Source organism: Dipodomys merriami, unplaced genomic scaffold, assembly GCF_024711535.1.
Source record: "Dipodomys merriami isolate MVZ:Mamm:240054 unplaced genomic scaffold, mDipMer1.0.p SCAF_485, whole genome shotgun sequence".
Taxonomy (NCBI): Eukaryota; Metazoa; Chordata; class Mammalia; order Rodentia; family Heteromyidae; genus Dipodomys; species Dipodomys merriami.
Window position 1 is genome coordinate 237,181 of NW_027206052.1, and position 139,672 is coordinate 376,852.

Genomic DNA, 139,672 nt, shown 5'->3' on the forward strand with positions numbered 1-139,672 from the left:
TATGTCAAAAAATGAACTTAACAATTTGGTGGGGGGTGGGGGAGGATCGGGTGGGGGGGAGGGGAGGAGTATGGGAAGGGATGGGAAGGGGAAACTAACGAGGAGGCAGCAAATGCTTGATAAGAAATGTACTCGTTATCTTGCCCATGTAATTGTAACTCCTCTGTATGGTATTCTCAGAATGAAAAAATAAAATAAATATTTACATTAAAAAAAAAAAGAAAGAAACTCAGGGACAGTGCTCAGGCAGGGAGTTCAAGCTTCAGGCCCAGAAAAAGAAAAGAGAAAAGAAAGAGAAGAAAAGGAAGGGAAAGAAAGGAAGCAAAGAAGGAGGAAAGAAAGAAGGAAGGAAAGAAAGAAAAAGAAAGAAAGCTACATGTGGAGCCAGGCATTGGTGGCTCACCTGTAATCTCAGCTAATCAGCAGGCTGAGATCTGACAAAAAGAAATAAAAGAAGGAATGGAGGGAAGTGAAGGGGGGGAGGGAAAGGAAAGAAGGAAGGAAGGAAAGGAAGAAGAAAGCTACATGTGGAATGCATAATGTATTTCCTTAGAGTGTGTCTCCAACATGATTTGAGATAAGGACATTACATATCTGTCCTCTGTGTACCTGCCATTCTTAATCTGAATAACAGAAACAGATCCTATTTCTTGAGTCTTTTTCAACTCTCCAATTCATTCCACAGTGAGTCAATGTCTGAACACTGAGGATACATGATACAGCCTTTGCCCTCCTAGCTTATATTCTGGTAGGTGGAAACAATGTAACAACTTAAAAAAAAAACTCCATGTATAGTTTATGAGTTTCTTAAGAAACAATTTATGTAATGACAGGCTTTGGTACAGTCCTGGGCACCTCTGTGGACATTAATATTTCTTGTTATGATGAATATATAGTACTTCATCCACATCTCTCTTAGAGACAACACACCCATTCCTTAGATACTGAGAATATCAGCTGCTGATACCACACAGCTACCTCCCTCCCTGGGCAGTGCCTTCTGAGGCAGGAAGTGGCCTCCCCTATTACGTGCCCTGCTGTGGGTCCCCTCTACAATTGCAGGTTGGCCTCTGCCTCAATAGGGGGCAGCCCTGAAGGGCTATGCCAGCTCCAGCGTTCTCCATAGGATCAGCTGAGGCCTTTGTTATAAATAACCACAAAATGTGTCTGTTTCTCTCCATACCTAACCTTGCTTTCCTAACTTCCTTACATGTGTGTATCACATGTTTAAAAAAAAAAAAAAGGCTGGGAAGATGGCTCAGTGGTAGAGCGTTTGCCTTGCATGCCTGAGGCCCTGGGTTCGATTCCTTAGCACCACATAAGCAAAAAGAAAAAAGCCAGAAGTGGCTCTGTGGCTCAAGTGGTAGAGCGCTAGCCTTGAGCTGAAGAGCTGAGGGACAGCGCCCAGGCCCAGAGTCAGGCCCTACGACCGGACCAAAAAAAAAAAAAAAAAAAGCGGGGCTGGGAAGGTGGCTCAGTGGTAGAGCGCCTGCCTTGCATGCATGAGGCCCTGGGTTTGATTCCTCAGCACCACATAAGCAGAAAAAAAAAAAAAAGCCGTAAGTGGCGCTGTGACTCAAGTGGTAGAGGGCTAGCCTTGGGCTGAAAAGCTGAGAGACAATGTCCAGGCCCAGAGTTCAGGCCCCATAACCGGACCAAAAAAAAAAAAAAAAAACTGGCTGGATCAGGCTGGGACCTGTGGAAACTAGTCTACACAGGAAAGTCCCTGAGACTTTATTTCTAATTAACCTACAAAAAGCCAGAAATGGAAGTGTGCCAACTTTGGACAAGCCAAGCAAGAATGCCAAGCCAAGCTGGACACTGGTGGCTCATGCCTGTAATCCTAGCTACTCAGGAGGCTGAGAACTGAGGATTGCAGTGCAAAGCCAGCCCAGGTAGGAAAGTCCATGGGACTTTTATCTTCAACTAACCACCAGAAAACAGGAAGTGGCACTGTGGCTCAAAGTGGTAGAATACCAGCCTTCAATGAAAGAGTTCAAGCCATAGGACCAGGAAAAAAAAAGAACACCAAGCCAGCAAGCCAATCCCTGATTTCAAGTCCCAGTATTGGCATTGGCGCGCGCGCACACACACACACACACACACACACACACACACACACACACACACACACACACACACACACACACACACACACACACACACACACACACACACACACACACACACACACACACACACACACACACACACACACACACACACACACACGGCTACATAGTGGCAAAGGGTAGTAATCTTCTATGAATTTAACCAAACAGTAACCTCAATTGCAATTTGTGTGTCCCAAATGATAACTTTGTAAAACAGTTTAGCCTCTGACTGATAAAGTGTAGCTCTTAATCTGAAGAATGTTATTTTTGTAAGGTCTGCACAGGGACACCTTCCTACCTCTTGGCTAAGTTTCTGCCCAGTATCTGTTACCTAGGTAACTGGCACATTTCCCTGCCTGCTAGGTCACGTCTTGGGCCACCTCTGGTCACATGCCTCCCATCTGACCTTAGGAGGGTCCCAGACCCCGGGGGGATCACATCCAGATCCAGTGTGGCCACACCTTTCCCCTACCTGGCCACACCTCTTCCTGTCCCTGGCCTAGATAAGTCCTGGCCCTGGGGTGGGTCACCCCCTTTCCTTTTCAGCCATGCCTCTCCACCATGTATGGCAGGGCAGCAGTTCCGTGAATAAACTTCTGCCTGAATAGCGTGTGGTGTTCTCTTCATCAGCTACCTAATGAAACCTACTTATTCAATATACCTTACAGCTTTATAGTCCCAATTGGATCAGAAAGGAGGCTCTGAAGCAGTTTGCATCCACAGGGAAAGGACAGCAATGCACATTTATGGGCTTGCCCCAAGATCAAGCTCCCTAGCCCTCTGTAATTATGTAATCTGAGTAGAATTCGATAAGACTTTTTTTTTTGCACTTAGAGCTTCAGGTTTATTATGCAAGTCACTCTACTTGAGCCATACCATAAGCACTTCAGCTTTTAGTTTAGTTTGTTTTTGTTTCAGATAGGGCCTTGGGTTTATCCAAGACTGCCCTTGGACCATAAGCTTCCTATCTCTGCCTCCCTAGTAACTGGATCTATAGGCTGGCACTACCACGGCTGGCTTGTCTTTTTTTGAGATAGTCTTGGTATTTTTTTTTTTTACCCAGGTTGGCCTCAAACCAATATGCATGTTTGTTTGTTTGTTTGTTTGTTTTTGCCAGTCCTGGGGCTTGAACTCAGGGACTGGGCACTGTCCTTGAGCTTTTTTGCTCAAGGCTAGAGCTCTACCACTTGAGCCACAGCACCACTTCTGGCTTTTTCTGTTTATGTGGTACTGAGGAATTGAACCCAGGGCTTCATGCATGTGGGCAAGCACTCTACCACTAAGCCATATTCCCAGCCCCCAATATGCATGTTCTTTACTGTTACAAATAAGCTCTCCAAGAACCACTGGAGTCACAATGGCAGACATGAAAATAAAAAATTGTTTCAGGCTGGGAAGGTGGCTCAGTGGTAGAGTGCTTGCCCCGCATTTCTTCAGCACCACATAAACAGAAAAAGCCGGAAGTGTCACTGTGGCTCAAGTGGTAGAGCACTCCCCTTAAGCTGAAGAGCTGAGGAACAGCACCTAGGCCCAGGGTTCAAGCCCCATGACTGGCAAAAAAAAAAAAATCTTTCAGCAAGACAAAATTTACTTCTGCAGAAGAATAAACAACAGCCAAAAATCTGCCCAAGCAAACAAAGAACATGCAGGTTGCTCTCTTTATCACTAATGTAGGAGGCCCTGCCTCTCTGCTCAAGTTGGTTGAGCTCAGGTTTACAATCTGCTCAAGCTTGGCTAGTTTTTAAAGGAAAAACTAATAGGTCTAAGTAAGTCATTTTGTTTTCATAGCCATCCAGGCACCTAACATTGTGAAAGGGGCTGTTCACTCAGCTTCCAAACCCTAGAGGTGAGACAAGCCATCCTTTGAATTGTAGATGTAGATATATGGTGTTTAGACCCAGAAGGGATATGTTAATGTATCATGTTGTTTAGCCCCAGAGAAGTCCCACTACCCCGGTAATGGGTGTGCCTGAATTCCTAGAGGCAGAGGCTGGGGCTTGGATTGTAGGTTACTGCACCTATCAGTTCGGTACCTTGAACTTGAAAGTCTCGAGTTTCCTGGGACCCTGTCCCCTACCCCCCACACACACACCCCACCCCCAACCTGCCAGATTTGAGGATCAGGGCAGTGCATACGCCATTTTGCCAGGCCCGATTTGCTGTGACCTGTCTCCTAGACACACTCTGGTCAACATGGCATCCTACTTCAGCTCTCGGTAGAGTTGATCTGGGTTGTTAGTACTGTTTTTCTGCTCTTTCTTCCCTCCCCTGCTCTCATCACTCAGTTTCTTAATAGTGTTAAGAGTATTTGCAGGGCTGCAGGTCTTTGTGACAATAATTTACTTGCAGACACTGTCTTTTTAATAAAAGCTCCCCATTTGACCTCTCAAAATGTGGCTTCTCTGTATCTCACTGACTGGATTCACCTTACAGCAGTTTGAATAGGGTAAAATGTATTTATATAACATGACTCTGGAATAAGATTAACAGTAGACAAGTAATCTCAAATTACACTGTTTTGTTTTGGTTGTTTTTTTTTGTTTTTTTTTTTTTTTTGGTTGTGGGCCTGAACTCTGAGCATGGGGGCACTGTCCCTCAGCTCTCAGCCGTAGACTACGGCTCTACCACTTGAGCCTCAGCCCAACTTCTGGCTTTTTTCTGCTTATGTGGTGCTGAGGAATGGAACCAAAGGCCTCATGTATGCAAGGCAAGCGCTCTACCACTTAGCCACCTTCCCAGCCCCTATACTCTGTTTCTTGAACTGTCTGAGGAGTGTCTTTTGAAGTGTGTCTTAATTCCATTTTAGAAAAAACAGTTACTACAAAACTGTAAGGCCTGCGGGACAAACTCCACCCTCCTCTGGGCTAAGTCTCCGCCTAGTACCTGTGTCACCTAAGTAACTGGCACACCAGAGCAGTCAGCCACTTCCCCTCCTCCTAAGTCACACCTCCCATCTGACCTTGGGAGGGCCACAGGCCCTGAGGTCACATTTGCGCCCAGTATTTCCTTACCTCCCCCTCCCCACCTGGCCACACCTGGCGGTACCTTCTTCCCGCCCCCTTCCCTACTTAAACCCAGCTGGGCCATCATTCTTCCATTCTGCCATGTACTCTTCATGCACGGCGGCCAGCAGTTGGGTAAAATAAACTCTTCCTGCCTGAATACTGCATGGCGTTCTCTTCCTTGACTACCTAATTAAACCTACCTGTTTAATTTACCTTACATATGGTAGCAGGACTCTTTAATTTACCTTACAAAAAGTTTACATTTCAAAAATCCTTCCTTGGGCTGGGAAGGTGGCTCAGTGGTAGAGTGTTTGCCTCGCATGCATGAGGCCCTGGGTTCGATTCCTCATCACCACATAAATGGAAAAAGCTGGGAGTGGCGCTGTGGCTCAAGTGGTAGAGCGCTAGCCTTGAGCTGAAGAGCTCTGAGACAGCGCCCAGGCCCAGAGTTCAAGCCCCACGAGGGACAAAAAAAAAATCCTTCCTTATCCCAAAGCAGTTCCTCTTTCACTTTCAAGCTAAAACAGGGACTTTTTTTTTTTTTTTTTTTTTGTGGGGCCTGAACTCTGGGCCTGGGCGCTGTCCCTCAGCTCATCAGCTCAAGGCTAGCGCTCTACCACTTGAGCCACAGCACCACTTCCAGCTTTTTCTGCTTATGTGGTGCTAAGGAATCGAACCCAGGGCCACATGCATGCAAGGCAAGCGCTCTACCACTGAGCCACCTTCACATCCCTAAAGCATGGACTTTTTTTTTTTTTTTTTTTTTGCTTTTTGCTTATGTGGTGCTGAGGAATCGAACCCAGGGCCTCATGCATGCAAGGCAAGCACTCTACCACTGAGCCACCTTCACATCCCTAAAGCATGGACTTTTAAACAACACACTTTGATAGTACTACCTCCCTAGTAGCTGAGATTATCTAGACATTTTGAAGAACATCATATTGGTCATAGTGTAAGTAAGCATTATGCCCACCTTTGGTCCTCAGCTCCTCCCTGCCCTACATGCTGGCCCCTCCCTCTCTCCCCCAGACCCATCAGAACTCCCGTGAACCTCACTTCCTATCCCCTAGACCCTGCTGCTACCCATGGTGGAGGCCGCCATGTGCTCTCTCTGGGGGAGGGGGGGGAATAAGGCTCCTCTAATAAACCTTGTAATAATCTTTCTCCTGTCCCTGCCTGCCTCCGCATGGTCCCCTGGGATCGATGTGGTGGATCCCTTCATTGGTCCTTTCAATACGTATATAACATCATGTTAATTAGACCAGAAGAACAACAAATATTGATGGTATTATAAAGATACAAATATCTAAAAAATAGGAAATAAAACCTCTATGAAGGATTGACTCCTGCCTTATTCTCCCAGGTCAAGCAAAACACCAGTGAGCACTCCTGTGCTTGACCACAAGCAGGTCATTCCAACCTTGGTTTAGCTGAAAGTTCCAGCAGCCTAGGCAGAGCATTCTGGCCTCCTTTGGGGGCCAAGGGCAGTGCCTTGAGACCACCATTTTTTATTTTCTACTTCCCTGTTAAAACCCACATCAGCCCTACCCCAAATCCAGCCCCTTGCACAATCTCCAATCCCATGGGAAGGTTGCTGCTCCTCACTGTTTTTTAGTAAATAGTCCTCACCTGTGAAAGATTGATTCTGGACTGTTTCCTTTTTCCTTTCTCCTCCTTTTCCTAACATTATAGATTCAAGAAATTGTTGCACTGAAGTTATGTGTTTTGTTCTGCGCGCGCGCGTGCGCGTGTGTGTGTGTGTGTGTGTGTGTGTGTGTGTGTGTGTGTGTGTGTGTGTGTGTGTGTGTGTGTGTGTGTGTGTGTGTGTGTGTGTGTGTGTGTGTGTGTGTGTGTGTGTGTGTGCTGTTTTGCTTTTTTTTTGGTCAGTTCTGGAGCTTGAACTTTGGGCCTGGATGCTGTCCCTGAACTCTTCAGTTCAAGGCAAGTGCTCTACCACTTGAGCCACAATGCCACTTCCAGTTTTCTGGTGGTTAATTGGAGATAAGAGTCTCATAGGGGCTGGGAAGGTGGCTCAGTGGTAGGGCACTTGCCTTGCATGCATGAGGCCCTGGGTTCGATTCCTCAGCACCACATAAGCAAAAAGCTGGAAGTGGCACTGTGGCTCAAGTGGTAGAGCGCTAGCCTTGAGCTGAAGAGCTGAGGGACAGCGCCCAGGCCCAGAGTTCAGGCCCCATGACCGGACCCAAAAAAAAAAAAAAAAACCTCAGGGACAGTGCCCAAGCCTGAGTTCAAGCCCCAGGACTGGCACACATTAAAAAAAAAAAAAAAAAAAGAGTCTCATAGACTTTCCTGCCTGGGCTGGCTTTGAACTGAGATCCTCAGATCTCAGCGTCCTGAGTAGCTAGGATTACAGGTGTGAGCCACCAGTGCCTGGATTAATTGTCCTTCTTTTGTAGCAATTCTGAGAAGGCATCAAATAAGAAATTGTGTGGTGTGACTCTTCCTGCATGCAAGCATTATGAGACAGAAGGGTTCCACTAGATGGCCAACCAGGGGCCTCACTTAGTACCTGGATATGGGATCTCTGATAGGGACTTGGACATGTGGGAACATGCCTATACCATACTGATACGTAGCATGGGACTTTGGACTTTGCTTTGAAGCTTTCTTGTGTCCTCTGACCTTGTTTATGCCAGATTTCAAAGATGCCACTTTATCTCACAATGCATTCTTGTTGTGCCCACCCTTCCTGATGACTTGGATCTGACAAAGCCCTGCTTTGTTCTCATAAGTCAATGTTGTTCTCTAGGCTTGAGCCACTGACTTCCCCCCTTTCCCCCCCCACCAAAAAAAATCCTTAATCTAAATGTGAAATCCTACTCCCCTAACCCTACTACCTCAGGTAAGTTCATTGAAACAGGGCACAACTGGCTGAATGGTTAACCTGCACAATGGATTTGTACAATAGGTTCCTAGAACCAGATCATTTCAGGCCTTAACCAGACTCTCAAGGCAAGTCCCAGCTTGCTCCAACTACCTGCAATCTTACCCCCTGACCTTATTTATAGGCTCTCCACCCTGACCCTGTTTTGCCTTGTATCTAGTGAATCCCCTCAGGCCACCATGGAATCATTTTTCAACTTTCATTAAAGTTGATCTGGTCTGTTAAATTCACTTTCTCTCTCCCTCTCCTTCTCCCTCTCGCTCTCCCCCGCCCCTTTCTGTAGGTCATGGGACCTGAACTCCGGGGCTGGGCACTGTCCCCCAGCTCTTCAGCCCAAGGCTAGCATTCTACCACTTGAACCACAGCACCACTTCTGGTTTTCTGGTGGTTTATTGGAGATAAGAGTCTCACAAACTTTCCTGCCCAGGCTGGCTTTGAACTGTGATCCTCAGATCTCAGCCTCCTGAGTACTAGGTTTACAGGTGTGAGCCACTGATACCCGGCTCTGTTAAGTTCACTTTCTGCTCTTTCTATATCTAGCTGTGTTTCCTAACCATGGTAAATTCTTCCTGCTTGGACATTTGATGTAACATAGCCAGATACTCTGCTTCTGCTAAAACTCACCACTCCCAACACTTCCTTCCTTTCTCTTTCTCTCTCCTTTCCTTTCTCTCATTTTCTTTCCTTCCTACATTATTTCTTGTGTGTGTGTGTGTGTGTGTGTGTGTGTGTGTGTGTGTGTGTGTGTCTGTCTGTCTGTCTGTCTGTCTGTCTGTCTGTCTATCTGTGTGTATGTGAGACAGACAGACAGAGACAGAGACAGACAGATAGACAGTCCAGGGCCAGGGCACTGTGATGAACCCCCAAAAAGAATATAAAATGTGAAATTACAGAAAAAAAATTACTGATTGTTCAGAACAGGGCAAAACATTAAAGGCAGAACCTCTTTGTGGAGGGAAACTTTAGGTTAATTATTAAAGGAAATTCTCAGTGAAAGGATCCTTCATGCCCAACTCAGGGGACCACCCAGAGGCAAGCAGGCACAAGAGAAAGATTATTATAAGGTTTATTAGAGAGGCCATATTTCCCAGGAGAGGGAGCACATGGCATCCATCCCTATCCAGGTAGCAGGAGGCTGTGGGGAACAGAACATGAGGTAGGTATGCTCAGGTGGGTCTGGGTGGAGAGCGGAGTGGTTGAGGGAACTCTGAGGCTGGGAGGAGCTCAGGCTGGATGGAGCTGAGGACCACGGTGCTAACATTTCCCCCATTTCATTGTTTAATAAAAATAGGGGTACTGTCTGGGCACTGGTGGCTCATGCCTGTAATCCTACCAACTCAGGAGGCTGAGATCTGAGGATCCTGGTTTATATTTTATATTTGCCAGCCCCAGCAAGAATGTCCGTGAGACTGTTAACTCCAATAAACTACCAGAAAACCAGAAGTGGCACTGTGGCTCAAGTGGTAGAGCGCTAGCCTTGAGCTGAGGAGCTGAGGGACAGCGCCCAGATTTCAAGCCCCACGACCGGCAAAAAAATAAAAAAATAGGGGTACCAGGCCAGGGTATGGACAGAGGTCATTTCTTCTGGAACTACTTCCTGCTGTCTTGGCCGTGTACCATCCAAGAGGCATTTCGCTTGACAATTTGATTGGTAAAGGTCCTCATCTTTTCCATGACAATAGTTATCTAAAATGCAAGACACAATTAATAAAAGGCAAAAATTGCTGTTAGTAGCCCAAGAGAGGAATATGCCATGGAAGGATTGATTCCCAAAAGGGGCTATCAAAAACCTGAGATTGCCTTTTCTTTTTTCTTTTCTTTTTTTTTTTGAGAGGGGATCCAGTCGTGGGGCCTGAACTCTGGGCCTGGGCACTGTCCCTCAGCTCTTCAGCTCAAGGCTAGTGCTCTACCATTTCAGACACAGCACCACTTCTGACTTTTTCTGCTTATGTGGTGCTGAGGAATCAAACCCAGGGCCTCATGCATGCAAGGCAAGCGCTCTACCACTGAGCCATCTCTTCCCAGCCCTGAGATTGACTTTTCTGTCTCGGATTGGAGACATTGCATGGTACCTGACTCCGTGGAGAGGGGAGTAAGACTTTTCCCACATTAGGATCACAGTAACCTGAGGAGGAGGTAGCAGAGATATTTAAAGGTACCAGAGACAACAAGTGTCATGGGTTCTTTTGGCTACTTCTTGCTGGCCTGGGGACATCAAGGAGTCCCTGGAGCTGGGGTCTTTAGGGTCTGGGTCTGCCCTGAGCAAGGCAGGGCAATGTAAGTGATATCGCTGGTTGCCTGTAGTAACAGGATGGCCTTGGCTTGTTCCCAGGTGGTGTTGTGTGGGGTTGGGGAGCTGTTATTCTATTAAAAGAAACTTTTGGGGGGCTGGGAATGTGGTTTAGTGGTAGAGTGCTTGCCTAGCATGCACAAAGCCCTGGGTTCCATTCCTCAGTATCACATAAGCTGAAATGCCAGAAGTGGTGCTGTGGCTCAAGTGCTACAGCACTAGCCTTGAGTACAGAGAGGCTCAGGGACAGTGCCCAGGCCCTAAGTTCAAGCCCCAGGACTGGCAAAACAACAACAACAAAAAGAAACTTTTGGAAAAGTCAGGCAAAAATGCTCACAAGGTGACAAGGTCAGTTAATATGAACAACATAGGAGAACATACACTGGCCATGGGCCAGAAAAGTTCCATTTGGAGCATAAGCCCAGTTGTGGCCCATTACAGGGAAAGTGGGATAAGTGGACTTGGGGCAGGAAGGGGGTGTCTAGGATTTTTTTGGCAACTGGGTAGGGGACTGGTTGGGAATAACCAGTCAGAAGTTACTATAAATACAAATAGCAGGTGACAAAGGCAAGATTGTAACTTTTTGTGTCCAGTTAGAAGGTAGACAGGTATGGACATTAGCTGGGCAAGCAACTAGTTCTCTTGATCTCCCAGCTCTGATTAATTTTGAAAGGGTGAGTATGAAGTGACTCCATTTAGAATGTTATTTCCTCTTACTCCTCTCTACAGTTTCATTATCAGTGTTCATAGTTGGGATAGCTTGTCCCAGTTGGCATTCACAGGGTATGAACTCAAGGCTTGGGCACTGTCCCTGAGTACTTCTACTTGAGGTTAGTGCTCTACCACTTAGGGTCACAATGCTATTTTCAGCCTTCAGCTGGACACTTAAGAGGTAAGAGTCTCTCATGCCTTGCCTCCAGCCTGGTTCTTTGCAGATCAGTAGGGAGATGGAGTTTTAGAGGGATTCTTTTTTTTTTTTTTTTGTCGGTCTTTGGGCTTGAACTCTGGGCCTGGGCGTTGTCCCTCAGCTCTTCAGCTCAAGGCGAGCGCTCTACCACTTGAGCTACAGCTCCACTTCCGGTTTTCTGGTGGTTTATTGGATATAGGAGTCTCACGGTCTCTCCTGCCCGGGCTGACTTTGAACCGCGATCCTCAGATCTCAGCCTCCTGAGTAGCTAGGATTACAGGTGTGAGCCACCAGCGCCCGGCACTTAGAGGATTCTTTGTGCCCAGGATTGCTTTGAACTGTAGCAAAAGAAGTCTTCGTTACAAAAGCCCTTTTTATTCCCAATTAAAGCAACAAGGAGATCAATGGAGATAGAGGTTACCTGTAACTTAACAATTGACTAACAATTACTTGCCACAGTTTTGTAATAACAAAACGCAGTAGATGTTTGAAACTATAATTGTTTGGCACTCTAAGTACTGCCCATTGTCTCTGGGCATCCTGTTTAGAATGCTTATATATCACATTTAACTTTTTTTTTTTTGTCGGTCATGAGGCTTGAACTCTGGGCTGGGGCGCTGTCCCTCAGCTCTTCAGCTCAAGACTAGTGCTCTACCACTTGAGCCACGGCACCACTTCTGGTTTTCTGGTAGTTTATTGGAGATAAGAGTCTCTTGGACTTTCCTGCCCAGGCTGGCTTTGAACCGTGATCCTAAGATCTCAGCCTCCTGAGTAGCTAGGATTACAGGCGTGAGCCACCAGCACCCAGCTAAACTTTTCTTTTATTCACCTTTACCTCCTCCTGCATGTTCTTTCCTTGCCTAAAACATTACACCTGGTGTTGAATCTGGGAAGGTGGTAGTGCTTTGCTTAGCTCTAGGGCGACCAATGAGCACTGCCCCTTCTCAGCCTCGCTCTCCTCCCTTCCTCCTTTTCCAAGGCCTCTTCCATAGGGAGCATAGAGCCTGCCCAGCTTACTTTGGGCTAAACAGTCACTGTAAGCGGTGCATATCCCATGGACAGCCACCTAGTGGCTTGGGATATTATTGGTTATCGGTGTAAACCTAATCAAGTCCTCTCTCTCTCCCTTCCTCTCCCTCTCTGTCTCCCCATCCCTCCTTCCTTCCCTCCCTCCCTCTCTCTCTCTCTCTCTCTCTCTCTCTCTCTCTCTCTCTCTCTCTCTCTCTCTCTTTCTGGTGAGTCCTCCCCTACCCTCCCAGGGTGTCCAGGCTTGCTCTTCAGGAACTCCATTCCTTCCATTTCTGTCCATAAAAGTCACTAGCACTTGTGCCTGAGTCTCCCTCTGGCCTGTGGTCTCGGTGCTTAGAACAATCAGGTCTTCTCTGTCACCCCCCGTTTTATTGGGTAACTCTTTGGCTAAGACAGAACTGCCTTCTTCAGCCTTAGTTTTACCCCGGGCTGCCTGGGCACCATGGGAAACCAATATTCCAAACTGGACCCACATACTCCTCTGATATACTTATTGGCTAATCTTGAGCCTCTAAGCCTAAAAGCTAACCTTAATCTTCCTCTGTAACTGGGAATGGCCTATGTACCAGCTCAATAACCAGTCACGCTGGCCGGAAAAATAGGACTTTCAATTTCAATATACTAACTGAGCTCCGCAATTCCTGTGAGCAGACGGTAAAGTGGGCTGAAATTCCTTATGCCCAGGGATTCTTCTACTTACGCTCCCATCCCTCCCCCAGGCTTTCCTGACCCCTATCTCAAATCTTGCTCCTGTGGCAAGATCCCTCCAAAAGCTCTCTCCCTCCCTCTTCCCCTCCTGACCCTCTGGACTCTCAGCTACCCTCCCCACCTGTAGAGCATGCACCGCCCTGTGTGCTATCCAATCCCATTGGGCCGAGGATCTAATATCTCATCTGGCATCACCTCCATGTTATACTTATACCATGGAGGAGCGCAAGTGAGTCTATCAGGCTGCCCAGGCTCTTGGGAACAAAATCCATCTTACAGATACTACCATGCCCATGGGGGCCAACACAGTCCCCAGACAGGACCCTCATTGGCAATATCAGATAGACACAGCTGAGGGTCACAATGGCCGCTTGCATAGAGATAACATGATTCAGTGCTTTTTGGCTGGATTACAGGCGGCCTCCTATAAGGTTATTAACTTTGACAAACTGCGGGAAAGGGCTCAATTTTCGGAGGAGAACCCTGCTGCCTTTCTAGCTAGACTTACTGAGGTCCTGACTAAGTACACCCGCTTGGGCCCCACCTCTCTGGCTGGATCAAACTTTTGGGCCTCTCATTTTATTTCTCAGCCCCAGACATAAAGAAAAACAATTTAAAAGGCTGAAGATGGCCCTCAACCCCCTCTCCGTGACTTGGTGAACATGGCCTTTAAAGTATTCCATGCCGGTGAAGAACAGGAAAAGGCTGATAGGGCAGCCCGCTCTCGCCAAAAGGCGACCTACCAAACCCAAGCTCTGGCCGCTGCCCTAAGGCCCTCCACGCTCAGCTCTGGAGAAAAGCCCCAGCCACCTGTACCCTGCTTCAAGTGAGGCCAGAAGGGGCACTGGGCAAGGCAATGCCCTAAACCCCGTCCCCCTCAGACACCATGTCCACTGTGCAATCAGAAGGGACACTGGAAGCCTGACTGCCCCTCTGTGCCTAGCTGCTGGGGTACAGTCCTTCCCTCCCCTGACTTGCCACCTTTGGTCCTGGGCCTGGCCGCTGAAGACTGAGGAGCCCTCCTGCTTCGCTATCCCTGATCACCCCCATTGAGCCTAGGGTAACCATCCAGGTAGCGGGTAAGGCCATTTCCTTTTTGGAAAATATGGGAACCACATTTTCGGTCCTCCCTTTCTACTCCGGTCCCTTAATTCCTTCCCACGTCTCAGTTATGGGAGTTGATGGCTTTTCCTCCCAGCCACCAGCAACGGGCCCTTTTTACATGCCTAATATATGCAATGGAGGTAGTAAGAGGAATGAGACCCAGCCCTGCTCTTAGCCTTAAAATCTAGCAAACTTTTCCACCCAAGCAGTGCCTAAGGGAGTTCTGAAAATCTTGGGAAAGGAATTGGGGGTAGGGGAGAATGGTTGCCTTTGGATAAGAAAGGATTTGAAAGGATTGTCTTAAAATGTTTGGAAACTCCAGGTGGCCATGGAATCCAGCTTTGTATCTCTAGCCTCCCTCCAGTGCCAAGGTACCTCCCAAGCACCTAATCCATGACCAGCCATTTTTCCATTCCTTGCTGGTTATGCCTTTCTGTCCTACTCCCCTTATGGGGTGAGACCTACTTGTTAAGTTACAGGACACCTTGACCTAGGGACCTCCTAATTTGGCCCCAACAGCCCCTCTGTTCTGTCCCTCAATGAGCCTCCATCCTCCTTCCCCAGCCCCCTCATCCCCCTCCACTTCCTCCATGTCCTCCTTTCTGTTTCTAATTTAGTGGATCCCATTGTATGGGACACCTCTTCCCCTGTGGTGGCAACACACCATCAGCCTGTTCTGATCCACCTAAAAGACCCCTCCTCTTTCCCTGCTTGATCTCAATATCCGTCTTGGTAAAACACTGCCAGGGTCTGTGGCCCTTTATTAATCACTTTAAAAGTTAAGGGTGTGGATTCACAGGGAAAAAGACAGGCCTCCTTCGAAATTATCTCCAGCCAAGGGGAGACCTTAGAGGCCCAGCTCCTCCCTGAGGGAACAATGTCTCAAAAGGCTGAATTGGTGGCCCTTACTAGGGCCCTCTATCTAGCTAGAGGGGAGAGGGTACTGACTCTAAGTAAGCCTTCCTCATTGCCCATTGTCACGCAAATCTGGAAAGAACAGGGCTCCTATCTACAAAAGGAAACCCTATTGTTAATGCCTTATTTTAAAACTAATTCAGGTCCTTTCTCACTCTGCTGTGGCTATTGTCCATTGTAACAGACATGAGACCGAAGATTCCCTTCTTTCCCGAGGTAACAATAAGGAATTTTAATTTGTCTTTTCTTTTTATTTGTCCCATGCCTCTTGAGGTTCATTCAGAGCTGCCTCCAAGAAATGACCAAAGGGACAGTTAATCAGCTTCTTCGTCTCCACCCATACACTGGCCTGCCGACTACCCCTCCGGCATCCTAGACAACCAGCATACAGCCCCACGACACCCCTGTCTAGCAGGAAGTAGCCAGAAGACAATCGTTGCCCTATATTTCCAAACCAAAGATGCCAGAATGTCAGGCCACTAGAGGGCAGAGGCAGCTGAGAAAAGCTACTTCCTTATACACCACCTGTCCCAGTCATTCTTGGGGGCACTAGCCTGAAACCGCTCAAACTCGTAAAACAAGTATGTGCTACAAGTTCCTGCTGACCCCGGCCATAGAAACCCTGCTACAACCAAACTCTGGACGACCTCTCTGATCCCAGCCAGGGAGATCGCCTGGGCGCGTGCCCCAATACTTTTTATTCACCTTTACTTCCTCCTGTGTGTTCTTTCCTCACCTAAAACTTTACAATTATAAGGTTTATTAGAGGGGCCATATTTCCCAGGAGAGGGAGCACATGGCATCCACCTCTATCCAGGTAGCAGGAGGATCTCAGGGCACGAAGTGAGGTAGGTGCTGTGCTCAGGTCAGTCTGGGCTGAGAGAGAGAGAATGGCCAGCTGTATGGCCAGAACTCTAGGGCTGGGAGGAGCTCAGGGCTGGGTGGAGCTGAGGACCAAAGCCAGGCATAATGCTAACAACTGGGTTCTCATCTACCCAGCTGATGCTTTTCAAGTTGTGTGTGTCTCTCTGTTGCAGATGACAAGGATCTGCTTCGGAGTTATGGAATCTGCCTTACAATTATCCTTTTAGAGCTCATTGAAGCCAGTAAGGCATTTTCCCCTTCCTCACATATTCTAGTCTCATAGGATCTGCTGGATCATCTCACTGCAAAGGACTTTCATGCTTTAGGCTCCATTCAAAGTTGACAATCAGGCCAGTCGTGAGCTTCTGTGCCCTGTTCCAGCCCTTAAACTTTTGAACCACAGTGTCACTGTCACTGTTATGGTCTTTGACTTCCACCACAGAATAAGAATTTCTAGGGCTGGGAATGTGGCTTAGTGGTTGAGTGCTTGCCTAGCATGCATGTAGCCCTGTGTTTGATTCCTCAGTACCACATACACAGAAAAAGCCAGAAGCGGCACTGTAGCTCAATTGGTAGAGTGCTAGCCTTCAGCAAAAGAAGCTTAGGGACACTTGCCCTGGCCCTGAGTTCAAGCTCCAGACTGGCAAGAAAGAAGGAGGAGGAAGAGGAAGAGGAGGAGGAAGAGGAAGAAAGCCAAGCACCTGTGGCTCACCTGTAATCCTAGCTACTCAGGAGGCTGAGATCTGTGGATCGCAGTTCAAAGCCACCCTCGGCAGGAAAGTCCATGAGACTCTTATCTCCTATAAACCACTCAGAAAACCAGAAATGGCTCTGTGGCTCAAGTGGTACAGCATAGCTTGAGCTGAAGAGCTGAGGGACAGCACCCACCCCGAGTACAAGACCCATGACTGACTGATGATGACGATAATGAAGAAGAACTATTATTATTTCTGGGGCTGGGAATGTGGGCTAGTGGTAGAGTGCTTGCCTAACATTCAAGAAGTCATGGGTTCGATTCCTCAATACTACAAAAAAGCTGGATGTGGCCTTGTGGCTCAAGGAGTAGAGTGATAGCCTTGAGCAAAAGAAGCTCAGGGACAGTGCATAGGCCCTGAGTTCAAGCCCCAGGACAGGCAAAAAAAAAAAATTCTGAACAAGTCACTGTGGATCAGTGGGCTATGGGAGCAGCATGGAGTTATAAGAACAAAGAAGATTAAAAAAAATGGCAGAGCTTTATTGAGCAGGCAAGCAGAAAAGTATAAAGATACCCTAACAGAATGTGGATGCCACCAGGGGTATTTATATGGTAAAGGCAGGGTCTGACTTAAAGTTATGCAGATAGGTGCTCATCTTTGTTCCTAATCACTGTTGGTTACACTTTTACCATTTGGGCTCAGGCATTCTGAGACTGACCTATACTTTAATAAATGTGTGACCATTATGTTTGGGCATCTCTTTTAGGAAAGAATGCTTTCTGCCATATATCTTACAATTTGTGTTTATCCTTGAGACAGAATGCATCCTGCTACAAATGTTTATCCTTTGAGATAAGCAGTTTGGACCAGCAGGAGCCATTTTTCAAGTGTTTGCTTCTCCTGAACACATGTCTTTTTTTATTCTGACCTTTCTCAATGTTTAGAGCACATTAAATGCTTGGGGCCAGTAGGCAAGTTGCTCTTGCTCTTTGTTTTTCTTTCTTCTGTTAATACTGCAGCTTATGAAGGAGTTCAAGGGTTAAAACAAAGAAGATAGAGCTATGTTTCTTGTCTTTTTTTTTTTTTTTTTTGGTCCGGTTGTGGGGCCTGAACTCTGGGCCTGGGCACTGTCCCTCAGCTCTTCAGCTCAAGGCTAGCGCTCTACCACTTGAGCCACAGCACCACTTCCGGCTTTTTTCTTTTTGTTTATGTGGTGCTGAGGAATCGAACCCAGGGCCTCATGCATGTAAGGCAAGCACTCTACCACTGAGCCACCTTCCCAGCCCCCCGACTTTTTTCTTTTTGTTTATGTGGTGCTGAGGAATCGAACCCAGGGCCTCGAGCATACAAGGCAAGCGCTCTACCACTGAGCCACCTTCCCAGCCCCAATAGTGCTATATTTCTAAATATACTGTTTCTAAATTCCTGGCTGCCATTCACTTTATTTTCCCTAGTGCATCCTGTCTCAACACCACCATCTTTCCTACTTCTCCAGCTTCAAGATGGCTTATAATGAGACTTCTCAGCCACCATAATCACGTCAACACCTTATAGTAAATCTAATAAATCTTTCTCCAGATTGATGGATGGAGACAGATGACAAACAGATAAGATATTCTACTAGTTCTGCACCGCTACAGTTAATACAAATTTATAAATAGTAGGGTTTTTTCTTGTTGTTGTTTGTCAGTCTTGTCAGTCTTGTCAGTCTTGTCAGTTGTGGGGCTTGAACTCTGGGCCTGGAGTTGTCCCTCAGCTCTTCAGCTCAAGGCGAGCGCTCTACTGCTTGAGCTACAATGCCACTTGAGGTTTTCTAGTGGTTATTTTTTTTGGGGGGGGGTCCGGTTGTGAGGCCTGAACTCTGGGCCTGGGCGCTGTCCCTCAGCTCTTCAGCTCAAGGCTAGCACTCTACCACTTGAGCCACAGTGCCACTTTTGGATTTTTCTACTTATACAGTGTTGAGAAATTGAACCCAGGGCTTCACTCATGGAAGGCAAGCACTCTACCACTGAGCCACCTTCCCAGCCCCACTGGCAAAGATTTTTCTACCATTCTGTGGGTTGGTTTGCTTGCTTAATTGGTGCTCAACCACTTGAGCCATGTTTCCAGCCTGGATTTTTTGCTAATTTTATTTTGGAGATGGAGTCTTGCAGAACTTTCTTCCCTGGCTGACTTCAAACTGCAATCTTCCAGATCTCATCCTCCTAGGGGTTACAGGTGTGAATCCCTAGTACCTACCTCTATTAGTTTTATAGACAATTATGGTTCTATTCTACTAGTAAAGAGAGAATTGATAGTCCATGGCTTGATCTAGCAATAGAGATATGTGAAATATTTACATTAGTTATTCTTTGCCAATTAACAACTTACAAGAAGCATAGATTAGGTAACTGTTTTCAATACTTTTGTAACATTTCTAGATTACTTAGTTGCTCCACATGTCTGGATAAAGTAGGGAATAGCTTCAGAAAATGTTCAGACCCCTCCAATACTGCAGCAGTTCCAAGGAATTTCTCATTCTCTGGAGACTCACTTCTTGCCATTTATCAGTTACCATTGAAGTTTTCATACCAATTTATGGTTCCAGCTGCTTCTGCTCCAGGTGCTGATCTCAGCTGTGACCATTCATTCACATAGCTCTCCACATTTTGTGATAGTTTGTCCTCTCACCCCATTCTTTGATGAGTCCAAGCAAAGTTACTGTTAATTATTGCATATTTTCTTTCTTATAAGAGTTGGAGTGACGCTGGGTGCCAGTGGCTCACGCTTGTAACCCTAGCTACTCAGGAGGCTGAGATCTGAGGATCACAGTTCAAACCCAGCCCAGGCAGGAAAGTCTGTGAGACTCTTATCTCCAATAAACCACCAGAAAACCCAAGGTAGCACTGTGGCTCAAGTGGTAGAGTGCTAGCCTTGAGCTGAAGAGCTGAGGGACAGCGCCCAGGCCCAGAGTGCAAGCCCCACGACGGACCAAAAAAAAAAAAAAAAAAAAGTAGGAGTGACAACTTTCATACCTTTCATAGATCAAAACAAACTAGATCTGAGGATCATGGTTCAAAGCCAGGGCAGAAAAGTCCATAAGACTCTTATCTCCAATAAACTACTCAGAAAAAGCTGGAAGTGGCACTCTGGCTCTAGTGGTAGAGCGCTCACCTTGAGCTGAAGAGCTAAGGGACAGCCCCAGGCCCAGAGTTCAAGCCTCACAACCAACAAAAGCAAACAAATAAACAAAAAAACCCTGAAACTAGTAGTCTCCTCTATGAATCCTTCCTTGCTTGCTTGCTTCCTTGCGTGCTTGCTTCTTTCCTTCTGTCCTTCCTTCCTTTCTTCCGGGTTTTTTTTTTTTTTTTGGTGTGCTAGTTTTGGGGCTTGAACTCTGGGCTTGGGCACTATCCTTGAGCTTTTTTTTTTCTTTGAGCTTTTTATTGTTCAAGGCTAGTACTCTACCACTTGAGCCACTGCTCCATTTCTAGCTTTTTTGGTGGTTAATTGGAGATAAGAGTCTCATGGACTTTCATTCCCAGGCTGTCTTAGAACAGTTATCCTCAGATACGAACCTTCTGCGTAACTGGTTCATAGGTGTTTAGGTGTGAGCCACTGGCTCAAAATAAGTTTGGTGTGTGTGTGTGTGTGTGTGTGTGTGTGTGTGTGTGTGTGTGTGTGTGTGTGTGTGTGTGTGTGTGTGTGTGTGTGTGTGTGTGTGTGTGTGTGTGTGTGTGTGTGTGTGTATTGTGGGGCTCAAACTCTGGACCTGGGTGCTATCCCTGAGTTCTTCAGCTCAAAGTGAGCACTCTACCACTTGAGCCACAGCACCACTTCCGGTTTTCTGGTGGTTTATTGATCCTCAGATCTCAGCCTCCTGAATAGCTAGGATTACAAGTGTGAGCCACTGGCACCTGGCTTGTAAGTTGGAAAGCGTCATTTCCGGCTTTTTTCTTTTTGCTTATGTGGTGCTGAGGAATCGAACCCAGGGCCTCATGCATGCAAGGCAAGCTCTCTACCACTGAGCCACCTTCTCAGCCTGAATGTATTTAACAGTATAAAGAGTCCAACTTACGGGGCTGGGAAGGTGGCTCAGTGGTAGAGCGCTAGCCTTGAGCTGAAGAGCTGAGGGACAGTGCCCAGGCCCAGAGTTCAGGCCCCATGACCGTGACTCCCCCAAAAAAATACATACATGCATACATACATACATGCATACACACATACATACATGCATGCATACAGTTAGCAAAGAAGGTCTTACTAAGGACATTTGAGCCAAACACATGATATTTTCCAAAGCCCCTTTTCTTCTTCCTTAAAATATATATTTGAAATATCTAGGCACTGATATTTTTATTAAAAACAAATATTTTATTAAAAAAGTTATTGTAGAGCCAGGTGCCGGGGGCTCACACCTGTAATCCTAGCTACTCAGCAGGCTGAGATCTGAGGATTGCAGTTCAAAGCCAGCCTGGGCAGGAAAAGCCAAGAAACTTTTTGTTGTTGTTGTTGTTGGCCTTGGGGCTTGAACTCTGGGCTTGGGCTCTGTCCCTCAGCTCTTCAGCTCAAGGCGAGTGCTGTACCCATTGAGCCACAGCGTCACTTCTGGTTTTCGAGTGGTTTATTGGAGATAAGAGTCTCATGGACTTTCCTGCCTGGGCTGGCTTTGAACCGTGATCCTCAGATCCCAGCCTCCTGAGTAGCTAGGATTATAGGCGTGAGCCACTGGTGCCCTGCTCCCTGGAAACTCTTTTTTTTTTTTTTTTTTCTGAATGGACTCTGTCACTTTTATTGAATTTTACAACATAAAATAAGTATTTACTAAATTAACTTTATTACTCATCTTTATCTAATTCTCAAATATTTCTCATTATTTTTAAATGTGTTACAAAATTCCATTAAATCACTCAATTTGTACTATAGATTCTATGAAAATACTTATTTTCCTAATTTATAACATTTCAGTTTTACTTACATAAGTTTTGTAAACACCTTTGAATCCCTGGAAACTCTTATCTCCAATAAACCACCAGAAAACAAGAAGTGGCACTGTGGCTCAAGTGGTAGAGTGCTAGCTTTGAGCTAAAGAGCTGAAGGACAGTGCTCAGGCCCAGAATTCAAGCCCCATGGGGCTGGGAAGGTGGCTCAGTGGTAGAGCGCTTGCCTTGCATACATGAGGCCCTGGGTTCGATTCCTCAGCACCACATAAGCAGAAAAAAAAGCCAGAAGTGGCGCCGTGGCTCAAGTGGTAGACTGCTAGCCTTGAGCTGAAGAGCTGAGGGACAGCGCCCAGGCCCAGAGTTCAGGCCCACGACCGGCAAAAAAAGAAAAAGAAAAAAAAAAAAAGAATTCAAGCCCCATGGGAAAAAAAAATGTAATCTGGGTGCCAGTGGCTCACACCTGTAATCCTAGCTACTCAGGTGGCTGAGATCTGAGGATCCTTGTTCAAAGCCAGCCTGGGCAAGAAAGTCTGTGAGACTCTTATTTCCAATAAAACAGCAGAAAACAGGAAGTGGTGCTGTGGCTCAAGTGGTAGAGTGCTAGCCTTGAGCTGAAGGACAACGCCCTGACCCAGAGTTCAAGCCCAACTATGGACAAAAAATAAAATAAAAAATAAATCTCTAGGGGCTGGGAAGGTGGCTCAGTGGTAGAGCGCTTGCCTTGCATGCCTGAGGCTCTGGGTTTGATTCCTCAGCACCACATAAGCAAAAAGAAAAAAAAAGCCGGAAGTGGCGCTGTGGCTCAAGGTAGAGCACTAGCCTTGAGCTGAAGAGCTGAGGGACAGTGCCCAGGCCCAGAGTTCAGGCCCCACGACCGGACCAAAAAAAAAAAAAATTTCTAGTGCCAGGTACTCATGGGTCAACCCTGTAATCCTAGCTACTCTGTAGACTGAAATCTGAGGATTGCAGTTAGAAACCAGCTGGCACAGAAAAGTCTGTGAGACTCTCATCTCCAATTAATCACAGAAAAAAACAGAAGTAGAGTTGTAGTTCAAGAGGTAGAGTGCTAGCCTTGAGTAGAAGGAGCTTAGGGGCAGTGCCCAGGCCTAGAGTTCAAAGCCCAGGACAGGCAAAAAAAAAAAAAAAAAAAAAAAAATCCTATAGCTTGACCAGGCAGTGGTGGCTCATTCCTAAAAATCCTAGCTACTCAGGTTGCTGAGATCTGAAGATCATGGTTTGAAGCTAGCCTGCAGAAGGAAAGCCTGTGAGATTCTTGTCTCCACTAAACTACCCAAAGTGCTGGAAATGGAGCTGTGGCTCAAGTAGTAGGGAGTTAGTATTGAGCAAAAGAAGCTCAGGGACAGCACAGAGACCCTGAGTACAAGCTCCAGGACTAGCACCAAAACAAAACAAAGAAACAACCTGTGACTCATGCCTATAATCCTAGCTGCTCAGGAGGCTGAGATCTAAGGATCACAGTTCAAAGCCAGCCTAGGCAGGAAAGTCTGTGAGACTCTTATCTCCAATTCACCACCAGAAAACCAGAAGTGGCGCTGTGGTTCAACTGGCAGAGCATTTGCCTTGAGCTGAAGAGTGCAGGGACAGCGCCCCAGCCAGAGTTCAAGCCCCATGACCAATTAAAAAAAAGAAAGAAAGAAACACCTCTAGCTCATAGGCAATACTGACTCTTCTGTTTGAAGTTTGAGTAGTGCATTTAACATTTAAGCCAATAGTGGATAATGGTGATAGTAGTCAAGAAGCAGTGTACATACAAATAGACATGCTGAAATGAAACCCCTTTGTACAACTATTTCAAGATAATAAAAAATAATTTCATAAAAAATTCAGGAGTTGCTGGGAAGGTGACTCCAGCCCTTTTGGCACTGGTTATTTTTGAGCTAGGATCTGTCTTCCCACCCAGATGTGTACCTGAACTATGATCCATCTATTTCAGGCTTCCTATCATAATTGGTATGACAAGGGTGTTGCCACAATGGTGGTGGTTCTCCTCAGCTCACTGGGCTGGCCTGGGACCACAATCTGCCCAATCTCAACCTTCCACATACTTAGGATGGCAGGTGCACACTACTGCACTCAGCTATCCTCTGACAAGGGGTCTCAAGAACCTTCTGCCCAGGTTGACCTCTAACCTTCCAAGTAGCTGGGGTTACAGGACATGAGCTTCCAATGCTGGCTTACATTCATGTTTTTTAAAATTTTATTTTTTTTTGTTGGTCTTATGGCTTGAACTCTAGGCCTGGGTTCTGTCTCTGAGCATCTTTTGCTCAAGGCTAGCCCTCTACCACTGTGGCTCTGAGTCATAGTGCTACTTCCTGCTTTTTCAGGAAGACTTTCCTACCTGGGCTGCTTTGAACTGTGATGCTCAGATCTCAGCCTCTTGAGTTACTAGTATTACAGATATGAACCACCAGTGCCCAGCTCAATACTGGCACACTCCAAATTTGATAGTTAAACTGGGTTCACAATTCTAGATTTAATTTTTTCTATACATATTATTTTTGCCAGTCTCGGGGCTTGAACTGAAGGCCTGGGTGCTGTCCCTGAACTTCTTTTGCTCAACTAGCACTCTACCACTTGAGACACAGCACTACTTCCAGCTTTTTCTGTTTACGTGGTACTGAGGAATCAAAACCAGGGCTTTCATGCAAGCTAGACAAGCAATTTACCACTAAGCCACATTCCCAGCACTGAAGCATTTCTCCATTGTCTTTTGCCTGCCTTTTCTTATTTTTTATTTTTCTTATTTATTTTCTTATTTATTGCAAGCCAGGTCCCAGTGGCTCATGCCTGTAATCCTAGCTACTCAGGAGCTGTGATCTGAGGATCGCAGTACAAAGCCAGCCCAGGCAGGAAAGTCTATGAGTCTATCTCTAATTAACCACCAGAAAACCGAAAGTGGCACTGTGGCTCAAATGGTAGAGCACTAGCCTTGAGCTAAAGAGCTGAAGGATAGTGCCCAGGCCTAGTTGAAGCCCTATGACTGACAAAAAAAAAAAAAAAAAAAAAAAAAAAAAGGTGATGTACAGAGAGGTTACAGGTTTATTTCATTTTTTCTTTTTTAATATTTTTAATGTAAAAATACTGTACAGAGGGGTTACAGTTACATGAGCAAGGTAATGAGTACATTTCCTATCAAGCATTGTTACCTCCTCGTTTTTCCCTTATCACGCACCCCTTCCATCCCACCTCCACAACCACCCCCCCCCATTTTATTGTCTGTTTTTGGGGGAGGGGGCAGTCCTGGAGCGTTAACTCAGGGCCTGGGCACTATCCTTGAGCTTCTTTTACTCAAGGATAGCACGTTTTGTTTTGTTTTTTTCCTGTTGTGGGCTTTGAACTCTGGGCTTGGGCACTGTCCCTGTGCTCTTCAGCTCAAGGCAACTTTCCTGCCTGGACTGGCTTTTTTTGTGTGTGTGTCCGGTCGTGGGGCCTGAACTCTGGGCCTGAGCCCAGGCATGAGCTCACAGGTGCCTGGTAAGGCTAGTACTCTTACAACTTGAGCCACAGCACTACTTCTGGCTTTTTCTGCTTATGTGGTATTAAGGAATTGAAGCAAGGGCTTCATGCATGTTAGGCAAGCACTCTACCACTAAGTCACATTACCAGCCCAAGAGAGAAGTTAAGTTTTTTGTTTGTGTGCTGGTTCAGGGCCTGGGCACTCTCCCTGAGCCTCTTGTACTCAAGATCTTCAGGTTTTTTCTTTGTTTTTGCCAGTCCTGGGGCTTGAACTCAGGCCTGAGCTTCTTTTTGCTCAAGGCTAACGTTCTACCACTTGAGCCACAGAACAACTCTCAGCTTTTTCTGTGTATGTGGTACTGAGCAATCAAACCCAGGGTTTCATGTATGCTAGGCAAACATTCTATCACTAAGCCACATTCCCAGGCCCCCCCCTTTTTTTTTTGGTACGGTCGTGGGGCCTGAACTCTGGGCCTGGGCGCTGTCCCTCAGTTCTTCAGCTCAGGCTAGCACTCTACCACTTGAGCCACAGTGCCACTTCCAGCTTTTTTCTTTTTGCTTATGTGGTGCTGAGGAATCGAACCCAGGGCCTCAGGCATGCTTATGTGGTGCTGAGGAATCGAACCCAGGGCCTCAGGCATGCAAGGCAAGTGCTCTACCACTGAGCCACCTTCCCAGCCCCCAGGTCTTTTTGTTTTTGGTCATGGGGCTTGAACTCTGGGCCTGGATGCTGTTCCTGAGCTCTTCAGCTCAAGGCTAGGGCTTTACCACTTAAGCCACAGTGCTACTTCCAGTTTTCTGGTGGTTACTTGGAGATAAGAGTCTCACTGCCCAGGGTGGCTTTAAACCTCGATTTTCAGATCTCAGCCTTCTGAGTAGCTAGGATTACAGGCATGAGCCACCTGTGCCAGCATGAGATAGGATCTCTTAAGATCAAGGTTGGTTCTGAACTCCTGGGCTTAATTTAACAATACATGCCTTAGGCATGCACTGTTTTTAAGGCTGAATAATATTCTCATGTATATATGCATTTTCTTTCTTTGGACACTTAGTTGATTCAGTCTTGGTTATGTGCAATGTTGTCATGAACATGAGAACAGAAGTATCTCTTCAGCATAATAATAATTTCATTTTCTTTTTTTCCTGCATGCTAACTGGGCCTGAACTCAAGGCCTGGATGCTGTCCCTGAGATTTTTCACTCAAGGGTAGCACTGTACTTTGACCCACAGCTCCACTTCCATTTTTCTGGTGGTTAGTTGGAGCTGTACAGACTTTCCTGCCTGGGTTGGTTCTGAACTCAGATCTCAGCTTCTTGAATAGCTAGGATTATAGATGTGAACAACCAATGCCTGGCTTTTTCTTTTTTTTTTTTTTTGTCGGTCGTGGGGCTTGAACTCTGGGCCTGAGCGCTGTCCCTCAGCTCTTCAGCTCAAGGCCAGTGCTCTACCACTTGAGCTACAGCGCCACTTCCGGTTTTCTGGTGGTTTATTGGAGATAGGAGTCTCACGGTCTCTCCTGCCCGGGCTGGCTTTGAACCGCGATCCTCAGATCTCAGCCTCCTGAGTAGCTAGGATTACAGGCGTGAGCCACCAGCGCCCGGCTTGGCTTTTTCTTTTTTATGCTGGCCCTGGGACTTGAACTCAGGGCGTGGGCCATGTCTCTGAGCTTTGTTTGCTCAAGGCTAGTATTCTACCACTTTGAGCTACAGCTCAAATGGTTTTTAGGTGGTTAGAGATAAGAGTTTCAAGGACTTTCTTGCCTGGTCACCTGAATAGCTAGAATTATAGGCCCAGTTTATTTCAGCTTCGTGGTGGTGAATTGGATATAAGAATCTCAAAAAAAAAAAAAAAAAGAATCTCAGACTTTCCTGCCCAACCCGGCTTTAAACCAGGATTACAGGCTTGGAGCTTACAGGGCTCATTCTCTCTTTTTATTTTTAAAAAAATTTAAAAAAAAATTTTTTTTTTGCTCTACCACTTGAGCCACAGTGCCACTTCCAGCTTTTTTCTTTTTGCTTATGTGGTACTGAGGAATCGAACCCAGGGCCTCATGCATGCAAGGCAAGCGCTCTACCACTGAGCCACCTTCCCAGCCCCTCTCTCTCTTTTTAAATTGGATGTATCTTCAAAAAAACATTGAAACTAATTCTATCATTTTTCTATTAGTACCTGACTTTTATTTATTTATTTATTTATTACTAAATCAGGTTTTGGAAACACATTAACAGACAAATAAGGAGATAGCTTCAAGTTAAGACAGTATGGGAAACCCTAAATGGTTCTAGAAAGTGAAACAGCCTGGACAAAACCAAGACCTTTAGCATAAATAAAGGTTTTATTGGTCAGTTTGGGTGAATGACAGACTGACATACCCCCAACCTACTGTTGTACACACTCCAGCCCTTAAGGTGACAGAAACAGCTAAACTTATTGACAGTGGGCAGTGAAAAGGATATGAAGGCTTCTGAAGGTTAACAAAGCTAACGGGGCCCGAACCAACGTCCTAGAAATAAATCAAGGATGGAAAAGGCATCATCTAAGGCTGGAGGTCTTGGTGATTCTGGATCTAAGGAGAAAATCATACAAAGAGATAGACTAAATGATAACTGGGAAGAGGCAAACAGAGAAATACTAGTTAAGGCTAAAGAGGGTTTTTTTTGGTTGGTCATGGGGCTTGAACTCTGGGCCTGGCACTGTCCCTCAGCTCTTCAGCTCAAGGCAAGTGCTCTACAACTTGAGCCATAGCATCACTTCCGGTTGTCTGGTGGTGAATTGGAGATAAGAGTCTCATAGACTTTCCTGCCTGGACTGGCTTTGAACTGTGATCCTCAGATCTCAGCCTCCTGAGTAGGTAGATTACAGGAGTGAGCCACCAGCACCCAGCTGATTCATAGTCTTTTTTTTTTTAATAGTTTAATTTTTTTTTATTGTGAAAATACCATACAGAGGGGTTACAATTACATGGGCAAGGTAATGAGTACATTTGTCATCAAGCATTGTTGCCTCCTCCTTTGTTTCCCCTTCCCATCCTCCTCTCCTCCCCCCCATTCATAGTCTTAACTTACCAACTCTAAGGCTGCCATCTGCTTCTTGGTGAGTTATTGTGGTCTCCCTCCGACCCTCACTGTCCACTATAGTCCGGTGCTCTTCCACTTTCTATAAGAAGCCCCAAGCACATTCTTAATATAACTTAGAGATATGATAAGGGTTTTTTTTACACAGGTCCCTCTTTGCAGGGCATTCCTTAGCTGCTTCACTCTATTCCTTTCTCCCAACTCACCCCATCTGGTTTTGTGATCTTGGTCACAGAGATACTCTTGAAGTAGGACTTGGGCTGAGGCTGCAGGACAGGACCAAGACCTTCCTGGGAAACCTGGGAATCAAGATCTAGAAAGGCAGAGATGCAGAACCAGAAGATAATGTCATAGGGGAACAAAATGGAGTACAGCAAGAAGGAACTTTAGGAAGAACAGACAGACAGAACTCCAGAATAACAAGGGATAGTCAATGCTCCCTCTCCTTGTAGACTCACCATTGTCCTCTCTGGCTCTAGGATGGGGAGTCACAGGCCACATATCATCAAACTGTAGAAGAAGCCATATATAGTAGATGAAAAGACACCTTCCAGACTGAAACCTGAAGGGTCACAAACCCCCAAATACTCCAAAGTTCCAGAACCCTTTTTTCCCAGGAGAAGTAATTCCATTTAGGATAGCCTTACAACTAATTCTTCCCTCTTGGTTGTTTCAAATGCCCCTTTAACCAAGAAGCTTTCCTGAACCTTGTCTGTCCTCCCCCCAATAATCCTGCCTTATATCTAAGAATCATCTCCACCTGAAGAAATCCTATTTTTCTCCAAAGCAGCTTACTATAGAAAACCGGTTTGAAAGTATAGGGCAATGAAGGAGCACTGGCCTAGCAATGCATGAGGCCTTGAGTTCTATTCTATCCCCACAGCACAATTCGAAAGATAAAATAAGCTAAATACAATAAGTGGATGTGGTAGAATTGATTCTAGCCATTGTTCATTAGTGGTCTCTCACTTTATGCCCAGATTTAAGTACTCACCCTATGAAAAGGTCTCGGGGACCCCCAGTCTGGTGCTGGTTTGGAGGTTTCAGTTCTTGTATCGCTCTCCAAGACCCCCCCAAAGATCTTGGGCTGATGACTATCTGGGTATTTAAGCATTGAGTCCCGAAGCGTCTGCCCCTCCCGCAGTCTCTCACCAGGTGTCTCTGACTCAGGACCTGGAAGTTCTGCAAAAAGGCGGCACATCGATGCTGGGGTGGGAAAGGACTTGGGCCCTTTAAATCTCCTTGAAATCGTCAGTCTTGTCAACACTTTCCATCCCCTAACTACTCCCTGCAAGCTCTTTACTTCACCCACCAACCTATTAGCAAACATGAGTTCTCCCTCAGGGAAATCCACACACCAGGAGGGCGGGAAGGCAAGGTCCAGGCTCCCATCTCGCCGAAGATGCTACTGAAATCGCGAACGAGTTCATCAAAGCCGAAGTTATCATAGAAACGTATCCCTCCTCTTGGGCTGAAGCTGAAGCCAAATTCCTCTGGGGACTGAGAACCACCAAAACTCGAGCTCCCAGGACCCCATGTGGCTCCTTCTTCCTCGTCCTCATCATCCTCATCTTCATCTCGAGTCATCCCTCCAAAAAAGGGATCCCTGTGGCTGAGGGTGGAGGCAGGTAAGGCACCAAGACTTCAGCCCCACTTATGGCATAGAATCAACACAAAATGGGACTAGAGTAGGTGGTCTGGGAAGCTGGGGTGAATGTTGGAGGAACAGCTGTCAAGTCAAAGCATTACTCCTGATATATCTTACTGGGTCTTCCTCTTCCTCTCGTCTGTCCTAACCTCCCAAATCCTCTCCGTTTTCTTCCGGTGTCCCCCCGCCCCTTCCATACTTCCCAAGGGCCTGCTCACCAGCTCCCTGTCCTCTTCCTCAGATCCCCATTAACTTGCCCGCCCAGGTCCCTGTTGCATCACCCAACACTGGTGAAAAAGGTGTAAGGCGCCGTTCCTCCTACTAACGGCCGCCATGGTTACGGTTGCGTGGTGACTACTCAATGTGGTGACTTCGTCCTCTCCTCCAGAGTGGGAGCAGAGGAAGTTTCCCCCAAAATACGACGAAGGGGGCCAAGCTTTCTCCGGAACACCCTTCCCTTGTCCAGCCCAGAACTACTCTCACCTCCGAAGTCCAGAAAAGCCGAAAAAGCCCCGGAAGAGGTCGAACAAGCTCATTCCCATGGCGGGACCCGGACCCTTGAGACCCTCCCGCAGCCCATTCGCACGCACACACAGCCGAGATACGCCACCGGAAATTGTGAGGCGTCCGCCAGCACTGTCGGAAAGCAAGCGCGGGGCGCGGCATTGTCGTAAAGCAGCCGCAAGGCGAACGAGCGAGGGGGGCGGGGCTGACCGATACCTGCGAGGTATCGGCCGGGCTCTCTCCGGCGGTTTACCTCCCTCTTAGTGTTTTTAGCCCAGCCGATCTGCTCGACAGGCGCTTCGGGTGGAGACCAGACGATTTCGCCAGAAGGCAGCCCTCACCTTACCAACAGACCCTTTTACCCCACTGGCCGCCCCGGGACGATGCCACAGGCCGCTACCCTCTAGACTTCTAGACGTTTGTTTTCTCCAGATTAACGTGGGTAACTTCAAATGTTAGATGGACTGAGTCTAACTAAAACTCCTTCAAATACAAATTCAGAAGCACAGAATAAAGACAAGGGAACACATGAATTCATTATTAGCTACTACGGAGTCATGACCATAAAGGATTCTTTAATATTTCCAAACAGGCTCTATAACCAGCAAGATAAAAAAAATTATAAAAGCTTTATAGTCAAGCAGGGATGTTACTCAAGCGTCCTAGAAAGGAACAAAGAATGTGAGGCTGTAAGATTTCCTCCTTCCAGCAAGTGTGATGGAATGTCTATAATCAACTACGGGGAAAGGAGGGTCTCCAGAGGCAGCCATATGGCCAGATCCCATTCTTAAAAATGACTTAGATGGGGATGTGGCTCAAGCAGTTAGGGTGCCAGTCTACCAAGCCCAAGGTTCAAACCTAGTGCTGACTAAATCCTTTTTAATACTGATTTTCAAAGCCTCTGTACCCCATCCCAAACCCATGTCTTGCCCTAGACTCTAATGCCTTTGCATGGGATTAGGTATATTTAAGCCACAGAAAAGTACTCAAGAAGCAAATATTTAGTATACTAGTGTCAGGAAGGACCCCAAATTTGTTTTGTCAGCCAACTGCAAATATTGCCCTCGAGTTCTTCTTAGTTTTATTTGTCTGGAACCATCAAAGCCATACGTATGTATTTCAACCCCATAAAGTCATTTCCTTGAAATGTTTCTCAATTCTTCCACAATCCTCCCCCTTCCCATCCAATTTTCTATCCCTTCCCTTTATGGCCTTAACTTGCTGTAGATGTGGCAGTTTCTGGAGGCAATGAAGATTTGTGGTGATTCTTTCCAGTTGCACAGGTTGTGAAATTCTTAGGGGTGAAAGGAATCCCTTCACTAGCACATTAAGGTCAGAGGAGTTCTGAAAGGGCAAAGATTTCATTTTATTCCACTGCCTTCGGGACCTATTAGAGGCCCAGTTCGTACGGTAATACTTATTCACCAAGCTGGTCATCGACGAGACTGAGGATATCCTAGACGGAGCAAGAATGGGCAGAGGCTGAAGGTAGAGTTTTTGTTTTATATATACAAGACACATTAATCCATTAAATTTGAAGACACAGTACAAAAAAAAACACTTCAACTAATTCATCTGACAATGCTGTTCATATTCATGACGCCATTTTTTGTTGTTTTGTTTTCCTAATAATAAAGGAGGAGACTTAGGGCTGTTGGGCTGATATATATTTCAGGGTCCCCCTCCCCACCTCACCCATACACCACCAGGGTGAACAGGAAGAAGGAAGGTCAGGGCCCATAGCAAAGTTTCATAATCTTGAATGCAAGGGGAGAGTAGGAAGAGGAAAAGGAAGGAAAAAAAAAAGAGAAAATACAAATCCTATAATACATACAACAGGGTGGGGATGGTATGGGAATGGGACAGACATGAAGCAGAGGCGTGGGGTGGGCCGCTGGGTGGGAGGCTGAAGAATCCCCCCACATTCCTTTCTCTCTTTGATGCTGTTTCCATAGTTTCCAGGCTGAGAAGCCCTCTCAGAAGATGGGACCGGGAGAAGAGGGCCAGGGCCTCAGTTGGCCCCCCAGCTGTAGCTGTTGTAGGCAGACTTGTTGGTCTGGGGCTTCTGCGGGATGGAGCTGGTCTGGCTACGTTGCCCGCTGCCCGTCTGCAGGGAATGGGAGGATGATGGGGAGGAAAAAGGTGTCTAGTTAGTGGGACCAATCTGTAACATCTTTAGGTGGAAATGTGCAAACTGTCTTGCTTTCTTATTCCCCTTACTTCAGACCTATATGAAATTAACTTCTGAACCATAGAAAATTGGACTCCATAGCTAGTAGAGCTCCTCTCTACAACAACATAGTTAATATTTAAACAGGGGAAAATGAAAAGAGGATAAGATATTTTTGCATTCTATCTTCTCTACCCCTCCCACTCATTCCACCCCTGGTCTGGAAAAAAAAAAACAACAACCCACAACTGAGAATTATGGCCTCTTGGAGGTGAGTGATCACAAGGTGATTTTCATTGATCTCCATGAATGCCTCAATTTAGAAAGCCATCTTTGAAAGGAAAAAAAAAAAAAAGCCCTCATTCTAGCTCTCCAGCCACCTGTGATGGAGCTCTTGAGCAGTCTCTTGCACCACCCTGCAGATCTACCCACCACCAACATCTGTGAGCCCAATTCAGGCAAAGCAAAAGAGAAGAGTCTGATGCTTCAAGCTCCAGATGCTGCCCCAAGAATCTTTTTCTGGTAACCCAGTGTTTTCCAGAGCTAAGGAAGGGGAAAGATAAAGAGGGTGTTGAGGAGGGGAGGAAGAAAGAGGATGGGGAGGCCAGAGAGCTCAGCAAAGTGTTTGTGTTTGTGTATCCTGTTTTGTGACCACTTAATCTTTTCTCTTCAAGTTTTCTGAGGCTGTGGAGGTGAAATGGGGACTAAAAAGGAGTGGGTTCAAGCATATCATTCAGTTTCATTACCTGCTCCTCCTGCTGGCGCTGGCAACAGAGAATCATCTGCAAATATGGTAGCTGAGGCAGAACCAGGATATATGGAAAATAAAGGGACAAACTTTGACAATAGAACTCCACCATTAGAAGGGAAAGCTACAATGTCAGGGAAGAGGGAAGGCTGGGAGAGGTAAAGGGAAGGTGTGACCCAGGTCTGATGGGATGAGGACAACTGTGCCATGGGAGGAGGTGGAGGAGAAAGGCATCAAAGGAACTGAGCAAAAAAGGTTTTAATCTGGCCCATTCTCTGACATTTCCCTTGCTGGCTGCTCATGTTATGTGCGCTTGTGTCTGTATGTGTTGTGTGCCCCTGGCTGGCACTGGGGAGGATTGGGTGAAGGTGGTGGTAAGGAAGGGTAAGAAAAGGAAAGGGGAGGTAGTTTTAAGGGATAGGAAGGAAGAGGAAGGGAAAGGAGAGAGGGGGAGGGCTGTTACCTGGCCATCCTGCTGCAGGTGATGATGAAGGATCTGGGAATGCGGCTGCTGATGGGGGGTCAGAATGTGCATAAAGGGGGCAGGTGGGTAGGCAGCAGCTGTGGCCGGATTTATGGGCCCTCCACTTCCTAGGGCTGAAGGCAAGTTGAAGGAGGCAGCAGGAGTACCGGAATGAAATCCTTGTTTCTCAAAGGACTGCTATTCAAGCAAAGAGTAAAAGGGATCAACAAAGGAAATCCAGGTACTTCTGAGCCCAAAGTTCCCTACCCTCAGAAGGAACAGTGCACTTGAAGTTAAGATATTCAAATCGTCAGTTCTACCTCTGTGCATTAATACCATCATGATTGTAGGCAAATTATGGTCTCTTAAGCCTAAGTTTCCTCACTTAAAAAAAAAAAAAGGACACTACTGACCTTTCAATTATAAGGATCAAAAAGGAGGATGATCATGAAAGAACTCTTTAAAATCTAATGCTATATATATGAATATATAGAAATGTGCGAACTCCTCTTAGCCTTCCTGCTCCAGTATTTGGGTAGAAATTAGAATTCAGATAGTTCAAAGGAAATGAATAGGGTTTAGCATGGTGGCCCAAGATTAAGAGGTGGCCCAAGATTAAGAAGGCCAGCCCAGGCAAAATGTTAAGACTCAAGTCTCAAAAAAAAAAAAAAAAAAAAAAAAAACAAGGCCACAAAGGGTGGTGATACTTGGGAAGTGCAAGGAGGGCTATGGTTAAAGGTCTGCCTAGGAAAAGCACTGAAAACCTACCTGGAAAACATGAGAAAGCAAAAGACCAGTAAGGTCTTGCCTATGAACTCCCTCCAAGTTCCTAATACTTCACAACAAACTTATTTATGCTAACTGGGGAATAAACATTAAGAATTACACCCAGTGGTGGTGGCTCACGCATGTAATCCTTGCTATCAGGAGGCTGAGATCTGAGGATCGTAGTTCGAAGCCTGCCAGGGAAGGAAGTCTATGAGACTCTGATTAACTACCAGAAAACTGAAGTGGTGCTGTGGCTCAAGTGGTAGAGCACTGGCCTCGAGCTGAAGAGCTCAAGGACAGCACCTAGGCCCAGAGTTCAAGCCCCATGACTGACCAAAAAAAAAGAAAAAAAAAGAAAAAAAAAAGAAAAAAAAAGTGAATAACGCAGTAACAATGTCTTATTTTCTTTTCCCACCACCAGCTTTTTGTCATGGGTTTACTAACAAAGAATGGAATGAACCAGTTTCCTTTCATTTTCTACATTTGTTCCCTTGGAAAGTGAGGAGAGGTTGGAATTGGATAGGTAAAAGGGTCGAGACAGTCGCCCAGTGACAAGTTTCAAGTTACAGGACTCACTTACCTGTTATGTGTCTCATTTTTTTCTGTGAGCTAAATTTAAACTCCTAGAGAAGCTAGTCTACAGATCATTCATTTAGAAAAGTTAGACTGGGTTTCTGACCTCTCCAACTGTTCTTGCCCACTTTTTTTTTTTTTTCCTTGCTAGCCCTGGGCACTCAGGGCCTGGGCACTGTACTGCACTTCTATTGCTCAAGGCTAGTACTACCATTTCAGCCACAGCACCACTTCTGGCCTTTCTGTTTATGTGATACTGAGGAATCAAACCCAAGGCTTCATGCATGCTAGGCAAGCAATCTACCACTAAGCCACATTCCCAGCCCCTTGCCCACTGTTTTTCTGTAATTGCAACTGCACTGCCTCTAAGACCATCTCTCCTTTTTTTTACTTTCATCCAAGCCAGGCACCTACCTGGGTTTTGGAGTACACAGAACCCGAGATATCTGGCACGCCTGTGTTACTGGAGGTGACTGATACACCTAGGGGAGGAAAAAGACATGATTAGCTCAGCTAGCTGCCTGGCCCCTATTCCCAAGATGAAGTGATATCTATGGCCTTTGTAGCAACAGCACTGCAAGGGAATTTCACTCTGATTTTCCACTCTCAAGTTAGTTCTGAGATGTAAGAATTCATGACACAAAGGCTCCATGGTCTTTTGACTTTTGGAGCATATGCACAAGTGCAGTGAGTTTTTAAAAAAATTTTTTTGAGAACAAGATGACATATTTTTAATAGCTCATTAGTACTTATTGATTTTGAATCACTTCAAAGCCAAAGAAGATATAACAAATTTAATATCCATTTCAAATAAACTCTATCTAATCAATCCTAACCTTGAAAAATAGGGTAGACTGGTCTTCTATTCTGAAGAGATAAAATTTGGGGCTCAAAATCCACACCTTCACAGAAGGTTAAGTAACAGAACAGTCCAATTTAGTGCTCAAGAGCATTCTTACTCTCACCAGAGAGCCTTAGCTCACTTAGTAATGGAGCTTGTAAGCTATGTCCTAATGATTTAAAGGGCTAATACAAAGATGAATTTCCAATTATACAACTCAAGCACTATGGGGAAAAAGGAAAAAGAGAAAGGGATAGTAGCCCATGTGGAACATATAAAATGTCATTTCAGTTACTTTAGCTTCTCCATGAAATAAAAGCTCAAATCCATAACACAGCTCACATTTCCTGTTAAAATTTCCCTCCTACCAATTTAAGACAATCAGAGTAGTAAACCCCTCATTTTAATTTATTCTCAAACTAAAATATAGATTACACTCTTCCTCCTGAGAAATAAAGCAATGGGCTAAGGAGATAAGCTACAGGATAAAGAATTTACAATCTCTCTTGAGACACTTTAAACAGATTTGCAAAATAAGTGATTGAACTAAAACTTGAACTATAAAAAAGATACATTAGGGGATGGGAATGTGACTTAGTTGTAGAGTGATTGCCTAGCATGCACGAAGCCCTGGGTGCAATTCCTCAGTACCACATAAACAGAAAAAGCCAGAGGTGGCACTGTGGCTCAAGTGGTAGTGTACTAGTCTTGAGCACAGCAGAGCCCAGGTCCAGAGTTCACATCCCTGGACTGGTTAAAAAAAAAAAAAAAAAAAACAGGGGCTGGGAAGATGTCTCAGTGCAGAGTGCTTGCCTTACATGTATGAGAGCCTCGGTTCAATTCCTCAGCACCACATAAGCCGAAAAGCCGGAAGTGGGCTGTGGCTCAAGTGGTAAAGCGCTAGTCTCAGCTGAAGAGCTGAGGGACAGTGCTCAGGCCCAGAGTTCAGGCCCCACAACCAACGAAAAACAAAATAAATAAATAAATAAATAAATAAAGCTGGGTGCCAGTGGCTTACGCCTGTAATCCTAGCTACTCAGGATGATGAGATGAGATCTGAAGATTGTGGTTCAAAGCCAGCCCGGGCAGGAAAGTCTGCGAGATTATCTCCAATAAACCACCAGAAAAATGGAAGTGGTGCTGTGGTTCAAGTAGTAGAGAGCTAGCCTTGAGCTGAAAAGCTGAGGGTCTGTGTCCACGTCCAGAGTTCAAGCCCCACAACTGACCAAAAAAAAAAAAAAAAAAAAGGTCACATTTGTGCTTATGGCCTTAGACCCTACCTTCCAGAGGGACACTCCTCTAATGTTAGTAACACTGATGGAAAAGTGTTTAGAAGCCCTGGTCCTAGTGGCCCAATTACAAGTGAGGAGTTCCCCATTCACCCACAATTCAACAGCAGTCCTTCAAACTCCAGGACCCAAATCCAACCAATGTTCAGGACAAATGCTGCCTTCAAAAGTCATGTTCACCTGGAATAATGACATTAGAATCTTCCCAATAAAAGTGGCATCTTGGGGGGAGAGGGAATTGAGGTTTAAGCTTAAAAGTAGAGCACTTGTCCAGTGTGAGGCAGTGGGTTTGATCTCTAGTACAAAAAGGGGGGGGGGAAGAGCATCTTAACTTCCCACATGCTAAAATCCAATTATTTATTTATTTGGCCTAGGGACTAAACTCTGGATCTGGGTGCTGCTCTTCAGCTCAAGGCTAGTGATCTACCACTTTAGCCACAGTGCCACTTCTGGCTTTTTCTGCTTATGTGATGCTGAGGAATCAAACCCAGGGTGCCTCATGCACACAAGGCAAGCACTCCTATCACTGAGTCACCTTCCCAGCCCTGAAATCCAATTTTAAAGAAAATAAATATAAACTATGAAAAAGAACAGAACTATAAGTTAGACATGGTGGCACACTACTGTAATCCCAGTACTTGGGAGGCAGAAAGATTTTAATTCAAGACTAGCCTGGGCCTATACATAGTGAAATGCTGTCTCAAAAAAAACAAAACTACAGAAATCAGAGAAAAAGACTTCCCAACTTCAAAGTAACATGTATACTTTAAATGCACTTAATGGGAATGATACAACAAAACTCTGAAGGACCTTAGGAGAACTTTTTTTCCCTTTCCCCCTTTTTTTCCTTTCCCAGCTGACCTTCTGGCAAAACACTGGGAGTTCAGTTATTGAAAAAGCTAAAGTTAATATTGTTTGTGTGGAAGGGTTAAAATAGAAGGTGGAACACACAAACTATAAATGGGACATTTATTTAAAGATAAACCCAGATATAACGATCTATCTACACTTGATCTATATAGTGATCTATCTATCAGTTAGGTACCCTTTGCAAAGTTGAGACTAGGTTGCCTACAGAGAAGAGAATTAACTAACTGGATCCTCAAGCTGGGTGGAAGGGGAAATTAGGTTCTAATATGCCCCTGCCCCTATCTTGTCTTATTCTTAGCTAGCTAAATACCAGTTTCTAGTCCACAAGACTTAAACTGAATATAGGGTTGAAGAGACTATAAATGCAGGAAAAACAAATAGTAACCATAAACATTAAGAGAACCTAGAAGTATTTGTTTCTCTACTTTCTTCCAACATCAGAATGTCCTGCCTATTTCCATCCTTAAACAGTAATATCATTCCAATATAATATGAGTGATTGAGAGGAGAATTAAGACTCCATCTCTTCTATTACAGCAGTCCACAGAAAAAGTTGGTCACCCTCAACAGGATGAAATTATTCCAGAGGGCTGTGGAGAAATAATTACAAGGAAATCTGAGTAGTATGATTTCCAGTTAACTAATAGTGATGGTCTCAATGCTCAAGTAAACTAAAAATAAAGGATTGGTGGTGTATTAGTGAGTAGACTTAGTAGGGACTAGAATTTCCAGTCAGGATGTCTGCCCAAACCTCTCTTATGCATCCTTACTACACACACAAGTACAAAACAACTAATAAACAAGAATCTCCGAGAAGGCATCAAAGAACTGAGAACAATGTTCCAGGTGAGCTAACTGGCAATGTTCCAAAGCCTGAATCATCAACTAAGTGATTAGTTATGATTTTATCAGATTTCAATTAGCCAGTCTGTCTTTGGGAACTAGATGTAGAAATGAAGCCTTGGAAGATAGTTCCTAACAGATTTGAACACCATCTCTGCCTTTCACCATGACATGGCACTCGAAACTTTTTTGTCCCTTCCCCTCGCACTTGTCACAGGCAAAGGGAAGCTCTAGATAGAAGAGTGAAGACATTTAAGCAGGAGGAGTTGTTTGTTTACACATACTTTCTTTACCAGCCAATCAACAGCTGGAGACTGAGGCTACTCCCCTCCCCACACCCGCCCTTAAAAACCACTGCACCGGAAAACTAAAAGCTCTTTGGCTATGCTAGCATTTGACTGAAAAGACCACCCCCCACCCTTCATCCACAGCATAAATTGGTTCCTAGTGTCCAGAAAGACATTCACGGAAAGAACGCCAGAGTTAGCTAAAGAAATACCACAGTTTATTGAAGACTACAAATATTTTTGTTACAAGTTGGAACTACATGCCTTCCAGAAATCAAAAGCAACAGCAGGTGTGTGCATTGATGTTTCAGAGGTGTTGCACCGCTTGGACTCAAAATGGGTAAGACAGGGTCAGACACATGGGGGAAGAGGGAAATGGGGGAGAGGCAAGTTCAAAAGCCCAGAAGGTATCCACCAACTCATTTTCCCCAAGCCACGCAGGCCATGGCCTCAGCTCAGCAGGCTCTCCTCAGTGGTTTGGTTTCTGAAACAAGACTTCAGTGCAAATTTATACACACACATAAAACACAGCCCCCAGCCTTGGGCCAAATTAGCTCTCAGCCGTCCAGAAATGCTTGTAAGGGGGTGGATATTTTCTTCCTAAAAGGAATCAAATACACAAAAATATATGAATTTAGAGGTTGATGAAGAATAGAATAAGAGCCCTCTGTGGGGTTGGGAACTGGGGGAGGGGGTTCTCAAAAGGCTATTATAATAGGTTTCTGAAATCTTAAGGGAAGTAAGAAGTTAGGATATCCAGAATCGGACAGTCCAACTCTCATATTGTCAACTACTATCTCTTAAAATTCTTTTTTTTTTTTTTTGGTTGGTTGTGGGACCTGAACTCTGGGCCCAGGCGCTGTCCCTGAGCTCTTCAGCACAAGGCTAGTGCTCTACCACTTGAGCGATAGCGCCACTTCCAGTTTTTTCTGCTTATGTGGTGCCAAGGAATTGAACCCAGGGCCTCATGCATGCAAGGCAAGCACTCTACCACTGACCCACCTTCCCAGCCCCGGGTATTAAAATTTCAATGGGGCTTCCAAAGATTTTCAAAATTACAATCATGACACTAAATCAGATAACAATTAAAAAGATCTACCTGTCTATTAATAATATCTAGACCTATCAGCTTAAACTAATTATTGAAAACCATGGGTGAGGGTTTTTTTTGTTTTTGTCGGTTGTGGGGCTTGAACTCTGGGCCTGGGTGCTGTCCCTCAGCTCTTCAGCTCAAGGCTAGCATTCTACCACTTGCGCCAAAGCGCCACTTCCGGTTTTTTCCTGTTTATGTGGTGCTGAGGAAGCATACCCAGAGACTCATACACACAAGGCAAGTACTCTTCCCCTGAGCCACCTTCCCAATCTGGGTGAGGTTTTTAATACCCTGCCAGAGCTTACATGAAGGTGGAGAATATAAATACTACTTCTTCCAAATTGCCATGAAACTAAGTTAAGTTTTAAGGATAATTCTCAACCTCTAGTAGTAGCAGCAATATTCTTCCCCATATTCACCTAACAGTCACACACAAAAAAAGTGGATGGAATTATGCCCAAACTCCTATACTTACATCCACCCTGCTAAAGTGAATCACAAATGTCAGGTATGAAAACAAGGCAAAGGGCCTGGGAATGTAGCTTAGAGGTGCTTGCCTAGCATGGATGAAGCCCAGGGCTCAATTCCTCAGTACCACATAAACAGAAAAAGCCAGAAGTGACGCTGTAGGTCAAGTGGCAGAGTACCAGCCTTATGCAAAAAGCCCAGGACAGTGTGTAGGCCCTGAGTTGAAGCCCCAGAACTGGTAAAAAAAAAAAAAAAAAAAAAAACACAAAAAACAAAACACAAAAAATAAACAAGGCATAGTGTACATATCTTTATTGTACATATGGAGAGGATTCCTATATTACCCTTCCTCTTAGATGTGCAAATAGGCTTTGCAAGACCAGCATACAAATGAAGGAATTGAAGGCTCCAATTCTCTCAGTCCAATTCTCACTCTACTGAGTATTCATGTCTATTCCTTTCTGTCAGTATATTAGGTTTTCTAGCCAAGGACCAAAAAGAGTCATATTTAAAAACTTAAGCCAAAGTTTATCATAGCCTGTTCGCTAAGAAGACATTAAACTCTTCTTTTAGTATTCTAGTATCATCAGTATCATACAAGTTAACACTTGCCTCTACTGACATCTAAGCAAAATTTTGGGGTTCAAAACTCAAGTCAGTCCAAATATTTTAATAACCAACAAATAACCCTTGAGCATTCCCCTCAATTATGAGTTATGAAATGTGTCAGTATCAAGTTCTGTTGGTGCTGCTCCCAGAAACTCAAGTCAGCCAACCACTAACAATCATTATGTAGAGAACAGCATACCCTCACCAACCCCATTTTACCAGGAATCAAGTCTTTTTCCTAAAGTTCATTCAGTAATTAAGCCAGGGCCACGGGGGAGCTTACCAGTGTTGTATCCATGAGACCCATATCCACTTGGCTGTTGGAAAGGGGTGGCTGATGCATTCACACTGACATTCACACCATGCTGCTTAGAAGAGGTAGGAGCCACCTGAAGGAAAAAAAGGCCAGAACTTCAATGAAATGGCAGATACTGTCTGTCCCCAATGTCCTAACTCCAGGGACTGGGCATTATGAGGTAAGGTTAGCTGGACTCCCCTCTTTAAGCCTAAGAGTAGGTAACTCCTCTTCTGATATCAGCAATTCAAGTTCCACTCCCCCTTCACAGACCAGAAACAGACCAAAGTTGCCAACTGTTTCTCCTCATTCATTACCAAAGAGTCACCTAGCTTGAAAGCAACTAGGATAGTGTCCAGGGCTGAGATCCTTCACTACAAGGAAACTAAAACTAGGTACTCACAGGGAACACAGCAGGCCCATACTGGAAGGTGCTGGGGAGGCCCGGGACCCCTGTATAGTATGGCAGGCTGGTATAACTGTAGCCAGGAGGCAGCGCCGGATTCAGGAATGTCTGCTGCGTGGTGTGGTGAGTCTGCGTCTGGTTCTGTTGGGGCTGGGCCAATGTTGTGGCTGGAGCTGGAGAGGAGGCATCCCCACGGCCAAACTTGGTGAGGTCACCTGTGACAAGAGAAGCTCACTGTACATCTTTTACCACAATACCAAGGCAGAATTACTGGTTTCATCTCACATCATTCTAGGAGATCATATTCAAAGACTCAAGTTCAATTTCTTAAACTATATGTTTTTTTTTTTACAACTCCACTTTGAACTGTTTAGCATATATTTAACACAGCAGAAGTCAAGACTAATGTTGAGGGCTGAGGACTTGGTTAAATGATATAGCACTAGGCCCTAGATTCAAATCCTAGCTCAAAAAAAACCCCTAAAGGAATAACCCCTGCCCCCCCACTAATGTTGAATAACTACAATGTCATACAGAGGGAGGTTCCTAGAACAAATTTGTTACATGGTTTCTCTGCCAGCTTATTTTGTTTCATCTCCATCCCCTTTCTTCCCATCATATCATCATCAGGCTAGACTTTAAGGACAATGTCAGACCACAGAAAATAAAGTCAGCGATAACTACAGGGAGGTAAAAAAAAAATGAAGCTCAAAACCTAATAATGAAATAAGATTACCACTGTAAAGTACAGTGAGCAGAGAACATGGGCTAATTCAACCAATGAACCCTCTAGAAAAAGGTGAGAATGGCTGAGCAAACTAAGTTATCATATGGAGAGACTAGGTAGAGCGTAAGGTTAGCAAGTATGAGCAATCCCCAGTACACACACACACACACACACACACACACACACACACACACACACACACACACACACACACACACACACACACACACACACACACACACACACACACACACACACACACACACACACACACACACACACCCCTACCTGCCACACGCCCTTCTTTAGCAGGATGATGAACCTAAATCCCTGATTTGCCACATCTCTTCTACATGTCTACTGACGACCTTTACTTATGGCAGGAACTGCACGCACACACACACACACACACACACCCTCCCTACCTGCCACACGCCCATCTTTAGCAGGATGAACACACACACACACACACACACACACACACACACACACACACACACACACACACACACACACACACACACACACACACACACACACACACACACACACACACACACACACACACACACACACACACACACACACACACACACACACACACACCCTACCTGCCACACGCCCTTCTTTAGCAGGATGATGAACCTAAATCCCTGATTTGCCACATCTCTTCTACATGTCTACTGACAACCTTTACTTATGGCAGGAACTGCACGCGCACACACACACACACACACACACACACACACACACCCTCCCTACCTGCCACACGCCCATCTTTAGCAGGATGATGAAACACACACACACACACACACACACACACACTCACACACACCCCCTCCCTACCTGCCACACGCCCATCTTTAGCAGGATGATGAACCTAAATCCCTGATTTGCCACATCTCTTCTACATGTCTACTGACGACCTTTACTTATGGCAGGAACTGAATGGGTCCTTCTCACTATTAATCAGGTTTCTGCCAATATATTTCCCTTTATTAATCACTATCCCAGTCCTACCAGAATAAGGATTGCTGGCCAGGCTACCATCCCTTCCAGTCAGTGGAGTGGTAGGTGTGGGAAATGGGATACTGTAGTAGTCCTAGACAGAGAAAGAAAAAAGCAGAGATTTATTGTCATTCATTTTCCAGCCTGAGAACCACAGGTGAATGTTGGAGTACTGCAATTTATCAACCCACTGATTAAGCTGATAAGAGAAGGCATGAACTCCAATTACTCTGGCATACACTGTCCCCCCTACCTGACCATGATCTGAGTAAGGCAAGGTCTACGGATATGCCTTTTGAATAACACATCAACAAACAACATTTTTAAGCCTCCTCATATAATATCTGTAAATCTATACCAAAATTATTTTAAGAGGTATTTCCCCTACACTCTACAATCTTAAGTGCACGTCCAATAGAAAGCCTACTATGCTACTCAGGAGACTTGAGATCTGAGAGGATTGTAGCTAGAAGCCAGCCCAGGCAGGAAAATCCTTGAGATGCTTATCTCCAATTACCCATCAAAAAGCCCAAAGTGGTGCTGTGGCTCAAAGTGGTAAGAGGACTAGCCTTGAGCAAAAGAGCTCAGAGACAGTGCCCATGCTCTGAGTTGAAGCCTCACTACCTACCAAAAACAAAAACAAAGGGCTGGGAAGCTGGCTCAGTGGTAGAGCACTTGCCTTGCATGCCTGAGGCCCTGGGTTCCATTCCTCAGCACCACATAAGAAAAAAAGAAAAAAGCCGGAAGTGGCTCTGGGGCTCAAGTGGTAGAGCGCTAGCCTTGAGCTGAAGAGCTGAGGGACAGCGCCCAGGCCCAGAGGTCAGGCCCCACAAAAAAAAAAGAATGGAAGAAAAAGAAAAGCAAAGGAGAAAGTGAGAGAAGTGGTAATGGCAGGGGGAAGGAAGGGAAGGTGGAGAAGAGAGAGAAAGGAAAGGAAGAGAAGAAGTAAGGCCAGGGACATGGTACACGCCTGTAGTCTCAGCTACTAGAGAGTCTGACACAGGAAGATCCACTTGAGCCCAGGAGTCTAGGTAACATGAGAATACTCTATCTATTTTTAAAAAGGGAAAAGGAGAGTAAAGAGTCAAGTGTTCAGCAGAAGAACACTTGTCTGGTCAAAGTCCTGGGTTTCAACCTCAAGTATTACAAAAAATAAAAATAGAACAGGAAACTGACATTAATAAGAAGTGTATGAATAGTGATTAGTCCATTTAAGCTGTGGGATATACAAAATGGCAGATTGTGCTTAGCAGATGTGATGCACTAGATTTCATCCCAGCACAACAAAACAACACACTTTCAAGATATATTAGAATATAGGGATTTTTTTTGGTGCCAGTCCTGGAGTTTAAACTCAGGTCCTGAGTACTGTCCCTAAGTTTTTTTTGGCTCAAGATTAGCACTCTACCACTTAAGCCAGAGCTCCAGTTCCAGCTTTTTCTGCTTATATAGTACTGAGGAATCGAACCCAGGGATTCATGCATGCTAGGCAAGCACTCTACCACTAAGCCACATTCCCAGCACCAAATATAGGAATTTATAGGAGTAGTTTTAACAGAAGGACAAATTAGGAACTAGATAGTTATGTAACATCAATTGAATGTGTGAGATAATCCTTCCAATTTTAATTTTTAATGTTCTTTCCAAGGCTCTACTCACATACTCACCAATGGAAATCTCGTCTGAAGCATTTGCAAGTCATCATAACCATAGACCTGTGGCTGAAAAATAAAGACATGTAACAGTATTAATGAGCACTGGTCATGATGGTAACCAAAGAAACTGAAAGGTAATTCAATACAACATTCATTCTTCTCATTCTTCGAACAAGACACAAATTATTTCCTTTAGTTTTAAGTAGGAAAAAAAGTACAAAAGAGTTTATCAATGGAAAAGTTTTTGAAGCTTTCATGATCTACATACAACTGATTCAAACTAGGCTAGCCTCTGGGTACCAGTAGGGGAGACACAAGTACATAATAAACAGCCGGCTTTACTTTCTATTCTAGTAGTCTCTTGTCTTCAGTCTTCAAAATCTGGATTAAAGATAAAAATATTATTAAAAAAAGTTTTTAAAAATCTAGCTTAAAATTTATCTCCTCTTGGCAGGATTTATTTATTTATATATTTATTTATTTATGTCAGCTGTGAGGTTTAAACTCTGGGACGGGGCGTTCTCCCTCAGCTCTTCAGTTCAAGGCAAGCGCTCTACCACTTGAACCACAGCACTACTTCAGCGTCACTTCCAATTTTCTGGTGGTTAATTGGAGTCTCAAGGGCTTTCCTGTCTGGGCTTACTTTGAACCATGTTTCTCAGATTTCAGTCTCCTGAGAAGGTAGGATTATAGGCGTGAGCCACTGGCACCCGGCAGGATTCATATTTTACTATTTTTTTCCCTCCAATTTTTGGGCACTAAGTGTTAGTGTTTAAAAAATGTATAATAGTGCTACTCGGGCATTTTATCTGTATGATGTTTACTTAGATTTCTTCTCCAAGGACAAAAACAGGTGTCTTAACTATCCTTCTATCGTTTTGGTGTTTTGGTGCTGGTCCTGAGACTTGAACTCAGAGCCTAAACTTTGCTGAAGGCCATTGTTCTATCACTTGAGCCATAGCTCCACTTCTGGCTTTTTGGTGGTTAACTGGAGATAAGAGTCTCAAGGACTTCTGTGTTCAGGCTAGCTTTGAATCATGACCCTCAAATTTCAGCCTCCCCACAGGCACCCAGCTACCCTTCATCTCAATAGGTACTAAATACAAGAAGACCAGGGCAGAAGCCATTTATTCTCAGGATAGAGAACTCTGTTGTAGTAAGGTCAGAGCCAGCAAAAGACTGACACAATTAGGGAATTGATCCAAGTATAAAAAAATAATTCTCTAAGAAGCAGTCTAACCTTTGGGAATTGAGATCCAAAATTTGTACTTCACATACAGTAAGTATACAATAGAGGAAGCTCCCTTCTGAAAACTAGTTTTTCTCCAACACTACAAAGATTAAAAACCTGTTTACTTATATGTGACAAGTATTCATTTATTCTGTAATTACAGTCTTCCACCTGAAGGCAGAGCTATGAAGAGTAGACACACCATCTTCCCCTTTTGAAGACCCTTCTGTCTCACTTACTGGGTAGGCATGTAACAGCCCGGGAGCCATAATATATGGATTAGGCAACAACGGCGGAACCCCAGGAGGAAGGTTGGGAGGAGCTTTTCCTAAAAGAGAAATAACATTTTTATACTGCCACACAATTACTTACCTCTTCCATCCCAGAGGACTGCCACCCACCTAGAAAAGACTACCTGAAGTCGTAGCAACTGAGCTTCGAGTTGAGGCTGTGACGGTGGAGTTGCTGCCTAAACTGAGACCCAGACTACTGCCACTATTGAGACTGGAGGAGACACTGACCACTGGGGGAGGTGCAGAGACTGTGCTGGATGTGGTAGAGAAAGTGCTGGAGGAAGAATGGAGATTCGCCTCACTTTCCACACTTGTGTGCTTCAAAAACAGGGAGCAGTGGAATAGAGAGGGCAACAGTTAGTAACAGAGGTTAGCAAAGATAAATACATCATAGCCTTCATTACCAAACTTTCCTTCACTAAGTCCTATAAAATGAGTTACTAGTTCATGAGCAAGGGAAAGGATAAGATCTGACTTTAAACTTTGTATCTGAGGAAAAAGAGACTCCTACACAAGTTTTACCTTCAGATCTTTTCCCAAGCAAATGTCCTTAACTCAGCTTAACTCCAGAAATAGATGTTATATTTTGCAATCAATTCTTTGACCAAAAGCTCTACCCTGACCTCTGCTTTATGCTTTTTTTTAATTTGGGGGAGGGGAGGGGCAAACACTGGGGGGCTTGAACTAGACCTGGGCACTGTCCCTTAGTTTTGTGTCTCAAGGCTAATGATCTACCAGTTGAACCACAGCACCATTTCAGGTTTTTTGGTGGTTAACTGGAGCTAAGAGTCTCACTGACTTTTCTGCCTAGGCTAGCTTTGAACCATAATCCTCAGGTATCAAACTCCTGAGTATCTAGAATTATAGGTGTGAGTCACTGATGCCCAGCTGACTTCTGAGTTTTAAGCTCTGCAGTATTTCTGGTTTCTGTGGCTTCTCTTTGCATCCCAGCATCCCTCCTTTGTCCTATAATCTCAATTCAGTAAATGTACAAAGTCACAAAGAAAATTTCAACAATTCCCTCTGAGAACCTTGGGGTTGGATGTTAAAACTCTAGGAATCACTCATTGCTTCTCACTATGTCACTTACCAAAAGAGTGGATGTTGAAGTGCGCCCAGAAGATGTTGATGATGATAAGGTATTCGGCTGCGTAGATAATGTGCTATAAGGATAAAGAGATTGACATCAACAAAAGTGTTATGGCTACCTGACCCATGGTGCTTACATAAAGACAGAATACAGAAGTTAAGGAGGTATAAGATCATACAATAAACAAAAGGCAGGTATAGTAAGCACTTAAAGCAAGAGCTGATGTTGAAAGGGGAAAATAAGTATTCATCTGTTATTTCAAATAACTTGTAGGTCATCCACTTAACACAAAAGAAGGGCTAATGTGGTCTCTATTATGTAGATGGCATAAGACAGGACCACAGAGCCCTGTTATTGAAACTCACCAACCTCAACCTCTATCCTCACCCCCAATCACCTGTTGTGTTGCGTGGTGGTGGTATTTGTAATCTCCTCACTGTGGCTTAACCCACCCAACGAGGATGAGTGCTGATTGGTTGTGGTCAGTAAGGAAGCTGCAGATACCGTTTCATTGAGAGGGGGGATACTAGAAGTAGAAGGTGAGTCAGATTTCACTGCAGAGCCTGTAGCACCTAAAAATGAAAAAGGATTATCAGGGGAAAAGAACTTTTTTTTTTTTTTTTTTGGGTCCGGTCGTGGGGCCTGAACTCTGGGCCTGGGCGCTGTCCCTCAGCTCTTCAGCTCAAGCCACAGCATCACTTCGGGCTTTTTGCTTTTTTGCTTATGTGGTGCTGAGGAATCGAACCCAGGGCCTCATGCATGCAAGGCAAGCACTCTACCACTGAGCCACCTTCCCAGACCCTATTTTTATTTTTTTTTGATAGGTTGTGGGCCTGGGCACTGTCACTGCACTTTTCAGCTCAAGGCTGGTGCTCTACCACTTGAGCCACAGCACCACTTCCAGTTTTCTGGTGGTTAATTGAAGATGAGTCTCACAGACTTTCTTGCCTGGGCTAGCTTTGAATTGTGATCCTCAGATCTCAGCCCCCTTAGTAGTTAGGATTATATGTGTGGACCACCCACATGGCAGAAATGAACTATTTTAAAAGCAAAACCTAACTACAGTCCTAAATGAAATTGGGTTACACAGTAGAAAACTGTCTCTTAAAAAGAGAGGTGGTGGGCTGGGAAAGTGGCTCAGTGACAGAGTGCTTGCCTTGCATGCATGAGGCCTTGGGTTCGATTCCTCAGCACCATAAGCACAAAAAGCTGGAAGTAGTGTTGTGGCTCAAATGGTAGAGTGCTAGTCTCAAGCTGAATTGCTGAGGGATAGCATCCAGGCCCAGAGTTCAGGCCCTACGACTGACCAAAAAAAAAAAAAGGGGGTGGCCAAGGCTGGGAACATGGCTTAGCGGCAGAGTGCTCGCCTAGCATGTATGAAGCCCTGGGTTTGATCCCTCAGTACCACATAAGCAGAAAAAGCCGAACGTGACACTGTGGCTGAAGTGGTAGAGTGTTAGCCTTGAGCAAAAGCTTAGAGACAGGGCCCAAGTTGTGAGGTCAAGCCCAAGGACTGGCAAAAAAGAAAAGAAAAAAAAAAAAAAAAAAAAAGAGGCAACAATATTGGAAGTGTTTGAAGCAAGGTGAAGCAATCATTCAGGGCTGTAATCTTAGTTACTTGGGATGCTGAAAATGAGAGGATTGTAAGACTCCTTAACCCACTACTGGTTCAATGACACATGCCTGTCATGCTCTGATATTAGGGAGACTGGAAAATTTTGGTTCCAGGCCAGCCTAAAAAAGTACCTAGAGGGGCTAGGAAGGTGGCTCAGTGGTAGAGCGCTTGCCTTGCATGCATGAGGCCCTGGGTTCAATTCCTCAGCACCACATAAGCAAAAAGAAAAAAGCTGGAAGTGGCACTGTGGCTCAAGGGGTAGAGCTAGCCTTGAGCTGAAGAGCTGAGGGACAGCGCTCAGGCCCAGAGTTCAGGCCCCACGACCAACCCCCCCATCCCCGCCAAAAAAAGAAAAAGAAAAAAGAAAAAGTACCTAGACTCCATATCAAAATAAGGAATCTGGATTCACTGGCAAACACCTGCCATCCTAGCTATGATGGGAATCCCAAAATATATGCATTATAGCCCAAGTATACACCTGAGCAAGAAGCAAACTATCTATCAAAAATGCCCAGCAAAAAACATGGCTGAAAGTATGGCTCAGCAGTATCACACCAGCCTAGAAAGCAAGAGTCCCTGGGTTCGAAACTGCAGTACTACCACCAAAAAAAGAAAAAACTGACACAGGAAGAAAAACACTAGAGGAAAAAGCCTAGAGAATACCTACCTTCAACAGATTGCGTGGTCTGTAACTGCGTGGCCTGCACAGAACTGAAGCCATTCTGGTATGAGAAAAAAATAGGAATAAGAACAAACTCACAGGTAAAAGAAATTGGCAATCACACAGCTTAGTTAATCCTTTTAGAACAAATGCCTAGGTAACCAAAGGATCAATACAGTGATACAAAATAACTAAAAATGAAAACCAGCCAGTGACAGAAAGCACTTGAGTGACTTAAAGCAACAACTAAATAGGTGAAGTTATCCAAACCTAAAACTAATTTAGGAAAGGCACAAAGTCAAAATCCAGCAATCAACTGTGGAAGGTTCTAAGACTAAGAGCCAAATCACCTATCCTGACCACTGCATCTGGTAGTTGCTCCGTATCAGCTTTGGTATACACTAGCCCTCTCACCAACAAGCAGACAACCAAGGTAAGATGTACTGATATGTACTATTAAATCTAACAATGAGACCTTCCAAGAGAAAACGGGTATTTGAAATCGATTCTGTTAAGACACAATCTATACTGTAAAGAGAATGGTTTCTGGCTGAGTCTCCAGGTTTGTTTAGGAAAAAATATTTCTAATCTCAGAAGTGTTTTGTTTGTTTTTTTAAATGGCTGGTCCTGGGTGTTATCCCTGAGCTTTTGTGCTCAAGGCGAGTGTTCTGCCACTTGGGCCACAGCTCCACTTCCGGTTCTTTTTTTCAGTTTATTGTAGATAAAAGAGTCCCACAGACTTTCTTGCCCAGGCTAGCTCTAAACCATGATCCTCAAATCCCAGCCTCCTCAATAGCTAGGATTATACAGGTGAGCCAACAGCACCTGGCTTATTTTTCTAACCTTATTTTAAAATTTTCAGCCAACATTCCTAAAGTTTCTTAAATTTGCACCTAACGATAGGTTCCAGGCAAGGTTGTAAGTAAAATATTTAAGAGACCTTGGCATTATTTTCAAAATAAATGCTAAGAGGCTTGTGAAATTAGTACCTTTGCCTGAGTCAAGTCCTTTTGGGGTGATGAAGAGATGGAGCTGGGGTACCGCCGAGTCTGTGTGGATCTCTGTTCATATAGAGGGCCCTGAGCATTATTTTGGGAGGTATAGGTTGTCGACTGAATTGGGCCACTCTGATAACCAGACTCCTGACTCTGGTTAGATGAAATTGTAGATGAAGATTCACTGTGAAAATGAAAGAAAGAGAATCTCAGAAACACAGTAGATGCACTAATACTATGGAAGTAGAAACAAATAAACAGTGTAAGTTAGGCACAGGTGAGCTCAAGCCTGCAATCCTAAACTATGTGGGAGGCAGACATCAGAGAATCATGGCTTGAGGCTAGCCCAGGAAACAAAAAATTCACAAGACTCCAACTCAGGCATACACCTGTTAACCCAGTTAAGGGAGAATCACATGCACCTATTATCCCCAGTGACACAGGAACCAGAAGTAGGAGGATCAAAGCCCAAGGCAGGTTTGGCATAAAGAAAGATCCTACCTTGAAAATAACCAATGCAAAGAGGCTGGAGGAGAGACTAAAGTGGCAGGGTACCTCCCTGGCAAAGTGCAAGGCCCTAAATTCAATCCCTAGTATCACTACCACCAAAAAATAAGCATATATATATATGCTTAAAAATATCAGCTAGGCATTCATGATCCATATTTGTAAATTTAAACACTGGTTTGAGGGGTCAGTCGTGGGGCTTGAACTCAGGGCCTGGTCATGTCCGTGAGCTTCTTTTGCTCAAGGCTAGCACTCTACCACTTGAGCCACCTCACCACCTCTGGCTTTTTCTGTTAATGTGGTACTGAGGAATCAAACTTCATGCATGCTATGCAAAAGCATTCTACCACTAAGCCACACACCCAGGTCTAATTTTAATTACTTTAAAGACTGGTATCAGAAGGATGGAGAATGAGGACAACATGGGCAAAACTTCTCAAGATCTCACCTCAGCCACTAGCTAAGTATGGTAGTATACACCTGTCATCTCAGCTATGGCAGGAAATATAAACACATGCTGGTGGCTCACACCTGTAATCTCAGCTACTCAGGTAGCTGAGATCTCAGCATTGTGGTTCAAAGCCAGCCCATGCAGAAAAAACTACTTGCATGAAAAACAAACAAACAAAACATCCAGACATGTCCAAGAAAAAAAATGAGATCCTACCTCTGAAAAAAATCAAAAGGGAACATGGATGTGTGACTCAAGTGGTAGAGCCATCTGTCTAGCAAGTACAAACCCTACTACTGCCAAAAAGAAAGAAAATCAAAATAAAATTTCAAAATTGAAAGAAAACCCATCTTTCCCTACAATCTATAGGTATAAGCTCAAAGTCAGTAAAATTGACACTACTCTTGGTCTGTTTTGTACATAACAAGAAGCTTCAACAAAGAAAAGTCATTTTTTGCTCAAACTCAATTTGTAAAGTCCTGAGCTCCAGGCTTCCTTGACAACCTTGTTAAATTTAAGATTACTGGCACTTGTGAGTCAACCAATTTAAGAGTCCAACAAGATGTTTGTTATTATTCTTAAAGAGATTGTGTGTGTGTGTGTGTATCTGTCTGTCTCAAGGTCTTCCTTTCACTCTCATTCAGCTTTTTCACTAATGCCTGGAGGTCTACCACTTGAGTCACACTTCTGGTTTTTCTGAAGTTTTCTGGTTAATTGGAGATGGAATCTCACAAATTTGTCTGCTAGGGCTGGCTTCAAATCTCTATCCTCATATCTCAGTAGCTAACATTATAGACATGAACCACCAGTACCTGGTTGAGCTTGAACATCCTAAAAATACCCAAGGAGCATATATCTGTTTCAAGTTACAAATAAACACACACACATGTGTATGTATGTATATATACACATGTGTATTCATACGTTTGTATGCGTTTTTTTCCCCTTGGATGTGGGACTTGAACTCAAGGCGTAGGCACTGTACTGTCCTGTCCCTGAACTCTTGCTCAAGGCTAGACCTCTACCACTTTGAGTCACAATGCCATTTCTGGCTTTCTGGTGCTTAGACATAAAAGTCTCAGAAGCTGATGGCTCACATCTGTAATCCTCATTACTCAGGAGGTTGAGATCTGAGGATCGCAACTCAAAGCCAGCCCAGGCAGGGAAGTTCATGAGACTCATCTCCAATTAATCACAGAAAAAGTCTAAGTGGCACTGTGGCTCAAATGGTGATAGCTTGAGCAAAAGGAGCTCAGGGATAGCGTCTAGGTCCAGAGTTCAAGCCCCAGTACACACTCACAGACACAGACACACAGACACAGACACACAGACACACACACACTCATGGATTTTTCTGCTCAGGCTGGCTTTGAACCATGATCCTCAGATCTCAGCCTCCCAAGTACCTAGGATTACAGCTGTGAGCCACTGGCACCTGGCAACGTGTGTGTGTGTGTGTGCATGCGTGCTTGTGCATGCACATGCCTGTTCTGAGGCATGAACTTGGGTAGGATGCTATTTCTGCTCAAGTCTAATGCTCTACTACTTGAGCCATAACTCCAGTTCTTTTTGGAAATTAAATAGAAATAAGAATCTCATAGACTTTCCTTTTTTAGGCTGGCTTTGAACCGTGATCCTCAGATTTCAACTCCTTAGTAGCTAGGACTATAGGCAGGAGCCTATAGTCTGGCTAATACATATGTATCATATCTGTATCTATATTTTTCCTCTTAAAATATATATTTATAGGACTGGGAATGTAGCTTACTGGTAGAGTGCTTGCCTAGCATACATGAAGCCCTGGGTTCACTTCCTCAAGTACCACATACACAGAAAAGGCCTGGCACATAAATTAAACAACAGCAGCAGCAGCAGCAACAACAAAAATATATATAGCAGTCAACAAAATACTGTGATTGACTACTGTTCTCTCATCCAGTCAATGCATGACTTCTCTAGAGTTTCAAAAAACTAAGAAAAAATTTAAAAGATTACTGAAAGAGGTCCTATAATTAGTGTTTCCTATACCTGGCCGTGCTGGTATACAGGCTACTTGGAGCCTGACTTGAAGAGGCGCTCGTGGTGGGGGTAGACTCATAATCAGAAAGAACAGGCTCTGACCCAAACTGCAATGCCCCAAACTGCAGATTTAGCCCTGAGATATCTGCTGAGCCAGGCATCTCCACAGCCAGAGCAGGAATCTACAAATATGAGTGAAAGACAACAGAATTTAATTTCTAAACTTAGTCATAAATCTTAATTCCCAAATACCACATCATCAAGTACCTTAGAAGTCAGGGAGGCCTTTTTCTTCTGCTGTTTCAGTTTTTGCTGAGCCGGCTGAGGGCTGGAGGATTGGTTGTCTGAAGACACAGGAGACATCTGTGGGGCCGAGGTGGATTTACTTGGCAAAGGAGAAGAGGGTGGTGGAGGTGCTGCTGTGGAGGTAGCCACTGCAGGTGGCTTCTCCTGAAGGAACACCTCCATCATGGTTGAAGATGGGGTAAAAGCCTGGCGCTTTGTAAAAGGGCTATGCACTGTTGAATCATTTGGATTCTTCAAATCTACAAGAGGAAACCCAAAGTAAGAACAAAGGTGATGTGGGGTCCCAAAAAAATACTATCATGTACTAGTGCCATAAATGAGGCCCTCAAGATTCAGAAACTCATTAAACATGTACATTTGGGATTGAATCTCATCTCCTTTGGTAAATATTATAGGATTTGTTAAGTAACATCTAATTAAATCAACCCTTGAACCTTGCTTTTATAACAAAGAAATCTACAAATTGCCCCAAGTTAATAAGGTCTTAAGATGGCCCACCCTGTGAACCCAAAAGTAGTTTGATATTTAAAAAAAACTGTGGGCTAATCTAATGAGAATCTCATCCAAATACCTAGATCAAAACAAAAACAAACTGCAACTATGCATGTAAGTTTGATAACAGATATATTATTTCAATTTTTATTATCTAAGTTTCTGACTAAGGAAAATCAGAGAATACTGCTCATTCTCTTCGACACAGTTATCAATTCTCCTACCAGTCTATTAACAATAATACTAGAATGGGTAAAGGATTTAAGTCACTATAATCTTCTTACCATACTGCACCAGAGATGGCGATTGTGTGGTTGAGCTCATGTCCCAAGAGGAGGTGGTGGTGCTTCCAGATTGAGAATGCTGAGCTGCCAACTGAGCCAAGGCCTGAGCAGTCTTAAACTGCTCCAAGAACTGGGAGCCTGTGGTACTGCCACCTTTAGCTTCACCAACATCACCAAATCCTTTCCCTAACATGCTCACCTACAGATCAACAAAATAATTAGTCTCTGGATCAGTAATCTCACTCAGCTACTCACAAAGTTATTTATCCAGCCAAAAACCCAAGACAGATCAGAAAAATAACATGAACAAGGTGGATATATTAGCATATGGCTGTAATCTTAGCACAAAAGATAAGGACAGGATGATTCTGAGTTACAAAGCAGCCTGGGCTACAAACTAAGTTTTACACCAGCCTAAGCTACACAGTATGACCTGATCAGATAAACATATACACACATGAAAGAATGTTACCAAACCAAGAGTCACTGCATGTACTTAAGTGTCCCAACCACTCAGAAGGATCACTTGAGCCCAGGAATTCAAGACAGACTACACAAGACACTGTCTCAAATAAATGTAAAACATTAAAAAATGAAAAATAAGATTTAACAGACTGAGTACACAGCACAATCTGTTATGAGTACAAGTTCTACAGTAAAAATTATTTAGGTTCAAACCTTAGGTATGAAATCTTGGAAAATTTACTATTATTCTCTCCTTATCTCAGTTTACTCATCTGAACAGAAGAATAAAAAGAAGTCACCAAGAGGTGTGGCTTGTGCCAGGTGTCAATGGCTCACACCTGTAATCTTAGCTACTCAGGAGGTTGATCTAAGGATCATGGTTTGAAGCCAGCTAGGCAGAAAAGTCTGTGAGACACTTATTTCCCATTAGCCATCAAAAAGCTAGAGACAGAGCTGTGGCTCAAGTGGTAGAGCACTAGCCATGAACAAAAGTTCATGGACAGCACCCAGACCATATGAGTTCAAGCCACAGGACACACACAATAAGGTATGGCTCTAGTGGCAGTACATTTGCCTACCAGTAAGTGAAAGTCTAAAGTTCACAAGCTCAATAACACCAGAAAAAAAAAAGTACACACAAGTTGTAGGATTAAACAATATATTTAGCCAGGCACCAGTGACTAAAGCCAGTAATTCTAGCTACTCAGGAGGCTGAGATTTGAGGATCACAGTTCAAAGCCAGCCTGGGCTAGAAAGTCTGAGCCCTTATCTCCAATTAACCACCAGAAAACCAGAAGTGGTACTGTGGCCCAAGTGGTAGAGCGCTAGCCTTAAGCTGAAGAGCTCAGAACAGCACTCAGGCCAAGAGTTCAAGCCCGATAACCAACAAAAAGAAAAAATACTTTTGCACTTACTACCTCCTGTACAATGCACACTAATTACTCAAAAGTTGAGACTATTATGAATAGTAATATGTGTAAACTTAACATTTTTATGAAAAAAAAATTGAGGCGGTTGGGTGCTGGTGGCTCATGTTTGCAATTCTAGCTACTCAGAAGATTTGAGATCACAGTTTGAAGCCAGCCAGAGCAGAAAAGTCCCCAGGAGACTCTTAGCTCCAATAAACTACTCAAAAAAGACAGAAGTGGCGCTGTGGCTCAAGTGGTAGAGCACTAGCCTTGAGCACAAAGAGGCTCAGGTACAGATCGTAGGTCCAGAGTTCAAGCCTCCAAAACAAGGAAAAAAAAAAAAAGATAAACACTTCAGAGGCAAGAAGATCAAGGTCAATCTGAGTTAACAGTTAAACTGCCTCAAAAACTATAAGAACCGGGCTGGGAAGGTGGCTCAGTGGTAGAGCGCTTGCCTTGCATGCCTGAGGCTCTGGGTTCGATTCCCCAGCACCACATAAGCAAAAAGAAAAAAAGCTGGAAGTGGCGCTGTGGCTCAAGTGGTAGAGCGCTAGCCTTGAGCTGAAGAGCTGAGGGACAGCGCCCAGGCCCAGAGTTCAGGCCCCACGATCGGACCCGGGGGGGGGGGGGAAATTATAAGAACCATTAAAAACTGGTAACATTATCATTCTGTCCTCATGGATAAAGTTAAGACCTGTAGAGCTCCCACACCTTTAGTATTTTTTAAAATAACCAATATTTGATTATTAACATGAAGGTAATTATAACATTTTACTTCAGTCACTAAGATTTTTTCCAATAAAACAAAACCAATTAACCACAACCATCTCAACTGAATGCTGTGACTATGAAAACACAGGTGAAAAAGAGATAGGCACCCCAATTTTCAAACCAATCAACAAATCAGTGTGATTGCTTCCTAATAACCAAGAAAAACTCCCTTTTGGGGGCAAGTTAAGTCTCACCCTATGGCCCAGACTGGCCTTGAACGTCATCAAGTTCTTCCCACTCATTTTCCCTCTTTCTCTCTCCCTCACTGTCAGTCGTGGGGCTTGAACTCTGGGTCTAGGTGGTGTCCCTAAGCTCCTTTTGCTCAAGGCTAGCACTCTACCAGCTGAACTACAATACCACTTCCAGCTTTTTTTGCGATTAATTGGAGATAAGAGTCTCTCAGATTTTCCTGCATGGGCTAGCTTTGAACTGCAAACCTCAAATCTCAGCCTCCTGAATAACGAGGGTTTTAGTTGTGAGCTACCAGTGGGTTAGTATCAGAGTTTTTGGACTGCTTGTTCAGCACTTGTCCACTGGACTAATACAAGCCACTTTTTAGCTTTTTTTTGGTACAAGTACTAGGTTCTGATCTCAGGGTCAGTGCTGTCCCTCAATTTTTTCATATAAGATGAGCTTTCTATTACTTGAGTCACAGCTCCATTTTCAGCTACTCAGGAGGTTGAGATCTCAGGATTACAGTTCAAAGCCATCCAGGGCAGCACAGTCATTGAACTTTTTTTTTTTTGGGTCCGGTTGTGGGAACTGGGAGCTGTCCCTTAGCTCTTCAGCTCAAGGCTAGCGCACTACCACTTGAGCCACAGTGCCACTTCCGGCTTTTTTCTTTTCTGCTTATGTGGTGCTGAGGAATCAAACCCAGGGCCTCATGCATACAAGGCAAGCGCTCTACCACTGAGCCACCTTCCCAGCCCCATCCATGAGACTCTTACCTCCAATAAACCACTCAGAAAACTGGAAGTGGCACTGTGGCTTAGGTGGTAGAGTGCTAGCCTTGAGCTGAAAAGCTGAGGGACAGTACCAGTCCCAAAGTTCAATCCCCATGACCGACGAAAAAAAAAAAAAAAAAAGGAAAGAAAAGAAAAGAAAAAAGTAATGGTACCATTTCTGACTTGTTGGTTTAGATGAATTTTGCCTGGTTGGATGATTCTGATCTGTTTCCTGAGTAGCTTGCGCTGCCACAACCTGTCTAAATCATGAGGATTCTGGTTTAATCAATAGATTAGTTGCTTTAGATCTCTAACTTGAGATAGCATTATTGGGAAGTGAAATAAACCAGGAGGTAGACTCTAGGTGAAGTAAGTAGGTCACTGGGGTGCTTGAAGGCATACTTTTATTCCTAGTCTCTCCCGCTCATTTCTGTTTCCTAGCCACTATAAGGTGGAGCAGCTCTGTTCCATCACATCAAGGTGGAAGCAAGATCCTATACTAAAACTAACCAGTGAAAAAATGTGACTTAGCTATATTGTGCTAGGCTTGGCAAGGGCAAAGCAAAAAAAAAAAAAAAAAAAAGATTAAAATTCCTTGGGCTGGGAATGTGGCTTAGTGGTAGAGTGCTTGTCTAGCATGCATGAAGTCCTGGGTCTGATTCCCCAGTACCAGATAAACAGAAAAGGCCAGAAGTGGCACTATGGCTCAAGTGGTATAGCTCTATCCTTGAGCATAGAGAGGCTCAAGAATAGACCTAGGTCTTGAGTTCAAGGCTCAGGACTGACAAACAAATGTCCAGACCAAGGGGTTGGGAAGGTGGCTCAGTGGTAGAGTGCTTGCCTTGCATGCATGAGGCCCGTGGTTCAATTCTTCAGCACCATATAAGCAGAAAAAAAGCCAGAAGTGGTGCTGTGGCTCAAGTGGTAGGGCACTAGCCTTGAGCTGAAGGACAACACCCAGGCCCAGAGTTCAAGCCCCACGACCAACCAAAAACAAAAACAACCACCACCACCACCAACAACAAACAAATGACCAGACCAAACAAAAAAACCTTGCATAGTGGCAAATTCCTAAAATCCCAATATTTGGGAGGCAGAGCAAGTCAGGAGAATCCTGAGTTCAAAGCCTGGGCTACATAGTATACTACATGTGAGTTTGAACTATACTGGTTTTGTTTTCTCTTTTGTAGAAGGTACTGGGGGCTTGAATTCAAGGTTACACAGAAAATGTACCACTTGTGCTATAAGTCCAACCACTTGTGCTATAAATCCAACAGAAGTGCTGTTAAGTCTAGTCCAAGAACCTTTTTCAAAATTAAACTGAAAGATAAAGACCACATTTAACAATAACATTTCTTAAATGTTATTTAACATTTATATTTAGGGCTGGGAATATGGTTCCTCAGTGGTAGAGTGCTTGCCTAGCATGTATGAAGCCCTGGGTTCCATTCCTCAGCTCCACATAAACAGAAAAGGCTGGAAGTGGTGCTGTGGCTCAATGGCAGAGTGCTAGCCTTGTGCAGAAGAAGTTCAGGGACAATGCCCAGGCCTTGAATTCAAGCCCCAGGATTGGCCAAAAAAAAAAAATATATATATATATTAAGCAATTCATATTTAATATTCTCAGTTTAAGGCACATTAAATAATATAGTAATGCAGTTAATGAGAAAGTAAAGTCTACTTAGTTTTACATTTATAAGACAACATGCGTTAGAAGAAATGTTATGGCAACAAAATTTGAATTACTGTTTATAAGCTACTTGAGAACCAGGATCCCAACTACTGGGGAAGCACAATGGCTGGATGCAGAGGCACCTGTCTAACATTCTCATTGACATAGAAAAGCTCAAGTGGGAGTATCATTAAAAAAAGCCACCCAAGACATAAATGTCCCTGCCTTGAAAATGACCATCCAAAGAGGGACTAGAATAGTGGCTCAAGTATAGAGCTCTGCCTACCAAGTGTGGGAAACTAAGATCAATCCCCAATATAAAACAAATAAATAAATAAGGCCTTGAGTCACCTTTTATTTTTATTTGTCAGTCGTGGTCTTGAACTCTGGGCTTGGGCCCTGTCCCTCAGCTCTTCAGCTCAAGGGGTGCGCTCAACCACTTGAGCCACAGAGCCACTTGAGGTTTTCTGAGTGGTTTATTGAAGGTAAGAGTTTCATGGACTTTCCTGCCCGGGCTGGCTTTGAACTGCGGTCCTCAAATCTCAGCCTGCTGAATAGCTAGGATTACAAGCTTGAGCCACTGGTGCCCGGCACCTTTTATTTTTTGGATGCCTATCCTGGGCTTGAATTCAGGGCCTGGGTGCTTTCCCAGAGCTTTTTGCTTAAGGCTAGTGCTCTACCACGTGAGCCACAGTTCCACTTTCCTTCCCAGTTTAACTTTGAACTGTAATCCTCAGAATTCAACCACCTGAGTTTTTTCTTTTCTTACTTTTTTGATCACAATACTGGAATTTAAACTCAGAGCCTGGGCGCTGTCCCTTAACTTTTTCTTTCAAAGCTAATGATCTACCACTTGAGCCACAGTTCCACTTCTGGCTTTTTGGTGGTTAATGAGAGATAGAGTCTCACAGAATTCTTTGCTCAGGCTAGCTTCAAACAAAAATCCTCAGATCTCAGCTTCCTAAGTAGCTAGGACTATAGGCATAAGCCACCTGCACCCAGCCACAGGACATCATGTTTACTCTCATATTCCTTTGAAAATAGTTAATGAGTTTAGTAGTTTTTTAAGTTTAGTTGCCAGTACTGGGGTTTTAACTTAAGGCTTCTTCACATTTGCTTGGCTAATGATCTAGCCCTAAAGCCATGCCTCCAACCTGGCTTTCTGCTGATTGTTTTGTTTTGGGTCGTAGGGCCTGAACTCTGGGCCTACCTAGGTGCTATCCCTCAGTTCTTCAGCTCAAGGCTAGCGCTCTACCAATTGAGCCACAGTGCCACTTCTGGCTTTTTTTCTTTTTGCTTATATGGTGCTGAGGAATCGAACCCAGGGCCTCATGTATGCAAGGCAAGCACTCTACCACTGAGCCACCTTCCCAGCCCCTCTGCTGGTTATTTTGGAGATAGTCTTCTTGACTTTTTATTTGTCATACCTTAGTCTTCAACTCAAAAGCCTGAGCTCTACCCGAGGCTTTTTGCTTAAAGCTAGCACTCTACCACTTTTTAAAAACATTTACTTTATTGTAAATAGCTCTTTCATGACCTTTTTGCTTGAGCTCAGCAATTCAGTCCTCCGAAGTATCTAGTATTACAGGCTTTGGCACTTAGTGACATTATTTCCTGTTATAATGCTGTAATTGAGAAATCATGTACTAAGTGCCCTAGATTATTCTACTATTAATACTGCTGCATTTGTTTAGGTGGTCTTAAAAAAATGAAAACTAAAAGCCGGGCACCGGTGGCTGTAATCCTAACTACTCAGGAGGCTGAGATCTGAAGATCACAGTTCAAAGTCAGCCCAGGCAAGAAAAGGCCATGAGACTCTTGTCTCCAATAAACCAATAGAAAACTGGAAGTCACACTGTGGCTCAAGTGGTAGAGCGCTAGCCTTGAGCTGAAGAGCTCAGGGACAGTGCCAGCTCCAGAGTTCAAGCCCCACAACCGACAAAAAAAAAAAAAAAAAAAAGAAGAGAAAAATAAGCATTGTATTACCACTTACACTCTAGTGGAGAACAAACTAGTTTTTTTGGTCTGTTTTTTGGGTTGTGTTTTTGTTTTTTTGCCAGTCTTAGGGCTTGAACTCAGGGCCTGGACACTGTCCCTGAGCTTCATTTGCTCAAGGATAGCACTCTACCATTTGAGCCACAGTGCGACTTCCGGCCTTTTGTTTTCTGTGGTACTAAGGAATGACCCAGGGCTTCATGTATGCTAGGCAAGCACTCTAGCACTAGGCTACATTTTTTATGTAGTAGATTTAGAAAGACTAGGTTATTGGAGGCCTAGTCTAAAAACATATGTGGTTTAAAAATACATAAAACAGGGCTGGGAAGGTGGCTCAGTGGTACAGCGCTTGCCTTGCATGCATGAGCCCTGGGTTCGATTCCTCAGCACCACATAAGCAAAGAAAAAAGCCGGAAGTGGCGCTGTGGCTCAAGTGGTAGAGTGCTAGCCTTGAGCTGAAGAGCTGAGGGACAGTACCCAGGCCCAAGGTTCAGGCCCCACACCAGACCCTCCCCCCCCCACCCAAAAATATATAAAACACTGTGAAAGTTTAAATGTGTTTGTGACTTTAAGAATCACTATCCCACAATACTGTAAAATTTGTTGTTTATGTAATCACTTAATATTAATAAAAATTATTTTAAAATACATAAAACAATTTTATCCTATTAAGAAATAAGGAAACGCAACAATCTTCAGTTTAATTAGAATTGCAAAACAATTAAAATTTGATTAACAAGGGCTGGGAAGGTGGCTCAGTGGTAGAGAGCTTGCCTTGCATGCCTGAGGTCCATGCCTGAGGTCCTGGGTTCAATTCCCCAGCACCACATAAGCAAAAAGAAAAAAGCCAGAAGTGGTGCTATGGCTCAAGTGGTAGAGTGCTAGCCTTGAGCTGAAGAGCTGAGGGACAGTGCCCAGGCCCAGAGTTCAGGCCCCATAACCAGGCCAAAAAAAAAAAAATCTGATTAACAAGTTGGCACTATGGCCACAAACTCTTTTGGCTTTTTGTTACTTTCAGAGAGGGTCTTAGAACACTGCTGATAAGGCTGGCCTAAACCAATGAACGTTTCCTGCACAGCTAGGGTTATAGTGCACACCAGTATGTACAGCTTACTAACTTTGTATTTTTGGCCTAGATAATCTCAAAACTTCAAGCTTCATGCCGGGCGCTGGTGGCTTACGCCTGTAATCATAGCTACTCAGGAGGCTGAGATCTGAGGATTGCGGTTCAAAGCTAGCCCGAGCAGGAGAGACCGTGAGACTCCGATCTCCAATAAACCACCAGAAAACCGGAAGTGGCGCTGTAGCTCAAGTGGTAGAGCGCTCACCTTGAGCTGAAGAGCTGAGGGACAGCGCCCAGGCCCAGAGTTCAAGTCCCACAACCGACCAAAAAAAAAAAAAATTCAAGCTTCACAATTTCTACACCCAAATACAAACATGGGGAGCTGGGAAGGTAGCTCAGTGGTAGAGCGCTTGCCTTGCATGCCTGAGGCCCTGGGTTCGATTCCTCAGCACCACATAAGCAAAAAGAAAAAAACCTGGAAGTGGCACCGTGGCTCAAGTGGTAGAACGCTAGCCTTGAGCTGCTGAAGAGCCGAGGGACAGCGCCCAGGCCCAGAGTTCGGGCCCCAAGACCGGATCCCTCTCCCCCCCAAAAAAAATACAAACATTGCCGGGCGCTGGTGGCTCACGCCTGTAATCCTAGCTACTCAGGAGGCTGAGATCTGAGGATAGCGGTTCAAAGCCAGCCTGGGCAGGAGAGACTGTGAGACTCCTATCTCCAATAAACCACCAGAAAACCGGAAGTGGCGCTGTAGCTCAAGTGGTAGAGCGCTCGCCTTGAGCTGAAGAGCTGAGGGACAGCGCCCAGGCCCAGAGTTCAAGCCCCACGGCCGACAAAAAAAAAAAAAAAAAATACAAACATGGACCTTGACATTCCTTAGCCTTTATCTTTACACAGAAAACCTAACCACATACTGATTATTTTTTAATTGTCCCATAAGGAAAGTAATTTAGGAATAAGTAATCTACTTTCTGTTGTTTCTGCTTTCTTCAGACTTTTCTACCTAAAAACCTCTTCTGCTTAAGACAATGGGATACCTATCATCCTATTTTGGGAATTAAGTGTTGCCTGATGTGAGAATTGAAAATGAAGCTAAGAAATACCTTAAAAACTTTAACTTTGGGGGCTGGGAAGGTGGCTCAGTGGTAGAGCGCTTGCCTTGCATGCCTGAGGCCCTGGGTTCAATTCCTTAGCACCACATAAGCAAAAAGAAAAAAGCTGAAGTGGCACAGTGACTCAAGTGGTAGAGCGCTAGCCTTAAGCTGAAGAGCTGAGGGATAGCACCCAGGCCCAGAGTTCAAGCCCCACGACCAGACCACCACCACCCACCCCCCCCACCCCCCTCCCCCCGCAAAAAAAAAAATTAACTTTGGGGCTGGGAATGTGGCTCAGTGGTAGAGTGCTTGCCTAGCATGCATGAAGCCTTGGGTTCAATTCCTCAGTACCATATACACAGAAAAAGCGGGAAGTGGCGCTGTGGCTCAACTAGTAGAGTAGCTAGCCTTGAGCAAAAAAGCAGCTCAGGGACAGTGCCCAAGCCCTGAGTTCAAGTCCCAGGACTGGCAATGATGATAAGAATAAGAACGGGGGGGGGGGGGGGGGGGAAGGGGGGTAGGAGAAGGATTGGGATGGGGGGGGAGGGGGGAGGCTGGGAAGGGATGTGAAGGGTAAACAAAGGAGGAGGCTGCAATGCTTGGTTAGAAATGTACGCATTATCCTGCCCATGTAATTGTAACCCCTCTGTACAGTATGTTCACAAATAAAATAAAATTAAATTAAAAAAAAATAAAGAATAAGAACAACAACAACTTTGTCTTCTGATAGAAGAATGACTACACGTGTATAGTTTAGGTGGTGGGAATTTCCTACTTACCATGCTATGATGAGAAAACGTGTTCCCTGAAGCAGGCTGTGATATAGCACTCTGCTTAGAATTACTAAATACCAGAGGCTGGGCCAGAGAAGGGGCCTGAGATGGATCCAAATTAGATGAATCATTCTCCATTGAAGATGGTGTCTTTCCCAACAGAACAGCAAGATCAATTCTAGCACAGAAAGAAGGGGAACTTTATTAATAATGACTGAACTTTCTCACATTCCCCAATAGATCACTCAGGCACTTACTGGGCTCACAAACACAAAGTCCTAAATGTTTAACAAACCAAAATAACTGATACCTAAAGTCATTATGGTATCTAAGTGAATTCACTGATGTTGCCATCACTAACAGTCGTTTTTGTTTTTTTTAAAGATACTGGCTTTTCTTTCTTATTATATAGCCCAGACTGGCTTCAACTCACCATGTTCTCTTGCCTTAGTCTCACAAGTGCTGGGATGCCCAGCTTCAATGCTAGTTTAATGTATAGCAAACTCACAAAGTGGGTCAAATGTTAAAACTAGTTAATCATGACTTTAATACCGAGTACTTATCATTAATATTTCCTACAACTTAAAACCATATGCCTAGCCGGGCGCTGGTCGCTCATGCCTGTAATCCTAGCTACTCAGGAAGCTGAGATCTGAGAATTATGGTTCAAAGCCAGCCTGGGCAGGAAAGTCCATGAGACTCTTATCTCTAATAAACCACCAGAAAACTGGAAGTGGCGCTGTAGCTCAAGTGGTAGAGTGCTCACCTTGAGCTGAAGAGCTGAGGGACAGGGCCCAAGCCCAGAGTTCAAGCGTCACAACCGACCAAAAAAATAAAATTAAATTAAAACCACATGCCAGAATTCTCATCTACTTTAGAACAAAGAAAGTTTTAGATGTCTTCCTCAACTTATGCAAAATTTCATATTACCTGTAGTACAGAGTAAAATATGGGACTAGAGAGGTAGTTCAGTGGTAGAAGGAATTTCTAGCATGCATAAGTCACAGAGGAGAATTGAGATTCAAAGCCAAATAGGTTGAAAAGTTCATGAGACGTCATCTCAACCAAGAACTGGGGGCAATGGCATAAACCTATCATCCCAGTTACTAAGGAGGCTGAGATTAGGATGATGGCAATACTAGGCTGGATTGGGCAAAAAGTTCACATGACCTCATCTCAACAAAAAAATGTAGGTGTGGTAGCACATGCCTGTCATCTCAGCTATGATGGGAAATATAATAAACAGGAGGATTGAGGTATGGGCACTGGTCCCTGTGTCAGAAATAACCAGAGCAGCCACATGCTGGTTGTTCACACCTGTAATCCTAACTACTCAGGAGACCCAGGAAAATCAATGAGACTATTATCTCCAAATTAACCACCAAAAAGTCAGAAGGGGAGCTATGGATCACGTGGTAGAATACCAGCTTGGAACAAAAAGCTCATGGACACTGCCCAGATCCAATTCAAATCCCAGGACTGGCACACAAACACACAATAATCATCATCATCATCTAGGCGCTGGTGGCTCAGGCCTGTAATCTTAGCTACTCAGAAGGCTGAGATCTGAGAGTTGTGGTTCAAAGACAGCCTGGGCAGGAAAGTCCATGAGACTCTTATCTCCAATTAACCACCAAGTGGTAGAACGCCAGCCTTGAGCTGAAGAGCTCAGGGAAAGCACCCAGGCCCAGAGTTCTATAACCTACAAAATTTTTTTTAAAAATTAAAAAAAAATAATAAGAGCAAAAGGCCTGGGAGGTGTGACAAGGAATAGAGCACCTGCTCGACAAGCACAAAGCTATGAGTTCAAACTTCAGTGTCCAATACCACTCAATGGGACGCGAGGGAAGATGAGATGTAAGGATCACAGCTTGAAGCCATCCCAGGCTTCTGTGAGACTCTGATCTCCAATAAACACCACACCCTCCCCAAAAAAAAGACTGGAAGTAAAGCTATGGCTCAAGTGGTAAGCACTAGCTTTGGGCAAAAGAAGATCAGGAACAGTGTCAAGACTGAGTTCAAGCCCTAGGACTGACACCAAAAAAACAAAAATCCTACTTTCAAGTTGGGTCTACTTTTCCCTGGCTACTTCAAGACAAGTTATATAGTCAATGCTACTGAGGATTAGTCTGGTCTACATAATTAAATGAGAGTATGATGTAATATTACAACATGTGAACTTTCATTCAGCACACTGATTATTACTATTATAAATCTCTACTAACATCAAGGGAGTTTGTGAAGAAAAATGTTGTTATTCTTTACAACTAACTCAGAAGATCTCTTTGGGAAAAGGTACTAAATTTTACCACACACTTGCCTCTGACCAGCAGTGATTGTCACATTCTCCGCAGGCAGAGGCACTGAAGACACATTGGAAGCAGTGAAAATCTTGGTTTCAGAAAGCTGGAAAACAGAGGAATTATTATTACTGGTGTCAGATAAGATAAAGTCAGAAGTTGGCATAGGCTGAATTCAATACCAAAAGAATTTTAAAAAAGCTATCTACCCTGAAGAATCCTGAATTGATTTGCAAGACTACTCAGGTTTTATCCAAGGATAGGTTAGAATTAAGGGACTCAAAAAAAAAAAAAAAAAAGTATAATAGAGTGAAATAATCACATGCAGACTAAACACAAATAAGGTTCTACTTACTAGTCATACAAAAGAGAAAACCCCTCCACATTTTTCTATTATAGCTCCTAATTAGCACCTCAACCCAAACACTTCTCTTCCACTATTCTTTTCAAATAAACTAAAAAGTTAAGAAAACTTTTGAGCAGTAAAAAACGTATTAATTATGGTGAGGTAAAGGTTTTTTTTTCAATTAAGTTTTCAATAAGTTTTCCCTTTATACTATACAGGTCCTAGTGTTTGAACTCGGGGCCTACACACTGTCCCAGACCTTTTTTGCTCGAGAAGTGTACTTGAATTTTTAAATTTTTTTTTGTAGGTTATAGAACTCTGGACCTGGGTGCTTTCCCTGAGCTCTTCAGCTCAAGGCTGGCGTTCTACCACTAGAACCACAGTTCTACTTCTGGCTTTTAGTAGTTACCTGGAAATAAGTGTTTCACAGAGTTTCCTTCCCTGGGCTGGCTTTCAATCACAATCCTCATATCTCAGCCTCCAAAGTAGCTAAGGTTACAGATGTGAGCCACCACCACCCTGCTTATTATACTCTCATAAGGCATCTAAATTAGGTGATCAACTACAGAAATTAACTCTTGACTACTGAAGTTAAATTGTGATTTTTACTTCTCAAATATTCTCTCAAATAGTGAGGAAATATACCCATTTCTTGAAAGTTGCTAAAGAAAATAAGCCAGATTTCAGAAAGCAGAGAATGATTAAATTCACAAGACAGTCTAGTTCGCTCATAATAGAAAATAATCGTTCTCTGATAGTGATGCTACTCCAGCTTTAAAAAGTCATAATTGGGGCAGGTGCCAGTGGCTCACACATGTAATCCTAACTATTCAGGAGGCTGAAGTCTGAGTATCATAGTTTGGAAGCCAGCTTCAGCAGAAAAGTCTCTATGAAACTTATTTTCAATTAACCACCAAAAAAAGCCAGAAGTGGCTCAAGACTTAAGTGAAATATCTAAGGAATAACAGCCAAGCTTTAAGTTCAAGCCCCAGTACTGGCACACACGCTTGCATGCGTGTGCAACACACACACACACACACACACACACACACACATACACACACACACACACACACACACAACTTAAAGGTGATTGACATCATCATAAACACATGGAAAGGTTAACAATGATATTCTCTTCTGTATAACTAATACAAGTTAGTAAATAAACAGGCAACCTAACAGGTTTGATATATCATTTCCTTGTAACCACAAAAGCCATCTTGCCCAACTATATATAAATATAGGAAATTAGGTTTCAAAATACTAAAAATAATCCATAATCACTGAAAACAATCATTCACAGCTAAAGCTTGACTGTGACCAGGAATCAGGAAAATTGTTTTACTCAGGTAGTAAGGTGAATTCAGATTATTTTATGTGCCACTCATCTATAGGGTTTCCAAGTTGAGTCAAATTGGCATAGTCAAACGTACATATATTCACCTCAATTACAGTTATACAGGGCTTCAAATAAATGAAAGGGTTTCAGAGCCAACAGACTGAGGATTTGGTACCACCATACTAATTCCAACATCCACTGACAACCCATTACAGGACTATATACCAAATAAGGATTCTTAGTAGATTCATGTACCACTCAACGTTCTACCTGCCTCACTCCATTTGTGGTGCCCTACCCAACCACCATCTTTTCCTGGAATAAATCCGACAATCAGATATTGGACTTACACAAGTGCACTTGCCCTTTCCACAGTGTGGTTCCAGAGTCCTGTTCATGCCCAGTCTCCTTCATATAACATATGTGAAATGTTCTGGCTCAGAACACTATTTTGGATGTAAAAGTTTTGGGTCAGAATCTTATGTGTGCATTTTAAGGGGTAGAAATACACCAATTTTCTATCCCTAAACACCACTTAGGGATAGAAGGCATTAATGAGGAATGTCCTGGGAATACCTACATCTTCATTCCAATCTTCAGTTCCCCATTCTTCTGTCGCAGTCCTCCATGCACCTGGAAAGAAAGGAAAAATTGTGGAATAATTTTAAGTATAAAACATGCAAAATCCAATGTATTAACATTTTTGATGAAAGTAAAAAGTTTAACAGTTTATTAATCAGAAGGAATTGTTGGGCTTTAAAGATGAAAGACTATAGAAAGGGAAAGTTCAGAGAAGTAGGGTTTTGTTAAGATTATGATTTCATTGGTACTTTCAGTTTTTGTTACAAAGCTGCAAGGTGGAGAGAAGGGGAAGAAATGGACTGAAAATGCATGCACACAAACACTAGACTTAAAGCTCCATGCAGTACTATTAAGGACCACAGTTCTATTAAGAACTCTACTGAAGAGCTGTGGGCTATAATGATGTAGTAGTCATTGAGTGAAATGGTGGCAGACAATTCAAACTAAACATGCAGACTATACATATTTGCTTTGAGAGAGAAAACTATAAGCAGTATGAAGATGATGACAGCACAGCAGTGAAAGAGAAATATAAATAAATAGTAAAAGAAGAATGTCTAAGAATAGGCTTGAAAGTCAAACAGAATATTGAGAACTAAGAGTTACTGGAACTGAATGAAAAATATACCCAGAAGTCTTAATTCATAAATATTATAGGTTTAACTAGAAAATTGTAAGGAAGGCTCCATGTATTTAAGTCGTTTTGGAAGACAACAGGTTAAAAATCAAGTATGAGGGGCTGGGAAGGTGGCTCAGTGGTAGAGCGCTTGCCTTGCATGCATGAGGCCCTAGGTTGATTCCTCAGCACCACATAAGCAGAAAAAAAAAAAAAAGCCGGAAGTGGCGCTGTGGCTGAAGTGGTAGAGTGCTAGCCTTGAGCTGAAGAGCTGAGGGACAGCGCCCAGGCCCAGAGTTCAGGCCCCACGACCGGACCCCCACCACCACCAAAAAAAAAGTCAAGTATGAGCAGTAACTATCAACCTAATCCTACTCATACAATACAGAATATGGAATCTAACCTTTCAAGGTTATGGCACAAACAACAGAAGCCTACAATTTATCATATTGTAAGCAAGGATACAGTTTACATGGGAAAGGTATACAGACAATCAAAGCACCTTCCATATCTCCTTTCCCCAATTTCTTTGCTTCATATAATTTCAGAAAATGTCCCTTCATAAGGAATTTGGGTGAGAATATGAGAACCACAATTTTTCCCTTGAACCAAAGACCAGAGTAAGAATTTATCTAGCTGTATAAGGCATAACAATGTTATTTTCTTATCTAGAACTATATATGTATTTATCAAATAACTCAAAAAGACTTCTAAATAAGTGGACAGTTTTGTTTTGTTGGTTTCTCAGTTATGGGGCTTGAACTCTAGGCCTGGGTGCTGTCCCTCAGCTCTTCAGCTCAAGGCTAACGCTCTACTTGAGTCACAGCACCACTTCTGGTTTTTCCGGTGGGTAAGTGGAGATAAGAGTCTCATGTACTTTCCTGCCAGGGCTGGCTTTGAATCGCAATCCTCAGATCTCAGACTCCTGAGTAGCTCGGATTAGTCTTGAGCCACTGGTGCCCGGCTTAGTTTCCTTTTTTTTTTTTAAATAAGAATTCAAGGATGGCTGGGCATTATGGTGCAATGCACTAGGCAGGCTAAGGCAGAAAGGCAATTAAGGCAAGGCAGCCTGGGCTATACAGTGAGATACTGTCTCAGATTAGAAAAAAAAAAAAAAAAAGGCTGGCATCTAGACATTTCAGTCACTGAATAGAAATATTTTAATATCTATAAAGGAAAAAACCTATTTCCTACAGGAAATGACAGTATGAATACTTTCCCAAGAAAATCTTAAAACTGTACCAGGAAAATTCTAAACCACTTATTAATGACAATGCATTAAAAAATTGAAATAGCTGTAATCCTAGCTACTCAGGAAAATGAGATCTGAGGATCTTAATTCAAAGCCAGCCCATGCAAGGAAAAGTCCATGAGATTCTTATCTCCAGAAAACCGGAAGTGGTACTGTGGCTCAAGTGGTAGAGTGCTTGCTTTGAGATGAAGAGCTGAAGGTCAGGGCCCAGGCCCAGAGTTCAAGCCCCATGACCGCCCCCCCTCCTTCCTCCCCTCCAAAAAAAAAAAAAAAAAATCAAAGTCTAATGTCAGTTATACAAGTTATAAATCACATTTCCCCCTATATCTGTTTGATATCTGTTTGATTCCTTTGACATCTGTCCCACCCTGGTTAAATGGAACACAGGAGTTATACACAATTCTAGACTGAGAGGTTATATAATTTAGACTATGCAAGATTTTCATTATACACTCTGGTAACTTCAACTGGGATAGAAAGGAAGAATGAAATACTGACTTGATGCTTTCAAGAAGTATGGTTATGGCTAAGAAACTCATTTTGAGGAAGCAAGAAATAAAGATGGAAATGCTCTGAACAGATTAGGGCATACATTCCCTCAGCATAAAGTGCAGACGATATAAATGTTGAGTATTCATGAAAAAGTAAGAGTGGGCACAGAAAAAGAGGAAAAGGCACAAAGAAAAAAAAAGCAGAAAAGACAGAAAAATGACATATCCACAGATATTTCAGTTCATAAAAATCTATAAAAAAAAATATCCGGGGCAGTTAGGCGCCTGGATGTATCATACCAGGAGCAGTCTCAAATTTTCGGGGATAATTTGACCCCTCAACCCCAATGAAATCAAGTCCTGAAACAAAAAGAAAAGAAAAGAAAAAACAACCAGTGAAATTTTGTTTGTGAATGAAAATGTCTGCCCCCAAATACATAATTCCCACTGTACCTGTGGATATTTTAAGGGTAGGTTTAAATTTATTTTTTGCTATTATGACAACACAAAAAGAAATCATGCATGAAGGCATGCTAGATCATGAAATCAATAATGAAAATGCATGAAGCTACACACCTAAAACCCTTTTTCTCATTGATAAGAAGGCAGCAGCACCACTGATCATTGTGTGACTATGGACTTCTTAAGTAGGGTTTCTTTTCTAATTACTAAAAATAAATATTCACTTCCCCATTGTTTTTATAACTAGATACTTGTTGAATACAGCTAAGGACTAGGACATCAAAGCCTGACTTTTGGGGGGGGGGGGGGGCCCGGTCATGGGGCCTTAACTCTGGGCCTGGGCACTATCCCTCAGCTCTTCAGCTCAAGGCTAGCACTCTACCACTTGAACCACAGCGCCACTTCCAGTTATTTTTTTTTCTGCTTATGTGGTGCTGAGGAATTGAACCCAGGGCCCCAAGCATGCAAGGCAAGCGCTCTACCACTGAGCCACCTTCCCAGCCCCCAAAGCCTGGCTTTCTATTCCAAAGTAAAAGTAGTTCCCTAATTTCCACCATCTTTTCTTCCAAAGACTAAAAACTCAACTATTCAAGAGCAAAGCACATTACCTTTTAGTATTGTTACAACTACCCCTACAAATCCATCAGGAGATTAATAGTTCTAATGTCTCTAAAATATAGTAAGTTAAAACTCAATATTCCAAGCTGAGCACTAAATTGCTCACACCTATAATCCTAACTATTCAGGAGGCTGAGATATGAAGTTCACAGTATAAAGCTAGCCCAGGGAGAAATGGCTCCATGAGACTCTTATCTCCAATTAACCACCAGAAAACTCGAAGTGGCACTGTGGCTCAACTAATAGAGTGCTAGCCTTGAGCTGAAGAGCTCAGGGAGAGCGTCCAGGGCCCAGAGTTCAAGCCCCAGGACTACCAACAACAACAACAAAAAAGGAAATCTAACAAGGTATCTGTACCCATTGGAAAGTTTTAAAATGTTTAAATAGTGTCTTTGTGAACAATAAGCAACATTTAGTGCCTAAGGTATACTGTGTGCTAATGAGAAGCTGGAGAAACAAAGATAAGAATCTTTAAAAGGGAATATGAAAATTTTAAATCAACATAAAGCATCTTTTACTTCAGGCTTTTCTATTAACCTATATCTAATAAGATGAAAAGCTTTGGTTTCAGGTGCTGACTCAACCAGAAGGAAAGTAAAAGATATCAACAGAAGAAAACACTCCAGAAACTAAAGGCTGCTCTTATTAAAGCAATACACATGGAGCTGGGTGCCAGTGTCTCATGCCTGCAATCCTAGCTACTCAGGAGGCTGAGATCTAAGGTTCAAGACCAGCCTGGGCAGAAAAGTCACCACGAGACTCTAATCTCCAATTAACCACTCAAAAACCAGAAGTGGCTGTAGCTCACAGTGGTAGAGTGCTAGCTTTGAGGCCCCCAGTTCAAGCCCCACAACCAACCAACCAAAAAAAAAAAAAAAAAAAGGTTTAAAAGCAACACACACATACCTTTTACCTTCAAAGACATCTTGGCATAAGCCTAATAACCTTAAAGCTATATGGTGTATCTAAATCTAAGTACCAGAGTCAGCTAACCAAAGAACATTACTCATATCAAAGATATTACTCATATCTTGTAATAGTCCACAACACATCAAGGCTACTGAACAAAAAAGGAAGCCTGGTGAGTCCCTTCATGCTCCAATATGAAGACTTCTCAAAACTAAAGAAAAGCGGGTATCACGCCTGTAATCCTAGCTACTCAGGAGGCTGAGATCTGATCGCCGTTCAACGCCAGCCCTGGCAAGAAAGTCCATGAGACTCTTATCTCCAATAAACCACAAAGAAAACTGGAAGTGGCACAGTGGCTCAAGTGGTAGAAATAGCCTTGAGCTGAAGAGCTGAGGGACAGTGCCCAGACCGAGTTCAAGCCCCATGACTGACAAAAAATAAAGAAAATAAAGAAAAAAGAAGCTTTTATCTTCGTATCAGAAAATAAATCAACAGTATAGACTTTTGATTCTGAACCCTGTTCATTTCTACAAGTAGTAGTTTAATTAATTGGTTGATTCTGGGTCATCTTTTGAAAAGATAAAGCTACTACAATAAAAATTAAGAAATACAATCAGAGCTTAGAGCAGCTATATGTTATAATGGAAAGAGCACAAGATTTAGAATTAAATAATTCTAAGTTCAAAGACTAACATCTTTTCTTTTAGTATCAGTTATATCACCAGGAAAGTGATACTAAATAATGCCTGTGAAGCTAAGCCATGCAGGAAACTGTGACTCTTGTCTCCAATTAACCACCAAAAAGCCAAAACACACCAAACACAATGTGAGCCAGGTGCCAGTGCCTCACACCAGTAATCCTAGCTACTCAGGAAGCTGAGACCTGAGATTATGGTTCAAGGCAAGCCAGGGCAGGAAAGCCTGTGATACTCTCACCTCCAATGAATTACCAGAAAACCCAAAGTGGAGCTGTAATTCAAAGTGGTAGTGTGGTAGGCTTGAGTGAAAAAGCTCAGGGACAGAACCCAGGCCCTAAGTTCAAGCCTATGACCAATAAAAACAAAACAAACAAACAAAAAGGGTAATGTGGGCATGTACCCCAGTGATACAGCATCTGCCTAGTAAGTTGAAGGTTGCACTCAGTCCCTATGTATTATAAAGAAAAAAACAAAGTGTACTTCATAAAACAGTGATAAGGATCAAATACAACAGCATATATATTGTTCTTATTAAGCACACGTATCAATATGGTATGTAAACAGAATAAACAGTAGTTTAACTTATCTTACCCTATCTTTGTACCCAAATACAAGTTGTTAAGTCTTTTTAGTCCTGGGGCTTGAACTCAAGGTCTTGGCACTATCTCTGAGCTTCTTTTGCTCAAGACTAGCACTCTACCACTTGAGCCACAATACCACTTCTAGCCTTTTCTGTTTATGTGGTACTGATAAATTGAACCAGGGCTTCATGCATGCTAGGCAAGCACTTTAACACTAAGCCATGTTCCCAGCCATCCCTTTTGTGGTTTTGTTTTTTGGTGTTGGGGGTCAAATCCAGATACTGCACTTGTTGGGCAAGCAATTTGCTACTGAGCTACATCCCAGCCCCCATTTTTTTAAAAGTAATTAAAACCTCATATGAAAATATTTCCTGAGCTGAGGATATAGCTCAGTGTTAGAACACTTGCTTAGTATGCACAAAGTCCTGGATTCAATCTATGGCACACACACAAAAAAGAAATAGTTAAAAATCCCAGAGACAAAAAATGAAAACAGTCACTCACTCGTCCCATCATCTGGTTCAAAGTGGCCTGTGTTGTTCCATGTATTGCCGCTACTATTGCCATAGTTATCATCAGTACTGGCTGGCTCTGCATAATCAGCTGGATTAAAAGTTCTGAAAAAATGAAACATGAGTTTCTAAAAGGAGCTTCAGTAAACACTAACTCAAAGAGTACAATCAAATTTTATCTTATTCACAATATAGACAAATATAGGTCAATCACGCACCATTCTATAATCTCAAATGCTGTCTTATTTTTTCACACTATTCAAAATGTAATCTAGGGGGCTGGGAAGGTGGCTCAGTGGTACAGCGCTTGCCTTGCATGCATGAAGCCCTGGGTTTGATTCCTCAGCACCACATAAGCAAAAAGAAAAAAGCCGGAAGTGGCACTGTGGCTCAAGTGGTAGAGCGCTAGCCTTGAGCTGAAGAGCTGAGGGACAGCACCCAGGCCCAGAGTTCAGGCCCCACAACCGGACCCCCCCCCAAAAAAATGTAATCTGGGTACCAGTGGTTCATACCTATAATCTTAGCTACTCAGAAGGCTGAAATCTGTAGCTCATGGCTTCAAAGTTTGAAGCCCAGAAAGTCCATGAGAGTCTCATCTCCAATTAACCAGCAAAAAGCCAAAAGTAGAAACACTGCTCAAGTGGTAAGGCAATGAAGCCAAGAGCACGAGGTCCTGAGCTGAAGACCCAGTATCAATGCACGCATGTGCACACACGCAGACAGGTAGACAGATATGCGCACGCGTGCATACACACCCACACGCATACCCACAGAAGTCATTACACATGGCATATACTGAAAGATAAAAAGATAAATTAGCCAGGCATTGGTGGCTCATGCCTGTAATCCTAGCTACTCAGGAGGCTGAGATCTGAGGATCACAGTTCAAACCCAACCCAGACAGGAAGTCTGTGAGACTCTTTATCTAGAATAAACCACCAGAAAACCCAAAGTAGTGCTGTGGCTCAAGTGATAGAGCACTAGGCCTTGAGCTGAAGGACAGTGCCCAGGCTGAGTTCAAGCGCGCGCGCGCGCGCGCGCGCACACACACACACACACACACACACACACACACACACACACAGAGAGAGAGAGAGAGAGAGAGAGAGAGAGAGAGAGAGAGAGAGAGAGAGAGAGAGAGAGAGAGAGAGAGAGAGAGAGAGAGAGAGAGAGAGATAACCCAGGTGGTTAATACATGTGTCTGGAAATAAACCCTAAAACTATACATCTAATTAGTCTCATTAAATCATTCTAAACATTTTAGTTAAGGTTGCCTATTGTTTTCAGGGTAAAATTTAAAAACACTGGGCCAAAGAAACTCACCCCATCCCTTGAGCAGAAAATCTTCCTCCCCGTCTACCAGAGCCACCTAAAGTGGGGTAAGAGCAGAGAAAGTATGTTAGAAGTAAATATAAAATCATCTCAACAGCTATAGCAGCTTTGGAATAATATTTGATATATCAGATGCTTTTCCAGTCCAATCTAGAACATAAATTAGTTAAACAAAATATGACAAGCATTCTTGTTGAGGGATTTTGACATTTACCTGCTTATTTTCCACATCAGTAATCTCTAAAATAGGCTTACGATCTTATGAACTAAGATAACCACATGCCATATTAATTTATTTTCAAATAAATTGGCCCTTATGGAACTAAAAAATAACTTGCCCTCAATATCCATCCCCAAAAAACTGATCACCTCTGCCTCGGCCACGGCCTCTTCTGCCTCTTTCTGTACCTCTTCCAGAAGGCCCTCCACTTTTGGTGCCATCCAATCCATTTTCCTGACCCCGAACTAAAATACAAAACACACATACAACCAGAACAAAAGTCAATGGATATATATGTATAAATATATAAAGGTGGTATAATAAAGATTTGGGAAAGTAGTCTCACCGTGGCTCAAAATGGTAGAATCAAAAAGCTCAGGGACAGTGCCTAAGCCCTTAAGAGTTTGAGCCCCATAACTGACACCCCCCCACACACAAAAAAAAAACTTTAGGGAGACAAAATTAAGAGAATATGAGCTGGAAGAATGGGATATGAAGAAATGGTAATAATAAGCCACAACAGAGAACTATGAATCCAATAACTTTACAAATGACTACAGAGAAATTTTATGCCAGACTAACAGGGGACAAGAAAGCATAAAAGGCAGTATAACCGTCCTGGGTACTGCCTAGCACATCTCCTGAATCTAGACGTCACTGACCCACACACAGTTTTGATAAAGCCCCATGCATACATTCTCTTCCACGGCTGGCACCTCTTCCCCGTCTTGGTGGCCCACCACGTCGCCGACTATAGTCCCTGTCCCGGTCTCGATTTTCTTTGCCTTCCTCATTGGATTCCGTCTGTCCACCATCCTTCTGTCCTGAGACTCCTTTCTTCTTCCCAACCATCTCCCAGGAATGCTAAATGAAGGTAAAGCATGCATGCCTAATCAATATGGTTATCGATCAGGAAAACTGCTCAACATTCATGTTAAAGATACTTTCAACTAATATTTAGCAAACAAGGCAGAACTTTATACCTATCTGCCAAAATGAAGTTCTTTTTTTTGTTGTTGTTGATTGTGAGGCTTGAACTCTGGGCCTGGGCGCTGTCCCTCAGCTCTTCAGCTCAAGGCTAGTGCTCTTACCACTTGAACCACAGCACCACTTCCAGTTTTCTGGTGGCTATTGGAGCATCTCATGGACTTTCCTGCCCAAGCTGGTTTTGAACAGCAATCCTCAGATCTCAGCCTCCTGAGTAGCTAGGATTATAGGCATGAGCCACCAGCACCTGGCCAAAATTGAAGTTCTTTTGTGGTTTCTTTAGTTATTGTTTGAGATCAAGACTTCATGCCACCAGCACTTGGCCAAAATTGAAGTTCTTTCGTTGTTTCTTTAATTATTGTTTGGGATCAAGACCAACTATATTGTCCCTAACCTCAAACTCACAATCTAACCACCTCAGCCTCCTGAATTGCTGGGGTTAACAATGTATACTGCTGCATTTAGCTAAAATTAAATGTTCTTTTTGCAGGCTAGGTACTTAAAATAATGGATTTCAGGGATCACTTCCAAAAGATCTCTCCCCAGGTTCAGTTGCTCAGTGTATCAGAGAACCTAGTAACCTGTCCCTATTAAGTGTGTTCCCTCAGCTGAAAAAACTAATTTCTTTTGGAATGATCAATTCCCAGTATTTTACGTTTTTTTTTTTTCATCTTTTTTTTTGGGGGGGTCCAGTTGTGGGGTCTGAACTCTGGGTCTGGGTGCTTTCCCTCAGCTCTTCAGCTCAAGGCTAGGCTAGCACTCTACCACTTGAGCCACAGTGCCACTTCCGGCTTTTTTCTTTTTTGCTTATGTGGTGCTGAGGAATTGAACCCAGGGCCTCAGGCATGCAAGGCAAGCGCTCTACCACTGAGCCACTTTACCAGCCCAGTATTCGTTTTTATTCATAACAAAGAAAAAAAAAAACTGAAGCCAGGTACCAGTGGCTCATGCCTGTAATCCCTAGATACTCAGGAGGCTGAAATTTGAATATCATGGTTCAAAGCCAGCTCGGGGCAGGAAAGTCCATGAGGCTCTTATCTCCAATTAACCACACTGTGGCTCAAGTGGTAGAGCACTCGCCTTGAGCTGAAGCGCTGAGGAACAGTGCCCAGGCCCAGAGTTCAAGCTCTAATACCAAAAAATTAATAAAAAAAAAAGGCCAGCACACTACCACTTGAACCACACCCTTCACTTTCAAGGCTTTGAACTGGAATCCTTAGATTTCAGCTTCCTGGGTAGCTAGGATTATAGACTTGACCACTGGTACACGGCCTACTTCTGTTTTTTTTGTTTGTTTTTTGAGAGAGAGGGAGCACTGGAGACTAGAGTTTGAATTCAGCCTCATACTTTCTAGACTGGTGCTTTACCACTTGAGCCACACCTCTGGTTCTTTTTTTAATTATCCTTTTTTTTCCCACTAGCTTAGTTTTTGTTGTTTTGTTTTTGTTTTTTTTTTGTCAGTCGTGGGGCCTGAACTCTGGGCCTGGGCACTGTCCCTCAGCTCTTCAGCTCAAGGCTGGCACTGTACCACTTGAGCCACAGGGCTACTTCCGGTTTTTTCTGCTTATGTGGTGCTGAGGAATCGAACCCAGGGCCTCATGCATGCAAGGCAAGCACTCTACCACTGAGCCACCTTCCCAGCCCCATTAGCTTAGATTTAAAGAATACATGATACACATATATAAAATATCCAAATCTAATTTGCCCCTTTATCTTAATCTTCACTTTTGAACCATATTTATCCTCATTTACCCTCTCCATTTGCCTACCCTCCTCTCTTCTACTCCTACCCTCAACAGAACTTTTTTTTACTTTCTGTCATTCTTCTTTTTTATAAATGGGTATTAATTGTACCAAGGATTTTCACCATTGTATTTCAGACATGTGTATAACAAATATGCTTCTTTTAAAGGACATTCGTTAACAAGACTCAATACTAATCCTGAGAAAATCAACAATAATTCTGTATTATCTAATAATGGGATCACATTGTATCACTCTTGCTGTAGTTCAAAGTGGTGAGCACTAGCCTTGAGCAAAAGAGCTCAGGGATAGCACCAAGGCCTTAAGTTCAAGCCCCACAACCAACAACAAAGCTGGATAGGGAGGTGGCACTATTGACCAACTTATACAGTAACTTAGTACCAAATAATTCTGACAGATTAAAGGATTTTTGGGGGGGAGGGGGGTAGTCGTGGGATCTAAATTCTGGGCCTAGGTGCTATCCCTCAGCTCTTCAGCTCAAGGATAGCACTTTACCACTTGAGCCACAGTGCCACTTTTGGCTTTTTCTGCTTATGTGGTGCTAAGGAATTGAACCCAGGGCCTCTTGCATGCAAGGTAAGCACTCTACCACTGAGCCACCTTCCCAGCCCAATGGATTTTTTTTAAAGTGGCATATACCTACAATGTATATTCAGCCTTCAAGGCATGAAATTCTGATCTATGTATAATATAAACACTGAAAACATGCTATGTGAAATCAGTAAAAGAAAAAAATACCAAGGACAAATGCTAAATAAATTTTACTTATATGAGGTAAAATCACACAAACATAAGAGGTTACTAAGGGCTGGAGAAAAAGAGAGAAATGTAGTTATTTAATGCATACCAAATTATTTGAGATTGCTAACAGTTCTGGAAATAGGAGTGAAGATTGCCCACAATGTAAATGTCTGAATTAAATACTTAAAAATGGCTAGGTATTCATATACCAGCCCATGCCTATAATCCATACTATGTGGGAGACAGAGCTAATGGTTCACAGGAAGCTCTGGGTAAGTTATTGTAACCCTATCTCAATAGTAAATTCAGTGAAGTAGTATGAACCTGTGGTGCTAGCTATGTAGGAGACAATCACTAAGAGGGAATCAAAGTCTGGTCTGATACTAGGTAAAATCATGGAACTATATCTAAAAAATATCTTCAGGGCTGGGAAGGTGGCTCAGTGGTAGAATGCTTGCCTTGCATGCCTGAGGCCCTGGGTTCGATTCTTCAGTACCACATAAACAAAAAGAAAAAAGCCGGAAGTGGCACTGTGGCTCAAGTGGTAGAGTGCTAGCCTTGAGCTGAAGAGCTGAGGGACAGTGCCCAGGCCCAGAGTTCAGGCCCCACGACCAGACCCAAAACAAACAAAAAATAAATAAAAAATATCTACAAGCAAAGGTACTGAAAATGTGACCCAAGAAGTAGAGCACTTGCCTAGCATGTGAGAGGAACTCAGGTCAATGTCCCCAAATTATCCCTTTCCCCAAAATTGGCATATACCTATCATCCCAAGGTATATGGGAAGATGAGGGTGCCAGGCCAGTCTGGGAAGACATTTGCAAGGCTCTGTCTCCACTGAGGAAACTAGATGAAGTGATATATGTCTGTGATCCCAATGATGATGATTAGAAGCAATATCCTATCCTAATAATTGTTAGTGAAAAACAGAGCTGGAAACACTGCTCAGAAGTACCATTCAAGCTTAGAAATCATGTGGCCTTGAGTCAAAACCTAGTACCACAAAAATAAACCTAAAAAGAGGACAAATTTGGGACTGGGGTGATAGTTCAATGGTAGAGAACATGCTTAGTATGTATGAGGGCCTCAGTTCAAACCCTAGCTTGCCCCCTAAAGTAGTAAAATTATGAGCCAGGCACTTGTGGCTCATGCCTATAATCCTAGCTACTTAGGAGGCTGAGATCTGAGGATTGTAGCTCAAAGCCACTGCAAGTATAAAAGTCCCCATGAGACTATCTCCAATAAACTACTCAAAAAAGCAGGAGGTCCCACTGTGACTTGAGTGGTAGAGCACTAGCACTAAGTACAAAGAGGCTCAGGGATAGCAAACAGGTCCTGAGGTTCAAACTGCAGGACAAAAAAAAAAAAAAAGTAGTAAAATTAAAAGTATAATGCAACCCCATAAAGTTTACTAAATACAGCAATTGTATAAAAGATTAAGTATCCACCAAGAGCTCAGCAGTATCTTTCCACCCACTCTTCTGACCCAAGCTTATTCTTATTACATACAATTGCTGTGTCATTTGATGCTCACAACAGCTTTAATTCAAATGGCATAACTCTATAGCTAAATCTGCCTCATGAACCATTGAAACTACACTAAAACCAAAATTTACTCTAGTTCCAAAACCTGGCAAGTTTAAGGAGCTTGTCACCTTTCTTTTTCCCCTATAAATACACTAACTGCTGGTACCAAATCTATAAGGGAAAAGAATTACTATGATCTTCCTTAAACACTATCAGTTTTCTGATGGACTTATACCTTCAATATTCAACATTCCTAGCAGCTGACTTTGCTTCCCACTGGTTTCACTTGTGGAACAAACACATTATTCTCTAGCTTATTTCTGGTTTTTTTTTTGTCGGTCATGGGGCTTGAACTCTGAGCATGGGCGCTGTCCCTCAGCTCTTCAGCTCAAGGCCAGCGCTCTACCACTTGAGCTACAGCACCACTTCCGGTTTTCTGGTGGTTTATTGGAGATAGGAGTCTCACGGTCTCCCCTGCCCGGGCTGGCTTTGAACCGGGATCCTCAGATCTCAGCCTCCTGAGTAGCTAGGATTACAGGCGTGAGCCACCAGCGCCCGGCTGTTTGTTTTTTTTGGTCAGTTGTGGGGCCTGAACTTTGGGTCTGGGCACGGTCCCTCAGCTCTTTAGCTCAAGGCTAGCATTCTACCACTTGAGCCATAGTACCACTTCCAGCTTTTTCTGCTTATGTGGTGCTGAGGAATCAAACCCAAGGCCTCATGCATGCAAGGCAAGCACTCTACCACTGAGCCTCCTTCCCAGCCCCCTTCTGTTTCTATTTTTGATAAGTCAGGCTTAGGCTTGTAGCACTAAACAAAAGATATAAGGTAAAACAAATGGGACCTGAGGGGCAGAAAAAATTATTTTGTGCTGGTACTAGAGCTTGAATTAAGGGTCTGGGTACTGTCCCCTAACTTTTTTGCTCAAGGCTGGCACCACCACTTGAGAAACAACTCCACCTGGCTTTTTTATGTTTAATTGGAGATGAGTCTCATGGACTTTTCTGCCGGGGCTGACTTTGAACCAGACACTCAGATCTCAGTTTATTGTGTAACTAGGCTTTACAGGCGTGAGCCACTAGCACCTGACAAAAAATAAACTCTTTAAAAGGCATGATAAGGGCCCTGTGCTCACACCTGTAATCCTAGCTACTCAGGAGACTGAGATCTGAGGATCGCGGTTCAAAGCCTGCCTGGGCAGCAAAGTCAGTGAGACTATCTCCAAAAAAACTACCAGAAAACCGGAAGTGGCACTGTGGCTCAAGTGGTAGAGTGCTAGCCTTGAGCTGAAGAGCAGAGGGACAGCATTCAAGCCCCATGATCAACCAAAAAAAGGGGGGGGGCATGATTCTCCCCCCACCAAGAAGAAAAAGAAAAAAGAAATCCTGAGAAAATTATTCCGGAGTAAACCGAAAGTACTCATCATATTTATCTGGGCAGTCATTTTTCAAAAATAGTGGGTCTTGAACTCTGGGCTCGGGCGCTGTCCCTCAGCTCTTCAGCTCAAGGCTAGCGCTCTACCATTTGAGCCACAGCACCACTTCCGGTTTCCTGAGTGGTTTATTGGAAAGTCTCACGGACTTTTCCTGCCTAGGCTGGCTTTGAATCACAATCCTCAGATCTCAGCCTCCTGAGTAGCTAGGATTACAGGTATGAGCCACAGGGGTCCGATGGCACTATACTTTTGAGAGGAAAAGAAGTTAACTTCAATTATTTTAGAGTACTTTCCTAGCATGTATGAAGCCCTGGCTGGGTTCAATCCTTAGTGCCACATAAACAGAAAAAACTGGAAGTGGTGCTGAGGCTCAAGTGGTATGGTGCTAGTCTTGAGCAAAAAGTAGCTTAGGGATAGTGCCCAGTCCCTGAGTTCAAGCCCCATGACTGGCCAAAAAAAAAAAGCTCTATGGTAATATCCCAAAGGTTAGTAAAGTAGTGTTACTAAAAATATTGTAACTAAGGCTGGGAAGGTGGCTCAATGGTAGAGCGCTTGCCTTGCATGCCTGAGGCCCTGGGTTCGATTCCTCAGCACCACATAAGCAAAAAGAAAAAAAGCCAGAAGTGGCGCTGTGGCTCAAGTGGTAGAGCGCTAGCCTTGAGCTGAAGAGCTGAGGAACAGTGCCCAGGCCCAGAGTTCAGGCCCCACAACCAAAAAAAAAAAAAAATATTATAACTATAATCTGGCACAAAGACAAACAAAAAAACAAAATTTTCATAAAGTAGAAAAAAGTGAAACTAACTTGGCTAAATTCCAGGGTAACCAATCCTTGTCTATCAGTCTAGGGTTGACAAATGCTTTCTTTGCTACCGCAACAAAATTAAGTTCAGGCAATTAAATAATATTAATATGATGCTATGGTGACACTGATTGGTATATCCTGAATTCAAAATGAGTATGAAGCCAGGTGCCAGTAGCTCATGCTTAGAATCCTAGCTCAGGAGGCTGAGATCTGAGGACCTCAGTTCAAAGCCAGCCTGGGCAGGAAAGCCCAATTAACCACCAGAAAACCGCAAGTGGCACTGTAGCTCAAGTGGTAGAGCGCTCACCTTGAGCTGAAGAGCTCAGGGATAGCACCCAGGCACAGAGTTCAAGACCCATGAGCAACCAAAAAAAAAAAAAAAAAAAAGAAAGAAAAGTATGACTTTGCTCAACAAAAATAAAAATAGACAAGCAGAAATCTTCCATGATTAGTAACTTAGACTATCAAACACCAGCAATAATTTACAATAAGCCACCTACTTTTTTGCCTGTTTTCTGCAATGTGTTGTACAAAAATTTTAAGTACTATCTGTAGCAACCAATCCCCAAATCTTCCTACTCTAGTTTGACAACAAAGTATGCTGGTTTAGGTAACTTGCCCTACTAGCTATTTTTAGATGATTAGCCTTCCAACCCAAAACCCACATTCTAAAACATTTTATTAGCACTCTACCGTGTCTGGGTTTCCTTCCAGCAAAACATTGATGGCTCTGTTGACATCTCCATTACAGTCATGCAAAGCAATCACACACTCATCCTGGTTCTTGCCTGTGATGTCAATCAACTGAAAGAGAAAAATCAACAATCATCATGAAGAAGATTTCACCACACACAAAAAAAGAAGCCAGCCAAGGGTAAAACAAATTCAAGGGATTACATCTCCAAAACAACCAACAAGAAGTAAAGCTGGAGGTGTGACTCAAATGGAGGAGTGCCAGACAAGTGATCAAGTCCAAGATCCTGAATTCAAATTCCAGTACCAGCAAAATATGTAAAATGTATAGTTCTATTCCCAAAATACTAACGCCTATAATTTATAATTAGAGTCAAAGTATAAAGCAATCAAATAAATAAGCACCAAATGGAGAATCAAAAAACCTTAGCCACAGGATTTAGCATTATCAATGTTCACATTTCTGAGAGCCATAGCTGCTTAAAGTTGTTGTATGTGGTAAGAGCTTAGCATATATAATGCCCTAGGTTCAACACCCAAAAACATAAAACACATACAACAGTCATTCAATAAAATCAGAAGATAAAACTGCTAAACAGCTTATCTATCCAAAAGGACACCGTATATCAGAAAACAAAAGCACCCTTTAGAACAATTTTCCAGAACCTTTTTAGATCAATTATTTCAAAAAATATGAAGAAAAAAAATATAGAAGAATCCTAGTGGGCATCTATAATATTTGAATATGCTTTAATCTTGATTTCTTTTCACTAAGCTTACACAAAATAGTGGTTACTCACTTGTTTCACCTTCTCCTCAAAGTCAGCATCATTATGGTCCGAAATCATCTGTGCAAGTCGAATTTGTTCTGCAGTGGCCTTGGAATGAAAGTGATCAAAAATTTTAAGAGGCAAGAATTCAAAAATAAGGGGAACCTAAGTTGTTAATCTCTACATTCTGCACTACCCATTTCTTTTTGTCTGTCAAATATGCAAGCAAGCCCGGTGCCCATGGCTCATGCCTGTAATCCTAACTACTCAAGAGGCTGAGATGTGGATAAAGGTTTGAAGCCAGCCAGGGCAGGAAAGTCAGTGAGACTCTTATCTCCAACCAAAAGCTCAGAGACAGCACTCACACAGTGAGTTGAAGCTCTGAGACCAGAACTAGAATAAACAATAAACAAACAAACAAACGCCCAAGCTAAGGGGTCCCAAGCTAAGGGGTCCGGGATCACACTTGTAATCTTAGCTACTCAGGAGGCTGAGATCTGAGGATCCTGGTTCAAAACTCAGTCAGGACAGATAATCTGTGTAATTCATTTCCAATTAACCAACAAAAAGCAGAAGTGCAGGTATGGCTCAAGTGGTACAATGTCAGCCTGGAGCAAAAAAGCTATGCAAAAATGGGAGACCCTGACTTCAAGCCCCAGTACTGGCATACACACATACATGAAAGACCAGGCAATAACGTTGTGTTTTAAATGCCTAAATCATCAAAATATCAGAAGCAGAATGAAGCCATAACTCTTTTCTTTTCTTTGGTCTGAATCCAATCTCAGTACTTAACATTTTTGCTCACTGGCTAGCACTGTACCACCTGAGCCATGCCTCCAACTCTGAAGCTGTAACTATCTCACTTCTACAATCCCACAAAGAACAGGTAGTTTTTCCACAAATCTTCAGTTAAAAGAGCTTTCAGCTCAGAATTACATCATTAACCTTGAAACACAAGCCCCTAAATTCACATGAATGTGTTTGCAAAGTTGGACTGGGGGTCTGGGAAACCAAGCATGAGGCAGAATTCAATCCATAGTACTAGAAAGCAAAAACTGTACCAGTTTCCTATGTTTCCAATTACCAAGGCTACCTCTTATAGCAAGTAAGATTTAGCTCAAAGATAGCTTCGTTATATCTTCTGAGTATCCAATGCTATATAAAGACATCAAGATTTTATTGTTATAATTGAAATTAAATTCTAAGTACTAGGGCTGGGAAGGTGGCTCAGTGGTAGAGCGCTTGCCTTGCATGCATGAGGCCCTGGGTTCGATTCCTCAGCACCACATAAGCAAAAAGAAAAAAGCTGGAAGTGGCGCTGTGGCTCAAGTGGTAGAGTGCTAGCCTTGAGCTGAAGAGCTGAGACCCCCCCCCCCAGAAAAAATTCTAAGTACTAAAATTCCACTGGAAAAATCAAATGGAAACAGATCATAGAAAAATGGGTAAGGGGAAAATTCTAGTCAATTCTAGAGCCAAAAGCAAGTGATTCATTCACTATAAGGTACCAACACACCAAACTGGTTATGGAAAACAGATCTTATTTAAACCAATCTTAATACTCAGGTGGTTAATTTATTCCTTGAGATCTAAAACTGAGCAATGCTCAAGGGTGTCTAATTTGTTAATTTTGCACAAACACAATGAAAATGCCCACTTCTCATGGGAAAGGAAAAATCAGGAAAGTCTCAATAAGATCAGAGGGCAAAGCCTGAAAGGGGAAAGGTGTCAAGACAAAGGCTGGCTAGCTTGATGAAAGGTAAAGGGTTCAGGAATTAAGAAAATGCTGTTATAGGGGCTGGGAAGGTGGCTCAGTGGTAGAACGCTTGCCTTGCATGCATGAGGCCCTGGGTTCAATTCCTCAGCAGCACATAAACAAAAAGAAAAAAGCCAGAAGTGTCGCTGTGGCTCAAGTGGTAGAGTGCTAGCCTTGAGCTGAAGAGCTGAGGGATAGCGCCCAGGCCCAGAGTTCAGGCCCCATGGCCAGACTCCTCACCCCCAAAACAAGAAAATTCTGTTATAGACACAAAGCATAAAATCCAAAATGAAGCAATATAGGATTAGATAATACAAAAACCACTTTGTACCAAAGTCATTACCAGGTTCCTAGATTTTAAAAAAATAAAGTGTAAATAGGACCAGATAACAGTAAGAAACCTACATGAATACTTCAAAGCAGAGAATGATGTTATAAGTTGCATGGAAACAACTATCAACCACCAAACCTACCCACTGATCTGTATTCCTTGCATTCTTTACCTGTGGCCGCTGCTTGTGCTGTGTCTGATTTTGGTTTTGAGGTTGTTCCCAGTTTCCCCGGGCTCGGTTAGTGCCCACCGATGTCATCATTTACAGTATATACAAATAACAGTATTTACAAGGTAGGATACTGAAGATTGAAAAAGAGAGAAAAGAGTTTAGGTACCAAGTATGGGCAAAAAGTGTTAAATTTCACCACCCAACACCACTTTCTTCAAAGGAACACACCTAGAAGATTTGCCAATACTTGAGACAATTCATTTGATCAATTCCTTAAGGAGCTACAGATGATACTTCATTTTTATACCACAAGAACTGCCTATATAAGGCTGGATATTTATCAGTAAATGTGTGTACGTGCACTCACAAGGCCTGGAGCCAGAGCCTCCGCACAACGCTGTCACCACCATCAATTTAGTATAGTATAAAGTATGTGTACATATTTCATGGTTAACAATCAAGTCTTCTATACAAGTCAAAGTAGGTGAAGTCCTTTTGACAAAGAAAAGTAGTCAACAAAGCCTGAAACCAAATAAATGCCTTCCAGGAGCCTGCCAGCAAGCTAGGAAGGTTCAAGCTAAACTGGGAAAACAGCAAGTTCAAGGCCAGTGTGGGTTACAGGGTAGACCCTAGTCAGGGAGAGAGGGAAGAAATCAGCCTTCCAGGAAGAATAAATCTATATTCCAGATCACTCCCTTTCTCTCACAAACACACACACACACACACACACACACACACACACACACACACACACACACACACACACACACACACACACACACACACACACACACACACACACACACACACACACACACACACATTTTCAATCTACCTAAGTAAGCAGCCCCTTTCTACCTTACAATTGGTCTGTTGGTCTCATCTCTTCAGGTAAAAACTCCAAGTACACCTCCACACTCACCTTAATAAACCAAGCACATCCCCAAGTTGTTGTTGTTGTTGTTTTGAAGAACTTTCTAGGAAATTGTTTTAAGCAAGATACTAAAGCTGGGCTGGGAAGGTGGCTCAGTGGTAGAGCGCTTGCCTTGCATGCATGAGGCCCTGGGTTTGATTCCTCAGCACCACATAAGCAAAAAGAAAAAAGCCAGAAGTGGCACTGTGGCTCAAGTGGTAGATTGCTAACCTTGAACTGAAGAGCTGAGGGACAGTGCCCAGGCCCAGAATTCAGGCCCATGACCGGACCCAAAAACAAAAACAAAACAAAACAAAAAAGATACTAAAGCTTACAGGATAACTTCTTTAAAGAGATACTAAACACAAGGCCTCCCCAAAACCAGAATATTGTTTCTGTTAAGAAATTTCTACCAAGCAATGATTCTACAGAAGTCATATTCCTTTCATTCACTTTGTTTATAATACATTTAGTAAAGAAAATATTCAGCATATGATAGATGGCTCAAAAATGAGAGGTTACTTTGCAGTTTCATTTCCTTCCAACAGAATAAATTTTCTGTTCTCCATTATATTTTGTCATTAATGGGACATTACACAAAGTAATCCCAGATTACCCAGAATATTGCTAGATGTTGAGATAGTAAAATTTTTCTAAAGAAATATGTAATTCAAAAACATAACAAACATTCCTATGGATAATCTTTACTGAGTTGGGTCAATGAGTTGCTCTTCAATGTAGTTGAAAGAATGAAAAGTACATTCTCTACCAATATTCTTTTTTTTTTTTTTTTTTTGGGGGGGTCCGGTTGTGGGGCCTGAACTCTGGGCCTGGGCACTGTCCCTCAGCTCTTCAGCTCAAGGCTAGAGCTCTACCACTTGAGCCACAGTGCCACTTCTGGCTTTTTTCTTTTTGCTTATGTGGTGCTGAGGAATCGAACCCAGGCCTGCAAGGCAAGCACTCTACCACTGAGCCACCTTCCCAGCCCCTCTACCAATATTCTTAAGGCCGTTTTAGTGTTTTGTTTTGGTCATGGGGTTTGAAATCAGTCACTGTCCCTGACCTCTTCCATTCAAGGCTAGTTCTACCACTTTGGGCCACAGCTCCACTTCCGGTTTTCTGGCAGTTAACTGGAATTGAGTCTCAAGGACTTCGCTGCCCAGACTGGCTTTGAACCACAATTCTCAGATCTCAGCCTCCTGAGTTGCATAACAGATGTGAGTTATCAAGGACCAGCTAGTACTATTTTTCCCCCCATTATCTCTCCTTCTATATATATGTACACACAAAGGCCTGCAAATACTTTGAGCTAGTACAGGACTAGAAGACTTGTGGAGTGGTATTTGCTACAAAGCAGTCAGGCATCTTAAAATGTTATACTTAATTTTTCTTAAGTGTTTAACCAAGTACTCCATAAACACAAACCAACAAAAGGAAAAGAAAATCAAGTTAAGACTAAAGGAAAAGTTTCTTTTTCTTGGGTATTTGTGTGTATGTGCCAGTCCTGGAGCTTGAACTCAGAGCCTGGGCACTGTCCTTGAGCTTTCTTGCTCAAGGCTAGCACTCTACCACTTGAGCCACAACTTTACTTCCAGAAACTTGGTGGTTAATGAATTTTTCTGCGCAGGCTGACTTTGAACTGCAATCTTCAGATTTCAGCCTCCTGAGTAACGAGGATTACAGGCATGAGCCACCAGCATCTGGCCACCCAGTTTTAAAATTGTAAAATAGTTTCTAATACAGATTAGTCATTCCCAAATTTTCCACCCCCAGCTTAACAATACTGATTTCTACATTACATATAATTTTTTAAAATAAGCTATAGCACAGATATAAGCAAGCTATAGAATTAGCTGTCAGTCATTGCACATACTTTCCCAGTCAAATATGATTTTCCAGTCAGTATGACAGAAAAACATCTTAAAAATATAACCGAGAGGAAAAAAAACAGCCTGACTCCTTTGCTATAACTTCATTTTCCAGTACAAGTGCTTTAAAATGTGACAGAGAATTTTACTACCTAGATAATAAAACACCTAGCAACAGGTCTAAAAGTGATCTAGAATAGATCACTTGTAGATACAAAATTCGTTACTTTTTAGTAACAAGCAGAGACAAATACAGAGTTTATCATCCTACAGATGGGGACTCTTGTTACTCTTTCTTGAAAAATAATACTTAAATGAAGACCAAGGAACGAATTCAAGATTCAACAAAATGCTCTTGAAAACCAGCTACTTAAAAAATAGCCAGAGAAATTTTACTGAAAAAAATAGGTAACAAATATTTATTGAGTATTTACTATAATGCCCAATGCTTCAGGAAATACAAAAGTATGACTGGGTTACTGCCCTCGGGGAGCTCACAATCTAATTTGAGAAACAATTCAGAAGCTGAAGCTGAACTGTTTGCTACCTCTAACAGAGCCAACTAACTTCCCTAGTAGCTTTGTTGGAATGACCTCCACGTCCCCTTCCCCACCACCTTGAGTCCAGTAAGAGGCTTTCCCAGTTAGGACCCAATTAGCAAGGAGGGGCCTTAAAAATGAAAAACAGTACATTTTTTGGTCTTTTGCCATTATTTTACATGCCAGCAATACTTCCCATTCACAACAGAAACAATCTTGGGTATATAGTCTAAAGACAATGGATATAAGACGTCAAAGCAGTTTATCAACCCATATAGAGGCAAATGTTTTAATTCTTTAGTAATGCTGGCTGTCATCAACTCCCAATACCAACAGCAATTAACACCAGGTATCCTCTCAAAGCAGGACATGAGGAAGGGAAAGTGGAGACCGCCCCCCTAAAAAGGATTTCTTTAATAATCACGGAGGCTCAAAGGCAAACCGTTAACAATAACAAAAACGCGATATTGTGATGTTTCTCTTTCCACAACATCCTACACTAGCGGTGGCTACATTTCAAGAATAGTGGAAAAGGAGCAGTCGCCCGTGTGTGACATCAGTTTGTAAGGCAATTTATGATCTGTCCTCAAGGTAAGGTTTGAAGAAATTTGGAATTCTTGTCCCATTATGACAACAGTGAACAAATACCCCAGTAATCTAGTGACGTCTCTTAGGCGTAATACACCTTAAGGGGAGCCTCCATGCCCGGCCTCCTCAAAACGTAATTGTTTATGGCACCCCAAACTACACTATAGATAACAAGAAGCTAAAGGCAGCAGCAAAAAATATATAACAAGAGCCGGGTGGGTAAGAAAAACGGAAGGGTAACAAGAAGAGCTGACAAAGAGGTTGGGAGCGAAGAGGGGACGCAAGCCCACGCGCGGAGGATGGGAGGCTCACCTCCCTGCCCCCCCCCCACCGCGCCACATCAGGAGCCCACCGAGCCAATCGCCTCTCCACCTCCCACCCGGAACAAATTAATCCTCCGCACTCCAAATTGAGGGCCACATGGGGGAGTTTGGGGCAGCTCCACCCCATCGCCTTTCCTCCCTCTCCCACCGCCCCCCCCCACTCCGCCACCTCCAACCAGGCCGGATCCGGATCAGAAGAGGCCTGCAGAGGGCTGGAAAGGGAGGAGGCCCTCTCCTCCACAGGCACCGGCCATGGTGGAGATAGCCCTACCTCAGGCAAGGCCCAGGCCTCACTCGCTCGCGCTCTTTCTCGCTCTCCTCCTTCAGACTCTAGCCGCATGCCCCCCCCCCCCGCCGGCTGTCCCAAGCCCCGCCCCGGCCACGCTCCCAAATCGAGGCCCCGGCTCTGGCGCGGCCCAGTAGGCCGCGAACCCAACCATAAACAAAACCTCCTGCGACCGACTAGAGGTGGGGGCGCCAGGGCTCGCATAACTACAAGAGGGGGGGTGTACAGTGGGGAAACACGGAGCGGTGGGGGCCCTACCGAGAGAGGGTGATACGGCGGGGATAAGGGAGAGAGGAGGGAGGGTAAAAGGGGGGGGAATCGCGGATTTAAAGGGGCCGCGGACAATACCCGGCCCCGCCGCGCTGCCGCTGCCGCCGCCGCCGCCGCCGCCAACGCCGCTGCGCTCCCAACTTTACCTCAGTCTCCTCCACACTGACACCCCGGGCCGCGCCGCCCCTAGTCACGTGATATAAGATTCCCTCCTCCCCACCCCCTCTCTCCTTTTCCCTCTCGCGCTCGCTCTCGCGCCTTCCCCCTCCCACTTGCCTTCCTGCGTCCCCCAGCACGTGATGAGAAAAGGGACGCGCACGCCGGCGTGCGCGCGCCGCCACGCCACGAAACACCGCACTTAAGCGTCAGCCCCGCCCACTCCACGGCAGCCCCACCTCCACCACCTCCACCACGTGACGCACTGGTGGCCTCTGCTTCCTCTTGCTGGCGAAGTTCCGCATCTCCGCTCCCAGGTGCCACTGCTTTGCCTGAGTCACGTGTCTGGGGAAGCGGGAAGGCGTCGTTCTACTTTCCTAGACCGTCTCCCCACCCCCCACCCCATCCGCCATGTTTTCAGGCTGGGTCTGGCTCAGGCTACCCCCCTAAAGAAATGGCCGGGGAGCTGCGAGGAACCTGGGCATCGTGGCTTCGCCTCAGTCTGGGCTAACGAATCAGGGCAGCAGGAAAACCTGAGTTCTGCGCGGGGAGGGAGGCCATGGCGTCCAGCAGTAACTGGTTGTCCGGGGTGAATGTCGTGCTCGTGATGGCCTACGGGAGCCTGGTGAGAAGAACCCCCGCCCTATTCCTGAAGTCTGACCCAATCCAGACCCTTGAGTCACTCCCTGACTTCATTCATCCACTCACCTGGGCTTTTGATTCTTATCCCTGGAGTACCTGGGAGCTAAGGCACAGTCCCAGACCCGCCCCTTTCTGAGAACCCTTCTAAGTTCCAGGGCGCTAACCCACGCCTCCTCGCTCCTAGTTTCCCGAGATCTGCCCCCATCCTTGACGTTTTGCCCCAAGCATCCAACCTTGAGTACCTAAATCTGGGGATTTTGAATGAACGCATGCTACCAAAAAAAAAAAAGAATCTATTAAAGATTTCTTATCTTTTTTTGACAGGTATTTGTACTGCTATTTATTTTTGTGAAGAGGCAAATCATGCGCTTTGCAATGAAATCTAGAAGGGGACCTCATGTCCCTGTGGGACACAATGCTCCCAAGGTAGGTCCTTCAGGCAAAAATAACCTTCCAAGCTTTTAGGGACAAGAAATGAGATCCTTCCCAGATTTTTAAAGATGATTAATTTACATGTTTTCAAGTGCCTTCTTTTACTTACATGAACATAAACTGTTAAGCTTCTGGTCCTTGTCTCATTTGGTTCACAATATGGTCCAGAATGTAGTTTAGCAAGAATTTAGGATTTTGCATTTGCAGAATGAAAGGCTTGAAGTTATCACCCCTGCTGTAGAATGTTTCACAGTTCATGTTACTTAGTGTTTTTTGCTTGCTTTATTTTTGGATGGTGTTGAGATTACAGTTGGCAACCAGAGCCATAAGATGGGTTGGCTTTGCAGAATTTTTTAAAACTTTTATTCTTAATTTAATTTAATTTTTTTGCCAGTGGCAGGGCTTGTCCTCGGGCCCAGGTTCTATCTCTGAGCTTTTTTGTTGAAGGCTAGTTAGTACTTTCACCACTTTCAGCCACAACTCCACTTCAGGTTCTCTGGTGATTAATTGGAGATTAAAGTCTCTGACTTTTCTGCCTGCTGGCTTTGAACTGTGATCCTTAGATCCCAGCCCCCTGAGTAGCTAGGATTACTGACACTCAGATTTTGTTTACATTCTCTCCTTAGGTGATTGCTTGCTTCCTTTGGTTTTAAGGAGGATGAAATTTCGTGTGTACCCCAAACCTCTCTTTTCCTGAATTTTATACTTATATAGCCAACTGCCCTACCTGATATTTCCACTTCGATATTTTTTGGGGGGAAGGGAGATATTGAGGTTCTAAAGGCTTGTTTTTGTTGGGCCTACTTAACACTTAGAGCCATACAGCCTGTTTTTTGTTTTTTCTACCAGTACTAAAGCATGAACTCAGAGCCTGGGAACTGTCCCTGAGTTGTTTTTTGGATTTGGTTTTGTTTTGCTCAAGGCTAGTACTCTATCACTTAAGCTCCACTTCCAGATTTTTTTGTGGGGAGGTCCGGTCGTGGGGCCTGAACTCTGGGACTGGGTGCTGTCCATCAGCTCTTCAGCTCAAGGCTAGCACTCTACCACTGGAGCCACAGCGCCACTTCCGGCTTTTTTCTTTTTTTTTTTTTTTTTTGCTTATGTGGTACTGAGGAATCGAACCCAGGGCCTCATGCATGCAAGGCAAGCGCTCTACCACTGAGCCACCTTCCCAGCCCCCCACTTCCAGATTTTTTAGTGTTTAATTTGTGATCACAAATCTTTTGAACTGCAGCACTCAGCCTGAGATCTGAACTCAGATCTCAGCCTTCTGTGTACTTAGGATTATAGAAGTGAGCTACCTGTGGTCAGCCACCCACTCCTTTTTTTGTTGTTTTTGGTCAGTCATGGGCCTGAATTCTGGGCCTGGGCACTGTCCCTCAGCTCTTCAGCTCAAGGCTAGTGCTTTACCACTTGAGCCACAGCACCACTTCCGGCTTTTTCTGCTTATGTGGTGCTGAGGAATCAAACCCAGGGCCTCATGCATGCAAGGCAAGCAATCTACCACTGAGCCACCTTCCTAGCCCCCAGTCTTTTTTTCTTCAACAGAAAAAAAAATTACAGTCCTGGAGCTTGAACTCAGGGACTGAATGCTGTCCCTGAGCTTTATTTAAAGATCAAGGCTAGCACTCTACCACTTAGGTCAGAGCTGTACTCTCAGCTTTTTTTACTGGTTAACTGGAGATAAGAGTATGGCTGACTTTCCTGTCTGGGCTGGCTTCAACTCATGATCATATCTCAGCCTCCTGAGTAGCTAGTATTACAGGTATCCACCACCAGTGCCAAGCTGTTTTATTTTTGGGGGGGGGTCAGGTCGTGGGGCCTGAACTCTGGGCCTGGGCACTGTCCTCTCAGCTCTTCAGCTCAGGGCTAGCGCTCTACCACTTGAGCCACAGCATCACTTCGGGCCTTTTCTACTTATGTGGTGCTGAGGAATTGAACCCTGGGCCTCATGCATGCAAGGCAAGCGCTCTACCACTGAGCTACCTTCCCACCCCCAATCTGTTTTATTTTTCAGGTAGGATTTCATATGTTTTTGCCCAGAGTTAGCTTGAAACTGAGATCCTCTTACCTACATATGCCTACATAGCTGGGAATATATATAGGAACCACCATGCCCAGCTTGAAATAGGGTCTAACTTTTTGCCTAAGCTAGTCTTGACTTTAATCTTCCAGATTTCTCTCTTCCTCAGGTTACAGACACGAGCCACTAAGCCTAGTTCCAACTTAATTTTCTAATAGAAATCCCAAACTTAACATCTAAATCAGAACTCTTGATATCTTACTACTATGCCCATGTAGCTTTAGTCTTCTCAGTAATAGGCATTTGCTGGCTTATACGATATCTTCCCAATTACTGAGATCCAGCTCCATTGGTTGAATTTCAGACCTTTGCATATGCTATTACTGTGACTTAGAATTGTCTCCACTTACCCAGCTAATTCATTCTTTAGATCGGAGCTTAAACAAAATAGTTTTTGTTTGTTTGTTTGTTTTTTAATAATTGTATTGGGGCTGGGAGAGTGGCTCAGAGGAAGAGTGCTTGCCTCACATGTATGAGGCCCTGGGTTTGATTCCTCAGCACCACATAAGCAGAAAAAGCTGGAAGTGGCACTTTGACTCAAATGGTAGAGCACTAGCCTTGATTTGAAGAGCTGAAGGACCGACAAAAAAAAAAAAAAAATTGTATTGCCGGGCGCCAGTGGCACACACCTGGAATCCTAACTATTCAAGAGGCTAAGATCTGAGGATAACAGTTTGAAGCCAACCCCGGGCAAAAAAGCCTCTGTGAGAGCCTTATCTCCAATAAACTACTCAGAAAAAGCCAGAAGTGGTGCAGTGGCTCAAGGGATAAAAGTGCTAGCCTTAAGCACAAAGAGGCTCATGGACAGTGCCCAGGGCCTGAGTTCAAGCCCCAGGACTGGCAACAAAAAAAAAAAAAAGTGAGACCCTGAGTTCAAGCCTCATTACCACCACAAAAAAATATATAAAAGCATCATGCCATTGTTGCTCAACAATTTAAAGCTAAGGCAAAACATAGCATGTATTCAGTAACATGGTAAATGAAAAGTAGATTAATGGAGAACTAAGTCTCTCAACTCCTGGGGCAGTAATTTGAGCACCCCCCTAAGTATAAAGTCTCAAAAATGTCATGGCCTGAAACTTCAATAGTGTTCTCTCCACCACTTGCTTCACAAAAAGAATGTAGGGCCCAAGTTCCAGCATATCATAAGCTAGGAAAACTGGGTATTTAAGTCACCTCTAAACTATATGAGATTAACATTTGTCATCTAAATTCTTACCTATTACTAATGAAAGAATAAGTTGAAGCCGGCGCTGGTGGCTCACACCTGTAATCCTAGCTACTCAGGAGGCTGAGATCTGAGGATCTCCATTCAAAGCCAGCCCGGGCAGGAAAGTCTGTGAGACTCTTATCTCTAATAAACCACTAGAAAACCGGAAGTGGCACTGTGGCTCAAGCGGTAGAGTGCTTGCCTTGAGCTGAAGAGTGCAGGGACAGCGCCCAAGCCCAGAGTTCAAGCCCCATGACCAACCAAAAAAAAAAAAATAATAATAAGTTGAGGGCTGAAATGTGGCATAGTGGTATAGTAGTAGAATATTTGCAAAGCATGCATGAAGCCCTGGGTTTGATTCCTCGGTATCACATAAACAGAAAAGGCCAGAAGTGGCACTATGGTTCAAGTGGTGGAGTGCTAGCCTTGAGCAAAAGGTCAGGGACATTTTTGGACCCTGAGTCCAAGCCCCAGGACAGGCAAAAAAATGAATTGATATAACCACTTTACAATAACATAATTGGGCACTATGTACTAATATTGTATATATGTATCTAATCCATGTCCCAGCAGTATATGAGTTTTGTTTGTAAGTAATAAGAATATTCAAGGGAAGGGAGGTAGAGGGAGGATGGGAAGGGATGGGAAGGGGAAATAATAAGAAATATACTCTATCTTGCCCATGTAATTGTAACCCCTCTATACAGTATTTTCACAATAAAAAATAAAAAAAAAAAAAGAGGGCTGGGATGTAGCTCAGTGGCAAAGCGCTTGCCTAGCAAGTGCAACGACCTGGGTTCGATCCCCAGTACCAAAAAAGAAAAGACAAAAAAAAATACAGTTAAAAAAATTTTTAAAAAAATAAAGAATATTCATAGCAGCTAGCTATGCTAGCTCCGCTCCTACCATAGAGAAAATATGGCCGGGCGCTGGTGGCTCACGCCTGTAATCCTAGCTACTCAGGAGGCTGAGATAGGAGGATCGCGGTTCAAAGCCAGCCCGGGCAGGAGAGGGGCAGGAGAGACCGTGAGACTCCTACCTCCAATAAACCACCAGAAAACCGGAAGTGGTGCTGTAGCTCAAGTGGTAGAGCACTCGCTTTGAGCTGAAGAGCTGAGGGACAGCGCCCAGACCCAGAGTTCAAGCCCCATGGCCGACAAAAAAAAAAAAGAGAGAAAATACGTAGTAAGTTGTACTTTTTTTTTTGCTTCTAATTAGTGTGAAAACATGTAAAAATATTCATAGTGTCTTGTATGGTATTAAAAGCAAAGGTCCCCGGGTGCTGGTGGCTCATTCCTGTAATCTTAGCTACTCAGGAGGCTGAGATCTGAAGATCACAGTTCAAAGCCAGCCTGGATAGAAAGTCCCATGAGAATCTTTCTTTTTCTCCCCCACCCCCACTTATGGGGCTTGAACTCTGGGCCTGGGCATTGCCCCTCCCTCAGCTCTTCAGCTCATGGCTAGAGTTCTACCACTTTGAGCCACAGTGCCACTTCCAGTTTTCTGGCAGTTTATTCGAGATAAGAGTCTCATGCATAGGGCTGGGAAGGTGGCTCAGTGGTAGAGCGCTTGCCTTGCATGCATGAGGCCCTGGGTTCAATTCCCCAGCACCACATAAGCAAAAAGAAAAAAAGCCAGAAGTGGCGCTGTGGCTCAAGTGGTAGAGCACTAGCCTTGAGCTGAAGAGCTGAGGGACAGCCCCCAGACCCAGAGTTCAAACCCCACTACCAACCGAAAAAATGTACTCATTACCTGACTTATGAAGCTATGAAGCAGTTATCCATCTGTATAACACCTTAATAATAAAATAATATTTTAAATAATGATAACTTAAAATGGGCATATAGTAATATATTTATATTCTGGGATATTATATGAAGGTAAAGATATGAATACAAATGAGTCTTCAAACATTTTTGGGTGAAAAAGTGGTAGCTCATGCTTGTGATTCTAACTATTCAAGGAGGATGTGATCTGAGGATCACAGTTTTAAACCAGCTCTGGCAGGAAAGTCCATAAGAAACTTTATCTTTTTGTCGGTTTTGGGGCCTGAACTCTGGGCCTGGGCGCTGTCCCTCAGCTCTTCAGCTCAAGGCTGGCACTCTACCACTTGAGCTAAGCACCAGTTCCAGCTTTTTCTGTTTATGGGGTAGTGAGGAATTGAACCCAGGGCCTCATGCATGCAAGGCAAGCACTCTTACCACTGAGCCACCTTCCATCCCCAAGAAACTTTATCTTCAATAAACTTCCTAAAACTTGGAATGGACCTGTGGTTCAAGTGGTAGAGTGCTACACCTAGGCCCTTGAGTTCAAGCTCCAGGATTGGTACATACACAAAAAAAGTAAGTTACTAAAGTGTCTTATAACTGAATGGAAAAGTAAATTACAAAGACACCTCAATAACATGCCAAGTGAAAAAAGCCAAAAGTTCATTTACAATACAGTAGATGCCATATCATTCCATTATCTTTATATGAAATTTCAGAACATAGAGCTATAGAAGTGTTATATCATGTTGCCTGAAACTAGAAGTGGGGTTATGACTTACAGTGGAAGAAGACATTTAAGTGTGAAATACTATTTATTTAACTGAGATGCTGGTCAAATGAGTATATTCCTCAAAACTCATGCATTTTATTGTATAAAAAGTTTGTTTTTAAATAGCTGTGTATAGCTTAGTGATAGGGCACTTGCCTAACATGTATGAAACACTGATCTCCAGCACAACAAATAGTAAAAAGTCAGTTGCAGAGAAATTTTCCATTCAGTGTGACACATGATAAAACAGTAGAGTAAGAGGACTATTGACATTCAGGTGGGTGGTAATGGGCATTCAGTTGGGAAGGCACATAGAATGTCACTGATAAAGTTCTGTTTCCTAAACTAAATTGGTTCAACTTTATAATTTTTTAAAATGTGCTGGACCTCAGTGGCTGAAAACTAATCTACTTAGGAGACTGAGATCTGAGGATCACAGTTTCAAGCTAGCCTAGGCATGAAAGTCCCTGAAGCCTTATCTCCAGTTAACCACTAAAAACTCGAAGTAGAGGTATCATTCAAGTGGTAGAGTGTAAAGCCTTAAGCAAAAAAGCTAAGGGACAGTGCCCACACACACACACACACACACACACACACACACACACACACACACACACAACCTTTTTTTGTTGCTGTTGGTTTGTGGGCTTGAACTCTGGGCCTAGGCGCTGTCCCTGAGCTCTTCAGTTCAAGGCTAGCGTTCTACCACTTGAGCCACAGTGCCACTTGTGATTTTCTGGTGGTTCATTGTAGTTAAAGAGTCTCAGGGACTTTCCTGCCCAGCTGGCTTTGAACTGCGATCCTCAGATCTCAGCCTCCTGAGTAGGTGTGAGCTCCTAGCACCCAGCAAAAAGCAACTTTTATATGTGCACATTGTCTATATTCTGTATGTGATATAGTTCACATTGGAAGTTAAAAGTGTTACAAGGGTTGGGCCCATGGCTCAGGTGAAAGTGCTTGCTTGGCATGTGTAAGGCTTTAATTTCAATCCCGTATACTGCAAAAAACAAGGTTTTCTTATCTCCTGAGGCTCTGGCAACCTTCCTATGTGAGATAGATATGAAAGTAATAATAATGGTTGCTTCTGGACAATTGATTAGTAAAACATTTAGTACTTTTAAAATGTTACACTAGGAAGTGGCGCTGTAGCTCAAGTGGTAGAGCACTTGCCTTGAGCTGAAGAGCTGAGGGACAGCGCCCAGGCCCAGAGTTCAAGCCCCATGACCGACAAAAAAAAAAAAAAAAAACCAAAAAAAAAAAAAAAAAAAACGGTAAAATGTTACACTATACATAGGAATGACCAATTTCAAATATTAAATGTATTTTAATTTCTTTCTTTTTTTTTTTTTTTTTTGAAATCAGTCCTGGGACCTGAACTCTGGGCCTGGACGCTGTCCCTCAGCTCTTAAGCCCAAGGCTAGTATCCTACCAATAGAGCTACAGCGCCATTCCAGCTTTTTCTGCTTATATGGTGCTGAGAAATGGAACCCAGTGCCTCATGCATTGAGGCAAGCACTCTCCCACTGAGCCACCTTCCCAGCCCTATTTTAATTTCTTAAGATATCAATAAGGAAGGAGGCTGGGAAGGTGGCTCAGTGGGAAAGTCCTGGCCTTGCATGCACGAAGCCTTGAGTTCGATTCCTCAGTACCACCTACACAGAAAAGGCCAAAAGTGGTGCTGTGGTTCAAGTGGTAGAGTGCTAGCCTTGAGCAAAAGAAGCTCAAGGACAGTGCCCATGCCCAGAGTTCAAGCCCCAGGACTGGCAGGGAAAAAAAATCAATAAGGAGCTGGGCATTGGTAGCTCACATCTGTAATCCTAGCTGTTTAGGAGACTGAGATCTGAGAATCACAGTTCAAAGCCAGCCCAGGCAGGAAAATCTCTATCTCCACTTAAGCACAGAAAAAGCAGGAAGTAGAGCTGTAGTTCAAGTGGTAGAGTGTTAGCCTTGAGCAAAAGAACCTTAAGGACAGTGCCTAGGCCCACAGTTCAATCCCCAAGACCAGCGAAAAGTCAATAGGACACTTTATACTATACATTGAACCCGGGGCCTTACACTTACTACACATGTACTCTACCACTTGAACTAAGCTTCTAATCCTGTTTTAATTTTTGTTAATATGACTTCTTGAAATCCTGTGGTCTGCTGGGTGGCATAATTCCCAAACTTTTTTTGTGTGTGTGTGGTAGTGCTAATCCTTGAACTGTAGGCCTCACACTTGCTTAACTTACTTAGTGTTCTACCATTTGAGCCACACTTCCAACCCTGCTTTTTGCTGGTTATTTTGGAGTTGGAATCTCACATTCTTTTCTGCCCAGGCAGGCTACAAACCACAGTCCTCCAGATCTCAGCCTTCTGAGTAGGATTACTGGAGTGAGCAACCAGCACACACACACACACACACACACACACTCTCTCTCTCTCTCTCTCTCTCTCTCTCTCTCTCTCTCTAGGCTTCCTTTTCCTCACAGATTTGTAGATTATAGCTTCTTTTTTTTGTTTTTTTCTGTATGTATGTGTGGGTGTGTTACTGGGATTTGAGCTTAGTATCTTGTGCTTGCCAGGTAGACATTCTATACAGCCTAGATTATTGCTTGTAGTTATTTTCTTTCTTTTTTTTTATTTTTCTTGTTGTTGTTGGTGGTGGTCATAGGGCTTGAACTCTGACCCTGGGCACTGTCCCTGAGCTCTTCTGTTCAAGGCTAGAGCTTTACCATTGAGTCAGAGCACCACTTCCGGTTTTCTGAGTGGTTTATTGGGGATAAGAGTCTCACAGACTTTCCTGCCTGGGCTGCCTTTGAACTGTGATCCTCAGATCTCAGCCTCCTGAGTAGCTAGAATTAAAGGCGTGAGCCACTGGCACACCCAGCTTAGAAGAATCTTGATTACATATTATATAGAACTTTCTGAGTTAGAAAATATGTACAACTAAGCCAGGTGGCTCACGCCTGTAATCCTAACTACTCAGGTGGCTGAGATCTGAGGATCTCGTTTCAAAGCCAACCCAGGCAGGAAAGTCTGTGAAACTTTTTTTTTTTTGGTCGATCGTGGGGCTTGAACTCTGGGCCTGAGTGCTGTCCTCAGCACTTCAGCTCAAGGCTAGCGCTCTACCACTTGAACTACAGTGCCACTTCCAGTTTTCTGGTGGTTTATTGAAGGTAAGAATCTCACAGACTTTCCTGCCTGGGCTGGCTTTGAACCTCCATCCTCAGATCTCAGCCTCCTGAATAGCTAGGAGACTCTTATCTCAAATTAACCACCAGAAAACTGGAAGTAGTGCTGTAGCTCAAGGAAGTAGTGCTGTAGCTGTAGCTCAAGTGGTAAAGTGCTCACCTTGAGCTGAAGAGCTCAGCAACAGCACCCAGGCCCAAAGTTCAAGCCCCAAGGCCAATCAAAAAAAAAAAAAAAAAAGGTTCTTTTAAATCCAACTTAAAAGCAAAAATATTGTTTGTTACCCAGGCATAGTTGTGCACAATTGTAATCCTAGGACCTAGGAGATAGAGTCAGGATTTTTTATTTTTTTTTTTCCTTTTCTTTCTTCCTTTTTTTTTGGTGGTAGTCATGGGGCTTAAACTCAGTGCCTGTCCGTGAGCTTCTTTTCCTCAAGGTTAGTGCTCTACCACTTAAGCCACAGCACCACTTCCAGCTTTTCCTTAGTAGTTTATTGAAGGTAACAGTCTAATGGATTTTACTGCATGAGCTGGCTTCAGACTATAATCCCCAAATCTCAGCCCCCAGAGTAGCTAGGATTACAGGCACCAGCTATTTCTTTTCTTTTCTTTTCTCTTCTTTTCTTTTTTAACCTAGCAATTTCACTAGCTTTACAAGTACTTTGTTTGGTTATCTTAGTTGTTTACATGCGCTGCCCTATTTCTAGATTGGTGGAAACCAGTATAGGGTTAGTGATTGTGTTTTCTTTTATCTATCTACATGTGCAGGACCTGAAAGAAGAGATTGATATTCGACTTTCTAGGGTTCAGGATATCAAGTATGAACCCCAGCTCCTTGCAGATGATGATGCAAGACTGCTACAACTGGAAACCCAGGGAAATCAAAGTAGGTGGCAAAGTGGAGGATGCTACAGGGATGAGTCCCATGAGTTGATCTCAGAGTTATTAACATCTGCTGACAGAAACTTCAATTATTGCTCAGTTATTGAATATATGCCAGATGCAGGGGGACAGTTTATTTGGCCCTCTACAGTTTGAGGTGTGTGTGTACGCACGCGCGCACGAGTGTGTGTGTGCGTACACGTGCATGTGAGCACACGCACACACACTAGCACACATGTATATCAGGCTCTTGGGGCTTGAATTCAGGTCCTGGGCACTGTACCAGAGCTTTGATGCTCCAACTCTAGTGCTCTACCACTTTGAGCCACAGCTCCACTTCTTGCTTTTTAGTGGTTAGAGATAAAAGTGGCATGGACTTTACTGCCCAGGGTGGCTTCCAGCAATAATTCTCAGATCTCAGCCTCTTGAGTAGCTAGGATTATAGGCATGAGTCACCAATGTTAAACCTAATTTGGGGGATCTTTTCACGGTGATGATGAGTCTTTCCTCTCAACAGGTTGCTACAACTATCTATACAGGATGAAAGCTCTGGATGCAATCCGTGCGTCTGGTAAGGGCTAGCTGATAAATCCATTTTTTCCCAAAAAGGGGGGAAAAATCATTTGGGAATAAGAGTTATGAACATATTTCATACGTTAAGAATTGTCTTCTTCACTTCCCTGGCTGCTAGGAATTTCCTAGAGTTTTAAGACTACTAGTTTCTTTTTGTTTGTTTGTTTTTTGGGGGGTCCAGTCGTGGGGCCTGAACTCTGGGCCTGGGCGCTGTCCCTCAGCTCTTCAGCTCAAGGCTAGCGCTCTACCACTTGAGCCACAGTGCCACTTCCGGCTTTTTTTCTTTTTGCTTATGTGGTGCTGAGGAATCGAACCCAGGGCCTCACACATGCAATCAAGCGCTATACCACTGAGCCACCTTCCCAGCTCCTCTAGTTTCTTTTTTATAGGAAAACATGTAGGCAGGTTATTTCTTCTCCAGAGAGCCTGGCTTTTGTTTTTGATAACTTTTGGTTTTGCTTTTTTTTTTTAGGTGAGTTTTTTTATGTACCCAAATCTGACTTTTGCTTCTTGGAGTTTTTTGTGTGTTTTTTGTGTATGTGCATGTGTGCTGGTCCTCAGGCTTGAACTCGACCTGTGCATTGTCCTTGAGCTAGGACTCTGCCACTCAAGCCACTTCTCCTTTCTGGCTTTTGAGTGGTTAATTAAGTGGGGATAAAGAGTCTCATGGACTTTCCTGCCTGGGCTGGATTCAAGTTGAGATCCTCATATCTCAGCTTCTTTTAATAGCTAGGATTATAGGTGTAAGCCACTAGCATCCAGCTTATTTTTGTTTTTTTGTTTTTTTGTTTTTTTGTTTTTTTTTGTCAGTCGTGGGGCTTAAACTCTGGGCCTGGGCATTGTCCCTCAGTTCTTCAGCTCAAGGCGAGCGCTCTACCACTTGAGCTACAGTGCCACTTCCGGTTTTCTGGTGGTTTATTGGAGATAGGAGTCTCACGGTCTTTCCTGCCCAGGCTGGCTTTGAACCGCAATCCTCTGATCTCAGCCTCCTGAGTAGCTAGGATTACAGGCATGAGCCACCAGCGCCCGGCCAGCTTATTTTTGTTTTTAACATTTTTTTCCTCCCCATTTGTGCCAGTACTGGGCTTGAACACCTGGATTCACACTTAGTTTTTTTGCTCCTGGTTGGCAATCTACTTTCTCCACTCTGGCTTTTTGCTGGTTAATTGAAGAGTATCTTGAACTTGTCTCTCTGGGCTGTCTATGGACTGAGATTTCCCCAGATCTTAGCCTCTAAAGTAGTCAGAACTGGGCTGGGAAGGTGGCTCAGTGGTAGAGTGCTTGCCTTGCATGCATGAGGCCCTGGGTTCGATTCCTCAGCACCACATAAGCAAAAAGCCGGAAGTGGCGCTGTGGCTCAAGTGGTAGAGCGCTAGCCTTGAGCTGAAGAGCTGAGGGACAGTACCCAGGCCCAGAGTTCAGGCCCCACGACCGGACCCCCAAAAAAAAAAAAAGAGCTCAGAGATAGCACCTAGGCCCTGAGTTCAAGCCCAAAAACTGACAAAGAGAGAGAGAGAGATTAAAAAAAAAAACTGTAAAGATGAAGGGGTATCATTGTACTATTATCTTTTCAGATATTCCATTTTATGCTGAAGGCCGGCACCCACGTTCCTTAATGGGCAAGAATTTCCGCTCGTACTTGCTAGATCTGCGAAATACTACCACTCCTTTTAAGGGTGTGCGCAAGGCCCTCATTGATACCCTGCTGGATGGCTATGAGACAGCCCGCTATGGGACTGGGGTAAGCTGGGATAGCCAGTTTTTCCCTCAAGGACCTAAAGGGATGCTTCAGAAATGAGAGATACTAACTATTCTTTATGTTTCCTAAGGTTTTTGGCCAGAGTGAATACGTGCGCTATCAGGAGGCTCTGAGTGAACTAGCCACTGTGTGAGTTTGGAGGGAAGGGTCTGAGGCATTAAGATTATGGCAAGATTCTGTCTATGAAGAGAGGATGGATGGATGGATGGATGGATGGATGGATGGATGGATGGATGGATGGATGGAGATGCTATGTTTCCATAAACCAATATGAAAAAAAGTCCTTAACACAGTAAGAGTTGTTAAAACTACATCTTGAGGGCTGGGAATGTGGCTTAGTGGTAGAGGGCTTGCTTAGAGCATGTATGATGTCATAGGTTCGATTCCTCAGTACTACATAAACAGAAAAGGTCAGAAATGTCAAGTGATAGAGTGCTAGGCTTGAGCACAGAGAGGCTCAGGGATAATGCCCAGGCCCTGAGTTCAAGCCCCAGGATTGGCCAAAAAAAAAAAAAACTAGGTACATTAGAAAACAGATACTGGGCTGGGAAGGTGGCTCAGTGGTAGAGCGCTTGCCTTGCATGCCTGAGGCCCTGGGTTCGATTCCTCAGCACCACATAAGCAAAAAGAAAAACCCGGAAGTGGCGCTGTGGCTCAAGTGGTAGAGCACTAGCCTTGAGCTGAAGAGCTGAAGGACAGCACCCAGGCCCAGAGTTCAGGCCCCATGACCGGACCAAAAACAAAAACAAAAAAAAAAAGAAAACAGATACTACCATATAAGCTAGTAAGAGTGGCTTTTACTTTGCTTATCTCTCTCTCTCTTTTTTTTTTTTTCTGCTTAAGTAAAATATCAAAATGTAGTCTACCAAGAGTTTCCTTCTTCCCTAGAGTTCTCCTTTTGTGTCTTGGTCTGATAAAAGAAAGAAGCAAATGCAATCAATTGTATTACCACTTAAAGCATTATAACCCTATCTTAAAACAAGACATCACTGAGATTCAGCTTTTTTTTTTTATTTTTTGGTCCAGTTGTGGGGCCTGAACTCTGGGCCTGGGCGCTGTCCCTCAGCTCTTCAGCTCAAGACTAGCGCTCTACCACTTGAGCCACAGCGCCACTTCCGGCTTTTTTCTTTTTGCTTATGTGGTGCTGAGGAATCGAACCCAGGGCCTCAGGCATGCAAGGCAAGTGCTCTACCACTGAGCCACCTTCCCAGCCCCTGAGATTCAGCTTTTGAGGGGTTTTTTTTTTTTTTGGTTGTTGTTTGGTTTTTGGTCAGTTGTAGGGCTTGAAGACATCACTGAGATTCAGTTTTTGAGGGTTTTTTTTGGTTGTTGTTTGTTTTTTGGCCAGTTGTAGGGCTTGAACGCGGGGCTTGGGTGCTATCCTTGAGCTTTTTTTGCTCAAGGCTAGCACTCTACCACTTTGAGCCACAGTGCCACTTCTGGCTCTTTGTGTTATTATTTAGAGATGAATCTCAGGGCCTTTCCTGCCTGGACTGGCTTTGAACTGAAATCCTCAGATTTTAGCCTTCTGAATAGCTAAGATTACAGATGTGAGCCATCAGCTCCTGGCTTCAGCATTTTTTTATAGGAGAGGAATCATAACTGCATTAACTATGTACTAAACAAAGTTTCACTGTGTTATATATGCAACTCTTAAAATGAAAAGGGTGAGGGGTTGGGAAGGTAGCTCAGTGGTAGAGTGCTTGCCTTGCATGCATGTGGCCCTGTTTTTGATTCCTTAGCACCACAGTGAGCAGAAAAAGCAAGAAGTGGCGCTGTGGCTCAAGTGATAGAGCACTCACCTTGAACTCAAGAGCTGAGGGGCAATGCCCAGGCCCAGAGTTCAGGCCCCACAATCAAATAAATAAATAAATAAATAAGAAATGGGTGAAAAAAACGCCAATCAAGAACTTAAAAAATCACAGGCTGGGAAGGTATCTCAGTGGTAGAGTGCTTGCCTCGCATACATGAGGCCCTGGGTTCGATTCCTCAGCACCACATAAGCAGAAAAAGCCGGAAGTGGTGCTGTGGCTCCAGTGGTAGAGTGCTAGCCTTGAGCTGAAGAGCTGAGGGACAGCGCCCAGGCCCAGAGTTCAGGCCCCATGACCGGCAAAAAAAAAAAAAAAAGAACTTAAAAAATCAGTACTAAGTGTTAGGGTTCCCACATGTAATTCAAGCACTCAGAGAGCTGAGACAGAGAGGTTGCTAATTCCAGGCCAGCTACATGGGAAGCATAAGTAGGAGGGTCATGATCTAAGCTAGGTTAGGCAGAAATGCAAGACCCTATTCAGGAAATAATGTGGCTCAAGTAGTAGAGCACCTGTCTAGCAAATGCAAGACTGAGTTCAAAACCTCAATACAAATAAAAAGAAGAGGGCTGGAAAGGTGGCTCAGTGGTAGAGTGCTTGCCTTGCATGCATGAGGCCCTGGGTTTGATTCCTCAGCACCACATAACGAGAAAAAGCCGTAAGTGGTGCTGTGGCTTAAGTAGTAGAGCACTAGCCTTAAGCTGAAGAACTGAGGGACAGTGACCAGACCCAAAGTTCAGGCTCCATGACCAACAAAATAAATAAAAATTTTAAAAAGGGGGGGAGAGGGGGGAGGCTGGGAAGGGAGGTGAAGGGTAAACAAAGGAGGAGGCTGCAATGCTTGGTAAGAAATGTATGCATTATCCTGCCCATGTAATTGTAACCCCTCTGTACAGTATGTTCACAAATAAAATTTTAAAAAAAGAAAAAAAATTTTTAAAAAGAAGAGGAAAACAAACTAGAAAATGAGCTGAGCACCAGTGACTTGTGCCTATAATCCCAACTACTTAAAGGCTGAGATCTGAAGATCAAAGTTCAAAGCCAGCTCAGGCAGGAAAGCCAATGAGACTCATATCCAATAAACTACAAAAAAAAAAAAAAGCCAGAAGTGGTGGTATAGCTCAAGTGGTAGAATGCTAGCCTTGAGCAACAGGAGCTAGGAGCCAGGCACCAATGGCTCACACCTGTAATTCTAGCTACTCAGGAGGCTGAGATCTGAGGATCACAGTTCAAAGCCATCATGGGTTGGAAAGTCGGTGAGACTCTTATCTCCAGTTATCCTCCAGGAAACAGGAAATGGCTCAGGAACAGCACCCAAGCCCAGAGTTCTAGCTCCACAACTGACAAATAAATAAATAAAAAGGATCTTAGGGACAGTGTCCAGACCCTGATTTCAAGCCCCAGGTCCAGCACACACACACACACACACGCACAAAAATTTTGTCAGGCACTGGTGGCTCATATCTGCCATCCTAGCCCTTGAGCAAAAGGAGCTTAGGGACATTGCCCAGGCCCAGAGTTCAAGGACCAGGACCAGCAAAAACAAAATCAAAAAACAACCTTTGCTTAGAGAAGTAATATAAGTGACCTGTGGAAGAGAAGGTAGAAAAGAACATTTGGATTATAATTTAGGCAAGAAGCCTGTTCAAGACCATTGAAAGGGGCAGGATATGGGAAGGGATAAGAAGGGGAAACAAAGGAGGAAGCAATGATACTTGATAAGAAATGTGCTCATGGGGCTGGGAAGGTGGCTCAGTGGTAGAGCGCTTGCCTTGCATGCCTGAGCCCCTGGGTTCGATTCCCCAGCACCACATAAGCAAAAAGAAAAAAGCCGGAAGTGGCACTATGGCTCAAGTGGTAGAGCACTAGCCTTGAGCTGAAGAGCTGAGGGACAGCGTTCAGGCCCCATGACCGGACCCAAAAAAAAAAAGAAAAAGAAATGTGCTCATTATCTTGCCCGTGTAATTGTAACTCCTCTGTATGGTATTTTCATAATAAACATTTTTTTAAAAAAGATTATTGAAAGATTGGGCACCAATGGCTTACATTTTAATCCTAGCTACTCAGGAGGCTGAGATCTGAGGATCTTGGTTCCAGGCTTACCAAAACAGAAAAGTCTGAGATTATATCTCGTGTTAATTTGCAAAATGTCATCCAAGAGCTCCAGTGGTAGAGTGACAGCCCTGAGTGAAAGCTATGTGAGAGCACAAGACCCTGATCTCTAGCCAGAAAACAAATAACCTTTTTTTTTTTTTTTGGTTCTGGGGCTTGACCTCTGGGCCTGGGCACTGTCCCTGAGCTCTTCAGCTCCAGGCAAGCACTCTCCCACTTGAGCTCCAGCACCAACTCTGGTTTTCTGGTGGTTAATTGGAAATAAGAGTCTCATGGACTTTCCTGCCCCAGGCTGGCTTTGAACCTTGATCCTCACATTTTAGACTCCTAAATATCTAGGATTAAAGGCATGAGCCTCTGGCACCCAGCTAACAAATAACCTTTGAAAGATAAATGCTGGTTCTACTTTTATAGCTGTAGGTAGTCAAACTCAGTAAAGAAGGAGAATTAAGAGTTGCTGGAGGGGCTGGGAAGGTGGCTCAGTGGTAGAGTGCTTGCCTTGCATGCATGAGGCCCTGGGTTCAATTCCTCAGCACCACATAAGCAGGAAAAGCCAGAAGTGGTGCTGTGGCTCAAGTGGTAGAGTGCTAGCCATGAGCTGAAGAGCTGAGGGACAGTGCCCAGGCCCAGAGTTCAGGCCCCACAACTGACAAAAAAAAAAGTTGCTAAATGAGCCCGGCGCCGTTGGCTCACGCCTGTAATCCTAGCTACTCAGGAGGCTGAGATCTGAGGATCTTGGTTCAAAGCCAGCCTGGGCAGGAAAGTCGGTAAGACTCTTTTTTTTTTTTTTTTTTTGGGGGGGGGAGGGGGTTCTGGTCGTGGGGCCTGAACTCTGGGCCTGGGTGTTGTCCCTCAGCTCTTCAGCTCAAGGCTAGCGCCCTACCACTTGAGCCACAGCGCCACTTCCAGCTTTTTTCCTTTTGCTTATGTGGTGCTGAGGAATCGAACCCAGGGCCTCAGGCATGCGAGGCAAGCGCTCTACCATTGAGCCACCTTCCCAGCCCTCGGTGAGACTCTTATCTCCAATAAACCACTAGAAAACCGGAAGTGGCACTGTGGCTCAAGTGGTAGAGCACTCGAGAGCACAAGGACTGCTTAAGCCCAGAGTTCAAGCCCCACGACTGACCAAAAAAGAACAACAACAACAACAAGAGTTTCTGAATGAGCATAGATATTGTTCTACAAGATGAAAAGCATTTTAGTTGCTTCCACAACTGGATTAATTTACCACTTTTGCAGTATACATTTTAAAATGGTTAAGATAAGCTGGGCCAATGGTTCATGCCTGTAATCCTGGCTACTCAGGAGGCTGAGATCTGGTTCAAAACTAACCCAAACAGGAAATTCCATGAGACTCTTATCTCCAATTATCTACCTAAAATACTGGACTTGAAACTGGTGCTCAAGTAATAGAGCACTATCTTTAAGGGAGGGAAAAAAAAAAGCTCAGGGACAATGCCCAAGCACTGAGTATAAGCCCCAGAATCTGCTCACGTGTGTGCCCACACACACACAAAATTAAGATAAATTTTATATTTATTTTATTAGCTCTTTCAAATTTTTTGTTGGGTCCTGTCGTGGGACCTGAACTCTGGACCTGGGCACTGTCCCTCAGCTCTTCAGCTCAAGGCTAGCGCTCTACCACTGAGCCACTTTCCCAGCCCCTAGCTCTTTCAAATTTTTGTCTCTGATCTCCAGATTCAATGGGTATACTGAAGAGAATATTAGCTTTGAAATCTGACAAACAGTTTGATTCCCTGATCTATAATTTACAAGCTTTGTGACTTCATAAAAAATAATTATTGGGTCCTCAGTTTCCTAACTGCAAAAGCAGATGATACATGATATTGGTTATGTTAGTAAATTAGAGTATAATGCTCTAACGTGTAGGAGATAGCTGTTTCTATTCTTGTTTTGGAGGAACTCTTTGAACTAAACGTATGTTAGTTTCATATACACATTAGGTGAATAAGTAGAGTTCAAACTTTTCTTTATGCTGAGTGCTGGTAGCTCATGCCTACTATCCTAACTACTCAGGAGACTGAGATCTAAGGATCACAGTTCAAAGCCAGCCTAGGCAAGAAAGACCATGAGATTCTTATCTCCAGTTAACCACCAGAAAACCAGAAGTGGCACTTTGGCTCAAAGTGGTAGAGTGCTAACCTTGAGCAAAAAAGCTCAGGGACAGCATCCAAGCCCTAAGTTAAAAAAAGGACCAAAAAACAAAAACTTTAAGCATAGTGTGATGAAGAAAAGCTTATGCCAGAAAGAAAGACAAATAGTTTTTCTGCTACCTCTAAGCTGACAGGCAGGTTTATAGTAATTTTTTTATAGTAATTTGTGTTTTTTTTGTTTTTTTTTTTTTTTTTGTCGGTCGTGGGGCTTGAACTCTGGGCCTGGGCGCTGTCCTTCAGCTCTTCAGCTCAAGGCGAGCGCTCTACCACTTGAGCTACAGCGCCACTTCCGGTTTTCTGGTGGTTTATTGGAGATAGGAGTCTCACAGTCTCTCCTGCCCGGGCTGGCTTTGAACCGCGATCCTCAGATCTCAGCCTCCTGAGTAGCTAGGATTACAGGCGTGAGCCACCGGCGCCCGGCAGTAATTTGTTTTTAAGATAGGTTAGAGACTACATTTATGGGAGAGGATAAGCCCTGAATTATGTTCTTCCAGAGTCCTTATTCTGTCCATGACCTCCCCTCTTTGTTTTCTTTAGGGTGAAAGCACGAATTGGGAGCTCTCAACGACAACACCAGTCAGCAGCCAAAGACCTAACTCAGTCCCCTGAAGTCTCTCCAACAACAATCCAAGTCACATATCTCCCCTCCAGTCAGAAGAGTAAACGTGCCAAGCACTTCCTTGAATTGAAGAGCTTTAAGGACAACTATAATACATTGGAGAGCACACTGTGATTGAGCTGAAGGACTATGGCACAGATAAAGCCAGAAAGATGCTTACTGGGAAGCCCTCAGGACATCAGGCTCAGCTAATGTCTCCATTATGTCCAGAATTCTTAGAGCTTGTGCCTGAAGAATCATTCCCCAACCCTTTCATATGGGCATTTTCAGACACTAAGACTTTTCTTTTCTAGTAGCACTTTGCTGGGTTTGAATTCAGAAGTCTTTACTATTTATTTATATCAAAGCTTCCTTAAAAATCTTTCATTAAAGTGGCGCTGTGGCTTAAGCGCTAGACTTGAGCTGAAGAGCTCAGGGACAGCGCCTAGGCCCAAAGTTCAAGCCCCACAAACCAACCAAAAAAATTTTTTTCATTATTTTTGGCCACAGTTTACCTTCATTGTTGCGGTCTATTTAATCCCAAAGGTGGGAGGTTGATAGATGTCTTCTATGTCTACCTTACTGTTCTCAAATGAGTGGCTTTAACTGTTTGGGTTAGGGTACCTCAGAGTTAACTGGTGGAAAGGCAAGAAAGAACTAGGAGGAAAAAAACTGGGAGTAGGAGGAGTAATAGTGGAGGTGGTAAGTCAGTTGAAACAGTACAAAATTTTTCTCACATGCAAGGATCTGCTCTTCCAGCTTCATTCATTACTCTTGTGAATAAACTGAATGGAGGAGAAGGTCCACACATCTGGCATTGTCTTTTGACAACATATGAGACTGTGAAGAAGTGGTTTTTCCTAATAAACCAGTTACTGGTCTGACTTCATAAATTATTTAATAAAATAAACTATTAAAAAATAAGACATGTGAGTTATTATTTACCGTACTATTTTTAGTAAAACAAGTGTGTTTTCTGCATTTTCCTAACACGGTATGTAGCATAAAGCTTTGCCTCCAGAGAATTATTTGGATTGTGTGTGCTCCCTGGACCTAGGACCATATAAATGCTTTTTGAAACCACAACAGAAGAAATTCTGAAATATTAACTGCCTCCCTCCTTGCTTATAGATTTGCCTGTGACACTAATAGAAGGCTGGGGAGCCAGGATTCCCTTCAGGTATCCAGGGCAACTGACCAGGTGACCAATCAACTCCTAGGTCCAGGGTCATTGTTAGAGGCCTAAATGTTGCTATGACTACTGAAACCTTAGAGACTAAACTAAACAGAGGGCTTGCCCAGTGTCCTCAGACTTGCAAGCATGTCTATAGACATGTCTGTGGAAAAGATGGCAAAACTAGAAGAGGTATGCAAAGTTGAAGGGAGGGAATGGGTTGAAGGCATTTCCTTTGATGTTTCCAGATCACAACCATTTACTAGAAAAGGCCCTTGATGTAAAACTAGGGTAGCAACAGGAGTAAGAGACTATAGCTAGCACATAGTAGGTTTTTAAGTGTGTTCTAACTCCTGCAAGTTTTCCTTGATCCATTCTGAAAATAGAGCTTACTTCCCATCTCAACTAGGAAGGTGACTACTCTCAAAAAGATCTATGAGTCTCTGCTAGAAGAGTACTAATGGAGAGAAGTGCTGGATATTAAGGCAGATTGACAAAAGTTTTTTCTTGCAGAGGCTTCAAAGGGCTGTGAGACTTGAGAAGATGGTTGAAAGGTAATCTCTGCTTCTATTTCTTCCCTTTACCCTTCGATTTGACCTATCATTTCCCTGAGCATCTCTCAGCTCTTCTGCAGCTTTTTTTTTTTTTTTTGGGGGGGGGGGGTCTGGTCGTGGGCCTGAACTCAGCTCTTCAGCTCAAGGCCAGTGCTCTACCATTTGAGCTACAGCACCACTTCTGGCTTTTTTTCTTTTTGCTTATGTGATGCTGAGGAACCAGGGCCTCATGCATGCAAGGCAAGCGCTCTACCACTGAGCCACCTTCCCAACCCTCTTCTGCATCTTTTGGGAAGCTCTACAAGAAAAAATATGGGAAGAGGAGGCAGAGATATCAAAGCAAGCAGATAAGTTGGGCACCAGTGCCTCACACCTGTAATCCTACCTACTCAGGAGGCTGAGATGTGAGGATCACAGTCCAAAGCCAGCCCGGGCAGGAAAGTCTGTGAGACTCATCTCCAATAAACCACTAGAAAACCAGAAGTGGTGCTGTGGCTCAAGCAGTAGAAAGCTCTCCATGAGCTGAAGAATGCAGGGACACCTCTCAAGCCCCACGACTGACCAAAATAAAAGCAAGCAGATACCACCCTGCTAGTAGGTTACACTATATAGAGAATGTTTATGGGTTTTGTTGTTGCTGTTAATTTTGGGTTTTTTTGGTTTTGGGGTTTGTTTGTATGCTTGTTTTTCTCAATCTTGGGTCCTGAACTCTGGGCCTGGGCGCCAAGTTCTTCAGCTCAAGGCTAGCATTCTACCACTTGAGCCACAGCACCACTTCTGGCTTTTTCTGCCTATGTGGTAGTGAGGAATCCAACTCAAAGCCTCATGCCTGCAAGGCAAGCACTCTACCACTAAGCCACCTTCCCAGCCTGGTTTTGGGGTTTTTTGTGGGGTAAGTCATGGGTGCTCAAACTCAGGCCCTGGGCACTGTCTTGTGCTTTTTCACTCAAGGCTAGTGCTCTATCACTTTGAGCCACAGGTCCACTTCTGGTTTTCTCGGGGTTAACTGGATATCAGAGTTACAGATTTGCTGCCCAGGCTGGCTTCAAACCATGATGCTCCAATCCCAGCCTCTGAGTAGGATTACAGCTATAAACCATTGGTGCCCACCTAGTATGGCTTTTACTGCCCCTGTTTCCCATTCTCTGGAGGTAAGGGACAATGTTGGGTATTTTTTGGTGGTAGTGGTGGTATGTGTGTGTGCCTGGTACTGGAGCTTGAACTCAGGGCTTGCTCTCACTTGGCATTTTCATTTATAGCTGGTACCTTACTCCTTAAGCCAAACCTTCAGATTAGCTTTTTTTGCTGTTTAACTGGAGATAGAATATATCTCTGACTTTTCTCCTGGGCTGGCTTTGAGCCATGATCCTCATGTTTCAGCTTCCTGAATACCTAGGATTAAAGGTATGACCCAGAGCCGGGCGCTGGTGGCTCACACCTGTAATCCTAGCTACTCAGGAGGCTGAGGTCTGAGGATGGAGGTTCAGAGCCAGCCCGGGCAGGAAAGACCTTGAGACTCCTATCTCCAATAAACCACCAGAAAACTGGAAGTGGTGCTGTGGCTCAAGTGGTAGAGCGCTGGCCTTGAAGAGCAGAGGGACAGTGCCTAGGCACAGAGTTCAAGCCCCATGACTGACAAAAAAAAAAAAAAGGTATGATCCACTAGCAGAAGGTACAAATTTTTGTTGCTAGGTTTTCTTTTTTTTTTCTTTCTTTCTTTTCTTTTCTTTTCTTTCTTTTTTTTTCTTTTTTTCTTTTTTGTTGTTGGTCGTGGGACCTGAACTCTGGGCCCGGGTGCTGTCCCTCAGCTCTTCAGCTCAAAGCTAGTGTTCTACCACTCAAGCCACAGTACCACTTCCGGCTTTTTCTGCTTATGTGGTGCTGAGGAATCGAATTCAGGGCCTCATGCATGCAAGGCAAGTATTCTACCATTGAGCCACCTTCCCAACTCCTGTTGCTTGGTTTTCTCTTTTGACCTTAAAAAAAATATTAAATAGCTGAACAAAGAGGTTTCAATTCCATAATCTTAATCAATGTCATCGCTTTTATCATTCTCCCATTTCCCCCCTTCCCATCCATATCCTTAAGTTACACAGTTCAACTTTTTACATTATGTACACTGAATATAATTACTTTTTTTTTTTTGGAGGGGGGTGGTCCGGTCATGGCCCTGAACTCTGGGCCTGGGCGCTGTCCCTCAGCTCTTCAGCTCAAGGCTAGTGCTCTACCACTTGAGCCACAACGCCACTTCTGGCTTTTTTCTTTTTGCTTATGTGGTGCTGAGGAATTGAACCCAGGGCCTCAGGCATGCAAGGCAAGTGCTCTACCACTGAGCCACCTTCCCAGCCCTATAATTACTTTTTTAAGAGGAAAGTTCAGGTATTTCTTGCCTAGCCAAGTTTGAATTGTGTGGAAGGTAGTATTTGTTAAATAAGACTTTAAAAAGAAAGAGGGGGGGCTGGGAATGTGGCTCAGTGGTAGAGTGCTTTCCTAGCATGAATGAAGCCTTGGGTTTGATTCCTCAGCACCACATATACAGAAAAAGCCAGAAGTGTCACTGTGGCTCAAGTGGTAGAGTGCTAGCCTTGAGCAAAAGAAGCTCAGGGACAGTGCCCAGATGCTGAGTTCAAGCCCCAAACTGGGGCTGGGAATGTAGCTTAGTGGGAGAGAGCTTGCCTAGCATGCATGAAGCCAGAAAGAAGGAAGAAGGAAGGAGGAGGAGGAGGAGGAGGAGGAGGAGGAGGAGGAGGAGGAGGAGGAGGAGGAGGAGGAGGAGGAGGAGGAGGAGGAGGAGGAGGAGGAGGAGGAGGAGGAGGAGGAGGAGGAGGAGGAGGAGGAGGAGGAGGAGGAGGAGGAGGAGGAGGAGGAGAAGAAAGAAGAAGAAGAAGGAGGAGAAGGAGGAGAAGGAGGAGAAGGAGGAGAAGGAGGAGAAGGGAGAAGGAGAAGGGAGAAGGAGGAGAAGGGAGAAGGAGAAGGAGAAGAGGAGGAGGAGGAGGAGGGGGGGAGGAGGAGGAGGAGGAGGAGGAGGAGGAGGAGGAGGAGGAGGAGGAGGAGGAGGAAGAGGAGGAGGAGGAGGAGGAGGAGGAGGGAGAAGAAGAAGAAAGAAGAGCAGCTCTGGGACAGTGTTCAGGCCCTGAGTTCAAAACTGCTATTTTTCACCTGATGAGCTTTATTTATATGGTGCAGGGTATTAAAACCTGTCTTCTTGGGGCTGGGAAGGTGGCTCAGTGGTAGAGTGCTTGCCTTGCATGCATGAGGCCCTGGGTTCGATTCTTCAGCATAAAAAGAAAAAAGAAAAAAGCCAGAAGTGGCGCTGTTGCTCGAATGGTAGAGCACTAGCCTTGAGCTGAAGAGCTGAGGGACAGCGCCCAGGCCCAGAGTTCAGGCCCTATGACCGGACCACCCCCCCAAAAAAAAAAAAAAAAACCAAACCTATCTTCTTGCATGCTAGACAAACTATCTATTGCTGAATTTTACCCACAAGTCTGAGCTTTAAAAAAAATAAGAATAATAAAGCCGATGGAATAAGAAACTGCTTATTTTATTGAGCAAGACTAGGGGTAAAGCTTTTTGTTGAAAAAATTTGTTCAAAGAAAAGGTTAGAAACAATGGTCTTAGACCACAGGTAACTCACAATTTTTAGTTTGCTTATCTGAAGTATATAAAAATTGGTATCTAGCATGTAGGAAATGATTATATGGCACAATTTTTTATTTTTTTTTTGGTCAGTGGTGGGCCTTAAACTCTGGGCCTGGATGCTGTCCCTAACCTCTTCAGCTCAAGGCCAGCATTCTTCCACTTGATCCACAGTAGCACTTCCCATTTTCTGGTGGTTAATTGGAGATAATAGTCTCACAGACTTTCCTGCCTGGGCTGGCTTTGAACCGTGATCCTCAGATTTCAGCCTCCTCAGTAGCTAGAATTACAGATGTGAGCCACCAGCACCTGGCTTTAAATGGCAGAATTTTTATTTATTTATTTTATAATTTTTATTGTGATTAAGTGATTACATAAATTTTACAAATTTCACAGTTATGTGAGATAGTGATACTTAAAATCACAAACACATTCTAACCTTCATGAGGCAAGTTGTCATTATCGTGGTCTATATAGTTTGTGAATTCTATGAGCTTTGACAATACAATTATTTCTTCCATATCAGGCAGTATGTACATTTCTTTCCTTTTGCTTAGTGTTAGCTGCTCCTTCTTTCCCTTTCATTCCCTCCCTCCCATCAGTGCTCTTGAGTTGCTTAGTTTGTTTTCATCAATGGCCAGTAATTGGCACAATTTTTAAATACTAAATTTTTTTTCTCATGCAGGTTATGTGACTTGAACTCAGGGCCTGTATGCTTCCCTGAGCTTTTTTGCTCTACCACTTGAGACACATGTCCATGTCCAGCTTTTTGGTGATTAATTGGATATGAGAGTCTCATTGACTTTCTTGCTCAGGCTGGCTTCAAACCAAGATCCTCAGATCTCAGCCTCCTGAGTAGCTAGGATTACAGGTGTGAGCCACTGGCACCCAGCTTACATAATAGATTTTATATCCATTTTAGTTATCCTTAAAAGGGCTATGCTCAGTGCTAGTTTCTCATGCCTGTAATCCTAGCTACTCAAGAGGCAAAGATCTGAGGATCAGGGTTCAAATCAGCTGGGGCAGGAAAATCTGTGAAACTCCAGACTTTCCTGCCCAGTCTGGCTTCAAACCACGATCCTCAGATCTCAGCCTCCTGAGTAGCTAGGATTACAGGTTTGAGCCGCCAGCGCCTGGCTTAAAAAAAAAAAAAATTTAGCCAGGCACCAGTGGCTCAGGCCTGTATTCCTAGCTACTCAGGAGGCTGAAATCTAAGGATCATGGTTCAAAGCCAGCCCGGTAGGAAAGTCCATGAGACACTTATCTCCAATAAACCACTAGAAAACCGGAAGTGATGCTGTGGCTCAAATGGTAGAGTGCTTGGCCTTGAGCTGAAGACTGCAGGGACAGCCCCTAAGCCCAGAGTTCAAGCCCCATGTCCGACCAAAAAAAAAATAATAATAATTGGGCTGGGTATGTGGCCTAGTGGTATGTGCCTAGCATACAGGAAGCCCTGGGTTGGATTCCTCAGGACCACACACACAGAAAAAGCCAAAGTGGCACTGTAGCTCAAGTGGTGTTGAGTGAAAGAACTCAGGCCCTGAGTTCAAGCCCCATGCCTGGCCAAAAAAATTTTAAAAAAAATTAAAGAGAATTTGCAATCTTTTGACAGTGGCAGGGGTTCTGGTAATGAAACAACTTCACTGATTTTTTTTCTCCATTCCTCTCATTAACCACTCCCCACCTCTATACTGTGGCAGGTGGAAAAATTTACATACAAACTGTTTGTGGCAAATGACATTGAATCAAAGGAGAAACTTCTATGCCGCCCTGAGGATGAAGGATGCCATGGCACAGGAATTAGTACTAGCCAACAAACAGCTACTTCTGGTAAGTTCTAGGAGGGCAGCCTGATATCTTGTCTTTTATTGCCCTGTGCCTTCGCCAACTGGAATTTCACTCTCTTAGTCTGTCATGACTCCCCCATCTCATTTGCCTCTGAAGTTCTTTACCATTACACCAGACAATACTTCAACTGCAAACACCAAAGCATCCAATTTGCAGGTGACATATTTTCAAGTTCCAAAGGGCATTAGAGTCTGTGTTCCTTTCATCTTGGTGAGATTCTAAACAGCTTCTTAGTACATCTGTCTCTCTCTGGGCTTTCAATTCGAGTCATGTCACTATCTTTGTAACCCATGTATCTAGTAGATTTCCTAGTCCATGGTATTTTCTCAGCCAATATTTGATGAACATGGGGTTGCACCCATGGAGAAGAAATTGAATCGGCTTCCTCCTTCCCTCAAATCTGCCTCCATTCTTCAATATATTACTGAATCCCCTATTTTTCACATTCTAGCAATCAAGGCTTCTTTTGTCCCTACCCATCCCACGAGAAGAGCACAGAGAGGTAATGGTATAAAGAGGGTAGGCTTTGAGTCAGGTATGGGTTCACATTCTGGCTTTATCTCTTTAGTTCTTGTATTAACACTAATTTAGTCTCTCTGCTACCCCTTAGCTTTATGACACAGTTAAATCAAGAGTACACAATGGATTGTAAAGCAACCAGAACAAAGAATGATAAAAAAAAAAAAAGTATTAAGCAGAGAGCCAATATCATATTTTTCTTCCTTCTTCCCCAGGTCCGTCAAGCTGCCCTGCACCAACTGTTTGAAAAAGAGCATCATCAGTACCAGCGGGAACTAAATCAGATGGGCAAAGCTTTTTACGTGGAGAGACTCTGATGGCTTCCAAATCACTGTTGTTCTACTCTCATCATGCCTAACTTATCCTTTAAACCTCTGCTGCCTTGAACTTCCCAAAAAACTTGGACCTAGAATTTAAGACAGTGCTTCCATTTTCATCTGACATTTGGAAAAACCATCTATGAAAACCTGGTAGAAACAATAGTGACTCCTTGTGGTCAGTATGGGATATGCAGTGTTGATGTGGGGTGGGGTTGGAAATGCAAGTTGAACATGCTGATTTAACAAATAAAGCAAGTTCTTAAAGGGTTCAAACTTAGACCATGTGGCTCCCTTTCTCAGCCCTAAATTTTGATTTGTTCCTAATTACCATAATCTTAACTTCCTGGATTTTTTGCAGCACCTCTCACATCTCATTGCTCTTTTGTCTGTTATTGGAAAAATAGCTCTGAAAGTGGCTGTTTATCTATGAATAAAGCACTATGATGCTTTCCTGTCAAGTAGCCTGTATCTGAGGCTTTGAGCCATAGTTCAGTTATTGTGAACTCTTGAAGAATCCTCTTTTCTCTGGGCCTGAATTCTCACTTTTGCAAAAATGAGAAGATTCTAATCTCAAATACCTCAATGCATCAAGCAGGTTCTGTAGCAAGTATAAGAAAATAATTAAGCCAGGCACCGGTGGCTCATGCCTGTAATCCTAGCTACTCAGGAGGCTGAGATCTGAGGATCGCTGTTCAAAGTCAGCTGGGGCACGAAAGACCGTGAGACTCTTTTTTTTTTTTTTTTGGGTCCGGTCTTGGGGCCTAAACTCTGGGCCTGGGCGCTGTCCCTCAGCTCTTCAGCTCAAGGCTAGCACTCTACCACTTGAGCCACAGCGCCACTTCCGGCTTTTTTCTCTTTGCTTATGTGGTGCTGAGGAATCGAACCCAGGGCCTCAGGCATGCAAGGCAAGCACTCTACCACTGAGCCACCTTCCCAGCCCGACCGTGAGACTCTTATCTCTAATAAACCACTAGAAAACCAAAGTGGCGCTGTGGCTCAAGCGGTAGAGCGTTTGCCTTAAGCTGAAGAGTCCAGGGACAGTGCCCAGGCCCAGAGTTCAAGCCCCACGACCGACAAAAAAGAAAGAGAGAAAACAATTAGCCAGCTGCTGGTAGCTCACATCTGTAATCCTAGCTACTCAGAAGGCTGAGATCTGAGGATTGTGGTTCAAAGCCAGCCCAGGCAGGAAAGTCTGCAAGACTCTGATCTCCAATAAAGCCACCAGAAAACTGGAAGTGGCACCATGGGTCAAGTGGTAAGCACTAGCCTTGAGCTGAAGAGCTGAGGGACAGCACCCAGGCCCAGAGTTCAAGCCCCATGACAAAAAAAGAAAAAATAATAATAATTAGTGGAATTTGGGAGTAGTGTGTGGAAAGAGCACATCCATTTAAAGGCATTTGAAGTATTGAAAAGTACTGATTGACTCTTGGTACCTACAGGCTGCAGAGAATCTGTTTGTAATGGTTCACCTTATGGTATCTGAAACCAGAGAGACACACACCATTTTGAAGCCAGTTCCAGCTGTAAGAACACATCTTTTTTTTTTTTTTTTTTTTGGGGGGGTCCGGTTGTGGGGCCTGAACTCTGGGCCTGGGCGCTGTCCCTCAGCTTTTCAGCTCAAGGCTAGCGCTCTACCACTTGAGCCACAGTGCCACTTCCAGCTTTTTTCTTTTTGCTTATGTGGTGCTGAGGAATCGAACCCAGGGCCTTGAGCATGCAAGGCAAGCGCTCTACCACTGAGCCACCTTCCCAGCCCCTGTAAGAACACATCTTAATTTCAAATATTAATTTGTTTTTATTATTTTTAGTTGTACAAAGGGGTATCAATTTAACAAATCAGTTTATAATTTATCTTAATGTGACCACTTCCACTGTTCTCCCCAAACCACTGTTCTTTCACCATTACACCAGAACAATTATTTAACTCCAAATGCCAAAGTTGGCATACCACCAGGCTACCATCCCACAATATCACCCTGAACATAGTACTTGGAGGGAAAACACAGTACTGCTCTCTGATGTGATCACCATTATATATTCTTTTTACTTAATATTTACCTCACTGTGGTCATCTTCACTGGTCACTCATTGTTGCCAAATATTTTTTTTCTTCCTTTCAATTTCATGTATCTATATCTCCACTGCAAAACTCATATTCTTTACTCCCTCTTCTCTCTCAAGTCTGTCTCCATTTCTCATGTCTTAGATGTTAGGGCTTCTTGTCCCTACCTACCCCACTGAGCAGAGCACAGAGAGGTAATGGTATAAAGAGAAGAATATAGGTGTTTTGTTTTGTTTTGTTTGTTTGGGGTTTTCATTTGGTGGGTCATAGTTCTTTTTTTTTTTTTTGGGTCCGGTCGTGGGGCCTGAACTCTGGGCCTGGGCACTGTCCCTCAGCTCTTCAGCTCAAGGCTAGCGCTTTACCACTTGAGCCACAGCGCCACTTCCGGCTTTTTTCTTTTTGCTTATGTGGTGCTGAGGAATTCGAACCCAGAGCCTCAGGCATGCAAGGCAAGCACTCTACCACTGAGCCAACTTCCCAGCCCAGGGGTCATAGTTCTTGAACTCTGGGCCTGGGTGCTATCTCCGAGCTCTTCTGCTCAAGGCTAGTGCTCTACCACTTGAGCCATAGTGCCACTTCTGGCTTTTTCTGCTTATGTGGTGCTAAGGAATCAAACCCAGGGCTTCATGCCAGCAAGGCAAGCACTCTACCACTGAGCCACCTTCCCAGGCCCAAGAATATAGGTTTTGGAGTCAGGTTTGGGTTTACATTCTGGCTTTGTATCTTTTGATCTTGTATCATGTGTAAGTGATTTATCTAAGCCTCAGTTTCTCTTCTGAAAATAATTAAATCTATCTCATAGGATCATTTTCAGGGCTAAATAAAATAATGTCAATGGAGAGAGAAAAAATAAGCCCAGTGCTTGGCACACAATATAGGTATATCTTCATTTTCCACTTCACACAATTTCTCTGTGACCCAGGTCCCATCTTGTGAACTGTCCCCTACAAACCCTTAATTCAAATGTCATTTTTTGTCCTATGCTCATCCCTTCTTTGGCCCTTATCCATCCATGTATCCACCAAATCCTATCACCTCTACTTCCTAAATCTTCATCATTAGTAACTACTTGTGAGTCTTTAGCCAAACAAGACATGGATCTCACAGGCTGGTTGGGGAGGCAGGCCTTGAATAGAAATGACAGGTATCGCCATGCACGGTTGAATAGAAATGACAGGTATCGGGGCTGGGAAGGTGGCTCAGTGGTAGAGCGCTTGCCTTGCATGCCTGAGGCCCTGGGTTTGATTCCTCAGCACCACATAAGCAGAAAGAAAAAAGCTGGAAGTGGAGCTGTGGCTCAAGTGGTAGAGGGCTAGCCTTGAGCTGAAGAGCTGAGGGACAGCGCCCAGGCCCAGAGTTCAGGCCCCACGACCGAACCCAAAAAAAAAACAAAAACAAAGAAATGACAGGTATCGCCATGCACGGTTGGCTCAGGTCTATAATCCTTGCTACTCAGGAGGCTGAGATCTGAGGATCGTGGTTTGAAGCAAGTCTGGGGAGGAAAGTATCTGAGACTCATCTCCAATTAAACCACAGTAAAAGCCTGAAGTGGTACCATGGCTCAAGTGGTAGAGTGCTAGCTGTAAGCAATAGGAGAACTCAGGGACAGCACCCAGGCCCAGAATTCAAGTATCAGGATCAACAACAACAAAAAATAAAATAAAATAAATAAGAAATAAAAAGATAAGTGGGTCTTTTTGTTTTTATTTTTATTTTTTTATTTTTTTATTTTTTTTGTCGGTCATGGGGCTTGAATTCTGGGCCTGGGCACTGTCCCTCAGCTTTTCAGCTCAAGACTAATGTTCTACCACTTAAGCCACAGTGACACTTCTGGATTTCTGGTGGTTAATTGGAGATAAGCGTCTCAGACTTTTCTGCCCAAGCTGGCTTTGAACAGTGATCCTCAAATCTCAGCCTCCTGACTAGCTAAGATTACAGGCATGAGCCACCAGCACCAGGCTTCATGTGAGTTCTATAGGAAACAAAACCAAAAACATGTGGCCTAGATTTGACCACAAATCTGAGATTTCTCCTGTTCTATTTCCCATCTTACCTTTACTTCTTTCTTCTACCCTCGTATCTGTCTCCTAGGCTGTCTTCTGCTGCTCATTTACAGGTACCTGGAGTTAGGAGAATAGGCAACAACACTGGATAAATGTGGGCTTCAATCCTCATTTATTGGCTGTATGGCTTTGTGCAATTATTTTAAATTTCTGGGTTACAGTTCTTTATGTATAAAATGGAGACAATACCTACTTTATTGAGTTGTTATGGTAATTATATAAAGCAACTTAGCAAGAGTAAGGTCCTGAGTTCAAACACAAGTACTGAAAAAAATAATGAAATGCTTAGCAGAGAGTTACACATAATGTCTAATAAGTGGTCCCCATAAGGATGTTTCTGCCCCTATGATCGTTTTTCCCAATTTTTTTCCCACTCCATTGCCTACATGCCCCCTACACTCTACCACATCTCTCACTAAACACTTCCATTTCTCATCTTGCCTCTGTTCGTTTGGGCTCACAGAATGCCCATCTTTTCTGCCTTGATCCTTGACATTGGCCTCTTACCGCAGGGCTTGTCAGTGCCAGACTAGCTCTAATATTGACAGGTTGGCCCCCTACAGAGACCATCATTCCTGATCCTCTCTGCCTATTCTGTCTGCTTTCATCACATCACTCCATTGTACCCATCCAGCCCCTCTTGCCTCTGTTCCTGATGCCTTACCTAGATCTCGTGACTAAGCAGGGTTTGTCCTATTTGGGATGGCACACAAGAAGCCATCAGAGGCCATGTGATGTTTCTGCCTAGTTATGCGTCCAAAGTCTCTTTATAAGAGAGTTGTGTCTTGCCACAACAATATTCCCATTATGTCTCTGTTCCCCTAGCGCCTCAAACACTAAAGTCCTTTGAATTTCTTCTTTCTTTCTTTCTTTCTTTATTTTTGGTTGGTCGTGGGGCCCAGACTCTGGTTGCTGTCCCTCAGTTCTTCAGCTCAAGGCTAACACTCTACCACTTGAGCCATAGCGCCACTTCTGGCTTTTTCTGCTTATGTGGTGCAGAGGAATTAAACCCAGGGCCTCATGCATGCCAGGCAAGCACTCTACCACTGAGCCACCTTCCAGCCTCTCCATTGAATTCTTGCTAGCCCCTTTCCAGCCTTTCTTCTTCCAACCTCTGATTCTTCAATGTGGGCATGTTCTAAGAGAAGGGAGCTAGTATTTGCAGAGGGTTGGGGGAGAAGTTAGTGTTAAAGAAAAGAAGAAATTATGAGAAAGTAAATATTACACACACACACACACACACACACACATTGGGAGTCAGAAATGAGCAAACAGAAGACAATACCACAAGTACCTACCTTGGGGCCTGAATGCCCATTTGTTAGTTTTCCCCTGGAAGGCAAGAGCCATGTAATAGGAATTGACTGGAGCTTGTGACAAGCTATTGATCTGGATTCAAGGTCACCATGGAATTTATGTTTGGGGGGTGGGATGTCAGAATTAATGGGAACAAGGACATATGGAACATGCCTGGAGCCTGATGCAGCGTCCTTCCACCCCTGCACTTCCATCCAAACCCCTAGTCCCCAGTGCAGCTATAACTTGGACTCCTTTCTGTCACAGCAGAATGAAGCATCTGCCTACCACATGATATCCAACAGACCTGATTCTCCCCAAAAGAAAAGAAGGAAACCCGGCTGGATCTCTGTGAGGGAAGACCCTTGGAGAACTAGCCTGAGAGTAGAATGGCATTGTCTTTTTCACTTGTGAATACAAAGAGGAGCGTCCTAAAGACTGAAGAGGAGAGTCCTAAAGACTGCAAATTGCTTCCAGAGAGGTTTCCCTCTCTAATTCTCAGTCTAAAGCCTTAGTTTCAATTTTGCCAGGCAACAGAAGCCATAAGTCTTCTGGACCCCAGGATACAGCTTGCCATTGAGACAGCTTACTACTTTTTACTGGACAGCCAAGGGTGACCTTGAGGAGGAGGCCTGGAGGACATGAGAAGGTGAGAAGGAACAAGATGATGGAATGAAGCAGCCTAGCATTTTTATCTGTAGCATGAAAGAGTGTGTCCAGGGTGGAGTCCATGGAGAGGACTCAGCAATCTTGGGGGCGGCAGGGGAATCTGGCAAGGTTATAAGTCCTATTAGAAAAGTACAGCAGGATACACAAGTCTCTACCAGCATCACCCAGAAAGCCTCAGGGCAGCTGGAAGAGAGCAGGTGGTAAAGCTGATGAGGACCTGCCAACAATGCTAATCTTCTGGGTGCTGAGATCGTGACAGAAGGGGGAAAAGTTTTGTGTGGGAGCTCTGGGGAATGATGATAGGTGCCGGATGTGAAGCCCCTGCCTGGTAATCTTTATACTTTAGGACAGCGTGACCCAGCGGAGTCCAGGCACTGGTGTGAGAGAAGTTATGGCAGGAATGGCATCAAAGTCAAACAAGAGCTGGCTGCTTAGGGAAGAACAGAAGTCAGTGCCTTTCAAGAAGACTGCTCTTTAGCTATGCATGATTGGGCCTTGATGAGCCTTCTTTATCCTGACCTTTCTTTGCAGTGAGAAGGGAGACAAATAACCACCAAAGCTTGCCTGCCTGCTTCTGTGTGATATGTTTGATATTGGGTTGTTTAATTAAGAACCAACTAAATGTCAAACATATTCTTACAGCTGTGGGTGATTCAACCTCTGGCGCTTTGGGGCTCCTATCTGTCCTTTTTTTTTTTTTTTTTCTGGTCATGGGGCTTGAACTCTGGGTTTGGGCGCTCTCCCTGTGCTCTTCAGCTCAAGGCCAGCACTCTACCGCTTGAGCCACAGCGCCACTTTGGTTTTCTAGTGGTTTATTGGAGAGAAGAGTCTCATGGCCTTTCATGCCCCAGCTGACTTTGAACAGTGATCCTCAGATCTCAGCCTCCTGAGTAGCTAGGATTACAGGTGTGAGCCACTGGTGCCCAGCCCTATCTGTCTTTTTTACTAAAACTTTATTTTCTCCAGCACTCTGCTGATAAATCAGAAGCAGCAACCTATATAGGTTTCAATCTTAACCTGGAGGGCTAGTGTGAAAATGGGAGAGAGTTTGAAGTTGGGGATGAAATATTTTCTAATCTTGCTTTCATAGACTAGAAAGAATATATTTCTTTTCTTTCTTTTTTTTTTCTTTATTTTATTGTCGTGAACTCTGGGCCTCAGCATTGTCCCTCAGTTCTTCAACTCAAGACAAACATTCTACCACTTGAGCTACAATGCCACTTCCAATTTTCTGGTGGTTAATTGGCTGGTTTTGAACTGTGATCTTCAGATCTCAGCCTCTGAGCTAGGATTACAGGCATGAGTACCCAGCTTCTCTTTATCTTCTTGTCTTGGTATTCTCTTCCCTTTCACTTGTCTCTGCCTCTCCATCATCCACTGTTCCCTTTCCCTTGTACCATATCTTGTTTCCTAGTCCTTGTCCATGGCTAGTCTCCAAAGTAAGGATATTTGGTTCTTCTATTTTTTTTTATTCTTTGTTCTTGTGTGTGTGTGTGTGTGTGTGTGTGTGAGAGAGAGAGAGAGAGAGAGAGAGACAGACAGACAGACAGACAGAAACAGAGAGACAGAGAGACTAGGCAAAGAGAGAGTGAGTCAGAGAGAGAGAGAGAATGAGAGAGAGAGACAAACACCCAGAGAGAGAAATGGTACCAGGTTTGAACTCAAGGCTTATACTCTTGCTCAGCTTTCCTGATCATAGCTGGCATTCTAGCATTTGACCCATGCTTCCAATCCAGCATTTTGCTGGCTAACTGGAATTGGAGTCTTGCAGACTTGTCCATGTCTCCACCTCCTTAGTGGCTAGTCATGGGACTTGAACTCAGGGCCTGGGTGCTGTCCCTGAGCTTTTCTGCTCTACTACTTTTTTTTTTTTTTTTTTTTTTTTGTCGGTCGTGGGGCTTGAACTCTGGGCCTGGGCGTTGTCCCTCAGCTCTTCAGCTCAAGGCGAGCGCTCTACCACTTGAGCTACAGCACCACTTCCGGTTTTCTGGTGTTTTATTGGAGATAAGAGTCTCACGGTCTGTCTTGCCCGGGCTGGCTTTGAACCGCGATCCTCAGATCTCAGCCTCCTGAGTAGCTAGGATTACAGGCGTGAGCCACCAGCGCCCGGCTCTGCTCTACTACTTTGAACTACAGCTCCACTTCTGGTTTTCTGGTGGTTAATTGGAGATAAGAGTCTCACAGACTTTCCTGCCCAGGCTGACTTTAAATCACAATCCTCAGATCTTAGCCTCCTGAGTAGCTAGGATTACAGGCATGAGCTATCAGTCCAACACTATTTACTTTCAAGAGTTAACCAGCCAGGTGCCGGTGGCTCACGCCTGTAATCCTAGCTACTCAGGAGGCTGAGATCTGAGGATCACGGTTCAAAGCCAGCCCGGGCAGGAACATCCGTGAGACTCTTATCTCCAATAAACCACTAGAAAACCAGAAGTGGCACTGTGGCTCAAGTGGTAGAGTGCTTGCCTTGAACTGAAGAGCGCAGGGACAGCACCCAGGCCCAGAATTCAAGTCCTACGACTGACAAAAAGAAAGAGTTAACCAATGGTCTAGCTGCCTAGTTTACCACTATTGTTCTGACTGGAAGCTATCATAAGTGGCTTTGAACTCTGCCCTGATGGTTGTCTCAGTTCACACATTGCTGAAGTTTAACATTAACACTATCTTTGATATTATGACTAACTAGAGCCATTTAAATTCTTCCCTGATATCTCTGGTCACCTTGAACAGTGCCCACTTCTCTCTTGGCACATTCTTGGGTATATGGCACTAGTATACAGGGATCAATTGCCACCTGTCAATAACAAGGCTTCAAGTGGAAAAAAAGATATGGCCTGGCAATTAACTGTCGAGAACAGAGTCAGTGATGATGTTTATGATTAGCATGATATGGTGGATTTGGGGCTGGGTTGGTAGTTTTTTTCCTTCAGGAGAGGGTAAAAAGAAGAGTAGAGAGCAATGCAGACCTTCATATGTGTGGGTCCAAATGCTCTATTTTAAGATAGCTACAGCTATTTTAAAACAGAGGCTATGATCTTTTCTGGATTATTTTGACCCTCCCCTGTTTCTCCTCTTAAGCTACTTGAAGCTCTGGGATAGTCTTCTAGATACCAGGCTTACCCTCTCATTCTACTCTCATGGCTCTTGCGGGGAGGAACGATGTCTCCCTGCCAATTAGAGACTCCTAAAATAGCATGGCAATTTGATCTATGGATCTGGGGGAATTGTTAAGGATCATGATTGACCTTCCCCCTTACTGTTGCCCAAGCTCCCTGAATAGCAGAAATCAAAATATTAAATTTGCCCAATGGAGTTTCATCAGCATCCAACAAAGTCCAGGAAGTGTGAGGAGAGAGTTAAAGAGCAACTAGGACCCTCTGTATGAAAACTAGAGTTGCCAAAGTCCCCTTCTCTATTTCAATATTCTCCACTTCCCTGTCTCAGCACTTTTTAAACACCCATAAGCTTCCCAGAATGAGTGGAAAGTTTCAGGGTCAGGGAGAGACTCTCCCCATCCCCCACTTTCCATTGTCTAAAATCAGCCTCAGCTGTTCCTCATTTTTTTCTTTCTGATGATGTCAGTCCATCAATGTGTCTCACCCTGTGTTGCCTCAGGAGGACAAGGATGGGATGGAGAGAGCTAGAAAGTCCATATTAGGAATAAGAGGTGGAGCAGTGGGCACAGATAAAGGCTCAAGCCTGGGGAACTTGGGCAGCAGCCCCTCCTTTGTGCCCTCCTCTCCAGTTCTCCAGTGTTCTCAGGTAAGTCCAACAAGCCACTGCTCATGATGGAGGCAATCAAGAAAAAGATGCAGATGCTGAAGTTGGATAAGGAGAATGCTCTTGATCGGGCAGAGCAAGCTGAAGCTGAGCAGAAGCAGGCAGAAGAAAGAAGCAAACAGGTAGGCATTGGCATTGGTATTTCTCAGGAGATTTTAAAAGATGAAAAAAGTGATTTCTGGTATCAGCTCCTTCTCTGGGTGGGAGGGACTCCCCAGACTCAATGAAGGCAGAGAACATCAAGGGTATCTAGATCAAGGACTATATAACCTTGGGACAGTCAGTGTCCCCTTCTGCACCACAGCATGTCTACTGGATTTAATAGAAGTGAACCAGGTTTTAGAAGAACTTCCTACTTCTAGAGGGAAAGGTAAGAGTTTATCATACACTCTCTCTTTTAAATAGCACCATAGGCATCTTTATCCTTTAATATTTACCATCAGTGGGTTTTGGATACAAACTTTAGATAGTTTGGTCATATTAGGACTAGAGATTACAAGGTCATAGGTCAAACACAGTATAACGCCGGGCGCTGGTGGCTCACGCCTGTAATCCTAGCTACTCAGGAGGCTGAGATCTGAGGATCGCGGTTCAAAGCCAGCCCGGGCAGGAAAGACCATGAGACTCCTATCTCCAATAAACCACCAGAAAACCAGAAGTGGCGCTGTAGCTCAAGTGGTAGAGCGCTCGTCTTGAGCTGAAGAGCTGAGGGACAGCACCCAGGCCCAGAGTTCAAGCCCCACGACCCACAAAAAAAAAAAAAACAAAAAAAACCACAGTATAACTTCTGGAGCAATGGGCTGAAAGTAGTCAGAAAGCAAGTCTCTGGGAATGGTAGCCTGGAGGCTGGGCTCAGGAGTCTATTAGAATCCCACTCTGCAGGGTTGTATGTATATATGTATGTACATATATCTCTATGTATGACTTTCTGGGTCTCTATAGCTGGAAGATGAACTAGCAGCCATGCAGAAGAAGCTCAAAGGGACAGAGGATGAGCTGGACAAGTACTCTGAAGCTTTGAAGGATGCCCAGGAGAAGCTAGAGCTAGCAGAAAAGAAGGCAGCTGATGTAAGTATTAGAGATGGAAGATGAGCTTAATCTACACGTATAGATCTCATATTAAAGTATGAGTACATTGCAAACACATTTTGACACGTACAAACACACATTTGTGGGTTCACAGAACATAGGCTTATACATCCAAATGCACTTCTATATATAAGGATGTGCTAGTATAGCTTCATAATGGCATACATTGCCTTTCTCAAAGACATGTTGGGGGTAGCACAGTGGTAGAGCACTTTGTTTGGCATACATGAAGCCACAAGTTTATCCTCGGCTTTGGAAAACAAAATGTAGTATCTCATTCTTATCCTACTTAACTTCCCAGCATAGGGAATTAATGATCTTTTCTAGGACCTGAATAAAGAGAGGGGAATCCAAGACCACACTGCTATCATGTATCTTACCTCCTCCCCCATGCCACATTCTTTAGCTTTTGTGTGCAGGGTTTGGCACGTAGATATGTGTATTAATAGGGAACATCTCATATCTCAACTGTCCAACAAAGCCAGCTTGTATTTCACAATGGGAAATGGAGGTCACATTGACCCTGGCCCTGTATGGGTATATTTATTTTGGCCATTGTGAGTGTCTGCTCTTATACTACAGAGAAGCCATAAGAAATATAGTTCTTATGAGAACAGATAGGTCCCTAGAGTAGAATATATTAGGGACTAAAAAGGAATCTTAGGAGTAAAGATATCACCACCAGACCTTACTCTATGATAAATTAAATACATTGGACTAATTAGATTCTATAGGGTTGATCTTTCACATTTCAAAATGAAATAAATTGCTTTTTCCACTTCATAACATCCTGTAATTTCCTTCATCTTCACCTTGAAGTTTAATGAAAAGACAAATGAAAATCAGGAGCTGGTGGCTCACGCCTGTAATCCCAGCTACTCATGAGGCTGAGATCTGAGGATCACAGTTCAAAGCCAGCCCAGGCAGGAAAGTCCAGAAGACTCTTATCTCCAACTAACCACCAGAAAACTGGAAGTGGTGCTATGGCTCATAGTGGTAGAGCACTAGCCTTGAGCTGAAGAACTGAGGGACAGCATCCAGGCCCAGAGTTCAAGACCCACGACTCACCAAAAAAAAAAAAAAAAAAGATGAGATGAGAGACTATATAGAAAAAAAGTGATGTTGTTTGGTAGTCACGGAGCTTGAACTGCTTGCTTGCTACACTATACATTCTAGCACTTAACCCATACTCAGCCTTTTAAAAAATTATTATTATTATTTTTAAACCAGGCCTTACTATGTAGCCAAGGCTGTCCTGGAACTCTTGAAATCTTCCTGCCTCCATATCCCAAGTACTGAGATTATAGGCATGTACCACCACACCTGGCATAGGAGAATTGTTTTGGCATAGGACTATTTTTCTTGGGGGAGGGATGTTGTAATTAAACCTTCTCACTGAAACTGTACCCCTGTCCCATAGTAGTTTTAACAGTAACAAAAGAACAGAATGTCACAGTATTGATGGAAATGCGGTCACTTCCTAGAGAAGTGAATTGAGAGAAAATCGGCTTGTATTATTTAAAAATTAAAAAAATATGGAAGGTCAGAGCTCACCAATCACAAATATTTTTGGAATCTAAGATTCAGTCTCTGCCATTATTATGTTTTTAGACTTCCTTTAGACTTTCCACCATTTTCAACGACTCAAGGAAGTATCAAGGATTGAATACATGGTGCCATAGATTAGAAACACAATTGAATGTACACACATTATGTACACTCATGGCTTCCAAAAGTTTCAGTTATTTAGTCATTGCAAACTATTCTGTTTCCAGAAAACTGAAATTAAGCAAAACAATAGCCCCCTTGGGGCTGGAATGTGGCCTAGTAGTAGAGTGCTTGCCTAGCATGCATGAAGCCCTGGGTTCAATTCCTCAGTACCATATAAATAGAAAAAGCTGGAAGTAGCTCTGTGGCTCACATGGTAGAGTGCTAGCCTTAAGCAAATGAAGCTCAGGGACAGTGCCCAAGCCCTGAGTTCCAGCCCTAGGACTAGCAAAAACAAACAAACAAACAAGCAAAACAATAATCCCAGAAGTCACCCCAATAGCTTTGAGCAAGTAATTAATAGTTTGCTGGAGTTATCAAGTCTAACAGGAGGAAATAAGTTTTCTCAGATGAGCACAATGAGAGGTTAGGTTCACAATTCTCTGAAACACAATATGTAGGTTTAAGGAGGTGTGCTCAGACATGAGAAAACAAATAGTTTTATGTGTGATTTTGGAAGAGAGATAGTAACAGAGGCTCTAGACAATATATTAACATCATCAGGAAGATTGAGGGGTGAAGTATTCTTGCCTTAAGATGTTTTACAGGGCTGGAAAGGTGGCTCAGTGGTAGAGTGCTTGCCTTGCATGCATGAGGCCCTGGGTTCAATTCTTCAGCACCACATAAGCAGAAAAAGCCGGAAGTGCGCTGTGGCTCAAGTGCTAGAGGCCTAACCTTGAGCTGAAGAGCTGAGGGACAGCGCCCAGCCCCAGAGTTCAGACCTACAACCCACAAATGAACAAACAAACAAACAAAAAAACAAACCCAAAAGATGTTTTAGACAAACACACTCACATGTTATGCTCTTGGATAGAGAATATGTTTAGGCAAAGGGATATATCTAAACATGGTGTACTAAACATGTTTAGTTGAAAGAAGTTTCCTTATATTTATATAGGAAACCATTGAAATGCATTCATATATGTAAAGTATTGGTTTAAAAAAAAACACTATTGAACCCATCTTCCCTTTGTTAATTTTTCTACCAAGTCACTAAGTATCAAGAAATAGGAAAGAACAAGATTAAATAGGAAAGGTTATTTGTGAGCAAGATGCAAAAATCTGTTAAGCCAAGATGAAATGGAAGCAGAAAAAAAAGTTTCTTTCCTCAATGGGTAATAACCCATGGAATAAATTCCTTTTCTTTTTCTTTTTTTTTTTTTGGGGGGGGGGGAGGGGGTCTGGTTGTGGGGCCTGAACTCTGGGCCTGGGCGCTGTCCCTCAGCTCTTTAGCTCAAGGCTAACGCTCTACCACTTGAGCCACAGCACCACTTCCAGCGTTTGGGGAATCGAACCCAGGGCCTCAATGCATGCAAGGCAAGCGCTCTACCACTGAGCCACCTTTCCAGCCCCCAGAGTCTAGTTTGGTAAATAAAGATTTATTTGACACAGTCATGCTCATTCACTTACTTACTGTCTAGTGAATTTCTCCCTTTGGTAGAATTGTGTTATTGATTCTGTGATCTGCAAAGCCAGAAATATTCTCTGGCCCTTTACAGAAAGCATTTTATCTCCTTCCTTGTACAGACAAAGAAAGCAAGCAAGGTGTGTATAAGAACTGGAAGCTGGAGCCTGGAGCTGGTGGTGTATGCCTATTATCTTAGCTACTCAGAGGCTGAAATCTGAGGATCGTGGTTCAAAGCCAGTCAGGGCAGGAAAGTCCATGAGACTGTTACATCTAATAAACTACTTATTAAAAAAAAAAAAGCTGAAAGTGGTGCTGTGGCTCAAGTGGTAGAGCGCTACCTTGAGCAAAACAAGCAATAGCACCCACACCCAGATTTCAAGCCCCAGGACCAGCAAAAAAAAAAAAAAAAAGAGAACTAGGGCTAGGCACTGGTGGCTCATGCCTGTAATCCTAGTCACTTAGAAGGCTCAGATTTGAGGATTGCAGTTCAAAGCCAGACTGAGGAAGAAAGTCCATGAGGCTGTTATCTCCAATTAACTACCAGAAAATTGGAAGTGGCACTGTGGCTCAAAGAGGTAGGGTGCTAGTGGTTCTGTGGCTCAAAGAGGTAGGGTGCTAGTCTTGAGTGAAAATAATAAGGGACAGTAGCCAGGCCCTGACTTCAAGTCCCACATCAGACCAAAAGAAAAAAGTGGACAATAATGAGAACAAAGTTTAAAATAGAAAGCAATAGTACAGTCACCTGCAGCATAATATATGCATCTTTGCAGGAAGGTGCTCTGGCCAATATACAGTAAGTTAACTCAGTTTATATAAACTCAGTTTATACGAGTGAACAAAGCATAATACCTAGATATAGCCATAAGAGGAAGAGAGGGAAAAGGGAGCCAATAATGGTATATTTACACAAACAGTTCTGGTTATCTGAGAAGCCTTTCTGAATGCAGTGCTTAAATAAAGAAGGAAGATGGACATGGCAAAGTTAGTACAAACTTGGTTTGATTGTTAATGTTTTTGCCCTGAGTTTTGTCTAATATTTTTTACTGTAACAAAATACAAACATATAAAATAAATTTACCATTTCAACCTTTCTTTTTCTTTTTCTTTCTGCTTGTACCAAGGTTTGAATACAGGGCCTTATGTTCTTGCTTGGCTTTTTCCACTCAAGCCACATCTCCAGTTCTGGTTTTTTTGCTGGTTAATTGGAGATAAGAGTCTTGTGGACTTTCATGCCTAGGCTAGCTTTAAACCATGATCCTTATATCTCAGCCTCCTGAATAGCTAGGATTCCAGGCACAAGCCACCAGTGCCAGGCTCAACCATCTTTTAAGTGTATAGTCAATAGTACTAACTATGCATTTACATTTTTGTGCAACTACTTCTGAGGTCCTCTTATTTATTTAGGTACTGGGGATTGAACTCATGGCCTGGGGACTGAACTCAGAGCCTCAAGCCTGCTAGTAGAAGATTTTCAGGAAGAAACAAGGGAAAAGAAGCATGCAATGATTAGGACATGAGTCATATCACTTTTTTTATCTTTCTCTCCCCCCCCCCCCCCCCCCCCCCCCCCCCGGTCTTGGGGCTTAAACTCAGGGCCTGTGCACATTCCTGAGCTTCTTTTGATCAAGGCTAGCACTACAACTTGAGCCACAGCGCCACTTCTGGCTTTTTCTGTTTAGTGGTATTGAGGAATTGAACTCAAGGCTTCATGCATACTAGGCAAGCACTCTACCAGTAGGTCACATTCCCAGCCCTCACTACTACTTCTTCTTCTTCTTTTTTTTTTGGGGGGGGGTCCGGTCGTGGGGCCGGAACTCTGGGCCTGGGCGCTGTCCCTCAGCTCTTCAGCTCAAGGCTAGCGCTCTACCACTGGAGCCACAGCGCCACTTCCGGCTTTTTTCCTTTTGCTTATGTGGTGCTGAGGAATCGAACCCAGGGCCTCGAGCATGCAAGGCAAGCGCTCTACCACTGAGCCACCTTCCCAGCCCCACATTGTGGTCGTTTTGTTTTTGTTTTTGTTTTTTTTTGTCAGTAGGAAAATAATAGAACTGGGACTTTTGCTGCCTACTCATTCTGCACCTAAAGGATATCAGCATTCAGCCTGTTTCACACGATCAAGAGATTATCTACCTGCCTTGAGAATGCAGTGGTGTTCTCAACATCCTTCTTTTTGGTTTGTTTATGATGAAATCTTTGGTTTCTCCAATGGGAGTGCAAGGATTGCTCCCTGCTGATCAGCAACCAGATGACAAAAATCTCATCTCTTTTTCAGTCCTCAAACTTCTTGAAAACAAGATGGAAAGGACTGGGAAAGTGGCTCAGTGGTAGAGCGCTTGCCTTGCATGCATGAGGCCCTGGGTTCGATTCCTCAGCACCACAGAAAAAGAAAAAAGCCAGATGTGGCACTGTGGCTCAAGTGGTAGAGTGCCAGCCTTGAGCTGAACAGCTGAGGGACAGTGCCCAGGCCCAGAGTTCAGGCCCCACAACCAGACCGCCCTCCCTCCCCCCCCCCCAAAAAAAAGAAAACAAGACGGAAAAATTCTTAGATCATCAGGACAGAGTTCACAGAGAATCAAAAGCTTGACCTTCCTTCCTAATCCTTGGGGACTGTAGGGAACCGAAGTGTTCAGGTTAATCTATTGAGCAAATTATTCTCTGTCCAAGCTGTTTTTTTGCTTTTTTTTGTTTGTTGGTTCTGGGGCTTGAACTCTAGGCCTGGGCGCTGTACTGAGTTCTTCAGTTCAAGGCTAGTGCTCTACCACTTGAGCCACAGTACCACTTCCAACTTTTTCTGTTTATGTGGTATTCAGCAATTGAACCCAGGGCCTCATGCATACTAGGCAAGTACTCTACCACTGAGCCACCTTCCCAGCCCCCTGTATTATTTTTTTTATTAGACCCATTCCTCAAGATTAATTCCAAAAAGAGATAAAAAGACCAATCCTCTGGAGAAAGCATATTCCACAAATACAAAAGCACTAGTCTGCTAACCATCTCTAGAGTTGAGATTCGGTGTTTTTTGGTTTGTTTTTTGTTTTTGTTTTTCTTTTTTTTTTGCCAGTCCTGGGGCTTGAACTCAGGCCTGGGCACTGTCCCTGAGCAAATTTGTTTGCTCAAGGCTAGCACTCTACCACATGAGCCACAGCACTGCTTCCAGCTCTTTCTGTTTATGTGGTCTTGTGGAACTGAACCCAGGACTTCATGCATACTAGGCAAGCACTCTACCACTAAGTCACATTCTCAACCCCAGAGTTGAGATTCTTTTTTTTTTTTTTTTGGTCGTGGGGTTTGAACTCTGGGCTTTGGCGCTGTCCCTGGGCTCTTCAGCTGAAGGCTAGTGCTCTACCACTTGAGCTTCAGAGCCACTTCCGGTTTTCTAGTGGTTTATTGGAGATAAGAATCTCAAGGACTTTCCTGCCTGGGCTGGCTTTGAACCTCGAACCTCAGATCTCAGCCTCCTGAGTAGCTAGGATTACAGGCCTGAACCACCAGTACCCAGCGAGATTCTTAATGCTAAGTTCCACATTCTAATTCTCTAAGGGAAAAGAGATGGGCTGGGAAGGTGGCTCAGTGGTAGAGCACTTGCCTTGCATGCATGAGGCCCCGGTTTCGATTCCTCAGCACCACAGCACCACATAAGCAAAAAGAAAAAAGCCGGACGTGATGCTGTGGCTCAAGTGGTAGAGCGCTAGCCTTGAGCTGAAGAACTGAGGGACAGCACCCAGGCCCAGAGTTCAGGCCCCACAACCGGACCCCCCCAAGAAAAGAGAATGCCAACACATTGTTACTGAAAAGTTGGGAGGAATACAAAGAAGTAGAGAAGATAAAATTCTCCAGTCTCTTTACTATTATGCTTCCAGAGAGCTTGCATGACAGTGCCTGTAGGGGCAGTTTGTAGCTCATAGTTTCTTGAGGGTACCTGAAAGAGGAAGCGGCAGCAATATTGGTGAAAGTTATGACACAGAATAAAAATTCAATTCCAGATTAGTTTTCCAGGCACTCTTACCTTACTTTTTTTTTTTCTTTTTCTTTTTTTTTTTTTTTGGTCATGGGGCTTGAACTCTGGGCCTGAGCGCTGTCCCTCAGCTCTTCAGCTCAAGGCTAGCACTCTACCACTTGAGCCACAGCACCACTTCTGGCTTTTTCTGCTTATGTGGTGCTGAGGAATCAAAGTCAGGGCCTCATGCATGCAAGGCAAACACTCTACCACTGAGCTACCTTTCCAACCCTGCCTTACCCTTTTTCAAAGGATATGGTAGCAGGTATCTTTAATAAGTATTTTTTCCTAATCAAATAGGGATATAAGATATCTTTCTCACCTACAAAAGGTATTTTAAGTGATGATTAAATTACTAAGGTTTAAAGGATGTGGGAGGTTAGTTGATGGTGTATAGGACTCATAAAAGTAACTGGGGAAAGGGCTG

At 43.8% G+C, this 139,672-nt stretch overlaps 5 protein-coding genes and 1 non-coding gene across 25 annotated transcripts; 3 read left to right on the forward strand and 3 right to left on the reverse strand.

Annotated features, from left to right (window-relative positions):
- Window positions 1–27,251: 27,251 nt before the first annotated feature.
- Window positions 27,252–30,291, reverse strand: LOC138809108 (HCLS1-associated protein X-1-like). Of its 2 annotated transcripts, none has more exons than XM_069995508.1 (7): window positions 30,141–30,291; window positions 29,368–29,621; window positions 29,004–29,191; window positions 28,468–28,519; window positions 28,216–28,322; window positions 28,001–28,091; window positions 27,252–27,501 (listed from the first exon to the last, which is right to left on the reverse strand). In XM_069995508.1, the coding sequence occupies exons 1-7, from the start codon at window positions 30,197–30,199 to the stop codon at window positions 27,416–27,418; spliced, it is 837 nt and encodes a 278-aa protein (XP_069851609.1). In that variant the 5' UTR covers window positions 30,200–30,291; the 3' UTR covers window positions 27,252–27,415. The 2 variants fall into 2 exon arrangements, with proteins under 2 accessions (XP_069851609.1, XP_069851610.1); XM_069995509.1 differs by lacking the exon at window positions 30,141–30,291 and adding an exon at window positions 29,876–29,974.
- A 403-nt stretch (window positions 30,292–30,694) lies between these two features.
- LOC138809106 (ubiquitin-associated protein 2-like) lies at window positions 30,695–93,649 on the reverse strand. Of its 19 annotated transcripts, none has more exons than XM_069995495.1 (29): window positions 93,005–93,103; window positions 88,140–88,269; window positions 85,911–85,988; window positions 85,111–85,221; window positions 77,860–78,028; window positions 77,314–77,409; window positions 76,936–76,981; window positions 75,605–75,717; window positions 72,133–72,192; window positions 69,472–69,524; window positions 67,224–67,309; window positions 64,910–65,081; window positions 55,219–55,417; window positions 54,404–54,681; window positions 54,146–54,318; window positions 51,154–51,343; window positions 50,171–50,225; window positions 48,286–48,460; window positions 47,889–47,961; window positions 46,921–47,116; window positions 46,745–46,833; window positions 45,287–45,340; window positions 43,632–43,713; window positions 41,882–42,099; window positions 41,467–41,572; window positions 35,298–35,365; window positions 33,543–33,740; window positions 33,078–33,128; window positions 30,695–31,617 (listed from the first exon to the last, which is right to left on the reverse strand). In XM_069995495.1, the coding sequence occupies exons 2-29, from the start codon at window positions 88,227–88,229 to the stop codon at window positions 31,579–31,581; spliced, it is 3,318 nt and encodes a 1,105-aa protein (XP_069851596.1). In that variant the 5' UTR covers window positions 88,230–88,269; window positions 93,005–93,103; the 3' UTR covers window positions 30,695–31,578. The 19 variants fall into 19 exon arrangements, with proteins under 19 accessions (XP_069851596.1, XP_069851603.1, XP_069851599.1 ...); XM_069995489.1 differs by lacking the exons at window positions 30,695–31,617; window positions 93,005–93,103 and adding exons at window positions 31,645–32,268; window positions 93,560–93,649; XM_069995488.1 differs by lacking the exon at window positions 30,695–31,617 and adding an exon at window positions 31,645–32,268 and having other exon boundaries at window positions 93,073–93,145.
- On the reverse strand, window positions 43,779–43,913 carry LOC138809135 (small nucleolar RNA SNORA58). The gene has a single exon (XR_011366708.1). It is a non-coding gene; the product is annotated as a small nucleolar RNA SNORA58 (small nucleolar RNA).
- On the forward strand, window positions 93,626–113,987 carry LOC138809109 (protein C1orf43). Its single transcript, XM_069995511.1, has 7 exons — window positions 93,626–93,707; window positions 94,049–94,150; window positions 103,926–104,043; window positions 104,557–104,610; window positions 106,187–106,353; window positions 106,442–106,500; window positions 113,003–113,987. The coding sequence occupies exons 1-7, from the start codon at window positions 93,642–93,644 to the stop codon at window positions 113,196–113,198; spliced, it is 762 nt and encodes a 253-aa protein (XP_069851612.1). The 5' UTR covers window positions 93,626–93,641; the 3' UTR covers window positions 113,199–113,987.
- A 353-nt stretch (window positions 113,988–114,340) lies between these two features.
- LOC138809129 (cilia- and flagella-associated protein 141-like) lies at window positions 114,341–121,498 on the forward strand. Its single transcript, XM_069995553.1, has 4 exons — window positions 114,341–114,429; window positions 114,751–114,791; window positions 120,128–120,257; window positions 121,010–121,498. The coding sequence occupies exons 1-4, from the start codon at window positions 114,385–114,387 to the stop codon at window positions 121,109–121,111; spliced, it is 318 nt and encodes a 105-aa protein (XP_069851654.1). The 5' UTR covers window positions 114,341–114,384; the 3' UTR covers window positions 121,112–121,498.
- Window positions 121,499–130,972: 9,474 nt separating this feature from the next.
- LOC138809127 (tropomyosin alpha-3 chain-like) lies at window positions 130,973–132,076 on the forward strand. The gene is made up of 2 exons (XM_069995552.1): window positions 130,973–131,106; window positions 131,927–132,076. Exons 1-2 carry the CDS (start codon window positions 130,990–130,992, stop codon window positions 132,074–132,076), a joined length of 267 nt encoding a protein of 88 aa, XP_069851653.1. The 5' UTR covers window positions 130,973–130,989.
- The last annotated feature ends 7,596 nt before the right edge of the window (window positions 132,077–139,672 follow it).

What these genes read in the sequence shown, in the direction of transcription:
- LOC138809109 (XM_069995511.1), top strand. Translation starts at nt 93,642, where the DNA reads ATGGCGTCCAGCAGTAACTGGTTGTCCGGGGTGAATGTCGTGCTCGTG. An exon ending in GGAAACCCAGGGAAATCAAA is followed by an intron (nt 104,044 to 104,556) that starts GTAGGTGGCAAA and finishes TCCTCTCAACAG; the next exon opens with GTTGCTACAACTATCTATAC. An exon ending in CAGCCCGCTATGGGACTGGG is followed by an intron (nt 106,354 to 106,441) that starts GTAAGCTGGGAT and finishes ATGTTTCCTAAG; the next exon opens with GTTTTTGGCCAGAGTGAATA.
- LOC138809108 (XM_069995508.1), bottom strand. Translation starts at nt 30,199, where the DNA reads ATGGGAATGAGCTTGTTCGACCTCTTCCGGGGCTTTTTCGGCTTTTCT. An exon ending in TAGAGCCAGAGAGGACAATG is followed by an intron (nt 28,323 to 28,467) that starts GTGAGTCTACAA and finishes CTGCCTTTCTAG; the next exon opens with ATCTTGATTCCCAGGTTTCC. An exon ending in AGATGGCAGCCTTAGAGTTG is followed by an intron (nt 27,502 to 28,000) that starts GTAAGTTAAGAC and finishes TTTTCTCCTTAG; the next exon opens with ATCCAGAATCACCAAGACCT.
- LOC138809127 (XM_069995552.1), top strand. Translation starts at nt 130,990, where the DNA reads ATGATGGAGGCAATCAAGAAAAAGATGCAGATGCTGAAGTTGGATAAG. An exon ending in CAGAAGAAAGAAGCAAACAG is followed by an intron (nt 131,107 to 131,926) that starts GTAGGCATTGGC and finishes GGGTCTCTATAG; the next exon opens with CTGGAAGATGAACTAGCAGC.
- LOC138809129 (XM_069995553.1), top strand. Translation starts at nt 114,385, where the DNA reads ATGTCTATAGACATGTCTGTGGAAAAGATGGCAAAACTAGAAGAG. An exon ending in AGATGGCAAAACTAGAAGAG is followed by an intron (nt 114,430 to 114,750) that starts GTATGCAAAGTT and finishes TTTTTCTTGCAG; the next exon opens with AGGCTTCAAAGGGCTGTGAG. An exon ending in CTTGAGAAGATGGTTGAAAG is followed by an intron (nt 114,792 to 120,127) that starts GTAATCTCTGCT and finishes ATACTGTGGCAG; the next exon opens with GTGGAAAAATTTACATACAA.
- LOC138809106 (XM_069995489.1), bottom strand. Translation starts at nt 88,229, where the DNA reads ATGATGACATCGGTGGGCACTAACCGAGCCCGGGGAAACTGGGAACAA. An exon ending in ACAATCACTGCTGGTCAGAG is followed by an intron (nt 65,082 to 67,223) that starts GCAAGTGTGTGG and finishes TTTCTGTGCTAG; the next exon opens with AATTGATCTTGCTGTTCTGT. An exon ending in ACCTGCAGCAGGATGGCCAG is followed by an intron (nt 33,129 to 33,542) that starts GTAACAGCCCTC and finishes GTTCTGCCTCAG; the next exon opens with CTACCATATTTGCAGATGAT.